Source organism: Antechinus flavipes, chromosome 6 (genome assembly GCF_016432865.1).
Source record: "Antechinus flavipes isolate AdamAnt ecotype Samford, QLD, Australia chromosome 6, AdamAnt_v2, whole genome shotgun sequence".
Taxonomy (NCBI): Eukaryota; Metazoa; Chordata; class Mammalia; order Dasyuromorphia; family Dasyuridae; genus Antechinus; species Antechinus flavipes.
Window position 1 is genome coordinate 87,088,908 of NC_067403.1, and position 141,036 is coordinate 87,229,943.

At 34.7% G+C, this 141,036-nt stretch overlaps 1 protein-coding gene across 2 annotated transcripts; it reads right to left on the bottom strand.

The window, feature by feature from the left end:
• Positions 1-63,371: 63,371 nt before the first annotated feature.
• On the bottom strand, positions 63,372-113,400 carry GASK1B (golgi associated kinase 1B). Of its 2 annotated transcripts, XM_051966999.1 has the most exons (5): positions 113,039-113,400; positions 110,628-111,756; positions 90,717-90,931; positions 72,603-72,829; positions 63,372-69,697 (listed from the first exon to the last, which is right to left on the bottom strand). In XM_051966999.1, the coding sequence occupies exons 2-5, from the start codon at positions 111,514-111,516 to the stop codon at positions 69,490-69,492; spliced, it is 1,539 nt and encodes a 512-aa protein (XP_051822959.1). In that variant the 5' UTR covers positions 111,517-111,756; positions 113,039-113,400; the 3' UTR covers positions 63,372-69,489. The 2 variants fall into 2 exon arrangements, with proteins under 2 accessions (XP_051822959.1, XP_051822960.1); XM_051967000.1 differs by lacking the exon at positions 113,039-113,400 and having other exon boundaries at positions 110,628-111,996.
• Positions 113,401-141,036: the final 27,636 nt, after the last annotated feature.

Consider the following 141,036-nt stretch of genomic DNA (forward strand, 5'->3'; position numbering starts at 1 on the left):
AATGATCACACACTTGACACCTAGAATTGAAAAAGTAAAAAAGAAAAATAGGTCAAAATGTCAAGATGGGAAAGAGTGAAGGTAATCCTCAGGCCTCCCTCCCTTACGACATTATGTCATTTGCTATGAGTAAAATTAGTCCTTAATCAATAGAGGTCAGTGCCAGAAAGAGAGAGCCAGATTGTCCCAGTGAAGTAGTTTTTAAGTCATATTTCTGGCTTCTTGGTCTGTTCCCAAGCATGCAGAAAATTCATTCAGGCACCAGTTCTATTATATCCCAGAAACAGATCCTTCTCCCATAATATGTTGATGAAACTATCACAGATAATCTAGGCCTGTGCCAAATCCTCATCACATACATGTGCATAACTATATTTCATTTAAGTAACTTTAATAACAGTTCAAGTTATAACCTCTTAGAATTCATTTTCCTCACCTATAAAATGAGTTGGATTCTGAAGCTCTTTCTTAACCATAGGACCTCTGATTCTATAATTTATACTGAAGGAATAAAGAAAACCAAGGGCTAAGAAAGCTTATAAAAATATTCAGAATTGGAAGGAAACTTAAAAGTTCATAGGTCCATCAGTTTTAGAACTAGGAGAAATTTTAAAGGACATCTAGTGAAAACATCTCATTTTACAGATGAAGCCCAAAAAGAATTTGTAATTTGCCAGAGGTCACAAAGAAAGCATGTGGCAAAGGTTGAACCAGAAACCGGAGTGTTGGACTTAAAAATCTGCATTCTTTACACTGTCCCTTCCCCCAATCCATCTCCATCCTTGTCAGAAAGCTCACTGTTCTCTGCTGCCACAAAAGGGTGTAGCACTTTTTAACCATAGAGAGAAAGTAGACTTAAAAAATGCTAAAATAACAGACACCCTTGGCTTTTGCCTCAAGGCATGAGTACCAAGCTCCAAAGAGGGCAAAGGACAATATTTATCAGCTCATATCTGGAATATGTACTTTATAGAGTTGGTTTATTCTTTAAAGAAGCTCAACAGAAAAGTTGAACAAAAAAATCATAATCCTATATTAGGAAAGTTTGGAGAGAAAATCAGCACTTTGGCCATTCTTTGATGTAAGGAGGTCTTAGTCTTGGAGTCAGAAACTTAAGTACTTAATTTCTCTGGGTCTCAGTTTAAAATGTAGTGTAAAAATGTAAAATGGAGATCAAATAGCAATTATTTTGGTTATATAAGAATTAAAGGAGATAATACCTTCAGAATACTTTCCAATTTTTAAAGTACTAAATTAACATGCACTAATGATGTAAATTGTGCCTTCCCCTTCCCTGATCTTTGGGGGGATTGACCTGGGTTAAATAAAGGGTGGTGATTAATTTTCCCCAGGCTAAGATCTTCAATTGAATTGTAGTTGGAGATCTCCATGGGAGTTTCCCCTAGGAGCAGGAGGGTGGGGCCCCTCCCAAAGTTCGGGAAGGGTTGAGATTTTAGGGTTTCTCTCACCCAGGTCCATCCCCCTCAAACATCAGAGGGACACAGTTTACATCACTATCATCATTAAGCCCTCAAATAAATTAAAGGAAGTCATATGCAGAGTGTGAACTTACTGAATTTTAAGAATGAGTTTAAAAGATGTCAGGTGATCTATTCTGATGGACATGGTTCTCTTCAACAATGAGATGATTCAGGCCAGTTTCAATGGTCTTTTGGTAAAGAGATCCATCTGTACCCAAAGAGAGACTGTGGGGACTGAGTGTGGATCACAATATAGTATTTTCACTCTTTTTGTTGTTGTTTGCTTGCATTTTGTTTTCTTTCTCATTTTTTTCCTTTTTGATATGATTTTTTTTCTTGTGAAATATGATATTTGTGGAAATATGTATAGAAGTATTGCACATGTTTAACATATATTGGATTATTTGCTATCTAGGGGAGTGGGTAAGGAGACGATAGGGGCAAAAATTGGAACACAGGCTTTTGCAAGAGTATATGCTGAAAATTATCCATACATATATTTTGGGTTTTTTTAATTATTATTTTTTTATTATAGCTTTTTATTTATAAATTATATGCATGGGTAATTTTACAGCATTGACAATTGCCAAACCTTCTGTTCCAATTTTTCCCCTCCTTCCTCCCATCCCCTCCCCCAGATGGCAGGTTGACCAATATACTATGCATATATTTTGAAAATAAAAATATTTGATTAAAAAAAAAAGATGTCAGGACAAAAGTAGGACACATTGCAAACATCATTTAAGAGAAAGATAAAACCTGGCCCTTATACAACATAGCAGTCTCTTATCTATATATCTATCTATCTATATGTATGTGTATATATATATCAGTGGTGATTATGTGGTTTAAAGAGAGAATAGAAGTCTCTTGTCTCTCTTCTCCTGCCCTTCTCCAAGGGAGAATTTTAATTCTGGCCATGAGGGGAAGCTGAAGTTTTGGGGCTAGAGGCGGCTACTCTGAGAGAGAAAAGGTGCCAGGTTAGAATTATAGCTATCTACTCCCTTAAATATTATTAATCTAGAGGATAAAGTTTTCAGATTCATGTAAATTCCTGATCACAAGTTTTAATGGGGAAGGAGAACCCCAAATTTTACATGCAAGACTTGTCTTTTTTCTCACAAAATATCAGTTCCACAATGAACACATATAACAAATAGGAATTAAAACCAATTAATCTAAGTTGATAGCAAAACAATAATAAGAGAACAAATGCATGTGAGTGTATATTTTACATATTAATTTAGTATACTATTATATTGGGTACATGTTTCTATTTCTGGTTCATATGTACTATTCAAAAGTGTAAGTTCCCTAAGTCTCTAGTGTAGCACTCTGTGAAGATGATGGAAGCTGCCAGCTCCTCTGATGTTGGTTTCTTCCAAGAGTCTTTTTTTCCCTTCAGTAACCTAAAGCGGATAGACATTGTCTCATTTTCTCTCATAAAACTGAAATCAGAAAAGCCAAAGAGACTGGAGATCCTGAACAGACTGAAATGATCTCTTCTCGCCCTTTCTCCCGTCAATTCTATCCCATTTATTATGCTGGCGGGGCATTTGATCTTCACTAATGAGAAAAAAAGCCCCATACAAATGGATTTGAGAACTAGGATTACATTTGTATTGATAGATTTCCCTAAGGATTGGCTTCCATTAGAACTAGTAATACCGAAGGACAGTGAGAAGAATTCTCATAATTTTTAGTTCTTCCCAAGAACTGTGACCATTCCATGAGTTGAAAAATTATTTAGTCAATAGCCATATTTTATAGCTGATGTAACAGGTCTAAAGAAGTTTACTCTAACAGTCAGTCTGATTAAATGACTTACCAAATTCAAAGTTGAGTAAATAATAAAGCTCAGGTTAGAATCCAGGTCTTCTGAACCCAAAGGTCCTGAAAGAGTTTACATGCTCAAGGACACCCAGCTAATTAGCAAGATGAAGTCAGGACTAGAAACAGTCTTTTTGTTGCTATTTGTAGTCTATGAATGGCTAGTGTGATGTAATAGATTTGTAGTCAGAGGGACTAGGTTTTTACAATTGGATAAATAAATTTTAACTTTTCTCCTTCATATGGGACCTGTAAGTAGCTACTTCAGATCTCTGGACTAATAAACTGAGACAGTTGGTCAATGAACACTTAAAGTCTGAGATTATATTTACATACTTTAAAAAATGTGCAGTTTCAGTGATATGGATATTGCTTCTATTGACAAAATTTAAAATCTTCCATGTCTTCCATCTCTCTCTGTCTCTGTCTCTATTTCTCTCTCTCTCTCTCTCTCTCTCTCTCTCTCTCTCTATATATATATATATATATATATATATATATATATATCTGTGTGTGTCTCTGTCTCTCTGTCTGTCAGTCTCTGTGTATGTGTATATATGTAAGCATATGTGTGTGTGATGGACTTCTTTTAGAAGTCTGGTGAAACATAAGGAATCATTTTCAGAATAATTGTTTTAAACACACATAGAATACATAGAATTACAAGGGGAGCTAATTATATTGAAATGCAGATTTTATATATATATATATATATGTAGATATATACTCCTATATTTGATATCAGAGATATAGTTGTAATTATTTAGTTATAGATACCTCTGTGTATGTGATAGCCCCTTTGGGAGTCTGATGAAGTATATAGAAGCACCAATCCCTCAATTTCCATTTAAAAATTATATTAGAAAATCTCTACTGATTAATGACTTCAAATGTCCTTATTTAATGACCTTAAGCAAATACAGCAATAAGCAGCAAATATTCATAATAGTAGACAAAAAGTGAAATCCAAGGATGATTAGAGATCTAAAAACCATTAAGCTACCCTTCACTTTCATGAGCAAGTAAAATCAAATAGTAAATGAAGAAGTGATTGTCCATGGCATTCATGATAATGGTATCAGAAGGAAGGTAGAAGGAAAAAATAGGATCATGGATCTTTAAGCTAATTCATTGGCTATCCAGTTCAAACCCCTTATTTTACAGAATTTGCGAAAAAGCATTCATGGAAAATAGAGAAGGCTGTTGGAGGGAGAATCACATAGAGTCCTAGAGATAGAACAATGATCCAGTCCAGCTCTTTCCCTTTACAGATTAGGAAAATGAGACTAAGAGAAGATACAACTCAGAGATAGAAAAACTAGAATTTTAACCTGTATTCTTTGACACCAAATGTAAAACTCTTCATTATGCCAGTTAACACCACGAAGAAAATATCTAATGGTATGGAATAGTGTAAAGAGTGATGAGACTCATTCCTTATAGTAATGGTGATAAAAATGATAATAATAAATAAAACCTATTACTTATATAATATCAACTATGTGCTAGACACTGTGTGGAGGCAGCTAGATGGCTCAATGAATAGAAAGCTGGACCTAAAGTTATGAAGACATCCAGTCAAATTCAGCTCAGATCCCTTCTATATCTGGACAAGGTCTTTAACCTCTGTTTATATTAATCCACTGTGAGAAGGAAATGGCAAATTGCTCCATAATATTCTCAAGAAAATCCAATGGATAGTAACGGGTCATGAAGAGTCAGACTATTGAATGATTAAAAACCACAAGGCATTGTCCTAAGTGCTTTACTATCATTATCTATCTCATCTGGTCCTTGGGGAAATAAGTGCTATTATTATCCCCATTTTACAGGTGAAGAAAACAGAAGTGAAATGACTTGTCCTGAGTCCCTTTGCTAATAGCCTGGCTGGGGCTACATTTGGACTCAAATCTTCCTGACTTGAGGCTGAGAGTTCTATCCACTAAGCCCCTGGCTACTTATGATGACCATCAAGCAAAGAAAATGATTCAAAGGGGAGCTATTTAGATTCCTAATTTCCTTTTGAGAAAAAAAAAGAGAAGACTAAACTGAAAAGGAGAAAAAGACAAAACAAAGATTAGGATGCTTTTCACTAGAATCAGCATTCTGATACAGTATGTCATTGTTCAGTGGCTGGGACTGCTTTGGTCACCTAGCAACCTGAAGTACTCAAAACATGTTTGGGAACTCCCTGCTAGATATGTCAGGGAGACATGCTCACAAAAACATTTGATTGTCTGCACAAGCTCCCAAAATTCTCAATCTTACAACCATAGAGAAAGTATGATGATTTCAGCTTCCTCTCCAGGCTGACGAACCTCTCTGTTTCTTTGATAAGGACTGATAGCTGAGATTCAGTGACCTCAGACTTTCCTATTTTCTCCAGTTTCTCCACAAAGAAATGAAGGAGCTAAAAGTAATCTTCAAAATGAGTAAAATGACATTAATAATCCACTGTAATTCTAATACTTTACAGAAACAAAATGATAAATTGCTACTTAGTTATCCTTTCTCATTTAGATGACACAAAAAAATTCCATCACTTCCAGTTCTGAAATCCAGTGATTCTATGAGAATCTGAGAAGTTATTCTTCTCTACAAATAAGCTTTCCATCCCAACATTCCCACTCAGTAATTACACTAACATTCATCCAGTCAAAAAGTTTCAAAACATTTTCATCATCTCTGTGAAGAATTCTTTTTTATTAAAGCTTTTTATTTTCATAATATATACATAATTTTCAACATTCACCTTTGCAAAACCTTGTATTCCAAATTTTTTCTCCCTCCCTTCTCCTCACTCCCTCCCCTAGATGGTAAGTAATGCAATATGTTAAATATGTGCAATTCTTCTATACATATTTCCACAATTATCATTCTGCACAAGAAAAATCAAATCAAAAAAGAAAAAAATGAAAAAGCTACATGTAAACAAATAACAATAAAAAAGTGAAAGTACTATGCTGTGATCCACACACATAATGGATCTCTGGGTGCAGATGGCTCTCACCATCATAAATCCACTGTTGAGAAGAACCATGTACATCAGAATTGATCATCACATAATTTTGATGCTATTGTGCATACAATTTTCTTCTGGTTCTATTCATTTCACTTAGCATCCGTTCATGTAAGTCTCTTTAGGCCTTTCTGAAATCATCTTGCTGATTATTTCCTATAGAACAATAATATTTCATAACACTCATGTTCCCAACCAATGGGCATTCACTCAGTTTCCAGTTTCTTGCCACAAAAAAAGAGCTACTACAAACATTTTTTTCACATATGGGTCCTTTTTTCTTTTTTATGATTTCTTTGGGATATCCAGTAGAGACACTGTAAGATCAAAGGGTATGCACAGTTTGATAGTCCTTTAGACATCGTTCCAGATTGCTCTCCAGAATGTTTGGATCAGTTCTCTGAGAATTCTTAAACCCATCATAATATCATAGAAAGATTTTCAAGGGGTCATTATAATAACCCTAACCCAACCTCCAACTTAATGGAAGAACAAAAAGGAGGCAGGGGAAGTATCTTTGATGCATTACTATTCTGCGTAAAAGGTTCAGGGTTTTGTTGAGTGTTCTGATATTGCCTGGCAAGGATCCTAGTTGGCCAGCCTGTAAAAAAGACCACTAAAACCTATGCTATGGACTCTGGATATTTATTCAAAATAACCATTTTTCGCAACTCCTTTTATAGCTAGAAAACTGATAATTATCCATAGTTTTTAGTTGTTTTGTTATTAGTTATTTTTGTTTTCCCCTGAGTTCTTAGACAAGCCCAGTGTGTCTTTACAATGTTCACAGTCTCTGAATTTGCAATGCTCACTGTCTCCAGCCTTTGGTTGAAAAATAGGGATGGGAGGGAGGGATCAGGTGGATGTTGGGGGATGAAGGGTCTTCTTTCCTATTTGCCAGCTATATTATTGAGTTCAGAGTCACAAGACTTGGCTCCCACACTGTTCTGATTGTTTGCTTCCAGGCAGGGCATAGAGGTCTGGCTGGTGAGTAAACAACCCTTACTTTGCAGTGTCTTTCACAGAGCTTATATTACTCAAAAAGAACTTAGTCTATCACCCCCAAGACCAAATCCCCTCACAAAAGAGCCTCTGTTTGCCCTTTATATATTTCACACTTCAAAAATGGTACATCTGAAAAATCAGGAACAAAATCTTCCTAGGGACCAACTTATATAAAATTGTTTCTATGCAGCCTGACTTTAATTGTAAAGAAATGCCCTGTGGCTACCAAAATCTTGAATGTTTTGAAAATATTGAGAACTCCAAAGAGTTTCAGTTCCAAATGTCTAACATCACAAACTCAGAAATGTGGCACTTAACCTTGTTTTTCATCTATACATGTATTACTTCTTCTATAGTTTGTCTGAAGTAAAAAAAAAATGAAATAAAATAAAAATAAAAATAAATTGCCTAGGGAAAAATCTTAAGTAACATTCATTTACTGGAGGAGGGAGGAGAGAGAAGGGCAAAAATAGAGGGCGATAGTTCATATTCTTGTCAAGTGCTTGGGAAGGAACTAGACATAATCTGACTATTTTCTATCTTATGACTGCTTTAGGCGTCTCCTCTCCCTTATTCTCCTGCACCTGTCCGTTTAAAAATAATCTGCTTCAATAAACTAATAAATAAATGAAACTACTTGTTCTGTCATATTGTCTGTTGTCATTGTTCTTTGTTCTTGAAAACAACTGTGAGATCAGTGAGGTGATGTCATGACATGCAAATAAATAGGATTTGAGGGATGGAGGCCTATGCAAAGTCACCTTTCTCACTTTCTCCTCTGGAGCTATCTGGGTCATAAATCTATTAGAGAGCTTCAAGATCATAACAGTTCAACTCCCTCATTTTATAAATGAAGAATCTGAAGACCAGAGAAGTAAATGGATTTGCAGAAAATCCCAGAGACTAAGATAGAATTCAAAACCAGGTCTTCTTGGCTGTAAGCACAACACTCTATCTACTATACCATAAATAGAGTAGCTTGAGATTTGACTGATGAGCTAAAGATCCTTTGCACTAATCCAAATTAATCAAAACATAAGAGATCATAGACAAAAATAGAATCCATGAGAATTGAGAGAAGGAGGTAGATTGAAAAATTCCAAGGAAGAAATGAGCAAAATTGGATAATAGATTGGATATAGGAAATAAGGAAGAGGAATATGTCACCAGCTTTCTCAACTATCCTACAATTATCCTTTCACAGGCAAACACCTAGAACAAATTGTCTATACTCATTGCTCCCACTTTGACTTCTCTTTCATTCTGGCTTCTATTACCCAACTGAAATTGTTTTCTTCCAGATTATCAAAGATTGTTTCATATTAAATCCAAGACCTTTTCCTCAGTCTTCATCATTGTTGACCTCTCCTTGGCCTGTTGACCCTTTACTTCTCTTGTTTATTCTATCTTTCTTTGGCTTGCATGACATTGTTCTCCTTTAGAATTCCTATTATTACTTATCTAAACACTCTACCTCAGTTTGCTTTGACAAATAAGCATCCATCCTCCAATCCTAATTGTGGATGGTCCTCAAAGTCTATATCCCGGACCACATTCTCTGTCTGTTCTAGCTTTTTTGATAATTTTATTTACTCCAATGAACTCAAGGGAAAAAAAAAAGAAATTTCAAAGAAAAACATTAATGTAGGAACATAATGATAAAGAAGATAAAAATCAACAGAGGATTCCTAAGTTTCTCATCTTAGCAATGAGAAAGGAATCACTATTAACAGTGATAGGGAAACTAGGAAGAAAAAAAGAGATTGTGAAACAGATCGGAGATGGGAATCAGGTTATAGGAGTTGATTTTATGCAATCAGTAGTAACTTAGAAATGAAGAGTAACAGTACATACAAGCTATATGCAAACCCCAAGAATAATCAAAATATTCTCCTTGATAACCAGTACTTGGTAATATACCATTAAGATATTTTTCTAATTGCACATGTTAACAGTGTGAGGCGAAAAAAATTTTAAGTGGCACACTCTTATTGTTTTATTTCTGAACTTCCAATAACTTGCCACCCTCAAGCCATCTGATTCCTGAAAATTCTTCCTTGTCTCAAATTGCTAGGTTTTCTTCAAAGTAATTGCTGACATAAAACTGGTTGTAATTTTAACTGCTGCCCAAATGATGTGAAATTTCCATAATGAGTTAAAGATCTTTGATTTTTTTTTAGGAACAAAAAATTCTTCCACCAAATGTAAAATATAACCAATATACAACGTATAAAATAACTTGATTTCCTGAAACTTTCAGATTCAGTGACATATCCATGGTTACACATTTGGTAAATGTGTCTGATAAGGGTGGATTTGAACTTGTCTTCCTGTCTCAAAGTCCAATTCTCTATCTAAAAAGCCATATTACCTCATATGTGAATTCATATAAACTTCTCAAGATGAAAAGCCAATTTTTTGCTCTAGAATTTTAGTGTCTTTTTCTATACAATACATATTTACTGGTTAATTGGAATACCTCTCATTCTATTCGAATGAAACTATATAATTTCAATATTCCCATCATAGAGTACTAATACCAAAGACCCTGATTCATAGATTTTTATAAGGTGCCTCTTATGTACCCAGCCACTGTACTAGACACCAGACACACACTAGGTATAACTCAACCTTTCCTTCTGGGGGGGGGCCACTTTAACTCCCCTCTCTCAATCTAAATTGAAGACTTTCCAGCCTTCATTGTAGAACCTAAACACATAGCATGAAGGTCATTCTAAATTAAAAATTAACTAAAATAAATTAGTTGCCTTAGGCAAGTTTTGATAGCATCTTCAGACTTTCCAAAGGCTGCCCATCTTAATTTTATTGCTATCAGTTTGTTGCTATTATTTATCACTTGAAGTTAAATACCTTTTTTTCCTGTAGTAGTTAAACCCTGCCCCCTTTACTCCCAACCACAGAAAAAAAAGATATGAAATATATACCATCTTCATGCATGTAGCATTAGAAAGAAATGGCCCAAATATTGTCTCAAAAAAGAGAGTCTCTCTTTCTGAAGTTGTACTAAAGGAAGTAAGAAGCAACTTGTGACGCAGTAACTTAAGCAAGCATTTGAATTACAACATCCAATCACAAACTTGTAAAGTGGGAAAACACAATGAAGAATAGAATACAAATTATACCTGAACAAGAAGCCCCACCATGACATAATCTATGATCTAATGCCAGTTTTCTCTCCTCTCAAGAAAGCAGGCTCAAATAAGTTGGATTTCTTTCTATGAGCTGACTCTGAAAAAAATTAGAACTCACTCTCTGTCTTATTATTCTCACCTGGAATTTATTTCAGGAAACTCTGCAAATATAGTTTAGGTATTGATTGTGTCCAGATTTATCCTGAATATGAGTAATGGAGTCCATAGATATTGTATATGCAATGAAACTATATCAGGTAACTTTAAACAACACCATACAGAAAATACAGATAACAAAAAAGAATTCGCAAGTTCATAACCACATACAAAATATGCAGAAAACACACAAAATCTAAACTTCTCTTTGAGGCAATCATATGGAGTGAGACTGGAGAACTAAATAAACTGCACTCTTTACCAGTAGACCTGCTCTGTCCAAATAACCCACCATAATAATAATAAGGGATGGAAAGATCCTTATCTCTTGCTACCCAATATCATGTTCATCATTACTCTTTTGGCAATAAGGGACCATATGGACTATCCTTTTTTCAAAGAGCAATGCTACTCAGGAAGTTGTTCTTTGTTTCTTAAAAGTTTGTCTCAACTCTTAAATTTGGAATCACTCATAAAGCAACCTCCTAGGCTAGTGGTGACAAGGAAATTTTCCTTCTCTGGCTAGAAGACTAGATTTTTGATTCACTTTATCTGGGTTATCAAAACCTCTCTCAGAGATACCCTGTGTATATTCAAAATTCCCCACACCAGATGTTAAAGTTCAGGAATATTGCCTTTTATGCCTTTTATCAGATTAAAAATGAAAAAAATGAGAAAAAAAAACAAAATGCAAGCAAACAACAAAAAGAGTGAAAATACTATATTGTGATCTACAGTTAGTTCCTATGAAGTGGTTCTCAAATCTTTGTTCTCGGTATCTTCATGTTGTTAAAAAGCTATCGAGGATCTGTTCAAAGAGTTTTTGTTCACATGGGTTATATTTATAGCTATTTACTATATTAGAAATAAAAAAATAATTTTGAATTTGTAGACCTTCTGAAAGGGTTTCAGAGACCTCAACAATTCTTTGGACTACATTTTGAGGGCCACTGTCCTACAGTCTTCTCTCTGGGTACAGATGGCCCTCTCCATCACAAGATCATTGAAACTGGTCTGAATCATCTCATTGTTGATAAGAAGCACGTCCATCAGAATTTATCATTGTATAATCTTCTTGTTGCCATGTATAATGATCTCCTGGTTCTACTCACTTCCCTTAGCATCAGTTCATGTAAGTCTCTCTAAAATCATCCTACTGTTCATTTCTTACAGAACAATAATATTCCATAGCATTCATATACTGTAAACTGTTCAGCCATTCTCCAATTGATGGGCATCCACTCAGTTGAAACTTCATTTCTTAAGCATATAGCAAGAAGTCAAAGGTCTGCCATCTTCATTGTCCTCCTCATGACATTATGTAACTTCACTGGCATGATCATAGCTATGGAAGAACAGTAAGGACCATCTAGTCAAACCCCTTTCATTTTATAGATGGAGAAAAAAAAACAGATGAGTATTCCTAATATGGAGACAAGTTTGAGATCATGCTGGTAGAAGATGGTGGAACCAAAATTTGATTTCAACTCTTCCAACTCCCAATTCAATGTTCTTTCTATTTCATCACGATATTCATGCTTATTAGCATCCTTTCTAAAATAACCAGATCTGAATCCAATGTATTCTGATCAGAACATACTGTAGTGAAAATAAAACCTCTTTACTCCTGGATCTTATGTCTTTCTCAACACAGTCTAAGATGGCAGAATTTTCTTAGATATCACATCATACTACTAACTCATATGAAACTTATAGTCTACTAAAATAACATGCACACGTGTTAATGATGTATATTTGACACATTAAGACTTTCTTTCTAAGTTCTGCTTTGTTGCCTTACAATCTCAAGATAAGCTTCTTCAAAATTCTCTACTTTTACACTTCCCAATTCCCAATTTTCCCCAGGCTCACTGAGTTTCCTTTGAGTAATTGTTCTGAATCTAAAAGAAATTGGCAAAATATTCCCCAAGCACATTCTTAATCAAAGATTGATTTATGTTCACAAAGTTAGGCAATAAAAATTCAGATTTACTCCTTCTGAGTTATATCTTTCCTCCTACAGTTCACTTATACCTTTTCCAATTTTGAATTTATCAGGAAATTCAGGCATGATGAAACTTAATGTCTCTATTCAGTTACAGAAATAAAATCTCATGTGCTTGGGATTTTTTTTTGCTTGTTTTTGCTTTTTTTTTTTTCAATGAAGTATACTCATCTTCTTCAGCTCCAGATCTTGGAATCTCTGCCTTTTAAAGACTTAGTTTAAATGTAACCAACTACATGAAGATTCTCTCTGTCTTTCTTTCTTTTTGTGTCTCTGTTTCTCTCTATCTCTCTCTCTGTGTCTCTGTGTCTGTCTCTCCTATCTCTTTCTGTCTGTCTCTTTCTCTTTCTCTCTCACACACACACTTTTTAATGATTTCCCTTTCTCAAAATAACATTTTCTAAAAAAACAACTTATTTTTAAACTTATGCAGTTTAAATTTATGAAGTTCTTAACTTCCCAATTTTCATATTGTTTTCCTGGACAGAATGTAGAGTCTTCGAATTTGAACTCTTGTTTGTTTCTATGTTACTAATACTTAGCACAGTTGAGGATTCAATATTGTTAGATATGAACAAATGTCAGTGGAACTGCAAATAGATTTTTGTGTTTTTGCATTATAAAAGATTTTGCTTTCCCTGGTAGAAATTCCATAACCAAACCAAAGAAAGGGAATTAAGAGTATCTAGAAATAGATTTTAGGATTAGAAGAATTTGGTTGTCTTGATTTGTTTAATTTAGTTTGAAATAGTTAAATGTTAATTATGAGTATTATTTATGCAAAATTAATTTGACCAGCCGATAACTTCATTTCATTTTTCAACAAGTATTTATTAAGTACTTACTGTCTGAAAGCACTTTACTAGGTTAGGGCACAAAAAATAAGGTTAAATGGGCCCTGGTGTCAGGAACTTAGATTTGACTATAGAGTCACTTTACTATATGGACTTCAATTTCCTCATAAAATGAACGGGAGGGAGTAGAAAACACCTACTCTGAACTGATCCAGCTATAAATCTGAGATTCTACACAAATATATGAATAAACTGACATTTGAAGAAGGATACCGCCAATAACTGGAGGATGAAGAATGTTTCACAGAGGAAAAGGGTCTAGAATCTTGAAGGAAGATGGGAGTGTCTGAGAGGTAGAGATGAAGAAGCATATTCCAGATCTGGGAGCCAGTTTGAGTCAAAGCCCAGAAGCCAGAAATAAAAAATTAAGTTCATAGGATAGGTCGCTTTGCTTATAATTCAAGTCCATGAAGGAAGTGATATGAAATCTATCCAGGAAGGTAGACTGGCCTTAAATGCCAGGTTGAGTTGTTGCCATTTTATCCTCGAGGCAATAGGGATTAGTGAGTTTGTAAAGAGGGACATGTTCAGAACTGTGTCTTAGGAATTTTGTTTTGGCAGCTGTGTGCAGGATGTATTAGAGAGGAGGAGACATTATAGAGGCCAATTAATAGGCTACTACAATGTCCAAACAAGAAACAATGAAGGCCTGAACTTGTGCAGTCAGTGAAAATGGATGGAAAGAAAGAAGGGAGTACATTAGGAAGAATACTTTGAATACCGAATAGTATTTATGAGCGAGTCTGAGATGTACTACCTTCCCTGGGACTTTTTGCCTGGTTAACCTCAATTTGTCTTAGCTTCCTAATTTATAAAATGAAATTCTTAGAAAAGATGATTTTTTTGTAACCCTAAGTCTGCAATGACATTATCCTTTGAGAGTTTATGGAGATAAGACACAGAACCTATATTTTCTTTTCACATTTTCAATATCCCTCCCAAGAACTCTAGGAAGATTCAGAAATTTAGTAAAGATTAGGTTCACACTTGAGAAAAATATCCTGAGAAAACAAATATACTTAGTCATGAATTAATTAGAAGTGATACATTTAAAGTTTTAAGTTCAGGACCTCTTCCTATCTAACAGGAATTTTTGTTTTGCTTGGATCACTTTTTAAAAAATACTACTACTAAAGAAGATTTTCCTGTTATTTCTTGATATGACAATAAAGAATAAAAAGCTCACTATTGTGAAATGTGGTTTCCCATATCTTTACTATCATATTTCTAAAGTATTTTTTTATTTGAAACTCAAATGACTCCTCCACACAAAGGTATTTGTCATTCAATAAATTTCTCTTCCAGTCTCTAATGCTAGTGTGGAGTTGACAATGGTCTCTGGACAGCTCTAGAAGCAGAGTATTCATTCTGACAGTTTCTGTCAAGCAACAAAGACTTTATGTAAGAGCCAGACCATGGAATGTACGTCTGCGTTTTGAAAACAGTCTAGCTAAACCAGAGGAGTTTATAACTAGTTTGACTGTAAGATGGTGATGTTTGGTACACAGAAAGTCTCAAAGATCACCTACTGAATCATAAAATTATTTCAATCTTCATAGGAATATTCACACTGGCAAAATTATGGATTCTTGAAGTTTTGAAATATTGAATTGGGAGTCCTGTAAGAGAGAACTTTATGTATTTATTTGTGTGTCTCTCTCTCTGTATATGTATATATATGTGTGTATGTGATAACTCATAAATAAAATTTTCTCAAAGGGAAAAGTTGGTCCTGGGCAAATCTCAGTGAGGATTCTAGCATACTCAATGAATTAATCAAATGTTTTTAAGTATTTACTATACACAATGCATTGTGCCAAAGTTTGGGGACACGAATAGAAAAGCAAGATCATCCCATCCTTTAAGGAGTTTATATTTTCTTCCGGTTAAGATGGCGGAGAGGAGGCTCACAGTTGCATAAGCTCCGCGCTTTCTCTCACTATCCACTTCATTACAAGCCTCTGAATCAATGCTTGACTGAAAAAAACCCACAAATAGTTACCAAGAGAAGCCATCCTTGAGATCCGCCAAGAAAGGTCTGTCTTTACTGGAGGGCTGGGGCGGTTTTAGATCGGGCGCAGGCTGAGGGCAGCGGCAGTGAGAGCACGGGAGCAGACTGGAGAGGGGGTGGGGAGTGATCGCAGCCATCTCTGCGGGGAGAGCTTCGCTACAGGTTTGGAACCTGCAGCAAGTCAGCAGCCCAGCAGAGAAGCTAAAAACACCGGGGCTGAAGAACACAACCCCAAACAGCTGGAGTCTCTCAGGACCTGGCCGCCCCCCCCTTCCCCCCCCTCAGTGACTCAGCACGCTCTGGGATCTCAGAGCGCAGGCGCAGCACAGTCCTGCTAGTGCCTCACTGCTGCCCCCTGCAGTCTGTAGAGGAAGCTCGATAACACACCCAGCCCCCCCCCCAAAGAAAGACTCCAGTTTTTTCTGTTTTTCTTTGGTAGTTTGTCTCTGATTAATAGACAGAATGAGCAAGAAGCTGAAGAGGACTTTAACCCTTGACAGCTTCTACACAGATAGAGAGCAGACTCTAAATCCTGAGGAGACTAAAAACAGGCAGTCCCCAGGTGATTCCCCAAAGGAGGAGATCGTCTGTTCCTCAGCACAGATGAACCTCATAGAAGTGATTAAAAAGGCTCTCACAAGGGAGCTAGAAGAAAAATGGGAAAAGAGCCTGGAGAAGTCAGTTAAAGAGAGAGTGGATAAAGAAGTAAAATCCTTGAAAAATAGGATTAGTGAACTGGAAACAGAAAACAGCTCTCTAAAAAACAAAATTGGCGAAATGGAAAAAAATTCCACAGAACAAAAGAACTCAATTGGACAATTAGAGAAAGATTTTAAAAAAGTGAGTGAAGAGAATACTTCACTGAAAATCAGAATTGAACAAGTGGAATTGAATGACTCGAGGAGACAAGAAGAATCAGTCAAGCAAATCCAAAAAAATCAAACAATGGAGAAAAATGTGAAATACCTTCTGGGGAAGACAACAGACCTGGAAAACAGATCCAGGAGAGACAATCTGAGAATCATTGGACTCCCAGAAAAACATGATGAAAAAAAGAGCCTGGACACTGTCTTCCAGGAAATTATCAAAGAGAACTGCCCAGAAGTCATAGGAACAGAGGAAAAAATAAACATTGAAAGGATTCATCGATCACCCACTGAAAGGGATCCTAAAATCAAAACACCAAGGAATATAGTGGCCAAATGCCAGAACCCTCAGATGAAAGAAAAAATATTGCAAGCGGCTAGAAAAACCCAATTCAAGTATCAAGGAGCCACAATAAGGATCACCCAGGATCTGGCAGCATCCACATTAAAAGATCGAAGGGCCTGGAATATGATATTCCGAAAGGCTAAGGAACTTGGTATGCAACCAAAAATAACTTACCCAGCGAGAATGAGCATCTTTTTCCAGGGAAGAAGATGGACATTCAACGAAGTAAGCGAATTTCATCTATTTCTGATGAAAAAACCAGAACTTAACAAAAAGTTTGATCTACAAATATAGAACTCAAGAGAAATCTAAAAAGGTAAAGATTAATCTTGGGAACTATATTTTGACTATATAGATGTATAAAGAATACATGTATACCTTGATCTAGAAATTGATGTGGAAAGGACATTGTACCAGAAAAAGGGTAAAGTGGGGGTAGTACATCTCATGAAGAGGCATAGGAAACCTATTATATCTGAGAGAAAGAATGGAGGGGGATGAATATAGTGGGTATCTTACTGCCTTCAGAATTGGCTTTAAGTGAAAAATCTTAAGACATATTCAATCTATGGTGAAACTTCTCCCATCTCATTGAAAAGTGAGAAGGGAAAAGTGGAAAGGGAAGGAATAAGCTAAGCGGAAGGGAATACGGGAACTGGGAGGGAAAGGGGTAAGATAGGGGGAGGAACTCTAAGGTGGGGGGAGGGACACTAAAAAGGGAGGGCTGTGAGAAGCAAGGGGTGCTCACAAGCTTAATACTTGGAAGGGGGGGAAAGGGGAAAGAAGGGAGGAAAGCATAAACCGGGGTTAACAAGATGGCAAGTAATACAGAATTGGTCATTCTAACCATAAATGTGAACGGGGTAAACTCCCCCATAAAGAGGAAGCGGTTAGCAGAATGGATTAAAAGCCAGAATCCTACAATATGTTGTTTACAGGAAACACACCTGAAGCGGGGAGATACATGCAGGTTAAAGGTAAAAGGTTGGAGCAAAATCTACTATGCTTCAGGTGAAGTCAAAAAAGCAGGGGTAGCCATCCTGATCTCAGATCAAGCTAAAGCAAAAATTGACCTAATTAAAAGAGATAAGGAAGGACACTATATCTTGCTAAAGGGTAGCATGGATAATGAAGCACTATCTATATTAAACATATATGCACCAAGTGGGGTAGCATCTAAATTCTTAAAAGAGAAACTAAGAGAGCTGCAAGAAGAAATAGACAGTAAAACTATAATAGTGGGAGATCTTAACCTTGCACTCTCAGAATTAGATAAATCAAACCAGAAAATAAATAAGAAAGAAGTCAAAGAGGTAAACAGAATACTAGAAAAGCTAGATATGATAGATCTCTGGAGAAAATGTAATGGAGACAGAAAGGAATACACTTTCTTTTCAGCAGTTCATGGAACCTATACAAAAATCGACCATATATTAGGACATAAAAACCTCAAACTCAAATGTAGTAAGGCAGAAATAGTAAATGCATCCTTTTCAGACCACGATGCAATGAAAATTACATTCAACAAAAAAGCAGGGGGAAGTAGACCAAAAAATAATTGGAAACTAAATAATCTCATACTAAAGAATGATTGGGTAAAACAGCAAATCATAGACATAATTAATAACTTCACCCAAGAAAACGATAATAATGAGACATCATACCAAAATGTATGGGATGCAGCCAAAGCGGTAATAAGGGGAAATTTCATATCTCTAGAGGCCTATTTGTATAAAATAGAGAAAGAGAAGGTCAATGAATTGGGTTTGCAATTAAAAATGCTAGAAAAGGAACAAATTAAAAACCCCCAGTCAAACACTAAACTTGAAATTCTAAAAGTAAAAGGTGAGATCAATAAAATTGAAAGTAAAAAAACTATTGAATTGATTAATAAAACTAAGAGTTGGTTCTATGAAAAAACCAACAAAATAGACAAACCCTTAGTAAATCTGATTAAAAAAAGGAAAGAGGAAAATCAAATTGTTAGTCTTAAAAATGAAAAGGGAGAACTCACCACTAACGAAGAGGAAATTAGAGCAATAATTAGGAGTTACTTTGCCCAACTTTATGCCAATAAATTCGACAACTTAAATGAAATAGAAAAATACCTCCAAAAATACAGCTTGCCCAAACTAACAGAGGAAGAAGTAAATATCCTAAACAGTCCCATCTCAGAAAAAGAAATAGAACAAACTATCAATCAACTCCCTAAGAAAAAATCCCCAGGACCAGATGGATTTACATGTGAATTCTACCAAACATTTAAAGAACAATTAACTCCAATGTTATATAAACTATTTGAAAAAATAGGGATTGAAGGAGTCCTACCAAACTCCTTTTATGACACAGATATGGTACTGATACCTAAACCAGGTAGGCTGAAAACAGAGAAAGAAAATTATAGACCAATCTCCCTAATGAATATTGATGCTAAAATCTTAAATAAAATATTAGCAAAAAGACTACAGAAAATTGTCACCAGGATAATACACTATGACCAAGTAGGATTTATACCAGGAATGCAGGGCTGGTTCAATATTAGGAAAACTATTAGCATAATTGACTATATCAATAACCAAACAAACAAAAACCACATGATCATCTCAATAGATGCAGAAAAAGCATTTGATAAAATCCAACATCCATTCCTAATAAAAACACTTGAGAGCATAGGAATAAATGGACTTTTCCTTAAAATAGTCAGGAGCATATATTTAAAACCATCAGTAAGCATCATATGCAATGGGGAAAAACTGGAACCTTTCCCAGTGAGATCTGGAGTGAAGCAAGGTTGCCCACTATCACCATTATTATTTAATATCGTATTAGAAACACTAGCCTCGGCAATAAGAGTCGAGAAAGATATAAAAGGAATTAGAGTAGGCAATGAGGAAACCAAACTATCACTCTTTGCAGATGATATGATGGTATACCTAGAGAACCCCAGAGATTCTACCAAAAAGCTATTGGAAATAATTCATAATTTTAGCAAAGTAGCTGGCTACAAAATAAATCCCCATAAATCCTCAGCATTTTTATACATCACCAACAAAACCCAACAGCAAGAGATACAAAGAGAAATTCCATTCAGAATAACTGTTGATACCATAAAATATTTGGGAATCTATCTACCAAAGGAAAGTCAGGAATTATATGAGCAAAATTATAAAAAAGTCTCCACACAAATAAAGTCAGACTTAAATAATTGGAAAAATATTAAGTGCTCTTGGATCGGCCGAGCGAACATAATAAAGATGACCATACTCCCTAAACTAATCTATTTATTTAGTGCTATACCAATCAGACTTCCAAGAAAATATTTTATTGATCTAGAAAAAATAACAACAAAATTCATATGGAACAATAAAAAGTCGAGAATCTCAAGGGAATTAATGAAAAAAAAATCAAATGAAGGTGGCCTAGCTGTACCTGATCTAAAATTATATTATAAAGCAGCAGTCACCAAAACCATTTGGTATTGGCTAAGAAATAGATTAGTGGATCAGTGGAAAAGGCTAGGCTCACAAGACAGAATAGTCGATTATAGCAATCTAGTGTTTGACAAACCCAAAGCCCCTAACTTCTGGGAAAAGAATTCATTATTTGATAAAAACTGCTGGGATAATTGGAAATTAGTATGGCAGAAATTAGGCATGGACCCACACTTAACACCATATACCAAGATAAGATCAAAATGGGTCTATGACCTAGGCATAAAGAACGAGACTATAAATAAATTAGAGGAACATAGAATAGTTTATCTCTCAGACTTGTGGAGGAGAAAGAAATTTGTGACCAAAGATGAACTAGAGACCATTACTGATCACAGAATAGAAAATTTCGATTACATCAAATTAAAAAGCTTTTGTACAAATAAAACTAATGCAAACAAGATTAGAAGGGAAGCAACAAACTGGGAAAACATTTTCACAGTTAAAGGTTCTGATAAAGGCCTCATTTCCAAAATATATAGAGAACTGACTCAAATTTATAAGAAATCAAGCCATTCTCCAATTGATAAATGGTCAAAGGATATGAACAGACAATTTTCAGAGGATGAGATTGAAACTATTACCACTCATATGAAAGAGTGTTCCAAATCATTATTGATCAGAGAAATGCAAATTAAGACAACTCTGAGATACCACTACACACCTGTCAGATTGGCTAAGATGACAGGAAAAAATAATGATGAATGTTGGAGGGGATGCGGGAAAACTGGGACACTAATGCATTGTTGGTGGAGTTGTGAACGAATCCAACCATTCTGGAGAGCAATCTGGAATTATGCCCAAAAAATTATCAAATTGTGCATACCCTTTGATCCAGCAGTGTTTCTATTGGGCTTATATCCCAAAGAAATACTAAAGAAGGGAAAGGGACCTGTATGTGCCAAAATGTTTGTAGCAGCCCTGTTTGTAGTGGCTAGAAACTGGAAAATGAATGGATGCCCATCAATTGGAGAATGGCTGGGTAAATTGTGGTATATGAATGTTATGGAATATTATTGTTCTGTAAGAAATGACCAGCAGGATGAATACAGAGAGGCTTGGAGAGACCTACATGAACTGATGCTAAGTGAAATGAGCAGAACCAGATCATTATACACTTCGACAACGATATTGTATGAGGACATATTTTGATGGAAGTGGATTTCTTTGACAAAGAGACCTGAGTTTCAATTGATAAATGACGGACAAAAGCAGCTACACCCAAAGAAAGAACACTGGGAAACGAATGTGAACTATGTGCATTTTTGTTTTTCTTCCCGGATTATTTATACCTTCTGAATCCAATTCTCCCTACGCAACAAGAGAACTGTTCGGTTCTGCAAACATATATTGTATCTAGGATATACTGCAACATATCCAACATATAAAGGACTGCTTGCCATCTAGGGGAGGGGGTGGAGGGAGGGAGGGGAAAAAAAAAATCAGAACAGAAATGAGTGTCAATATAATGTAATTATTAAATAAAAATTTAAAAAAAAAGGAGTTTATATTTTAGTAGGAATCACTAAAGGGAGATTATAAGTCTATGAAGTTTCAGCTGCAATTTAGCTAGAAAGGCTCAGGAGTCCTTAGAGTATAGGGGCAAAGAGAATGGCAACATATCTTCAATAAATTCATATCTATTTCTGAAGATGGATGATATGACAATACCAATGACTTTGCCTAGAACTCTATCTTCTTCGTTTTCAATATGTGGCAACTGAAGAAGCAGGGGCTGCAGCACCTGCAAAGGAAACTGCCAGGTTCCATTTCCACAAAGATTGCTTTCCTGAATAATGGCTGAGAGCTGCTAAGATAGAATCCAGATCAATCATCTGGAGATTGTCTGTCAATGAACTGTTTCTGTGATTAAAGAACCAACCTTCCCAAATTTGAAGTTCATTACCATATGGTTAACCACTTTTGTCTTTCTGTTCTCTTACTTAAGCCTATGCCGGGTATTTAGTGATTACTTAACAAATTCTTTTTGGGTGAATCTGGCCACCGCAACTCAAGGAGACTGTCTCCTAAGGTAGAATGATGTGATGATAAATATTATTGGTATATTTTCAAAGATCAAATTATGGAAACACTAAAATATTTAGATCAAACTTTAAGGTCCTAACAAGCAAGAAAATGCCTCCAACTGTTGGGTGTATCCTCCTGGAGAATTACAGGGAAAAACTCTGTAAGAATCTTAAGAGGATAAGAAAACCAGGAAGAGTCAGAATCTGAGTAGGTGAAAGAAATTGTGGAGACTTTCAAGATTCAAAATCAAGTGAGAAATCAGTCAAAGTAACTATGGATGATCGCTTGAAATGGAGAAACCTCCAATTACCAATGCAATGGTAAAAGGAAAAGGAAAGAAGAAAGGACAGAGCAAAAGAGGAAGGGAGATAGTTCTACTAATTCTACCTTGGTGATGGTCCTAGGATAGAAGAAGTGAAAAGATAGTCATTTGGTTGTTTGTGTACAAGAACCCCAGATCTTCATTTACCTCCATGACAGGAGTTATGGCAGGAACCATAATTTCCTTTCTGTCTCCTAGGAACTGCCACAAGGAAGGAACCAAAGCTACCTCTTCTATCTCCAGGTTAGATGTCAGGTTGATGAAAGTTAGAACCTCTAAAATTCCACCCATCAAGAAAGAAAAGGAAGGAAGGAAGGAAGGAAGGAAGGAAGGAAAAAGGAAGGAAGGAAGGAAGGAAGGAAGGAAGGAAGGAAGGAAGGAAGGAAGGAAGGAAGGAAGGAAGGAAGGAAGGAAGGAAGGAAGAAAAAGAGAGAAAGAAAGAGAGAAAGAAGAAAGAACAAATCCAACCAAGACTAGCTGCCTGTTCCAGTACTGAGATTTTACATGTTGTCTCCACTCATCTGAGTATGAGTCATCAGTGGTAGCTGGCCATTTTTTTTTTTTTTGCAGCCTCCCAAATCCCAAGCAGGAAAGAATACTTCTGAAATCAAATCAACAATCAAATATAGATTCCATCAAGAGTCCTAATTCCAGAAAACAGGAGTATGTTTCCCAGTGCTTTCTTAAGCTCTAAAATATTTTTGTTATTGCTTTTGGTCCATGAAATTCTCACTCTATCAAGAAAGAGATATTTCCAAGTGGGACCCTGAGAAAGCCAAATAAGTGTTTTGTTCTTGGCTCCTGACATTGGTATCAGCAGCTGCCCAAGCAGATGCTCACGTCCTCCCTTTGCCAAAATGGAGATGGGGTGGGAGGGAATCCTCTGAGGTCATGGTTCTCCTAAAACATTCAATACATGGCAGAAAGGAAAAACTATAACAAAATAAAAGATGAAAAGAGAAGTGTTAAGCAAAAAGCATTTGATGTGCCCTAAATCACTTTAAATGTACTTCTAGGCGTTCAGCAGCTCAATAAACAGTTAACCCCCAAGCTTTTAGAATCCAGAAGCAGGAACTCACAGGAATAATAATTAATATATCAAATGTCATCTTCATCTTCAGGTGAGGAGTATAAGATGTTCTTAAAAGCAGGTTAAAACCTCTGGTTTAATTTTATCTTTGTGCAGCATTAGCAAAACCTTTGCTTTCCTTCATTCCCTAAAATGTTCTGTACTTTCAAAGAATCACAAACTGAGTTGGAAAGGACGTTACAAGCCATTGATTTCAGAGATGAGAAAACTGCGGCCTTAGAGGTTTTGTGACTAGGAATGGCAGATACAGGTTTCAAACATATGTCTTTCTGACTCCAAATTAGGTCTTGTATCCATTACCTCATGGGGTAATTTAATTAAATTTATTTTTAATTTAAAATTAAATTTTATTTATTTATTTTTGCCGAGCCAATTGGGGTTAAGTGGCTTGCCCACGGTCACACAAGCTAGGTAGTGTGAAGTGTCTGAGGTCAGGTTTGAACTCAGGTCCTTCTGACCTCAGGGTCGGCATTCTATCCACTGTGCCATTTAGCTGCCCCCTAAATTTTTATTTCAATTTAAAATTTAACTAAATTTATTTTTAATTTAAATTAAATTTTACTATAATTTTAATTTTAACTAAATATAGAATTTAACTAGACCAGTGGTCTCCAGGATTATAAAGGAAAAACCCCTGGCTGTCCAGTAAGAACCTAATCCTGGCCCATATTATTGTTTTTTGTTTGTGGTTGTTTATCCTTCATCCTAAAAGATGACCATACATCAGGGAGGTGATGCCTTGATGTGCTAGTGAATTGGAATTAAGAGAGGGAGGACTGTACAATGCTGCCTGCCTCATTTTCCTCAGCAGAGTCTTCTGGGTCAGGTGGCCAAATAGAGATCAGAACAACTAGAAATTGCCACCAAATAGAATGGGAAACCTTGGTCTTTTTAAGTTAAGGTCTTCAACAAGTCTCAGTTTGACTGACTGTTTCAGGCAACACCCCATCAATGATTAAGGCCTGGACATATTTACAATCTGTATTTAATTAGGCAAATCATGTAACCCCAAATCAAGTCATCAAACTTAATAAGTTTCACACCATGGAAAAGGTATCTGCCTTTAAGATTTGTATTCTCTGGACTTCTAGTTTCTACTAGTTCTCTAAATTGGCTTCCAATTTAATTTTTCTGATTTCTATTTTATTTAAACTGACATCAATTAAAATTCTGCATCTGAGAGGAAAAAAATGTAGAAAGTAATTTCAGCCATACAAATAGGTTCATCTAGACCAGGACAAAAGAGCTCTTTTTAGGATTATATAGTCCTAAATGTATACCACAAATTGAGTGAGGATTGAAGGGCTGAAGGGAAGGAGGGAGGGAAAAAGAAAAATGAAAATGTTTTACAAGTTCAAGGGAAGCCAGGGTCAAAGGCCAAGTTGACCTGACTCTTCATTGTAAATTAACAGAAGTTCTGGGAAAGCAATTTGGAAGTTTAAGAGGTCTATAAAAATGTTAAGTAAATGCTACCTGAGTAATTGCTGCACTGGTTATTCATGGTGACTTCCACACTAGAAGTATGCTGATCTGATAATTGCTTGTGTCAGCTTGCTTATAAACAACCAGATTAATTTCCTGGCTTCACAAAGTCCTTGCTCCACTTCTAATCTGCACATGGGGTGGGTGGAGGGGAAACCACATCTGGACGTCTGACTGTGTCCAAGGACCAGCAAGGCTTTATATACTGCCCTGCCAATTTCTTGTAGGGGAACTGTTATCAAGGATCTGCTAATAAAGGAGGTTGGGCCAAGATTTCTGAGGGGGTCTAAGACCTCAAGGGAAAAGATAAGGACTTTGATTACTGTCAGGAATCACCCAGGCTGGGAGAGGAGCCAAAAATCCACAGCTGGCCACAGCTCTGCACCTCCTGGCTTCCCTCTGTCTGTCCATCACCGAGTTCTCCAGGGCCCAGTGCTGGGCTGGCACTGTCCCTGTGAACACCACACCCAGATCCCAGGACTGTAGATTCTTTTTAGGGCAGCAGAATCCAAGACTGGAATTGCTCAAAGGGAGATGTTTTTTTCTCCCTCTAAGAAACTAACAGAAAACAAAAGAATCCATTAAAAAAAATTGAAGCTTCACACAACAGAGATTTTTTTGAACCACATTTAAAAAGTTCTAACCATTGATTGGTCAAGTTAGTGCAGATCAAGGCTGCTTTTTCTTGCTAAAATTTTGTCTTGGGAAAGCATATTTTTTCAATCTATTGGGTGTCTTTCCCTCCCACTTTTTCCTTTGGCCCTTGGCCAATATCCCAAAGACAGAAGTTGGGATTTCCATGACTTTGATTACCCAGCTAAGAAATTGTCTTCATAGAGACTCAGGGATGTTGAGAATAGTAAAAACCCAATACAAGGAAGCTTGTATTTCATAAAACAATAAAACAAGTCAATCTTATTGTGGTAAAATATGTCCAAAATGCAGGGCAATAAGAAAGAATGGCAGAAACCGATTTACTAAACTATAGGTAAAATAGGGAGAAATTAGGCACCCTGATGTGGCCCAAGAAGTAATGAGTCACCATCAAACAAGATTGCCTTGGTTGTGGGGAAGGAAGCAGGGTTATAGACCTAAAGTCTAGCTTTAACAGGACAAAGTATTGGGGAAAGGTATCCAGGAATCTGAAGCTAAGGAACTGGTAGAGATTTCTACTAGTGGGGAGAAGGAATGATTTTGGGGAATTTGTAGATAGTTTATATTCAAATTACCTGAAAAACAGCTTTAGGTCTTTATTTCAATTCTTATTCTGGCAGGTGACTCAAGGTTTGTTGAACTTTCAGGGACTTTTTCTGAGGGGTAAGATATTGATTCCTTATACTAATACATCAGGCTGCAAACTATATTGCATTACTTATAATAATATATTAGACTGAATGATGGGAATATGGATGTGAAGATCGATTTCAGTGATGGTTCCCTTCCTCTTGTACAAACTTGTTTATATATACATAGAAATATATTTAAATCTATATTAATATATTTGTTTTTCTGAATTTGATAAACATCAATAAATGGGAATATTCCAATATATCATGGGAATTGTATGGAAAACTGAGAGTCTATCTCATAAAGAATTTTAAAGACTAAATTCAATTCATCCCATTAACAGCTTTCCTGTTTATTTCTGCCTGGCTCTGAACTCCCTTCTGTTCAATATATATTTTTGTTTTGACACAGCAATCCCCAAAACAAAACAAACACAATCCATTTCACACACCCCAATCGAAATGTGTTCCCTTCAGCAAAACTACCCACTGTTAACAGAAAAGAAAAATGTATCATAACTCAATGTATCATAACTTTCAGGTTACTCAAATGTGTATTTCGATTATTTCTCAAGGTTGACAATGCTTGTTGTTATGATCATCACATGTATTGTTCTTTAGATTTGGTGGGTGTATGTGCTGCATCGCACTATATAAGTTTTCCCATATTTCTTTGAAATTTCCACAATCATTCTTGCTTACGTAACACAGTAGTATTCCATTACATTCATATCCACTTTGTTTAGCTAAGCTTTAACCTTTGGGCATCAACTTTGCTTGCAGCTTTTTTGTTATCATAAATAAAGGCTGCTATGCGTATTTGTGAACATATGGGTCTTGTCTTGCTATCAGTAACCTTTTGGTGTATAAACCCTGTAATGGAGCCTCTGGATAAAAGATAATGAAAAAGACATTTCTTACACAATTCTAAATTGTTTTCCACATTTCAAATCACATCTCCACTAGCAATGAATTTGTACCCTTGTTTTTCCATAGCTCCTCCAGATTCTGTCTCTTCTCATCTTTAACCAGTTTGTGAAAAAAAAATAGCTGAAAGTTGTTTAAACTTACATTTCTCTGATTACTGGTAATTTTGAATGTCCCACTTCCCCAGGGAACTGTGAATAGCTGATTTTCTTCTTTTTAAGAACTGTTTGTTCTTATTGTTTATCTAAAAGATTGGCTTTTTAAGAAAATATTTTATCTTTTGTGATGTTTTTATTTGTAATCTTTTCTTTTTATATGGCCTTTATCTGCATAGAGAGTCAACCATAATAAGAGAGAATAAAAAAGAAAAGTCAGCAAAATCTATCAAAATAATACTCAGATCCCACAGGTTAGGAATTAACTTAGTTATGTATCCTCATACAGCTACCATAGTGATTTTCCTATGCATTGGTCTAACCACAATCCTCCCCTATTCAACAAATTCCAATGAATCTCTGCTGATTCTAGAATTAAATGCAATTTTATTTTATCTTATTCCTTTTCAATTTATAGTTTTGTATACATTTTATAATGTATATAATTATTAGTAAAATCATGCATGTATTTAATTTATAAATAACATATATATTGGGGTACATGCTCAAAAGTTTTTATTTTTTTAAAGAGTCCCTGACTCAGTTTTGGAGACCACTGTTCTAAAGTGCTAAGAAGGAAATTATTTTGCCTGGGAGGGTCACACAATCAGTATGTATCAGAGAAAGACCTTGAACCTTGGTCTTACTAACTCCAAGGCCAGCTCTGTATCCCATTAACAAAAGAGAAAGACCAATGATAACAATTAATAATCTCTAAATAAGAATTAGGAAAAAAACAAATTTTAAAAACTAAAGGATTATAAGACTTGAAATAAAAATACTACTGTACAACTTTTTTAAAAGGCTTTATCAAATTAAGAAAAAATATTAAATTTTAGTCAATTTTAAGAGACAAAAAAATCTACTTTATTAGAAAAATTAAAATGGATAATTAATAATAAATGAAGAAAAAACAAAGAGATTTCTTGAAGACTGTTAAACCTAATTATATATACATACATTGTCATTTCTGTCACAAATATATACATCATATATAAATATGTATGTATGCAATAAATATGAGCATACATATAATTATATGGCAGAAATGAAAATATTCATTTGTGCATTTTCATTTAACATATATTTTCATTTGTCATAAAAACATAAATATATGTCACTGTGTTACAGAAATGTGTATATATATATATATATAAAGTGTTTAATCTATAAATATATGTAAATACATTACATATTACATGTGTATATAAATATATGCAATACATAATTTGTCTTTATATGGAAGAAATAAAAATGTGAAAATCAAAAAAATTAACTCCCAAGGGGAAAGGAGGAAAACTATCAAACATTTAAAAAACAAATAAACCATAGACTATGTAAGTTATATTTTAAAATAGAAAATGACAATTTACCATACTCCATCAATGAGACAAATAGCCAAATGAGGAAAGGATAAAGTAGAAAAAGAAGACTATGTTCACCATGATCAGGGAAGTCCAATATAAAAGCATTAAAATATTAACAAAAGAACTTCAGCTAAACACCTTTTTAAAAGTCATTGTGACCAAGTAATATTTATACAAATATTTTAACAGGGGTCAAGTATGAAAAAAAATGACATAACAGTCATAGGGATATACACCTCTCAGATGAGGAAACTCCTTTTACCAATACGGGTTGGCCTCTTCTCTGTAACTTACAGTTTTATAGAATTGCCTAGAACATTTAGAGATGAATTGACTTGTCTCTCAGACAGTAAGTGTCAGAGAAGAGAATAAGCCCAGAATTTTTGGCTCAGAAGACAATTTTCTATGTACCAAATTATTAATTTTGAAAAACTAAATTAATTGTGTCAATACATTGATGATATGTGTTGTCATCAGTTTCTGAAGGCTCTCATAAGTATTTGAAAATCACCTTCCTCACAACAGCCTTGAGAGGGCATATTATTACTATTACTCCTATTTCATAGAAAAGGAAATGAATCTCAGAGAAATGACTTACCTCTGATAACACATGTAGTTTTTTTAGATACTATTTGAATCCAAGTCACCCCACTTCCATTACAACACTCCAACCACTATACTAGTAATACCATATTGATATTTTGATTTTATCAATAAAGACAGGAAAAAGTCTTAATTTTAAAAAAAGGATTAGAGATAACTTTCTTTAATATAATAATTCTTTAATTTAAAGAATTTCTCTATATTCAAGAAAATACCATTTCTTTTAATACTAGAAGCTTGCTCCCCCAAATCAGGGGGTAATCCAAGGATGTTCATGATCTTCACTATCATTTGTCAATAGTATCTGTAATGTTTGTTATCATAACCATGAAAGAAAAGTAAAATAAACATGATCAAAATTTCCCCTCTGGTCAACATGATAACTTACTTATTAAAGACTCAATCAAAATGAATTGAAGTGATACCTATAGGAAAATACTAAAGAAAATCATCAACATTTCTGTTACCAAGAAAAAAATAGGAGGAAAAATAGGAAAAAAAAAACTTTTATTTAAAGTAAGATAGGTCCTGTTACCTATGACCTTACTGGAATAAGGAACTCCTTGATGAGAAAAGTTCCTCTATCAAAACAAATCATCATATTTTCTGCAATTTATATTCTCAGAATTATCTAGAGTACCAAGAAAGATAAGTGATTTAAATCATAATTGCATAGCAAAGGTATGCTAGAGGCAGAAGATGAACATAGTTTTTCATGGTTCCAAGATCACTTCTCCATCCACAATGCCACATAGTCTGTTAAAAAAAAATAACAATAAATAAATAAATAATATCTAGGAACTAATCTAACAAGCCATGCAGAATTATATAAATAAAATTCAGTTTTTAAAAGAATATTTTAAAAAATTGTAGGCAAGCTCAATATTCCAATATAATAAAATTGATGATAGTACCCAAATTCATCTACAGATTCAGATCTGTACTGATCAAATTACTAAAGGTATATGCATTATACAATTAGACCAAATAATCACCAACTTAATGTAGAATAAAAGAGGTAAAAAAAAAATTAAAATGAAGCATTAAGAGATCTTAGTGTTATCAGACATCAAATTATATTAAAAAGAACTATTTCTCAAAACTGTTACTGGAGAAAATTTTCTTATTGGACCAGTAAAATATTTAACATAGCTGAGACATAAAACAACACATGAATAATCCTTTTTTAATAAACCCAAGTACCTAAACTACCTGGGAAGACAATTGTACAGGTGCCATTAAGAGGATGGCAATTTCTCTTGCAATAAATAGGCTTAAGGTAACATCTTAAACTACAGTGTAGAACAATAAGTTCAAATGGAGAAATTATCTACATGTAAAATACCATACCATAGTAAAAATTGAAGGAAATGGACAATAATATGTGTGACATCCATCATGACTTTGTACATTAAAAATTTACATTTTGAAATCAAATTTGGCAACTGGGCAGCACAGTGAACAGAGCATTAGACATTGGATCAAGGGATATTTGAGTTCAAACCTGGCCTTAGACCTTGCCTATATGACCCTAGACATTTCACTTAACTTTTGTTTGCCTCAGTTCTCGGCTTCACATGCAAACTGGGGATAATGATGGCATCTTCTTCCCTGAGTTATCTTAGGGATAAAATTGAAAACCTTAAAGCTCTATATCAATTAATCAGAAAGGACCATTATAAAAGACAATCCTGATGATTTTGTAAAAGCAAAATCAATGCAGCAAAAGCTTTTTGAAAAATGTTTGGGAAATATGTTTTCACCTTAAATATCTCTGATAAAAATTTGGCATCTAAAATCTAAATGGAATTAAGATAAATTTATAAGATAGGTTAAAAAATACAAGTGGTAGAATAGTAAAACTATTTTCAAGATAAGAAATAATGTTAGCAGGTACTGAATGCTTCACAAAATCATAAACAATCAAAGAAGAGGAGCTGTAAAGGAAGATGTTATACCCATTCAGAAAAAGAACTGACAAATAGAAGTATGTATACAATTATATTACATACAGATATACAAATTGGTGTCCAAAAGTAGGTATCTCTAGATTGCAGTGGAGAGGAAAGAAAAATAGAAAGAAAGTTACATGATAGCATAATATGTTTAAAAGGAATAGCAAGTTAAACATAAAATATTTTCAGTTTCATGAACAATATTTTTATTTTACTGTGAAAATGAATATTTAACAAATTAAAAATAAAGAATATTTTTTAAAAGATGAAAAATTCAGTGTTGGAGACAGCTATGAGAAGAAAAAGTAATTCACTACTAGCTGAATTGAGAATATAGCCAAAATTTATGAAAAAGGCTAAGTTCTTAAAAAAATAATAATAAATTATTCATACCCTATGACTTAGCTACTTTACTTCATTGCCCTAGATATTCATACTGCAAAGAAATGTCAATTAAGAAAAGATCCACATGCAAAAAAAAAAACACTAAAAAAACTAATATTTGGAATAAAGAATTTAAATAATATCTATGCCCAATAACTGGGAAATGGCTGAACAAATTGTATTGTATGATTATTATGAAAAATAATTTCATTGTAAGGAGTGTGAGCTTCTTGGGAGCAAGGATTATTTTTGGTCTTTGTTTCCCCAGAATTTAGCAAAGTTCTTGGCACATATCAGGTAGTTAATAAGTGTTAGCTGACTGGCTAAATATGAAGAATAAAAAAGAAAGTTTATGACATATGAAAGATATATGAAAGCTTAAAAATGAATGCAGCCTAACCAAGGAATCCCACCCCATCCTCACCCCCCACCAAAAAAAATTGTAAATAAAGTCAGCACACCTTAGATCAAATGCATTTTTCTTTTTGATAGAGGAGAAATCTCCCTCTTGAGACCCTAATGTCCTGACAGATGACTGCTGGCTTTGACCACTATTTCATCAAGGGCTCCAGGAATCTTCGGCTTCATTCCTGATTCTACTTACCCTCTGGACTTCTTTTCCTCACCTTAATTAGTTACTTTCTTACCTCTCAAATTCAAAATCTTCTAGCCACACTTTATGTATCATTTCTTCCCATTGGAATAGAATATCTTTGAGGACATGAATTGTCTTGCTGAACTGTATATGTAACTCTCATCTTAGCACAATGCCTGTCACATAAAGACATTTAACATATGTTTGTTTATTGATTGTTTAAGGATGAGTAGCTGACACAATCTGTCACTAGGACCATTCTTGAAGGCTTTCTCCATTCAAGAGCCTGCTATAGTTTCTATACTCATCTGTAAGGATGTATTGAAATAGAGCTTTTCTGAACATAAATCAAGTAATCAAATCGCTCCAAAATAAGAATTCATCAATGTTTATCCAGCATTTATAACTGGGAGAGAGGTTTGAGGAAAAAGGGAAAGAATATTTATATAGTGGCTAGTATGTGGTATTTACTATGTTAAGGTTTTTACAAATATTTTCTTTTGATTTTCACAACTCTGTGAAATAATAGGTATATTTGAGGAAACTGAGGCAGACAGAGGTTAAACATCTTGCATAGGTTCATGCAGCTACACTGTTGTCCTGTAAATTGGAGTAAGGTTGTTTCATCATGCTCTATCATAGCCTAGCTAAAGGTTTCTTAAACTTTTTCCACCCATGACCCCCTTTTTAGCTGAGAAATTTGTATATGATCTTATAACATGGAGTTATGTAGCAAAGCAAAGTGGAATGTATTCCAGTAATGAAACCATATATACATTTATATAGGTATATAAAATAGGAATACAATCAAACATTTATTTGATTTAGTTTTGTGAACCCACATTTAGTTACAAGATCCCAGATGGGACTAGGACCACAATTTAAGGCCTTAATGATACATCCCACATGCTCAGATGCAATTCTTACCAAATAAGTTTCTGACTATTAATTCTGTTGCCCCAAGGGCTGAATGCTGAGAAAGAACCATAATGGATAGCAAGCCCCAATATTCTGGCCTTTGGGAAAATAAAGCTCCCTCTCTTATTATAACCAATTTGGAGCTAGAATGGACCTAGTATGATCCTAGAATGGTCATCAAATCCAACATCCTCATTTCACAGTTGAGGAAATTGAAGCACAAAAGGAATTAAGACATTTGCCCAGCATCAGAGATTGTCTAAGATTGTTCTTCCTGCTTCCAAATACAGTGGTCTATCCATTGTCTCACACTAATTATCAGTGTTCTCTTGGAATCAATATATTATACTAGAAGGACTGAGATTTGGAACCAAAAGACCCGAGTTCAAATGTGAGATACATGACCTAAACAACTGTATGACTTTGGATAAAATGCTTAACTTCTTTAGATTTCAGTTTTCTTATCTATATGATGGGACAGTTGAACTTGATCTCTGAAATGTCCTCCAGGTCTAAATTAAGCCAATGAATATAACAATCAATATAATACTATAGTTCATAAAGTAGTCCCTAGGGACTTTGCTGAACATGATATTCATCACAGCCTTAACAAGATAAAGGAATAAAATTATATATATATATATATATATATATATATATATATACATATATACATATATATATATATATATATATATATATATATATATGTATATATATATACATATATATATATGTATATGTATATATATATACATATATATATAAAATATACACACACATACATACATACATATCTATATCTATATATCTATACATCTATATCTATATCTATATAAAATCCATATGGAAAAAAGGTAGTATCTTAAGACCTCAATAGCCCCACCAAAAAAAAAGCATAGGATTTAGAGTGCGAAGGAACTATAGTGATGATCTCATTCATCTTCCTCATTTTCTATAGAAGGATATAAGGTCAACTGTGGTCAGACAACTTGCAACTTGCTCATCATCCATTTATGTCATAATATGAAATAGTCAGAGTCTTCTGATAAGGCAGTGTTCTTTCCAATGAAGGAAGAAGCTAAAAAAAAAAAAATAGACCAAGAATTTAGAAGTAACTTTAACTTTTAGGAGAAGAACAGTATCCCTGAAAAGGAAACATGACTTCAGTGTTGAAGCTGTTTTTCCATCACATTAGGTTATCACTACAGGGTTCAGGAAGAAAGAATCTTCCAACCCTCCTGAATAGCATGATGAACTCTGGCTCTGGACCTAAAAATTAGCAGCTACATCTCCTTAGGTAGGTGGACAAAGGATGGTAAAGAACAAACTTTCAGTTTTCATAGAATAGGATTTCTAGTGAGTTTCTGAAGATCACTTCTCACCATAGAGGAACAAGGAAGGATAAAGACTCAGTACTTCTGTTGTGAAATTTCAGGAACATTATAATGCTTAAGCATGCTTACAAAGTTTCTCCTTTTCTGGACTTTACAGGAGACAAGCTCACTTTAGTCCCTTTTTCTCAGACTGATCACATGACAAAATTCCAGGCTGTGGAGGGAAGTCATATTAGTCCTATCTCTCTGATGAGCAATGCACAGTCAGAAATTATTGCCTCCTCAAGCAGACAGATGACACCTCCTTTCCCAGACGAATGGCTTAACCACATCCTTTGTAGTGAATATTAGGAACCTCAATAACAGAAAAATCTCCACAATGTTTCTAAATCATTTGCTAACAGGATAACCAATGAATGAATTAAAATGTATTATTATTATTATTATTATACTATGTGCCACACACAGCACTGTGTAGGTACTAGGAATACAGATAGAACACAAAATCAGCTCTTGTGCCCCAAGGTGCCCCCTTCTAATAAGGGAGACAAGACACACAAGACAATTCAAATGTCTTAAGGCAGTTTTAAGCGTCCTTTAAAATTTTTTAAGCTTATTTCAAATTGCACTGAGACATCAGGGATACTGTGTAGAAGATTTAAGCTGCAAATCAGGTGAAGAATCTTGCAGATCCTTGGAATTATTTAGCAAAGCCAAGGGGAATACATTTTCTAATGTCATTTCCAGGGGTAGAATCACATTCATTTTTGATGCTTATTTCTTTAAAGTGCCAATGTCTTTGATGAGAATTTTCTTTTCTGCATCTCAGTAGCTCTGGTTGCTCAAGAAACATGGGTTGAGATCCCCGAAGAGGTCATTGCTAGGTCCCTCTCCCTATAAGGGCTGCTCACCTGGAACCAAAAGTGCAAGCCAGACTGGAAACAGCTCCAGTGGTTAAGACAGGGAAACTCTTGGCCCCTTTAATGAAAGTTGGTCCATAGTAGTAACACACTGAGTTGAACACATTGTATGATTTTCCCCAAAAATAATCCAATTATCCTCTTTTTTACCATCTTTGCGATAAAAGAGGAAGTCATTGACATTTTATTTAAACTCCTTATTTAATTAATGAGGAAACAGGCAGAAAAAACAGCAGAGAGGAGAAAACTGAGAGCAGACCTTGGAGTCAGGAAGATTTCCAAGGTGCTTTGGACATATATTAGCTCTGTGACTCTGGATAAGTCACTAACTGCTTAATATCCCAGACAACTAAGACTGCAATTTGCCAACATTTGTAAATCTTGAGGAGGAGAGGCAGTGTCCTTCACCTAATGTCATCTCCACCAATGAAATCATAGATCTAGACTCCCCCAAAATCCATTATTTTCATTTTATTGTTCTTATCTTTTTCAGTAGAAATAGTCCAGGGATAAGTTGTTATTCTATCACCCTATTTAATATCCCATGGTCTATGGCTCAGATTCTAGGCTATTTCAGGTTGGGAGTGTGGGAAGATTGTCCCTATTGTGGGTCAATGATATTTATGGTTATTGGCAATGATTTTGTTAGTAATATTTCTCTGCTCCAACACAGTTCATTTATTGAATTCTCAAAGACATGGGGAAGGAAAGATATTTTATTTATCTTTATTACTACTATCCAATATGTATGTCATTCTTTAATACTTTAAAATACATATGTCAATTCATTTGAATCTCACAACAATCATTCCTATTTCACAGATGAAGAACTGAGGCTCAATAAAGTAAAATTACCTGCTTTTGGTTGCACAACGAGTAAGTATCAGATATGAAATGATTCAAATTTCCAGTTTAACCATGTACATGATTTAATATTCAAGGTCACATAGCAAATTAATGACTTAGCCAGTACTTCAGCTTCCTGACCCACAACTCGATGGATTTTTCACAATAAAACTAATGACTTTTATTTAGTTTCCATTTTAACTGAGGTCCCTTCCTCATTATCAACAGAGATAAAGTCTTGTATAAAAAGGACTACGGTTTTTATTAGCAATACCTCGACTGCTCTTGGAAAAGGCCAATGTAATCATTCCATGTAAGAAGAAACACTCCTTCCTCATTCTGAGACATTGCTGAAATTCTTTCCATGAACAGAAAGCTCAGCCGATTAGTATTCTACTGAGAATGTACCTCAGGATCCAAAGGGAAAGGAGTGAACCTTTAAATACAAGTGTAGCCCTAGCCAAATAGGGAGAGAGACAGACAGTTCTCCTATGAAATATTTTAGCCCAAAGCCCAGGGTTTATATATGTCAGTCCTGGGTCAAAAGACATTTATCAAAGGCCTTTGGGCACAAACTGATTCAAAAAGATATGGCTCCTGTCTTCTAAAAGCTTACAATCCCAAACTGGAAGCAGAAGCAATGAGTCATGATTCAATGATGATAATTCTGGACATAGGGTCAGAAGGCTGGGGTTTAAATCCTTTCTCTTTCCTCTCTGTGAAACCCTGGGTACATCAATTCACTTTCCTAGGCCTGAGATCCCTCATCCCTAAAATGAGAATTTGGACCACATGGCTTCCAAACTTTAAATGGACTACATGCTTTGCATTCCAGCTCTAAATCTGTAATCCAATGAATTCTGACAGTGATTTATGCAAATCTCTACAGGGACCATAGACAAAAGAATAAAAATGAGGGAATATATGATAAAAGTATCTATCTTAAGTATATAACAAGAAGGGATTCATAGGAGCATAATGCAGTGTTGGGCAATGTATTAAGTGATATGAGGTTTGAATTCTGCCTTACATTGAGCAAGTCACTAATTGCTCTCAGTCTTAGTTTTCACATTTATAAAATTAGAATAATAATACAGTTGTCAGGATCAAATGAGATTGTGTATATAAAGTGCTACCTAAATGATAATTACTATTATTTTGTGGAGGGGAAGGGAAGGAAGAAGATAAAGTAAGTAATCATAAGCAATCTGTACTAGGGAGCTGCGACAAAGAAAAGCTATCAGTTGTCTTCTGATGGAGCAAAAGATGGACCAATTTATTTGTTGTTTTGTGAAAGATATGGAATTGGGGTTAGAAGGGAGCAGAAACAAGCATTTATTATATGCCTTTTATGTGTCAGCAACTGTGCTAAATGCTTTATAGATATTAGCTCATTTTCTCACAACTCTAAGAATTAGACAATACTTATTATCTCCATTTTACAATTGAGAAAAATGTAGTAATCACATGTTATGTGACCTGTCCAGAGTCACACAGTTAGTAAGAGTCAGTGGCTAAATTTTAACTGTAGTTTCCTTTACTGCAGGCTCAGCACTCTGAGACAAGCCAATTGCCTAGAAGTACTGCTTGAAAAATGAGGGGGACTGCTTGGCAGGATACTGAAGGCTTGTTTAGGGGAAGGAGGATAATCAGATAAAGATTTCTTTAAATAACTCTGTCTCAATTTAGGGAATATGGAAGCAGGGATAAGCTGTTCAGAGAACATAAAAGCTTCAAGCAATATAGATTGAGAGGCAATCTTCTCATTTTATTCATGAGATGATTAAAATTTTAAGTTGTAACTCTTCCAGGGTTATATAGGTGACAATCATAGAGGCAGGATTTAAATTCACTTCTGCCAAATCCACCTTATCATGCTCCAGAACCATGGCCCTTGCCATTTTCAGTTCATGGGAAGTCTCTACTATCCTTCCACTCACTCACCTTCACCATCTTGGAATCAACTCAATTCTTTTCTCCTCTCCCTCTTATCCATATCCCATCAGTTTCCAAGTCTTCTCAAATCTACATTAACACTACCTTCCCTGGATCTATCATCACCACCTGTTAACCTGTCCTTTTGAATTTGTCTCCTAATGGAGACTACTCTTTCCATTTGTCAAAGTAGCCTCCCCATAGCTGCCAAAACATATTTTATTCTCTTGTTTAAAAACTTTTCTTATCTCTTTATTGCTTGTAGAAAAGAAAAATAAACAGATTCCTTAGCTTGACATTTAAAGGTCTACTTCAGAGCTATCCTAATTTTTAATCAATTAGTCAATCAATGAGTTTTTCTTGCGGGCATTTGATATGTGCAACACTGTGGTAGAATACATAAGCAGAAAGGACTGACAAAAATTCCTACACAAATTGGTAGATACAGAATAGATAAAAAACTAAATACAAAGCAGTTTATGGAGAGAGGGCATGACCAGTTGAGTTAGGAAAGGCTTCCTGTGGAAGGTGGTGTTCAAAGTGAATCTTGAAGGAAGAAAGGGATTTTAGGAAACAGAAATGTGGAAGGAGAGGATTTTACTCATGTCAGTGCAAAGACACTAAGACTAGCTTGTCATGTAAGTAACAGCAAAAAGTATAGTTCGCCCAATGTAAAGTTCATATTTGAGAGTAATATATGTTGCAGTTAGGAAGATATGTTGAAGCCAAATTATGGAAGGTTTTAAAAGGCATATAGGAGTTTTTTGTTTTATCCTAAAAGCAATAATCCCTGGAATTCATTGAGTGGGAAACTGACATGACCACACCAATGCTTAAATTGAAATTTATTTCACAATTCTCCCCATCACATACCTTACAATTCTAACCAAATTGGACACTTGCCATTCCTGAAATTCAATATGTCACCTCCCCCCTCCTTGCTTTTGCATGGAATATACCCCCTTCTTACCTCCTCCTCTCAGAATCCTTAGCTTTCTTCACTGTCACTTCCTACAAATCTAACTCCTTTAGGAAGACTCTCAGTTCCAGAGGAGTTAGTGATCACAACTTCCTCAAACCATTCTATATTCATTTATTTATTTATGAGTTGTACCTCACAGTAGAAATTAATTTCCTTGAGGGTAAAGGCTATTTTTGTTTGTTTTGTCTGTATCTTTAGGTCCTAGCAAAACTTAGCTTTTCTGAATCTCTTTCTTCAAAGCTTAATGCAAAATACTTAAGGAGATACTCACTATCTGAAGCAGATAGTGATGTATTAAGGGCGAGGAACTAGGCCTGGGAGAGCTTTAGTCAGGCTTGAATGATCAGAGAGGTAAGAAGATGGAGGCAGGAAGTAATTTCACAATCTAGGAAGACTTAAGACCATAAGCAAAGTCAAAATCCAGACAAATGAACTGGGCAGTAAGGGGTCAGAGCTCAGAAACACAGGAGAGATAGAATAGCAGCAGCGAGGCTCAACATGTTTCCCCTTTCCTGTAGAGGAGAAATCAATCCCTAAGAGCAAGGATAAATGGTAGCATCAGGCTGGAGTGGGAAGGAAGAAGTGATGCCAAGGGAGATGCTAAGAGGAAAATCATGACTCAGGTGGAGCTTCACAGATGGGATGTGTTTCCTTTAAATGAAGTTCAATCAATGAATAAGGGAGGAGAGAGATTCCAGGGATGAGGTTAGAGAGAAGCCCTGAAATCACAATATATCTACCTAGGAGCCCTGAAATCACAATATACCTACCCATTATCCTGATGGTCCCAATGTTGTAGGCTTCTTAAGGCACAGAGGCAGAAGGGACAGACTGCACTTTCCCCTAAAACATTTGAACTTTATGCAATCTGGAAGGAATACCTAAAAATACTTGATATAGGAACTCCTAGGGACAAAAGGCTGTGTTGATATCATTAACATCTTCCAGCTATAGCCCTGCATCTGTAACATACCCTACCTATACCCAAGTATATATGCCTTCCAACACCTTCTCTCTTGATCCACTCATTAAATTTATCTTTTCTTTCTCATCATAGCATATATTGTGTTTTCCTTCTATATCCTTTTCTACAAATATAGATTTTGTTTTCCCTTCCCTAAAATGTACTTCTGCACTTTTTAGAATTCTTACCTTTCTTTAAGTTCAGTTCAGAAATCAAATCCTCCATGTAGCCTTCCCTGATTCTTGGTCTCTTTGATAATGTTATCTCCCTAAAATACTTGAATCTTTCCCCTGAGCGTATTCCTACTAGATCAGGCATTTTAATCTTTTTTGCACCTTAGACTTTGAACAAGAATAACAACTTCTTAGTCTCATGAAACGTAAGGACCTTTGCTCAGAATAATATATTGTTGTCTACATTGTTAATTAAAGAAAATGCTAAATTTAAGTTAGAAGTCATGAAAAATGATGCTGTATTTTTTCTCACTGAAGTTCATTGAACCCCCAAAATGATCCATAGGCCCCAATTTAAGAACCTGGATCTTAATTTAGATCATTTAGAACTTAGTAAAACTTAAGCTCTTTAGTCAAAGGTACTTTCATGTCTATCTTTGAATTTCTAACATCTATCACAGTGCCATACACATATATATGTATTGTGTGTATATAATTACTACTTAATAAATACTTGTTGAATTTGAATTTAATTTCTCCTTCTTTCACCCCCCAAAGCAATCAGATACAAGAGACCCAAAACTTATTTGATGTGTCTCTCCATTAATTTAATATGCACTGGCTTGGCTTGGTTTTGCTTTTATCTACAAGCAGATCCTTCTTTAGACTTTTGAACATGGGTTTCTACTGACTCAAGCCCTCTGGAAACTAAGTTCAATGTCATGTCAAGACAGAAAGAAGTAATGGCATATATTTTTCAAAATTTATTCAGATATCAGGAAGAAGACTAACTAGCACAGCATAGAAAAGCATATGGCTGGGTTTTACAGGAGAAATGGTCAGGACGATCAGGGTATAGGATCTAGAATATTTGTCTCAATATATATTTTTGTTTGTTTGTGTGGTTAAACAGTTCAAGCCATAAGCATCATAGACCTAATTTAAGAAAATAATAGAGGAACAGAATAATTATAAAGATGTAGTTCATTTTAAAAGAGAGGCAATACTACTTATTATTTATGGTTTATTTTAGTTAATTTTTACCTACAATTATGTTTTTGCCAATATAGACAACTGCCAGTCTCTCTGCCAATGCAACTTCACAACTTATCTATAACTTATAATCTTAGGGAGTATCCTAGGGAAGTGAGAAATTAAGTAACTTAGATATATAGGGTCACGCTGTTAGTTTGTATCAGAGGTATGGCTTGAATGCAGATGTTTCTGTTTCCAAGTCTTTCATCCACTGTGCCACAGTATCTTCTATCACCATCCAGAATGAGAATAATTTTGTGTATTATTAAATATGAATTGGATGAAATTTGGTATAACTTGTGTTTTATTACAATTTACAGTCATTCATTTATTCTCTAATAGATTACAAAGTTTAGGGGTTGAAACTCTATATGGGGTCATGTAATTAAATAGGGGTCTTGCAAAATTATGAGCTATTATTAGCAAATATTTGATTTGTATACCTATTTAGTATACCTGTACACCCAAGGTCATAAAAATGTCTCAGATGAAGAGATGTTGTGATTGGAAAATGTGTTAGAAGCCCTGGAACTGAACTAATATTGTGTGAACATATTTTGGAAAATATTGTTGTAATTGCCTTGTGAAAAGGCAATGAGGGTATCGAGGTTTGAAGTAAAAAAAAAAAAGCCATAGTTGTGGGTAGCTGTATTTATACAACAGCCTGGTTAGGGCACAAACATATGCAACAGAAAAGATATCAGAAGTAAATAGCATGAAATACTATATCTACCTGCAAAGACCTGTGGAGACAGGGGAGTGAGAGTGGTTGGTAATGGCAGCAGCAATGGATTTCAAAAAAGCAAGTAGGAAAAAGGAATTCAAAAGTCAGGCTAAAGTTCAGAAGAAAAGTGTCCAACTGACTCAAGATGAATAAAGAATTTTTTTACAACTTTTTACAGTAAATATGCTGAGCATACTGTTATCATTTAGAAGACTGTCTTATGAAGGTGACATTGCTTTCCTTATTAGAAATAAGAACTCCATGGGGTGGCAAACCTTTGAGTACAAGAGAACTGAATATATTTTAGTTCTTGAGAACTGGTAGCATTTCCTTCATGAGAAACAGCTGTGTCTGAGCAGGAGCAGATGCCCAAGGACCCCAAAGATCTTCCATTTCAAATGTCTTTAACCTGTTTTGTCTCAAGGACCTTTTGGCAGTCTAGATAGAAACCTATGGACATCTTCTCGGAATAATGTTTTTAAATACTTACTTTAAAAAAAAAGGCATAGGATTACAAAGAAAACCAATCATATTGAATTAGTTTAAAAATTAAGTCTCCAGACCCAATTAAAAACTCCTGTAATCCAAACTCAACCTAAATGCATGAATACCCTCTAAAAGATCCCCATAATCATTCCACCTCCATGGGAATATCACCTATGATGGGGGAATACATTACCTCATCAATAATGTTCCTGTTCATGCTTTGAATTATTAGTGTTTTATTCATTGCTTTTAATTTAAAAAAAAACAAGCCTACTTCCTTATAACTATGATCCATAAGTACCAGATCTGTCTTTCAGGGCCAAGAAGAAATTTCATTCCTTCTCCATATGATAATTATTCCAATAATTAAATATTATAATCATGTATTTCTAAATCTCTTCGAGGCTAAAAATATCCAGTTTCTTTAACCAAGGCTCATATTCTATGATTTCAAATCCCCTCACCACCCTGCTGTCATCACTCAAACAGGCCATCTCTAGTCACATAGGATATCTCATGGGCAGATGTCACAGATGGGAAAACTACTATATTGCTAGAGAGAAAAAACACAGGGAAATTGCTCTTAAAAGTGTGGTAATGGGAAGAATAGAGTCATCTGGTAATTGCCTATTTTAATTAGTTCTTTTTATTGCCTAAATTCTAAGCTCTGTTATTTCTAAGCTGCTTAAGGCCTGCAAGAACTTTCAATGGCCAGTAAATTCAATGCCCTGGGAAAAGGATTGGCTAACCCAATCTAGTTATATTTCTGGTGTGATAGGAAAAAAAGAGTTAATTTGGCTCCCTTACACTGGTCCTTACTTTCCTCACCTGTAAACTGATGAAATTGAATTAAATCATTCCTCCAGTCCTTTACATCTCTAAATCTAACATACTATGAATGAAAAAAAAAAATACTGTTAACAGTAAAGGGTGTTCCAACTGCGTAATTGGTCATAGGAAAGCAAGAAAATGTTCCAGCCAAGACAACAGCATCACATTTTGAAAGCATTTACTTTTTGGCTATGTCATTCCAACATTTAGCAAGACTCAGAGGAAGTACAAATTCTCTTCCAGGATGACGAGTTTATATTTGCCTGTGCTTTGTCTGTCCAAGCTCTTGCTTCAGAACACACTAATCAGTGGACTAAAACCACATTGGCACATTATATCTACTTGCAAACTAGCAAATTCAAGTGTAGGCAGAACAACACAAAGCAAAATGAACTGGAAGGATGTGATTTTAAGGGGGCTTTGCCCTCTTTTGTTCAGTGAACTTTGGCAGCTCTCAGACAACATTAGTTGTTAGCAGTTCTTTGTCTGAAACCACAAAATGAAATGTAAAGACTGGCTTTACATTGTGCTTCTCTGATCTGAGGCATCCCAGTGTACCAAGTAAAGAGTCAGATGCTGAAGAGTGAAAGGGATTTTTATTGGAACAGTTTCAGCCACATTTCATACACAACCTCAGTGCTACACAATAGTCATTATACCAAGGGAGTAGTGTCAAATTAGTGTATAGACTTGGACTACTCTCTCTACTTATAGATCAAGTCAAGGATCATTTATTAAGTATCTATTATGTGTCAAGCATTGTGCAAAGTATTGAATATTTTTTAAAAGGCAAAAATCAAAGTCCTTGTTTTCAAGGTTTAAAATCTAATACAGGAGAAAGTATGCAAACAATTATGTTACCAAAAAGATATAGATATATCTAGATCTAGATCTAAATATATACATGTATGTATATTTATATACATATGTACACATTAATATATACATATGTACACATTAATTTATACATGTACATATATGTGTGTGTGTATATATATATATAATAAATTGGAGATGGTCAGTGGAAGAAAACATTAATATTAAGAGGGATCTGAAAAGATTTCTTGAAAAACTTGAGATTTTTAACTGGGACTTGAAGAAACCAACAAATACAGGAGGCAAAAATGGACAGGGAAGGTATTCTAGGCATGGGTATCAGCTAGTAAAAATGCCTAAATTTGGGAGATAGAGTATCTTGTGCTAGGAAAAGCAAAGAGGTCCTTGTTAATGTATATTCTCATAAAATATATAGAAGACAGTTTAAGAATAAAGGAAAAGTAAGAGAGTCAGCTTATAAAGAGCTTTACATGTCAAAAAGAGATTGTTTGTATTTAATATGGGAGGTAAAAGGGAGGCACTAGATTTTAGTAAGTAAAGGAAGTTATTTTATCAGATCTATCTACTGGACTGAAGTTGAAGACAGACTGTAGTGACAGACTTGAGGCAAAAGAACCAACCATAGCAGGCTATGTGTGATACTCCAGGCATGAGGTGGAAGAGTCTGCTCCAGTATAATAGTAGTGCCAGAGGAGAGAAGAGGGCATTCAGAAATTAAAATCAACAGGATTAAGCAACAGATTAGAAATGGAGATTAAAAGAGGGTAAGAAATCAAGATATGTGACCATAAGAAAAGGGCCACATAGGTGCATTCTTTAACTGCATGATGGCTCTTTAAAACTTGATTTGTAAGTGCTCTAAATCTATACTGATCAGAGAAATGCAAATTAAGACAACTTTGAGGTACCACTATACATTTCATAGATTGGCTAAAAGATAAGAAAGGATAATGATGATTGTTGGAGAGGATGTGGGAAAACTGGGTCACTAATGCATTGTTGGTAGAGCTGTGAAGTGATTCATCCATTCTAGAGAGCAATTTGGACATATGCCCAAAGGGCAAAACTGTGCATACCCTTTGATTCAGCAAATTGATTTTTACTGGGTTTGTTTCCCAAAGAGATCTTAAAGAAGGGAAAGGAACCCACATGTGCAAGAAAATGGAAATTGAATGGATGCCCATCAGTTGGAGAATGGCTGAATAAATTGTGGTATATGAATGTTATGGAATATGATTGTTCTATAAGAACTGACCAGCAGGATGATCTCAGAGAACCCCAGAGAGACTTACATGAATTGATGCTAAGTGAAGTGAGTAGAATCAGGAGATCATTGTACGAGTCAACAACACGATTATGCAATGATCAAGTCTGATGGACATGGCTCTTTTCAACAATGAGATGATTCAGGCCAATTTCAATAATATTGTGATGAAGAGAGCCAGTTACACCCAGAGAGAGAATTATGGGGACTGAGTGTACATCACAACATAGTATTTTCACTTTTTTGTTTTTGTTTGCTTGCATTGTCTTTTTTTCTCATTTTTTTTCTTTCTGATCTGATTTTTCTTGTGCAGCATGATAATTGTGGAAATGTGTATAAAAGAATAGAAAATGCTTAACATATATTGGATTATTTGCCATCTAGGGAAGAGGGTGGGAAGAAGGGGAAGGGAAAAATTTGAAACACAAGATTTTGCAAGGAGTGAATGTTGAAAATTATCTACATATATGTTTTGAAAATTAAAAGCTTTAATAAAATAAATAAAACTTCATTTGTGTTAGGAGGACAATACAGTAATGTTGAAGCCTATATCCTTGAATCTGTGAGCATAATTTCTCTACTTGGACACATCCAAGACCATATCTAATATCAGTAAAATTGTTATCATCATATATCTATGAAATGGAAAATATGCTTTTAAATTATACTTGTTTATGCCTTTCATTTAAATGCCACCCAATAAATATAAAAATAATTGTTAATAGTAAGAAGCAGATATTTCCCTACATGACTGACTCATATTATTTGCCTAATAAATATTCACAGAATGAATGAAGAATAGAGAGCACACCTTGTAATAGAGGCTAATTTGATGGTCCATTTGATTATTTAGAAAGAGAAAATAGAAGGATTAATAATTTTAGGTAGAGCTGAAGATTTGAAGGTAATTGAATATGAGAAACAGAAAATAATTATACTAGAGAGAACTAGAAGCTTAAGTAGGATTATATAGTAAATTCTTCTGACTAGCTTCAGTTTCATTCTCTCAAAAAACCTGTATTTAATTCTACACAAAAGAACATAGTTTCCAAAATGTATTTATCTGTTTCTACCAATACATTTCTTTGAGCTAGAAATATTGTGGTAGAGTGAACAAGGCACTGATTTCAGAGTTAAGGCGATACTGGTATGGTCTGACTGTGATACTTCATAATTGTATAAATATAAGCAAATCTACTTCAACTCTCTAAAATCAGCCTCTGTATCTATAAAATGGGGTTAATAATATTTGCTCAGCCTACTTCTTGGCATTATTTTTTTGCAAACCAAGAGCTTATCCTTGAAATTCAATAATATATGGATCAATAAGCTCAAAATCTGACAGACAAAATCTTAATGTTTTCTTTATCTTTACTGTGATTTGGTTTTTTGTTACCCTATCCCAATACCCCTTCTTCTTTCTGTTTGTTTTTTCATCAAACCCAAAATGCATAAGATAGTAATTTCTAGCTATACAGAAATAAAGAAGCAACACACATAATTTCGATAAAACTTATTTATTAAGTTTATTAATATTTATTAAATAAGTTTATTAAATAAAGTTTTATTAAATTATTAAATAAGTTTAAGAAACTATTGGAAACCCATTGAAAAGACATCTCAATCCATATATCTAATTTTCTTGCAAAAAGTGTTTTCTTTAATGAAAAAATTGTAATTGAGCAATTGAGGTAAAAAAAAAAGGAAAAGGGGTTAAAATACATGAATAAATGGAATTTTAACACTTTTTCATCTTTGAATCCCCAGTGCCTCTCATACAGTAAGTACTTAATAAATACTTGTTCAAATTAATTAATCTTTTTGCTATTGATTTCTCTTACTGTTGTGATCAACTTCTGGTCATTAACATTTTTAATAGCTTTTAATAATTCTTTCAATGCTCCATTAATATCTTCCTTTTAAATAAACTATTTTAATACTCAAATTAGTGAAAATATATAGTTACTCATATAAAATACTGCAAACTTACCACCACCCCAGTCCACATTCTTAATTAATTATCCCAGGGTCAAATTAGTGCAAGTGCCATGGTTTAAGGGACTGTTCACTAGATTTGGAATCAGAGTAGTTGACTTTTAACCCTCAGCTCTCCTACTTCTATATTAACTCGGTCAAGTCAATAAACCCTGTAAGTGTCAGTTTCTTCACTTGTACACCAACAGGTGATAAAATTATAATTCTATGATCAGTCTCCATAGCATTATTTCATTAGTTGCATAAGTCCAAAACTCTAAATTCTGTTCTACATCTTCCTTTTCTCTTCCTATACATAATAACGGGATAGTAGGAAATGTAGATTAGGGAGTCTGAGTGTGGTTTTCAGACTTTGGGCATAATTTCTATTCTCTGTTATCTCTTTCTTCATCTATAAAATGAGGAGATTGGATTATCACAGACTTCTCTTTGTCTTTTGTAAATTCTCCACTCAGGAGTCTCCACTCTACCCTAGCACAGGGTGCCAGAGCCACCTTGAATTGATCCCCAGTTGTTGATTTTTAAATTTTCAATGCAAGCATTTCCATTCCAGAAAATGACAAAGGGTACAAATCAGGGCTAAATTTATTGTTTTGTTGATTGTCAAGGTTTAACAAAATGATGGAGAAAACATTAATAATGACAAATTAAACTTTAAAATATGCCTCACATGTACATTTTTCCCTAGAAAGTCAGTTTTAAACATTTACCAGCACACTTTTGCCTCTTCCCACCAGACGTTGGGAAAATTAATCCATTCATATTTAAAACTCACCCCATGTACTCATTCTATCTTGATTGGTGACTGAATGAAAATTGCCTTTCTTAACATACTGTTAGGAAGGTGCAGAATACCAATAGTCCAGCACAAGTTGATGGGGTCACAATAAAACAGCAAAGCAAGCCAGTTTTACTGAAGAGAGACAAATAAAGCAGTCAGGGAGAATGAAGGAAACAGTATCAAGTAGTATCCATGTAGAACTGGACACTCTTATGGGGGCCCAGAGGGAATGGGGCTTCCTCTCTTGAAAATGATAAAGTTTGGTAGTTTTTAATAGGATTTATATTTGGGTCTAAAAGGACCGGGTCTTGAGGGAAAGGAATGAGGATCCTGGACCTAGAAACTGAAGCCGATTCATGCTAGGAGGGAAAGGGAAAGATTCCTGTGAAACTGAAGCCTACCTAATACCTATCCTCTGACCAAAGGGAATAAAAACTGAACTGGTTCTATTCTGATAAGGTGACTCAGTTTCCTTGTCAGAAGATTTTGACCCAGGTGTCTTCATGTATCGGAGAGAGGGTACCATATTTACTATATCTGGCTGATCCAAGGCCATGCTTAACCTTTCCATCCAGGACTCTATGACATTTGCCTGACATTAAACTTCTCCCTCTTACAATGGGTATAGCAATCAAATCATTTAGGATTCAATCAACTTCTGCATGGATCCACTCATTATTTCTGTGACTCCTTAGACCTTCCCTTTTCTAACCACCTGTCTTCATATGCCCCTATATAATTTTCCCTTATAGAACATAGGCTCTCTTAGGGTCTCATTTTTTAATATGCAGCATTTAACACAGTAAGTATTTTTTTCCAACTCTGAAGTACTATCTCACTCCTCTCAGATGACAGGAAAAGAGAATAATAAATGTTGAAGAGCATGTGAGAAAACTGGGACACTGATACATTGTTGGTGGATATTGAACTGACCCAGCAATTCTGGAGAGCAATTTGGAACAATGCCCAAAGGGATATCAAACTATGCATACTCTTTGATCCAGCAGTGTCACTCCTGTGTCTATATCACAAAGAGATCATTAAAAAAAGTCCACATGTACAAAAGTGTTTGAAGCAGCTTTTTGTGGTGGCAAGAATTGGAAATTGAGTGGATACCCATCAATTGAATGGCTGAATAACATGGTATTTGAAAATAATGAAATATTATTGTTTTAAAAAAAAATAAAAATGATGAGCAGGCTGATTTCAGAAATACCTGGAAAAACTCACATGAACTGACACTGAATGAAATGAGCAGAACTAAAAGGACATTATACATAATAACAGCAAGAGTATGTGATGATCATCTATGATAGACTTAGAACATCTCAATAATACAATGATCCAAGCTAATCTCAATAGACTTTGAATGGAAAATGGCATCTTCATGCAGAGAGAGAACTATGAAACTGAATACAGATTGAAGCACACTATTTTTTTACCAGAGTTTTGTTTTATTTTGTTTCCTTTTTATCCTCATGATTTTTTCTTTTGTCTGATTTTTCTTTTCTAACATGACACACATAGAAATATGTTTAAAATAATTGTACATGTAAAACTTATATCAGATTTCTTGCTTTCTTGGGGAGGAGGAAGGGAGAGATGAAGAAAAAATTTAGAACTCAAAAACTTGCAAAAATGAATTTCAAAAATTATTTTTATATGTAATTAGAAAAATAAAATACCATTTTAATTTTTTTAAAGTAAATGTTTTTTTCATTCAGTCATGTGAATATGTTCACCTTCCACCTCTCTCCTGCCTGGAATGCTCTTTCTCCTCTGTGACTACCTACATTCTACCTATCTTTCAGGATATAGGTCTAAAATATCACTTAGTAAAAACTGTCCTTCAATTTGAGACTTGGCAACAATTCCAAACAGACAAGGAGAAGCAAAAACTTTAGATTCAATTAAAAGACAGGGGGAGGCCTGGCAGGTACTCTAAGTTAAGGAGGCCAGAGGGCAAGTCCAAGCAATTTAATGCCGGCTGGGAGAAAGAGAAAGCTTTGTGAATCTATGTAAGGAAGAATTCCAGAGTCTGGAATGGCCAAGTAGACAGAATCAAGAATCTAGGCTAGTACAGAGAGTAGCAACATGGGAGAATAGAAAATGTGTGTCAGGGGATCTGAGTGCTGTTTGCAACTATGCAGAGTTTGAGAATCACTTCTATTCTTGAAATCTCAGTTTCTTCATCTACCATATAAGACATTCGGCTACATTTTCTCAAAAGTCTCTTTTACCTCTTAGTTAAGAATCTCTTAATACATAAAATAAGGTCTGGACTTCTGGCTTTGTTGGCATAGAAAATTTCTTTGTCTAAAGGAAGATGGGAAGATAATAAGAATTTAATAAGTATACTGGGTTAAGTGCTTTACAAATGTTATTTCATGCTAAGTGAAATGAGCAGAACTAGGAGCTCATCGTACACTGCAACATCAATATTATACAACAATCAATTCTGATGAATGTGATTCTTTCCAATAATAAGATGACTGATGTCAGTCCTAATGATCTTATGATGAAGAAAACCATTTATACCCAGAGAGAGGACTGTAGGAACTGAATATGGATCACAACATAACATTCTCACTCTTTTTGGTGTTGTTTGCTTGCATTTTGTTTTCTTACTCCTTTACTTTCTTTTTTTTTTTTTGACCTGGTGTTTTCTGTGCAGCAAAAGAATTGTATAAATATGTTTATACATAAAAATTACTCATTTGATCAATATTTGACATGTCTGATACTCATTGTAATTTATAATGTTAGTCACCTAGGATAGTGTTCACCAAATTTTGTTTAATATCTTTGGTTATCATTCATACTGATTATTTTTTACAACTACATATATATGTGCATACATTTCTTATATACATTATATACTAATAATTGTATACATTATACAATTTACATTAAAAATTTTAAAAGATGAAGATGAAGATGAAATAAACATTTGATCCTAGAATCATTGCCATCAATCCTACACTTTGGCAAAATTACTTTGGCAGTTTTGTAAATGATTGACTAAAGAAGTGGACTTTGGGCAGGAACTCCATGTAAAAGGCTATTTTGGTAGTCCGTTATAGAAGTAATCAATCCTAAACTAGGGAAGTAGCCATGGGAGTAAAGATGATTCAATGTAAGAGAAAAAAGGTAGCACCTACAATTTTTGGCAACTGATTGGCTTTGTGGAGGGTGAGTGAGGAGTCTAAGATACTAAGGATGGGAAAACATGGGAGGCTAGAAGAGCTGTCTGGAAAAGGAGTTCTTTATGGAAATGGAGAGTGATAAGGCAATGTGATTGCAAGTCACAACCTATCTATTACTGCCAACTTCTTTGTGACCGACTCACTGTTCCATCCAAAAAGCAAAGGTGAGAGAAAAGGTCTTGGTGACTGCCACTGTGGCAAAACCCAACATCCATGAGTTGATCTGAAGGGCAGAAAACTACTAGCTATGAGTGTCTGAAAACATTGAAGGAGTAACAACTAGCTTAAAAGGGGAAAAAGTAGAAACTTGCATAGAGGTAAAGGAGAAATGAAAAGAGATGGGAGAAGTTGGATGATTAAGAGAGGTATAATTATATTGTAGATAAAGCCAACACTTGTAATTGCAGTATATGGTGATGCTCATAACTGTTTAACAATCTTTTCTTTAGGAAAAAAAAATTAGTATGTACAGCATACTTTTAAGTTCCACATTGTCTTTAACACTTTCTTAAGTCCAGACAACTAGCAAACAATAAATCAAGCCAAATTTCATTTGCTGAACTTCCAAAGTATAAATTGTGACACTGAAAATTTAACAATGAACCCCAGAAAGCAGATATGAGCTTGCTCCAGCACACCTTTGCATCACAGAACTCCCATAAATTCACAAGAAGTCCTAAGCACCTTGGAGACCTACTGAGCTGTGAAATAACTTACATATTTTAGGGTAATATAGCCAAATGTATCTAAGAAACAGGATTTGAATCCAATTCTTCCTAACTCTGAAGCCATCCTCTTAATCAGTTTCACCACTTTCTTGTGATGTTACATACTGAATGCTTAATAAGTGCTTTTGGACTGATTACTTACCTGTCAGCCTCCTACTTATAGTGGACATTGCCTCTCTGTGAATAGTCCCTCCTCCCTTGGATTCCATAGTATCAAGTTCATTAGGTTTTCCTACCACTATTCTGACTCTGTTTCCTTCATTGATTCCTCCTATTTTATGTCCTTAATTCACTCTGTTCACCCTGTTCTTAACATGAATTTAAATATCACATCTCATTGAATCCCTTTAAAGTTTATTTCCCTCTTGAAGTCCAGATCCACATCTACAACTGCCTTCTGGAAAATTCCCTAGGTAAATGAATATTGGCAACACCTGTGATTAGGCACATCCCTTCATCAGCGCAATAGCTGTCTTTGTTAAGAACAGCAGAGGTCTGCAGTTTGGGGCAGGTGATAATAATTATAGCCCAAGGCAGATAATTACAGCACATAGAAAAAGCCACATCAGAAGTTCATCACCGTTAATTCGTAAGCAACTCCATTGATTCTGGAGATACAAGAGTTATTACGGTACATCTGGGATATATTTCATGCACAACTGGCAAAGATGGGGCTGATAGATTAGCCTAGTTTTTAAGCCCCGGTCGAAAGAGAATCTTTTTTTCATTGATGTCAGTTCTTCTTGTGCTTCCCTAAGGTTTCTTCTTTTGGAAATCAACCACAGGAATCAGGTTGCAATTATACATAATCTCTAAGAGTGAAGATATCTGAAAAGACTTCCATCATTGGCATGTCTCTGTAGTCATGGAACTAAGATAAGAACTTGTTTTAAGAAAAAATTCAAGTTCTCCTGGATAGTGCATTTTCTTTGCTGATCTTAAATTCTTTACATGAATTTGATCCACTTCTTCCTGGCAAGCTGGCAACCCACTCACACCCCATAAGTTACTCTGTGTCATCTTCTGAATGCCTAATTTTCATAATTTTGGAAACTGTTGGTGTTCCATGTCTCTAAAGCATATTAGTATTAAAATGATGGCTTTTGTTTCTGGGAGAAATTTGTGGTCATTAAAGGAATTTAATAGCTTACTGAAGTCAAACTATCTTTCTTTCTTTGGTTAAATTCTGGGCCTGATTTGTCCATTTGAAATGTCTGTCCAAGATATGCATGTACACTTTTATGTGTGTGTGTGTATTTATACCATATACATACACATATATATATATACTTATAAATGATAGATGGGCTCCATAAATTTTTCTTGTAACTGCATGTTGTAATCTAAATAAAAAAGAGGTGCTTAACTGGGGGACCATTGATCAGAAAAGGTTTTATAAATGGATTTCAAAGAGTTCTGGAACTTGAATGAGATAAAAATCACTTTATTTTTTATTTTATAGACTTATTCCAATTACTTTATTTTCACTAATTATTAATTTCCTTTGTAATCCTACTCATTTTGTTTTGTATTTAAAATATTATTCTGAGAATTATTCTATAAGAAGTAAAGATAAACTAAGGCATAGTTTTGAGCATTATCAATTTATTAACAATGCTAGTAATTGCCAATAATTTGGATCCAAAACTCCTAGGTAACCAAAGATATTCATGGCATGATACAGGACATTCTTATGATCTAAAAAAGAAAAGAACTAATCAAAGTACATATTCATGAGAACAATACATATTCATGGTACTGATGCATATTCATAGATTTACAGAATAGTGAAGTAGGTTGATTTTAACTTTAGCGATGTGAGTGTTCCCAATGCCATGTGACTAAATCAAACTTTAGCTTTCTCATTGATTTGAGTGATTAATGAAGCAACTCAATATCCTTTGAGAGCATCATGGAGTATTTTGTAAGTTTTCATAAGGCTAAATGAGGAATTAATATTTACAAAAAGGAAAACTAACACACTAAAGGGGAAGTCTTACAAAACAAGGAACATAGGCTCACAAATAATGGAGAAGTTAACTCTTAACAAGTTACTAATAAATGCTAGCTTAATTTAAATTTAATAATTCATAGCAGGCCTTAACTAAAAATCAAGTCTGATTAAACTGATTGAACACAATTCTCAATTTGCATTTCTCATCAAGGATTCATAGTTTTCATCAGATTGACCAAAAGGTTCATGATAGGAAAAAAAAAAATTAAGAATGCCTGGTCTAGATAATACATATTCTCCATCATTTTTTTCCTGACAGTTCCTTGAGATCAGAACCATGTTTTTGCCTTTCCTGCATTCTCCAGTGTTTAAGCACACAGTCTACTGGCATTTAGAAAGTTCTTAATAAATATTTGAATGGCTAGAAATAGGTGTTTTGAATAGTACAGATCTATTCCAGAAGGCTCTCCAATAGCCTGGGGCTTATGGCTTTGTTGCTGTCTCTCACATCTGGGTCTAGTGGCAAGATAAAGATCAGGATAGCCTCTGGATATGGTGTTGAATGCAGTGGCCTTTTTAAGCTATGGTCTTTTACAAGTCTTAATTTGACTGAGGCAATACCTACACAGTAATTAAGGTTAGATAAGAAAGAAATGAAGAATAGATTTTGTTGTTGTTGTTTGTTTATTTGCTTAATTAGTCATAAATAAATAGATAGATAGATAAAAGAGGAATCAATCTGAAAGAGAGACAAAACAACAATTGATATTTACATACACTTTGAGGTAATCTGGGCCAAAACAAAGATCAAATGGATTTGTTCTGGGATTTTTTTTTTTTTTTTGGCCACTCAATGGATGATTTAGGTTTAAAGTATTTTTTAAAGTTTTAAAGTTTTTAAGTTTTAAAGTTTTTAAAGTTTTAAAGTTTTTAAGGAAAAAAAAAAAAGCCCATAAACCCCAAGATAGGAAGGAATAAAAGCAGGAAAGGAGGGAGGGAAGAAGTTGTGTTAGTTGGCCCCTCAGGATCACAGAGGTTATTGTTTCCTTCTTTTCGAATATTACCATGACTTCAGGGAGGTGATTCCTTGATATGCAACTGAAATGGATTTGAGGGAGGGAGGGCTGTGCAATCACCAGTTTCACTTTTTCCTCCAAAACCATGTGGATCCAAGGGCAAGATATAGATCAAGACGATTGGAGATAATATATAGAATGAGTAAAAATGTCTTCTCTATCCAGGTACAGGGTAAGTTTTATAATAAGTAGAATAGGAATTTTGTATTCTGAAATACAGAGGGACAGACAGAGACAGAAGAGAGAGAGAGAAAGAGACACACAGAGACAGAGCATTCTTTTCCAGTTCTGTATTTTGGGGAGATAATTTTTTTCTGAATTTAAATTTATATATTCAAAATAACTGTATATAATATATTATGTGGAGAACAGCTAGATGGGACAAAGGTCTAGCCCTGAAATAAAAAGGACCTGAATTCAAAACCCAGCCTTTGCACTTAAAACTTCCTAGCTATGTGATTCTGGGCATGTCACTTCATCCCAATTGCCTCAGCAAAAATGGTAATAATAAAAATAATATGCTATATGGATAATCAAGGCTTTATTTCTTAAAGAGGAGAAAGTTCTGGATCAGTTGGGATCTGGATCACTCCAGTTGGAGTACTGGTTATATGGTATAAGACTAAATCTAAGATAATCACAAGCTATAATAAACAACATTTCTTCAGCTAATAAGTTGTGAAAAATTCATCTTCATCATTTATCAAAATAAAAAAGATATTATCTGTGACCTATAGTAAAGTTCTTTAAAAATAGTTCTTCCATCTCACATATTTTCTTCTCATAGTAGTTCCCATATTATAAAGGATTCTCTTGGATTCTGGCAATAAAGACCAGACTTTATTCCATCATGGGACAACATAATTTAATTCACCTATAGGTAAATAGCTCTAACAACTTTAGCATGATCCTGTTATAGACTTATACTAATCTTTGTATAGCTGTTAGACATGGCTTTTTATGTTGGTAAATTTTTTAAAGAATCTTGAATAATCTTTCAGTATGTATGTGAGACACTATGTAGCAATGTATCCAGTATTCCTCAATCCATCCATTCATCAATCTCATCTAAATGTCTATCATGTGCCAGACACTGTACCCGGATTTGAGATACATGTACAAAGATACAATCTCTACTCACCACAAGTCTACAGTCTAATGGAAGAGATATCAAGTACAAATAAAATTATATACAGAATACATTTAATAAACGTATAATAATAGTTAAAGGCAAAATAATTTTGGATTGAGGTTATTTCAAAAGTTGGGGAAATAAGGAAAGGCTTCTTCTAGAAGATGGTGTCTAAACTGCATCTTAACAGAAATGAAGGACTTGATGAGATAAGCACTTATGAGCCGGAACAGATGTGGAACATACTGAAGGTAGAAATAGCTACATTTGGCAACTAATTAGATATGTTGGCAAGATGTTCAAGATAAGACTATGGTTATCAATCCAAAACACTAGATCAAATCTGGTCCCTCTGACAGAAATAAACAAATTTGTAAGAAGAAAAAGATTTAGGGGAAAAAGAATGAATTTTCTTTAAAATATGTTAAGTTTAAGATGGCTCTGAAATATTCATTTTCAAACGGCAAAATGGCAAATGAAAATCCATATTCTCTTCTCCATTTCCACTTTCTATTTCTCAAGTTCCAATCTACATTGTCTCAGTCACTGCAAAGACTATTCATTCATCTTTTTGCTTTCCTTCTCTATAGTCTATTAGAGGATTATTGCTGGTTAGTTTTCCTAAAATACTCCCTTGCTCAAAAAAATTATATTAATCTGCTCTATGATATGAAAGTGTAGGTCCATATTTACTTTAGCAAGTGTTTTGTTGTTATTTGTTCCTTTGAGAATGGGTCTTTCTATCTCTCCCAGATTGGAAGTATAGAAATTATTTATTGGCTCAATCCCACTACTGGTTGTCATGGGAATCTGATCTGCTCTATTTATGACCTGGGATGGTTGGCCAGGTGCCCTGACCCTCTCCAAAGGGAACCATATTGGTGGCAGAATTAATAGACAACTGGCTTAGTAAAGTGAAGTTCAAAACTCCAAAGCTTAAGTGATCCAACAAGCCTCAACTTCATGAGTAGCAGGAGCAATAATCACATACCACTAAGACCAAGCTAAGCAGGTTTTTTAAAATGTGTCAAGAAAAGGTTTGACCCCAAAGAAAAAAACATTAAAGGAAGTGTCTCCCAGCATTTTGCAGATAATGAGTCCAAAATACTGAATAATTTTTTTAAAATAGTAATACATTTTGCCAAATTTTTATTTTCAAAAAAAAAAAATTAAATGGGTCTTGAGGAAATATTGTACCTAAGAATTTGCATAGATATCATTTCATTGCTATAGATGATATAACATTAGAAGGGAATGATGTGCATGAGTGAATTACAAAGTCTCCAGATGCTGAAATACAAAGAGAATATAGTTTCTTTTTTACAAAAAGAAATAAGGGATATAGAGCAAAGGAAAGAGGATCAGGAAAACAGTTTACATAATGCCCATAATGATGGCAAACAAAACCAACATCAAAGAAAATCAGCACCATTTCAATTCAGTGATCAATCATAATTTATCTTCAGAAAGCTGATAATGAAACAAATCTCTCTCCTGTCCATTGGAAAGAGGTGGGCTGTCGGTGAGAAATGAACTATCATAATCCGACATGGCCAAGGGGTAGTTTTGTTAGACTTAACTATACATTGTTAGTTCAAAAGTAGGGGAGGGGGACAATCATTGGGAAGTAATATAAATGTAAGTAAAGGGCACCCATAAAACATCTTTTTTAAGGACCATGGGGTGATGTCTTTGATTATGAATTTGTCTCCTCCACTGCCAAGCCAGATGCTTAACATAATCTCTCTCCAGCTGGTATTTATTCACTCGCCTGGGATGCAAAGAATAATGACATACCAGAGGCAAAAGGGCATTCCATATACTGCTTTCCAGTCCCTGTGCCCATGGGACAGCCCAGCATGTAATCAGTGGCCTGTGACCTGATCTGAGAGGAAGGGGGGCAGGCTTCATTCTAGCTATAAACATTTTCATTGTACTCTTAAACAAGAGATGAACTGCAGCAGAACACATGGGACCATTCATACTCAATTCCCACAGAATTAGAGTGCAGAACTGGACTGCTCTTTTCAGAAAAATGTACTTGGGGTGGTGAGGTTGGGGGAGGAGGGAGCAAATGTTGACTTCAATTTTAAATACTCCCCGAGGCCTGAAATAAGAGGACACAGAACAAGATCTCTTGTTCTCTAGCAATAGTTGAGCCAACTGAACTGTGTGCATGCAGCCTAACTACATAAGGTACCTTAGGAACCAAACAATGTCCGATGTCTCAGAGCTAAAGAAAATGTTGGCATAGCTTGCCAAGCCACAGCTGTCTCCATTTCATTCAGTGGTTATTCTCCCACTCTGGAGCCCACTTTGCCTTTTGAAATGCAGCAGAGATTTGCTTCGGCATGTGATTAGGCCAACTGTCTAGTCAGGGCTTCTTTTCCTTAGCTTTCTGTCTTAAAATCGTGAGAGCTTTTTGACAAGTGCTGATTTTTAAACACTATAAATTACTCGCCCAACCCCCACCCCAGAATGGTGAAAATGTGCTGTGTTTTTATCAGCTGTGTGTGCAATTTGGCTCATGGGGGTGAAAATGTACTCTGAGAATTTTTTAAAACTTTTTTAAACCCAGGTTGTTTCTCTCTCACCATTATTTCTATCATTTTTTTTCAAAAGAGAGAGAAGAAAGAGATTATACAATAGATATAGAGATACATATTTATTGTTGTTCCAATGCAGGTAGTCTTTAAGATTCACCCACTTTCTGACATCAGCTTTTAATCACAAGAAGATCTGGGGTTCTTCAAACCAAAGCATAATTTTCCCCCTTTTTTAAAAATAAAAGTCTCAGAATGGGACAATATATGCATAAGTTAAAGCAATACTCAGAACCATCTCCAAAAGCCCAGATTTACAAAGGGAAAGAAAACTTTCTGTTGCACATTTCGTAGACATCTTGCTACTTGGGGAAAAATAGTAATCTGTCTATATTGTTTTTCTCTTTATAAAGTAGCTACTCCAAGGTCAGATTCAAAAAAATAATAATAATAACTGCACCACAGCTGTGTGTAGGAGCTTAAATATAATATTATAACCCAGATTACTCTACCATCTATGATAAAAATTACCATGGAATCCAAGTCATTATAAAAAAAGTAACTATCAGAGCCTTCTGGGTATAATGGAAAAGTCTAAGATTTTGCAGATGGGAATTATTTCAAGAGATATATAAGTTCATTGCTCAAGGTACCCCCTTCACTGACCCAAATCATGACATGAAGATAGTATTTCTTGAATTGCTATAGCCATTATCATTATCAACATCACCACAAAAACAATAATAATAAATTTGAGTTGTTGTAGATGGTGATCACCCTTTAAGTGATAGTTATTTCAGAATTTGCTCTGATCAACTATAAACAGTCTAATATCAGGCCTGTGCTAATCTTTCCAGTCTAGTAAAACCTAACAGTGTGTTTTCTGTTGGCCTAGCCTTAAAGAATCCAGGACCACCTACATTCCAGAATGAGTCTTCAGAGAACTTTAATAGAAAAAATAAAATAAAATAAAGATTTTTTTTAATGGGGAAAAATAATAAGGTTCTGTCCTTCCCAGAACAAAATCACAACCTGATGTACAACTGAGGCATGAATTTCAATGGATAAAGTGACAGAGGTTTTTTGGTTTGTTTGTTTTGTTTTGTTTTCTCTGCTGTAGGAGATAAGACTAGAAGTGAGAAAGCAGGGAAGTACAAAAAAGGTACCTGACTTCAAATAGTGTTGTAAAAGTAGTGATGATCTGTTTGACTTCAGAGCACTGACTTTGGGGATATGATTGTGGGTAGAGCCTGAAAGATGATAAATTTAAAACTTATATAAGGAAAAATTTCCTAACAATTAGAACTGCCTAAAAATGTCATAAGCTACTTCAGAAGATAGTGGGCTGCATCTAAGTTATTACAATAAAATAGCACAACTTATCTAGAGAGACATGAAATTTATACATAAATTAACTTTTCAAATAGAACTTTCAGTGTCAAAGCTTTTAAAAAACATTAAACAATTTTTATGGTAAACTCCCTAAAGCTTCTTAAAGTGAGTATAATTAATATAATTTATTCTTTTTTATTTTTAATTCCAAATTTGTTCTCTCTCTTTGGTACCTCCCTCTCTCACTGAAAAAACAAGATATACAATGCCCATTATAACTATGAAAGCATACAAAATATATATTCCAATCTGTACTCAGTTCATCAGATCTGTGTCTAGAAGTAGAAAACATTTTTCAATATAAATCTTTTAGAAATGTCCTAGATCATTGTATTAATAATTTAATCTTTTTGGATGGTACAAAGTCCTTATTATTAATCATATTAATTGTGGCACAGTTTGGAATAGTGAAAAGATCCTCAGACATCGAATTAGATCTTATTGAGAGTTCTGGCTCTTTCTCTGGCCTGCCATGTGACACTGAACAATTCAATGAAGCTCTCTGAGCTTGATTTTTCTCTTCTATAAAGTCAGTGGAGGTGAATTAAATGGTCTCTAAGATCTTTCCCAACTCTTAAATCTATAATCCAACATCTGGTCTTTTTTTTATTTGTTTTCTTTTTGGCTGACACAAGTCTTTATAAAAAGCATCACTGAGCTTCAAGATGAAGATAATGATATTATTATTTATTATTATTAATACAAATAATATTAATATTTAAAATATTTATATGTAATTGTATAATTATATAAAATAATAAATATAATACATATTAATAATATTATTAATAATAGTTAACATTTATATGGCACTCCCTACATATTAGGCACTGCATTAAGCAGTTACCAATATTTCATTGAGCCTCACAATAACTCTAGGAGGCAGGTATTAGTATCATCCCATTTTGTGGATGGGAAAAAATTAAAACAAAATAGAGGTAATGTGACTTGTCTAGGATCGTACAACTGGTAAGTGTCTATGGATTTGAACTCAAATCTATCCTAATTTGGTGGTCTATCCATTGCACCATCTATTTAAGATCTGATTCGTCTAGTTAGTTGACATATGACATTAAGCAAGTGAATTAATTTTTCTCTGTATAAGTTCTATAAATATATTTATTTATATGAAATTATAATATATAATCTACAAAATTACTATGATTATATGCATAATCTATCTCACCGACTCATTGTGTTGAAAGGTTTTTTTTTTTTACTTATCACTGATTTTTGTACTAGAAATACATGATATGAGAATTACACAGCATCAAATTGATGTACTTTTTAAAATTTGGAGGTTTTTTCCCCCTATTTTCTACCTTGCACTACAGCTTTTAGCTATTACTTCTTGAATACCCTATGTCGGCATACCTGCCTTTAGAAATATTAAACCCAATCCTTTTTTTGTAAACTCTCTCACTTTCCAACACTGTGAACCTGGAAACCAAATACTCCATTGCTAGAATTGTTTTAAAAATAAGGGAAAGAAGATCCCCTTAAATAATGTCAAAAGAGATTTATCTATGAATAAGATACAGGAACTCTAATAGTCGACCATCTTACATCTATTTTTATTATTTTGGGTTCATTATTTTGGAATTTTGAGGCGGTAAGGAGAAATACTTTTCATTTGTTTTTACTTAATTGCTGGTTCTGAAAGTATGCTTCAGATAATTGATTTTGTTGGATCAATAGTGTCTCAAAGAGTGAAATGTTGCTATTTTTAAAAGTGACTTAAAAGCCCAATTTAAACTCAAAATTATAAAATCTCGATCTCAGAGGCCATCTAATTCAGTCTACACCAGAATAAGAGTCTCTTCTGCAACAAAGCCAACAAGTGGTCATCCAACCTCTGTTTGAAAAATTCTGGTGAATGAATATTTATTTCCAATAGTTGTACATCCCTCATTCTAAGAACTCTAAATTTTGAAAAAGTGTTTCCTCATATAGCAAGCCTAAATTTCTTTTGTGCAATTTTTGCATTTTATTCTTATCTGCTTTCTGTAGCCAAGGCTATTCATTCTTCCCCAAAAAAATCAAATACATGAAGACATTTATCATGTCCTCTCCTACATCTCTAGATGCATTACCTAACTCATAGAGACCATGTCTTTCAAGCTTTTCAGAGACATGTATGCTGCAGTCAACTGGGGCTGGCTCATGAGATCTGATTTTGAGTTTTCAATTTGAGTTTTTACACCTCAGAAATTAGCAAATGCCACAGCTGAGAACTTGATATACTCATCATTAAGGATTCAGATGAAACTTAAAAATGTTATTTCTTGTATTATTTTTTCACTGCCCTGTGTCCTACTGCTTGCCTACTTCTGGATACTTTCCAAATTATCATCATTCTCCTGAAAATGTGCTGATCAGGGTTGCATGCAATAGTCTAATTGTGTTCTGACTAGAGAAACATACAGCAATACTAATGGCTCCCTAGTCCTAAAAACTAGATGATCCTTAATACAGGTTAAAACCATGTTAGACTTGTTGGCTGCCATATTGTACTGCTGATTTCTTTAACATGCAGTACACAAAAACCTTTAAATCTTTTTTTTTCCAGAGTTGCTGTCTGCATATGCTGAGTATGCTATTGTGAAACTAAGGTTTTTATTTTAATCCAAGTGTAAAGACTATACATTTATCCCTACCAATATCATTTTGTTAATTTGGGTCCAGTATGTTAGCTTTCAGAACTTACTAGATTCTATATCTATCACCTAGTGTTTTAGCTTTCTCTCCAAGTCTAATGTCATCTACACATTTTCTGAGTTTGTCAAGTTTAACTTCATCCGCATCATCAATAAGAATATTAAATAGCCAACCAAATAGATAATTGAGGCACTCTATGGGATATTTTCTTCTTAATTTAAATGAACAAAATAAATGACAACTCTTTGAATTTGATTCCTTTACTCAGTTCCAAATATGCCAAATGAATTATTATCTAACCCATACCTATTTTTTTTTCTGAAAGAATAGTATGGAATAGATTAAACATCGCTAAATTCTAAAAAAAAGCTAGGTATACAATAATTCCCTCATCTAACTAATAATCCTGACACAAAAGGAAATCCAGGATCTATTTTTAAACCCAGAAAAAGAAGAAAAGTTGTTGAAAAAAGTCAATATTTTAATAACACTCTTACTTCTCTCCTTCAAAGACCAGGATTGTTTTACAACTTGAGAATGTCTTCTGAATATATGACTTTATGAGTGCTTTGGGCAAAACTATTCATTACCTAAGTGACCAAGTCTTGAGTGATGAGCCGTTATGAACTTAACTAATCTGGTTCATAGACAATAAACATAGAACCCATATCTGGGCTATAACCAAAACCTTTCTAGATTTGTTAAGATCTAAAGCTAAAGCATTCACACCACTTGGCATGGGCTTTAATAACTGGGGATCACATTCTCATCATGATGAGGAAAATAGAGGAACAAATCAATGGAAGATTGTATTTCATAATCAGCAACATTTCTAAAGTCAAATCATTCTCCATTAAACAAAGAAGTCCAAATATGTTTCCTTTAAAAATACAAAAAAAAATGCTAATAAATGTAAACTATAAGTATAAACTTATTACTCAAATAGTGGCATTTTCCTTTCTCCCTAAAAAAGTGTTCTCTGGAAAAATCTTTTTAGGTGGCCTTGAATGATATAATGATATCTTCACCTTAAGGGTGTGATATAAAACTCCAGTGTCAGTTGGCATAATTCTATGCGACTAATAATAAAAGTACCAAAGTGGATATGGTCAAAAATGAACCAAGGTTGTTGCCAAGATCCATTGCTAGGCACATTACAACTCTCCAGCTGACATCTTTTCTTATCTCTTTATCAGGAGATTTTACTTGGCTGTCTATATCAAATTCTACTACAATAATCTCCTCCCTCACTGCTGATCTCCCCCTTCACTTAGAATTGTCCTATATGACTAGGAAGGTGTGATGACAATGCTCCTATTCACATGAACAGGATGATAGAGTTAAATTATTTCTATATTAAAAGACATTGCTATTTTCATGATAACTCCATTTTATTAACAGTAGGTGAAATTCTCTTCCTGTAAGGTGTTGAGAAGCTTCCAAACATTTAGAATTCAGTAATACAATTGCCAGAGTTTCATAAAAGGGGAATTTGTTTCAAACATTATTATTCCCCCAAGATTCCAAAATTAAAGCATGCACTAGAATTTTTGCAATTAATCTTCTGATCTACAAGTATATATAGGTGGGTTTTATAGTCTCTGCAATCACTGTAATTTTTTTTCTTTGTAGATTATGAGTTCATCAACTAAATTCTGACTTTCTGACACTGAAATTCAAGAGGCAGAACACTGACATCTCTGCCTGATTCAATGAGCTGGAAGATTTGGGTGGATTTTAACGTCTTAGGTCTGTATCTCAGCACAATCATACATTATCTGCATAATCATGAAGCAGCTAGGAGACTTAATTGAATGAGACTGTAGTCCTGAAATCTGGAAGACTGGAGTTCAATTTGGCCTTGAGCATTTCCTAACTGTGAGATCATAGGCAAGTTATTACACTTCTGCCTCAGTTTGCTCAACTGTGAAATAATGATCCCAAAGATGCCATGAAGTTCAAATTAGAAAAATATTTGTAAAATTCCTATTTAGTGGGCTGAGCAGCATGTAGTAGGTATTTAATAAAATGTTTATTTACTTCCATGGGCAGGTTAAAACATTTTGGGTTCTCCTTTTCCTGCTCTATAAAATGAATGGATTAGATTAAATGAGTGCTAAAGTTCCTGTGACCTTTACAATCTCTAGCTTAGTCCCTGTTATTCCATGGATTTTCCTATTCCATAGCACATTTACTCCTTCAGTAATGAAACTTGGTCTGGCTCTGCCTTTATTTGCCCTTTACTCAAATGAGCATTGTTTGATTTCATTGGACAGTTTAGCAATATGTCTATATCTGTCTTTTTTTTTTAATTCAATACATCCCGCTTGTAGTGGCCCCAGACATTTAAAAGCACAGCAACATCAATCAGATAATTACACAGTTTAACAGATGGTAAACCCTTTGAGGTTAAAGACCATGTCTTCTTATGCTCTGGAAAGTTCCACCAGTACCTAATAAACTCAATAAATATTGATGCTAAAAGAGAGCTTGTAAACATAAGTGTTCATGTCACCCTGAAGGCATAAAATTATACACTCAGACTCTAAGCAGTTTACAATGTAATTTAATTTGCTGTATACCATTTTGTACACTAGAGCATATAGACTGACAAATCATAGAACTATACCACTAAATGAACCTTATTGGCCATCTGGTACAATCCAGACTATATTCAAAAGGATCCAGCATCACAGATCCAACAAGGGATCATAACAACTACTACGTATGAGGAAGAACCAGTTCATCTATGTAGCAAAAGTGGATAGAGTACTGGTCTTGAAGTTAAGGGGAACTGGGTTCAAATCTGGCTTCAGACATTTACTAGGAATTAAAGTCTTAACTACAATTGCCAAAAAAAAAAAAAAAAAAAAGGAACTGCCCCCTCCAGATGACTTCTTCCATTTCTGGCTAGCTCTAATTGCTAGGAAGTGTTTCCTGACATCAAGCCAAAAATGTCCTCCTTGGAACCACTCTTCATTGCTCCTGGTTTTGTCTTCTGGGGCCAAATGAGATAAATCTAGTCCCTTCTCCATATGGCAGCCTTTCAAATACTTTAGGATGGATTTAAAAGCCTAAAGCTTTCTATAGATGAAAATGTCAAATATCTACATACCTGGCACACATTCTGATCGACTGATAGCTGGCAGGTTCAATTCAGTGGTGAATAAAGATTGAACATTCATTTACATGAAATGTGTTAAACTAAGTCTCTCTCCGATGGAAAAGGAATACCACTATTTGAAAAACATCTCATCTATTTTATTCCAAGTCTTGAAAAGATAGATTAGTCACCTTAAAACATCATCCATTTAAACAAAATGAATCTTTCAAGAAGATTCCTTACTTGCCATATCTTTCTGCTGAGCTTAATCAAGTCTTTCAATTTTGTTACCAGCTTATAAGTAAGCCAGGGAATGTGCTGATATGAATCAAACCGCAGAGGAAGGAACTAAATTCATTAGAAATAAGCAGAGTTTTCTCATTATTAACACCATTTTTGCTTTCAGGAAGAAAAATGAAGGACATTAGCTCTGAGAATTAAAAGCTTGGCCTTTAGCAATTCATTATTCATAAATAATACATCATGAATTATTCACCAATTTCATTTTAATAAAATAGGTAATAAAAGAGTGAGGACATCTGAAATGAACAGATGCTCCTGCAACTTGTATTTATTTGCTTCAAATTATACATTAAGCATTTAGATTAATCTGGGCCCCCTTATGGATAGGAAGAGAGGGCCACCCTCAATACAATACTTACAAGGCACCAAAAAAATTGTTTGTCAAATATGTCTCACAATAGCCATCCATGTTGTTTGGAATTGCCACCATTACATTTACTCCTTTGGACTGAAATATTTGATTTCCAGAAATCCTCTATTGAAATTTCAAATATGTCACCTACAACAGATAATGTTTCAAACCAGGAGTTTATTTGGTTCTGTGTACTGAACACTCCATTGAGAAAAGTTCCTCCATCAAATTGAATCCTTGCCCACATTTTCCCCCTTTCACTCTGGAAATCTAAATTAAATCAATATCACCACTGATTCTCAAAGTGGTAAGTTAAACAATTGTCTTGTGTCTCAAGTCACCATCCTTGCATCTTATCACACCAAAATACATTTCCCTGACCAGCACTTCCCTAGATCACAGGATCACACATCCTAGACTTAAAGCTAAAAAAAAAAAAAAACAATCTTAGAAATCAAGTCTAAACTCATCATTTTATAGATGAAAAACAACTGGTGATCAAAGTGGTTAAGTGACTCATCCAGGATCACACAGCTATAAAATATTTGAGGAAACAGAACTAAGGGATATAAGAATAAATAGGAATGCTGAAGACAAACTTCAATCACTATTTTGCCAAGGGCAATTGTCATTAAGAAGCAGGCATCTATTGAAAGTAATGTATGAATCAATGTCTTAAAAACCTAATACTATAAGATCCAATAATATCTTTCCTCCCATCTTTTCTTGCATTTAATATATTTGTCTTTTAAATTGCTGCAGATAGACATTAAAATCAATCTACAGTTGAAAACTCATCTTTTACTTCATTAAAATGTGATTGCTGATGTTATTAATATTGCTAACTAATCATTTTTAAGAGGGAAAAAATGAGGAACACTTACAGAGCAGGGTACAGCATTCAGGCATGGAGTGGCATTTTTGTAAACAATTCTTAAATAAATTCTCGATATATCAAGTAATTTCTCAAGTAAACCAAAAGAAGCTTAAAAAGCGTAGCCCTTCCAAAATCATTTTTAAAATAAAGTTTAGGGGTGACTATAGAAATGCTTACTTTATTCTTCAAAATATTCAAAGGGAGTGAGACTCAATAATCACTTTTTTCTACTATCAAATGAGAAGAATAATATTACCTACCTCATATTGTTGTTGTGAGGATCAAATGGGATAATTTGTAAAATTGTAAAAAAGCATTTAGCATAGTACCTGGGTCATAGTAGGCATTACATAAATGATTATTTTCTTCCCTTTCTAGATGCTTAGATTCATCCATGTTAATATAAATGGAATGAGGTAAGACATTGAAAAAGGGATGGGAACTAGCCTTGAGATCAGAATTGTGATAAGAAAACATTACAAAAATCTCTGTAATTCATGATATTTTCTCTTTGATAGCAATGAAATAGGTTTAGATGTTTCTGGTGACATGGACTAGGTTCAAATATTTATTGTCATTCTAACAAAATCTGAAGAAATTTTTCATTTTAAATCTGGCTTCATTGTATATATCCTTCAAAAAATTGACAAATTAAATTATTTCTCTGTCCCTAAAAAGAAAAAGAAAATCCTTCTTATGGATGTGTCCTTATGTATGTGTGTGTATAATTTCTAAATAATCAATCTAAGAATCATTTGATTCCAAGTCACAAGATATAATTTAGATCTCTTTTTAGAAAGAAACAAGTTATAATTATAGTCAGATTTGAAATACAATTTATTTCCAAAAGGTCTGAGAATATTCTGCTTTTGCTATAGGTGTGGCAGGGTTTTTAGTAGAAATGTCAGGGAATGTACTGTTTTTACAAATGATACATTGGATCTATTCAGGACATTACTGAAATCTTTTAATTTTTTGTGAATTCTGGATATGCATTTTCCAGTGCTGAGATAGTGAGCATATTCTTTAAGCATTTCTGTTTTGAATGGAAGGTTCATTAACCCAAGGTTCCTCAAACCCTAGAAAGACAAAAGGCTCCAAAAACAAAGGTAATTTTTGGTCACTGTAATAAAGAGCTTTCTTTATGGTGTCATTTTAGAAATGGCCAATATATTATATCTGGATTTCCTCTACTGAACAAAGAAACCAACATGAGCACCTTCAAGATAAGGACTTTGTTGTTTCTAGTTTTATATTCTCAGTGCGTACTATAGTGCTTCGCATATAACAAGTACAAAAAAGATTTGTTGAGTTTAATTGAACTGAACTTAGTCAATGTTAAAAATGATTTGACTAAAATTAGATCACCTAACCTTTGAAACAATTCTGCAATCAAGTATTTAGGCCAATCCAATACCTCCAATACCAAAAAAGATTAAAAAGTACAAGGCAACAAATCTAGGATATCAGAAATACAAAACAAAAACAAAAACAAAAACAAAACAAAACAAAACAAAACAAAAAAAAAAAAACAGCTCCTGCTCTCAAAGAGCTTACATTCTACTGGGTCCAGTTCAATATATATGTAGAAAGAGAAAAGTGGATATTTTCTGTGAAGACAGAATATTTTCAGACACATTTCTACAGACTCTTGTAGAAGTACACAAATATTTCCATGTTCTAATACTTTTGTCCCAATTCTAACATTAATAAAAAGCCTTTCAAAGTCACTGATTCATAGGCAAAACTTTGGCTCCATGTGCATTGATGTAGGTGAGAAGAATCTTGGCCCTCTGTTCTATTACATCAATAAGTTTTTCTATTCCTTGTCGACCTCCTTGGCTTTCCCAATAAACTTTGTCAAGAAACAAGGATTGAAGGAGCTTCTCCCTTAAGTGCTGACTCTTCAGAATTGAAACTGCAGACTCAGGAAACCTGAAAACACAAAATGACATTTCAATCTAGCAAGTATTTAGAAGGATTATAACCTAGCCAATATCTCTGTCTATCTTTGATCCATCATAAATCATAGTACCTAATTGTATGTACTTACAAGCTACTTTGAGCTCTTTGAAGAAATTTACTCTATAATTGAGTTTATACTGTTAAATGAAAGTTTGTTTCAATGAAATATTAAGAATCCATGATTTGTGAATTCTATAGATTTTCAACTAATTAAACTGAAGCAAGAGAGTAGACATATGAGAAGAAATTCTTGCAATCAAAGGATGGGGAGAGGAAGCTAACTTTAAAAAGAAACCCAGTCTTCCTAAAGGGAGAAAAAAATGTTTTCTAAATACAAAGTAGTATTTATTTCTTATTCTTCAAAACAAACTGATTAATGAATCTATTCTGCACATAAATCTTGAATTAATTGCCTTTTAATTTTGCTTTTCAGTGCACACGTGTGATTTTTAAAAAGAATTTTCATTTTAAATGCATTCCTCACATGTGAATGAAGAAAAGGAGACAGCTAAACTCAAGATGGATCATTTCTGATGATGATTCTGATGACTATTATTTCTAGGGAGCCATAATTTAAGGCATTGATGGAAACTTATGTATTATGGAACATCCTTCCTAATGGGCATATGCACTAAATGGCAATCTAGATACCTAAGTCTTCCTTCCTACAAAAGGATAACTAAGGTGCAAGAAGGAAGAAAAACTAGTAAATGAAAAATCTTCATTCTTACCACAAAAAATATGAAAGATGCAGATATCAATAAAGCAGGCAGGAGAATTAAGATGGGATTCTGAATAATATTATAACTATAGAATTACCTCAAATTCCAAAACCTATATTCTCCTGGAGATTATATTTCAGAAGTGTCATTTAAACACACTAGCAGAAGACGGAACAAAAGCGACATTCAAGAGTGATTCTTCCTTACTCCACATGTCACAGTGAAAAGAATACTGGTCTAGGAGTAGTTATTTCTCATTTAATCTAAGTTTTGATTTTCTCCTATCTAAAACATGGATAATCATAATCTAGTGCTTCTTGAAATGATTGTAAAGATCAAATATGATATAATAATTGTGAAATAATTCTAAAATATGCATACTTTTCATAATGCTTTATCATATATATGTAGCATTTATATTGTATGTATATTACATATGTGTTTGATATTGCATATATTTACATATTGTATATAATTGTATATATACATTTATATACACACATATATGTGACACACATATGTGTGTGTTTGTGAACAAGATCAATGGTCACTTCAGATGGTAGCAGCAGTGTCCTGGAGCTAGGCAGACTTGCTCTCAAGAACTGATTGTTAAATTTATTATTTTATTGATTATCTAGATTTAAGAAAATGATAGACAAATTATTAGTAATGAAGATTAAATTTTAAAATACATCATGCATATCCTTTCCCCCAAAGACCTGATCATTAAACATTGACCAGCACTTTCCTGGATAATGATATTAGTAGCTTCTTCAAAAGTTCAAAATCTATAACTATGTCACTAGGAGTATTCCTTCTATGAGCATAGATTACAACAATTCTATAATTTAGAAGATAGTCTTCAAGAGGTATTTGAACTAAACAATTCATTACCCCATATCCAAACTGGGGATGAGATTGTCCAAACATAAATGGGATTATCAGCATACAATAACAAGGTCTTCTTTCAAGGGCTTCCATAATCTAAACAATAAAGACTATATATGACTAGAAAAGGTGATGGGTCCATCATATTTTTGGAGATTGAAACATGACAACATTTCTCATATTTGACACTTTTATCTACTTACATAGCAACTACCTCAATTCAGGCTCCTGTTACCTGGACCACTGTAATGGCTCCTAATGGCACCCCAAGTTTTTTTCCTATTACAAATCTGTCTTCCATATAGCTGACAAAGTGATGTTCTCTAAACACAGATCTGACTACACCACACACTTACTCAACAAACTACAGTGGTCCCCTGTTGCCTCTAGGATAAAATATAAGTTCCCTCATTTGGTTTTTAAAGCCCTTTACAATTTGCCCTGCCCTGATCATACCTTTCCTTATTATTCATTACTCTTTCTCCTTCACTCTATGGACCAGCCAAACTGGTTTCTCTCTATATCTCACATGACACTCTATTACCTATCCAATACCTTTGTACTTGAACTTCCCAGTCATCTCCACTTCAAATAAGTCCTCTTTTCTTTTTTCCTTTAAGACAGGGATGAAATACTTTTTTCTGCAGAAAACCATGTGAGTAAATTCTGTGCCTTTCCTTCTCAATTACCTTGAATTTGACTACCTTGTATTTTATGAAAGGTATAAACAATACAAGATATATATTTTTATTCATTTTGTATATTCATACTTCATATGCATATATACATATAATATATACATATACATATGCATATATATATATATACACACACACACACATATATATCACTTCTTCCCATAGGATTCTCAAAAGTAAGAATCATTCCATTTTTTTTGAGTCTCAGTGCTTAAAGCACATAGTAGTTACTTAATAAATGTTGATCTGATCTGACATACTCAATAAAAAGGGGTAAAAGGGCTGTCATTTGCATTGGTGAAAGCAATACTCATGCCAATGAAATCACTGACCTTTGAAAGTGACAATGTTATTAGTAGCCATGAGGTGCTACTGGAGATAATTCCTGTATATCTAGGTTTTGCTCTACTTAGTATTACTTCCCAAGATTCAGTGTTCTTTCCTAAGAGACACAAATTATATTTCTGTTAAAAGCAGAGCCTAAAGCTTAATTTCTTTCAGCTTTGCTACTTTTCAGCAGAAAAAGAGTATGAGCTCATTATTATTATAATGCAAAAAAAATCTTACTCTTTGATTCCTTCTAATAATTTGAAATTTAAATTATCTTCACTTCTGTCAAAGAAACCTTTATTGTCTATAAAGACCAAATGCCTTGGGTCATGCTTTCTTTGAACAATGTGTGTTAGCTCCACAGTATCTTGATTATCACATTTCAGTCTCACTCCCTTCTGACCACAGGCATCCTCCTTCCGGGGTCTGAATCCACAGCAGTTTACATCTAAGCGGTTGTAGATCTGAAAATACAAAGATTAAAAAAAAAATAAGCCAAGCTACTAAATGTCACCAATATTTATTAATGCCAGGAGAGTTTTAAAAGTGATCAGGGTATGCTTTATTAGGAAATAACTTGCCAAGATCAAACAGAAGAAAATAATTTAATTAAAGGCAATTGTTAGGGTAAATATACAATTTGGAACACCATGGCCTTGGTAAAAACCATATAGTATAGGGGATAAAGAGCTGGATTTGAAGTCAGGTGAAATCAGGATTTAAATACCAACTTGAACACTCTAGGCAAATCATTTAACCTCTATGAAACCAGCTTTTCTCATTTACAAAATAGAGACAATAATATTAATAATAATAATAATAATAGGGGCAGTTGGATGGCTCAGTGGATAAAGCACCAGCCCTGACATCAAGAGGACCTGAGTTCAAATCTGACCTCAGATGCTTAGCACTTCCTAGGTGTCTGACACTGGGCAAATCACTTAATCTCAATTGCCTCACCAAAAAAAAAAAAAAAAAACCCACAATAATAATAATAATTGGGATAGCAATGATAATAGAGTTGTTTTGAGGACAATGAAATAACATGTAAAGTATTTTGTGAACTTTAAGAGCACTCTATCAGTATTAACTGGCTCCAAATTATAATAATATAAAGTCCAGATCAACTTGGTATTTCTAATCTTTACATACAAAGTCCCCATTGATATAACCTATAGATATATGACAGAAAAATATTTTGCTTTATTCCTACTAACAAAGGAACTGCATAAAGCATAAAATTTTTCAGTATAATTAAAACATAACAATAGATAGCATTATCACAATGAACAACTATCAAGCTTGGGACCTAAAAGGCCTGGATTCAGATCCAATCTCTAATATTTACTAGCCTTTGGACCATGGGCAATTAAGTCATTTAACTGCTCTGAATTAGGCTCCTCATGTATAAAATGGATAGGTGGGGAAAGAAAAAATCATCAATAATAATAACTGCAATACTCAGATCACAGAATTGTTTTGACATTTAAAATGAGATAACATCCAAAAAAGCATTTTGAAAACTTTAAAGTTTTCTATACATGTAATTAATTTACATTTATAAATGCTCAAAGTGAGATCTCCTCCAAAGAGCAAGTGGCCATTTGTTTAATGGACTGCATAATTTGTACAATATATCTTGACTTGGGGAGGAAATGTGTGAAGACAAACAGTAGCTCTCAAAGAGCAGATCTCCACATAGGCCCCACCTGTGACCCAAAGTATTTTATATAGTATAGGATAACAGGATTGTAGAAACAAAGCAGATTTTCCATACCTAAGGTCACATTATCAGTTATGTTTAATGCACTACACTAAGAAGTAGGGATACAAACAAAGGCAAAAATACTCCCTGCTATTGGGGAGTTTATAAGCCAATTATGGAGACAGATGCGTGGAGACACACATGATGGAGACACACAGGTAGAAGTATGAATTTGAATGGACATCTTTTGATTCCAAATACAACTTTCCACTGCACCACCTTGTCTTCCCAGTAGTCCCAGCTTAAATTTGAAGACATTCATAACTTTGTCTGGAAAGGAAGCAGAATGGGATACTAGATCCATACTCTAGACATAGTCAGAGGAATAGGTCTGAGTTCCAGATTACATGTGTCTTTATATGTTGAATCAAGACCAAGAATATTAGAATCACTTAAAATTCATAGTCATTCATAATTCCACACATGAAAAGCCAAATGGATAAAGAATGTTTATTATTTTGACTGTGCTAGGCAGTTGAATAAATAGCCTATAGAGATTGTCCATCTTAAGAGGATACCGCAAACAGACACTTATCACTGTGCCCAAAATTGAGCAAAAAGAGGAAAATGAACTGGATTATTTTCGGGAAGTTAAAAGTTTTTTTTTTTAAATGACATCATGATATTCACAAACAAAAGTGTACTTTTTTCCTTTCCAACATTATTCCAGAGTTGTAAAGGGAAAACATCCAAGACTACTTTGTTTGGCAATTTTATCTAAGGTTGATCACCATCTTCACTCTTTGTTGCCTCTCTTTCTTTTGTCCCCACCCCAGCATCTTGCCACTGTCTATTCTACCTAGAATGAGCAGTGAAAGGATAAGCCAGTCATAGTGAGATGGCTCTGTAATGATGCTTAATTAAGAATGATTCGTGCACTAAAAAGAGAAATGATACTTGGAAGGAATTTGATGCTCTACGTGGCTTTTTACATACACACACTTTAGAGCAAACTGGTGGTGAGAGAAGCAGATGTTTCAAGTGAGACATCTCACTTGATACAAGTGAGATACAAGATCTCAGCAGATCTTGTACAGCTACAAGAAGAGTTGGAAATTTCATATAAGAGGGGTATTAGTATAGTATAGTCAAAGGAACAGAGGTATGCCTAAGGGGATAAACAGAAAACTAGGAACTTGCTCTGAATGTGGGCAAGAGTTCAAGAATCTGTCCTCAAGTTGACAGAAAAGCAAGTCAGCTGCCACAAGGGGTCATGATGAGGAAACAATAATTTGTCCAAAGGGTCACACATGCTAACCAATTGACACAAAGATCATATCATATAGGATTACCATTATTACTTTAAAGAGAATAATTAATTAGTCTAATCAGGATAACTGAGAAAATATTTAGATAATTTCTTTGAACTAGAGGTTTTATTTGCAGATGTAATTTCTTGGCTATATCTGAGTAAAAAGAAAAGGAAACAAACTGTTTTGTTTCTATAGTTTTGTTAAGTACAGGGGTGGGGGAAGAGGAATGAATCCAGAAATCTGGGCCTCTCTCAGCCCAATTCCTTCTTCCGACATAGGCATTAGCCAAGAAAAAATATGGAATCTCTGTGCAATTCACCCATCCTTTCTGCATATTTCTAGATATAAATTCACTGATGAAGTATGGATGGTCCAACCTATCTACACGCCAACAATTGTAGATTGTATTTCTCTCAGTAGATTTTTAAGCATTCTGAGGACAACATCCTACTGTGACACCTCCTACCATATCCTGAACATTGGGCTTCTGTAACTGTGCTGTGGACTAATGATTATCACAGGCTCATGAAAACACATTTGCATTTGGATTATTTTTCTCTGCACTACAATTGCTAACAAAGATGTGACTATAAAAGAGCTTCACTCGCATTAAATAACAATCACACTATAGAATATATCCCATTTCTCAGTGAATGGATATTTATTCTACCAATCTATTTTCAAACTGCATGAAATCAACTAAAATTGGAGATGGAAAAGATCTATTTGGGTTCTCTTTTCTATTCCCTTGACAGCAGTAGGTTGTTTCCTGTGGTGTATTTTTAAAGTGCTTTGTCCAATCTAGTTCTGAATGACTCAAAAGATGATGCTTTCTTCCACCATTTCCTTTGGCAAACTGCTGTAGTCTGAGTCTGTCAGACCTCACCATTAAGAAATGTTTTTTGTGTTGAGCCCAACTTTCCTTTTGCAAAATGTTATCCAATTAAATTTAATTGTACCCATTCATATAACCAGTAGACAGAAAGAACAAAGATTATTCCAAAATAACTTTAAGTATATACATATGTATGCATATAAACTTACATGTGTATATATATATATCTACTGTTATGTATTGCTTTTAGAAGTGGTTGTATATGCCCATGTATATATACACATATATATGCAAGAAGTTACCTGTATGTATATATGACTAGTTTTAAAAGCACTATATAACAGTAGACATATATATATATATATATATATATATATATATACACAAAGAGATTACTCCATATAAATATATTTATAGATATATAAATGTAGATAAAAGAGGGTTTAAGTCCTTGTTTCAATTCTTGCCACTGACACTTATTAGCTTTGTGACTATGATTAAAACATTATGTTTCAGTGCCCTGAGAGAATTTTCTAAGACTAAATATTACAGATGGGTGACCCATTTGTAATGATGGAGAGAAATTCTAGACTGGCTATATTCTATAGCAATAAAATCACAAGTCAAATCCCCATTCTCCCTCTCCCTCCTAGAAAGAGATAGGTGTTTATACATATTTGGGGTTCTTTTATAACAAACCCTACTTTACTTTGTTATACTATTCCAGAAATTATAAATAAAACCTTTGTGTCATTGCTATTGTCTAGACAACTAATAATCAGTGCATCCAGTCCCTTTACACTTCCTTTTCTTTGGTTTCCTAAGGTTTTTTTTTTCTCCCAGCTCTTCTCGGAAATCCATCTAGATCCTTCCATTTCCATTCATAGTCAGACTAAAAATAATCCACCCTCAACCCTCTAATCCACTCCTTAAAGTTTAGTGCCTCTCTGACTGCCAGTTAGAGGAGGAACATTATGTAGAAATTTCTGCTTATTTTTTTTAAGGGTGAGTACAGTTTTGTAAAGTCTAATAGGGCAACTCTCACTGATACAGAAGTAGACTGCTCATGCTGAAACACTCCCATTTTTGACTGGTGCATTCCTAAGCACTGTAGTTCATGTCTGCATTTCTGTTGTGGTGGTAGTTAGGTAGTCATCCCCAAAAGAGGTGGTGTTTAGGGAAGGTTCTTAATTTTTAAAAAAATAAAACAGCTTAAAACTGACTGCCAAACTTCAGAAGTGATCATAATATAGAATGATGAAATTCCAATGTCTTCTCATTAAATAAAAAGATATGGGTTTTGCCCATTGTAACTTGCTGTATTCATCCATTTCTCATCATTTAGGAAAATGTGTGTTTTAAGCATTTTGCTAACTAAAATTAACTCAAAAGAATCCAGGTGTTTCTGCCAATTTTTCTGTTCATGGGGATATTTTTAGACAGATTTACTTCTCCTACCAAGGTATTTTTTTTCCCTCTTTCCTTTTTGGTACCAGTAACCTTCCAGCTCAGCAAGAAAAATTTCCCAGTCAGTTACTTAAGTTAGGCCTACAGAATAAAAATAGAATGTCCCACTCTTCATACTGTCCTTCTAGAAGCTCTATTTGAGATATACTGCCTTATTTTCTAGCACTGAATGCTACTGCCTTACATACACCCTGTTTTTCCCCATGCCTGTTACCCCTTAAATCATGATTGTATTTACCCAAGATAGCCCTAGTCAAATAATTGTTAGTTATAATTGAAATATTATCGCAAAATATTCTCAAACAGCAAAATGTTATTTTTTTTTCTTTATAGTCAAATTCATTCTGACTAGGTCCCATAGCTGAACAATATCATAGTACATTCTTAGAGTAGCTGATTGCACAGTGCATAGAGTGCTGGGGTTGAAAGCAGGAAGAGTCTCTCTTGGCAAATTCAAATTTGGTCTCAGACACTTGCTAGCTATGTGATCCTGGGCAAGTCACTTAAACCTGTTTGCCTCAGTTTCCTTGTCTGTAAAATAAACTCAAGAAGGAAATGGAAAACACTCAGTATCTTTAACAAGAAAAATCCTCAATGGGCCAGATTTCTTGATACCAGTGAACTCTTTGTCTTCACTGATTCAGTTATAATTCAGTACTACATTTTTTTTTCCTATAAGTGGGTCCAGACCCTCTGAGTCTTGTTAACTGTCCTCAGTTACCATCACTCTTCTATACTATCTTTATAGAGCCTAAAAACCTAGTAGTATGTAAAAAGTTCCTTTCTTTTCTGTCATTTGGGAAATTTGGGGAAATTTGGGGAATTTGGGGAAATTTGGGGGAATTTGGGGAAAGGGAGGTCAGTTTGTTTGTTTTTTACAGAAGCACTCATTCTTAGACATGTGAAATTCTCTCCTTTCTATCTCTTACTCAAAAATAATTCCACTGTCTATAGGATGAAGCTCAAAATTTCTTAGCCTGGAATTTCACAAATTAACTCCAATTAACATTTCCTATCCTTTTCACTCTTATACTGTGCTGAGTGAACACTCCCATAACACTAGATAAACATGGTCTTTTGAGTAAACTTTGCCCTTTCCTATCTCCCTATCTGCATCAAACATTCTTCTACAATCTACCTCCATCAGAGAATGATATCATTTTCAGAACTTGTCTAAAATTCTTTCTGACCATCCAAGGCAAGAATCACCCCCCCCCCCACACACACACACACACACACATCCTTTTATATTTAAGAGCACTTAGTTTCTCCATTCTACTAATTTAGGATTCGGTACACACAACCCACACTTTTAGACACAATATATCAATTTCTATGTCTTAAATCTATAGTGACTGGGCTGTTCATTCATTCTCCATTTTTGGAGGCACTTAACTAATATCTATTTGCTTAGCTCCAAACCAAGCCCAGGTTCCACCACAGTCACAATGTAATAAGGATTGATAAATTTGTAACAAGTGATTCAGCCTCAACTCAGACTTGAAGCTCATCTTACTCTGGGTTTGTATCTCGGTTTTGATAACTCGGCCCTTCGTTGTTCATTTGTGTCCAAACTTCTCCCTCTTATTTTCAGTATATAAAGAGAGCCTGACTTGAAGATAGGAGAAACTGTATTCAAACCCATTTCTGAGTCTCAGTTTCTTCCCATATAAAATGGGGAGAGAGTAAACTATATCACCTCAACATCTTTTTTCAATTGATATCTATGATCATGGATAAGAATCATACCTAGTTCTTAGAATTGTTGAGAAGATTGAATATAAAGCATTTCTAAAAATCTTAACTGAGATATATATCTGAACTATTTATTTGTATGGCGGAAGGCTGGTAGAATGGGTAGAGGGCTAATCTCAGAGATGAGAATATTTGGATTCAAATCCTGCCTCTGCTCTATACTGAACCTGGAGAAGTTACTTAAATTTCTAGGGCTAAATAGTTTTTGACCTGCACTGATAAATGGTATTTGCTGACTGGCAGTTCCTTACCTCAGTGACAACACAGATCTAAACCAAAATATTTTTGGTACTATTCTTACCAGCCCAACCACAAACATAGGTTGTATATGTTTATGGTCAACAGCTTGGAAACTCTGGTCTGCATCCTATATCGAATGGGGCTAAACCCTTGCTTTGTTCTTGATGGCCCTTCCATTACCCAAAATCCCATCTCTGAACTAAAAGCTCTAAGACTATATTCATCCTTGCTATGTCCAGGCAGGTATCCCTGCCACCAAGTGTCTGCCTGGATTTATATTGCTGTCTACTGCCGTGCTCTTGATAAGTTTAAGAGCTTATCCTGCCTACCCACCATGGGACCTCCCTCCTATTCTCTACCCCAGTCCAGAGGGTCAAAAATGCATGCTTAGATATGACTTTACTTACCTCTAAGCCAAGAACTCTCACATGTTTGTACTTGACTACAAATTCTACAATGTTGTAAATATCTCATTCCCAGGTCCCCATTTTTAACTGAAATAATCAGAAATTAATATAGCTATGTAACACATACATATACACCTAATTCTCTGACTCTGGTGTTGAGGCTGTTCCTACCACCCCCCAAACCTCTCTTTTTCCCAAGCAGAGACAATTAGGAATGCATACCAACTTTCAATCATGTTTCACATCCAGTAGGGCTCCAATCATCCTATAAAATGCATCCCTCTGGTCCTAAAATGATACTATCACCCATCCCTAAAGATTGTTCCTGGAACTCTGCACATGTTCAACCTCAGAGTTCAAATCATCTGTGGAACAAGCCAACCTCCACTAGCCCTAGGACCTGTTTTCTCCACACTGCCAGATGTTTCTGGATTCCCCAGCTGAGTCTGAGGGGCACCTCCAGCGTCCCAGGATCTTGCCCTGAATAAACACTGTTCTTTAAAACATTCATAATCTACCCTCCACAGATACAGGCAGTAACTCACACCCCATGGGCAACACTGTGACTCACAGTCCCACTTTTTTCTCCATCAATCAATGAGCATTTCATAAGAACTTGCTTTTAGTCAGGTACTTTCTTGTACAAGGACAAAGAATGAACCAAACCTCATTTTCAAGAAGCTTATACTTGGGGGAAGGAAAAAGTTTCACATATAAATATATACAACACAAATATATGCAGAGTAGTGGAGAACAAATACAAATTTGGGCAAGGTCTTATGAGAATAGTTACTAGATGTAGAAATAGTAACAATGATAATAATAACTAATATTCATGTAGCTTTTAAAATTTGCCAAGCACTTTAAGAAAAAAAAAATCACCTCATCTGACTTTTATAACTCCTCTCTAAGTGCTAAGTGCTATATCCACTTTTCAGATGAGGGAACTGAGGCTCATACACACTCAGGTAACTAATGTCTCTCTCTGCTCCTATACTTTCCATCTTCTGTTTAATCAGGTCACAAACATGTAGGGTCTTGCTTCAGACCGTGCTTATTTCACTAATAGCTTACCTTTATATCAGCCACTACCTTGGACTTTAACTTCCTTTCTCTCAAGTTTAACATCCCTAAATCTAAAGCATATTATAAGGTGGTTTAAAACAAACCTCTCCCAAAACATTTTATCCTGATCATTTCACTTAACAAAGTAATCAAATTGAGTTTCTTCCTCTTCCCTGTTGTCTTACTGTTTGCTTCTTTCTCCAGCTTTGCTCACATCATTGTTTTCATCTATGGAAATCCCTCTATTCCTTCAAGACCCATTTCGGGAGCCACTTCCTTCCCAAAGCTTGCCCTGATCAAGTTGCATCTCTCTGAGGGAAAAACATGCACAAAAATATAAGATATATACAAAGTAAATCCCCAAGTAATTTGGAATGCTAATGGCACAAAAGTAAAGCTCTCCCACTACCTCCATAGCCATCTCTTGGGATCTTTCCCCTAGGAACATAGGGCATTCTGTGATATGCTAAGATCACAAGGTCATTGATTTGGAGCTAGAAGTGATCTTAGTAACTTCAAACCCAATCCTTTCATTTGATGAGAAGACGTAAACTGAACTAAATCTTCCTGGGTCAAAACCCAGAATCATTCCTTTTTACCACCTTGCTGCCTTCTAGATTGCCATGGCAAACAATGCTACCTGAAAAATTACATGTTCACATATGCATATGAGTATGTCCATTCATGAATGTATACCTAGACATACATATGTATATACACATATCCATGTATGACTGGTATGGCAATATATTAAAAGATGAAACAAGCATCCAAGTCATTTGTTCCCCATTCACTTGTCACAGGACATTCAACTTCCACCCACTGTCCCCGTCTGCTTGGACTTCACTAAATTGCAATCATTCTGCTAAACATGATCTCTTTTTTAAAATGTCATACTTTGAAATAAGTGCTGTTTCTGTACCTTAATTCAAAACAAACCCCCTCATCCATGAAGCCAAAACAAGACATTTCTTTAATTTCTAAAAAGCAGTAATTTGTAAATTTCCCTAGAATCATAGACCTAATATACAAGGTCAGGGTGACCCAAGGATCTCAAAAATTGTTCCAAAAGCCTATTCTACAGGCTCTATTTGATAGGTACTAAACAAACTGAAAAGTATAGGTCCAGTTATAAACTGAATGTCTGTCATCTAAGGACCAACTCTGTTAAGTTCAAATAATCAGCTAACAGATAATGAATCTGATTTTTGAAGTTCATGAGAACTAATTATTAGGGTATGGAAAGGTTGTTGTGCTTTACCTAAAAGGAGGAAGCACTTACCCCAATGAAATCAGGGGCCTTTTAAAGACTTACAGAAGTATTTAGATCCTATGACACACTTGATGCTATTTCAATGGGGCTCATTCTATGTTTAGGATCAATATAATCCACATCTGACTTTTTATCAGATGCCAAACATTGCCATGGAGGGAGTTTGCCAGACAAGTGACAATCTATTTTTAGTCCCACCCACCCAAAAAAAAATTCTAGTTCTATAATTTACCCAACTAGAGTCACATAAAAATAACTTCTTCTGAATAGCTACACCCACTCATTTAAAAAGAATTTGAGAAGGGCAGACCCCCTTGGCCTAAGGAAAAACCATAATCCTTTCATTTTAGGAAATGGGGATTTATATGGGAAGTGTAGGATTATATCTATGCTCAAGTTTAAAACAATAACTTTATAAGATTTAAGTCCAGGAAGATGAAAAGGATTTCAGCTGCAGTGTTCACACCGTCATGTTTTTTATTGGTTGTTTTTTTTTTCTATTTGTTTTGTTTTTTTGTAGGACCTCCCACAAGCTTAATAAACAGACTCAAATTTTTCACAGGCACCCCTGTGAGCTAGTTAGGTAATGTTGCCATAGGAACCTGAAATCTTCCTTGTCCTCATTTTTGTATGTATGAATTTCCAGCCTTCACATAATATTTTCATCAATTTCCTTTATATAATACTCTTAAAAAAACACTGAAGAAAATGAGCAAAGAAAAATAAATCAGTCATGCTAAAAAGTAATTTTAGTAGAATTGACATTAATCCTATGGAGCCAAGTCATGTAACTGGCTCATACAAAATGATTTAAGGGAGGAAGAGAATGACTTAAGTTTAAAAAAAAAAAGAGTTTTGTTTTTGTTTCAAATCAGTTCAACTAGGACAACTATTTTAAAAATTGGTGATATGGAGGAGAAAGGACAGGAAAAAGAAAAAGCTGGATTCAGGCAAACAGGTTTGGGATGTAATCTGGAAAATCCAAAGCTGATATGAATCCAGATCTGGAACAAGGCCAATTAAGGACTTACAAAGAAGTTGCTCCCAATGGTAGTAATTCAGAGGTATTCAGACCATCTCTAGGCTTGCCTCTAGAGGCAAGAACTTCTGTCAATCCAAGTGATCTAAATCACTGTAGAAATGAGGATTCTAAAACTAATCATCTACAATTCCCTGGAATGACAGTCTCTTTTCTTTTGCAAATAGACTCTGACCAATAGTTGTGGGAGAACCAAAAATGCCAGAAATCAAGTGTTACTATGTAAATAGTGATTTCCTATCCCTATGTCTTTTTTCATACCAATGTTTTCTTTTCACCACATAAACAATAAAAACACAAAGGCAGTTTTTGGCCAATCCTGCAGCAAGCTTTACAATAAACTTCTATCATATAATGCACAGAAACATGTATGTGATGGATCCAGCTCATCCTGTATCAGAAAAAAAAAAAAAAAAACAAACTACAAAACAAGATTTTACTTATTGTCTTACTGATGCAAGTAAATAAGAAAATGATAATGTAGTTTTTCATTTATTTTTTGGGCTTTGGGTATTTTGGAGAGCAGGTTGTATATTTGTGGCATTTATTTAGATATCCTTCTCTGCTACATTTTCTTTGGTGCACTCAAATTTTAAAATAAAAATATGCAGTACCTGATACACAGTAGGTGCTTAATAAATTCTCATTGACTTTACTTGACTATCCCTTCCCTTTATTTTTCCACTGATGACTAGTCTTTGAAATTGGGATTTTTTTTTAAATCTTTGTATTGGTATTACCAATTTGCTTTACTTTATTTTGCACCCAGTAGGCAATTAATAAATATTTAGCCACCACAGAATCTGTTTTGACAACTTGATCCAAGTATATGAAGATATTATTACAGACAAAGTAATAAGTAGTAATCATTGCTGCATTATCAATAGTAAGAAGATATGCTGTCCAGCAAGAGAGACAAAGAGAAATTGCATTTAAAATTAGTGTATATAATATAAAATATTTGGGAGTCTATGTGCCAAGAAAAAGTCAGGATTTATATGAACATATTTATAAAGCATTTTCCACACAAATAAATTCAGATCTAATCAATTTAAAGAATATCAAGTACTCATAGATAGGCTGAGCTAGTATAATAAAAATAACAATTCAACCGAAATTAATATATTCATTCAGTTTCATACCAATCAAATGAACAAAGAAATTGTTTTTCAGAACTAGAAAAAAATAATAATGAAGTTTACCTGGAAAAAACAAAAAGTCAAAATTTTTAAGAAAATTAATGAAAAAAATGCAAAGGAAGGTGACCTAGTTGTACCAGACCTAAAACTATATTATAAAGCAGCAATAATCATAACCATTTGGTACTGGATAAGAAATAGAGTAGTCACTTAGTGGAATAGTTTCGATCCACAAAACACGATAGTCATTGACATTAAGTAACTAGTATATGAGAGACTGTTCTAGTTGCTAAAGATACAAAGGCATTAATGAAAACATTGGGTAAAAGTTTCTCAATACATGGAAATAAATAGTGGTACAGGATTGGTGTCAAATAGAACTGAACCTTAAATACTACTTGACATAATTAACATGCGACTCATCTTTATGTCTGAGATCAGCATCAAGGACTCAGATATACACATGTTGCCACTCAGTGCATTCCAGACTAAGTGGTGTCATTCAGCTAACATCTCAAAATGGAAGCAAAGGTGAGCCCTTATCACGTTAACCTAAGCTCTATCCCCTGTTCCCATGTATCCTTGTGTCCCTAGTCATGAGAATAGTCTTTGAATGTTCAAGAATGTCCTAAATATAATGTGGGGCATATTCTGCTACTGAAAAATTTCTCCTAAAAGCTTTGTTCAATCACAAATCTTTTAAATCCCCAAACCAAACAACTCCCATCTTCTTTGAGAAACATTCAACTCTGTCCATTTTTGAACTTTTGATATCATGCAATCAACAAATAACCCAACCAGTAAAAAGAGCACTGAATTGGGGTATCCAGAGAAAGGTATGTTTTAGGCACCATTTTCCTAACCAGCTGTGGCTTTGGCAAGTCATGGCACCTCTCTGGGCTTTCATCATCTGAAAAATAAGAATTAGACCAAATGATCTGTTTACTTCCAGAGTTCTAAAAATATTCCTGAGAATCTACTCTTAGAAGGTATTAAAAATGTTTAAGTTAAGGTATCCTCAACCAACCTACTGGCTGTCTAAAAAAATAGTTAATGATGGCAGTCAGTTAAGTTTTTGATTGAATAGTTTCAAATAAATCCTATGGTTTATACCCAAAATGGGAGAGAGCTTGTTCAGTTTGAAATAAACAGGAAAAGCAGGTGAGCTAATTGAGGTAATCTTCATATGTATTCATTCTTTCACTCACTTATTCATTCATTACGTCAATAAACATTAATTAAAGATCTACCAGAGAGATGATTTGTCACTCTGGTTGTTAGACAAGTGTTGAAGAATGGTTAGCATTTCCATAGGTGAAAGAGGTAGAGAAATGTGACACAGGAGAAACAATATGAGTAAAGGGATAGTCAAGAAATAATGAGTGTCAAGGCTTTAGAACTCATAAAGGAGACTGATGGGAAAAGAGATAAGACTGAAGAAATAGATTATATGAGACAGTATTCTTGTATGTCATTGAAAGATAGCATTATCCTGCTTGCTCAAAATCTTGAGTGATTCTCCAAAGGACAAAAGTCCAAAACTGATGCTTTAGGAAAGGACTCCTTAATCTAGGGTCTATGAACTATATATATAACTATAATTATGTAGCCCATGGATTTTACGTTTCATTGTATATTTAAATCCTTATTCTAAAACTGGGAAAACATTTTTACAGTCAAAGGTTCTGATAAAAGCCTCATTTCTAAAATATATGGAGAATTGACTCTAATTTATAAGAAATCAAGTCATTCTCCAATTGATAAATGCTCAAAGGATATGAACAGACAATTCTCAGAAGAAGAAATTGAAACTATTTCTAGCCATATTAAAAGATGCTCCAAGTCATAATTAATCAGAGAAATGCAAATTAAGATAACTCTGAGATATCACTACACACCTGTCAGATTGGTTAGAATGACAGAGAAAGATAATGCGGAATCTTGGAGGGGATATGAAAAAAATGGGACACTGATACATTGTTGTGAATACATCCAGCCATTCTGGAGAGCAATTTGGAACTATGCTCAAAAAGTTATCAAACTGTGCATACCCTTTGATTCAGCAATGTTACTAGTGGGCTTATATCCCAAAGAGATTTTAAAGAAGGGAAAGGGACCTATATGAGCAAAAATGTTTATTGCAGCCCTTTTTGTAGTGGCCAGAAACTGGAAACTGAATGGATGCCCATCAATTGGAGAATGGCTGAATAAATTGTGATATATGATTTTTAATGGAATATTATTGTTCGGTAAGAAATGACCAACAGGATGATTTCAGAAAGGCCTGGAGAGACTTACATGAACTGATGCTGAGTGAAATGAGCAGGACCAGGAGATCATTATATACTTCAACAATAATACTATATGATGATCAATTCTGATGAACGTGGCCATCTTCAACAATGAATGAACCAAATCAGTTCCAACAGAGCAGTAATGAGCTACACCCAGCAAAAGAACTCTGGGAGATGACTATGAACCACTATATAGAATTCCCAATCTCTCTATTTTTATCTGCCTGCATTTTTTCTTTCCTTCACAGGCTAACTGTAGCCTATTTCAAAGTCTGATTCTTTTTGTGCAGCAAAGTAACTGTATGGACATGTAGACATATATTGTATTTAACATATACTTTAGCATATTTAACATGTATTGGTCTACCTGCCATCTAGGGGAGAGTGTGGGGGGAAGGAGGGGAAAAGTTGGGACAAAAGGTTTTGCAATTGTCAATGCTGAAAAATTCCCCATGCATATATCTTGTAAATAATTAAATTTTAAAATTTTAAATTAAATTTTTAAATTTTAATTTTAAATTAAAATTTTAAAAACCCTTATTCTAAGGAGGAGTTCACTTGATCAGATTACCAAAGCAATTCATAATATACATACACACACATTGAGTCCTGCTTTGTAAATATTAACCTAACATCCAAAATGCTGGTTAGATTAAGGGCTGTGATGTGGAAGGCGATGCTGATTAGAGGCAGGGAGATTAGTTAGGAAGCCAGACCAATAACCTAGATATAAAAGTGCTTATATCTGAATGAGTATATTGGCAAAGGGAAGAAAAAAGAGTTAGTGGGCAGAAGCATTCCAAAGAAAGAATCAATAGGGCTTGGTGAGTGATTGACTTTAAGAAGCTAAAGAGGGGAATGAATCAAAGATGGCTAGAAGGTTTCAAGCTTGGTTTACTGAGAGAATGGTAGTGTCTTCAAGAGAAGGAAAATTGAGAAGAAATCTGGCTTGGGAAAAAGATAACCAGTTTTCTTTTTGACAAATTCAGCTTGAGGTAACGAAAAAGACTGCTTTGCCACTTACAGTGAATCAGCATCTAATGAACAAGGGACTTTTCTTCATCCTAATAGAATGCTTGTAAGATAACATGACACAATGGATAGAGATAACAAACTTGCAATTAGGAAGACCTGGATTCAAATTCTGCTTCTGACATAAACTGGCTGTGGTACCATATAAATTCTCAATGCTCTAGGAAACTGTCTCTGAGATTATGAGCCAAAGAAATAGTAGTAATCCAAAGAAAAAAGGAGTGAGAAGAGGCTACCAAAATTGGCAGATTTCAAAAGGTCAAGGGGTGAAAGCTTCAAATTCATCCAGCCAGGTAAAATGTAGAAAATTCAATACAGTTTTAGTTGAGCTTAATTAACATATTGATACTCATTAGATCATGAAACAATGATAACCAAGGCCTAAGGAATTGGAAAACTATCACATCCAGTCTCCCTTTCTTCAAAGAAGGAATTTCATATTGCATGTATATAATCTACACCAAAGTGCTTACCATTTTAGAAGAGGGGAGAGAGTGGAAGAAAGACAAAAAAAAATGAAACTCATTTTTAAATGTTAAAAATTATCTTTATATGTAATTGGAAAAATAAAGTACTATTAAAAACAAACATTTATCATAGACTGTCAGATTCTTTGAACTAAAAAGAGTTGAATGATGACCATATATAAACAAATGGATTTATTCAACATAGGATCAATTGTACAATAGCTATATCAGCCTTAGTGGTAGGAAAAAGATATCAGAATCAAAGGATTATAGATTTAGACATAGAAGAGACCCTATAGATCAACCTCCCTCATTTAAAAATGATAGAATTAAGGTTAAGAGAGCTATAGTTTGTTTCCCAAGGTCAAAAAGCTAGCAAATAGCAAAGAGAATATAACCAAGTCCTTGACTATAATCCATTGTTCTTTTCACTACTTTATATAAAACTCAGATGCCAGTGCTTCTTCTGATACATCTGAGTTTTCTGATTATAGATAAGAAACTGAACCTCTCAATGTCCCCAAGAAATTCTCTAAGGCATTAAGTTATAGAGAATTTGCTCCTCTACTTTAGAGTAGTGAGTTTCCATTCCTTAAATCCCCTATACTCATGAAAAATCTTCGCCCCCTCCCCTAAAAATAAACTTGGACATTGAAAGAAAAAGGCATTGAATCCAAATGTGAGGTTTTTATGCATTTAAGGAGCTTTAATAAAAAGTGATACACGCAACTTAAATCAAAGCTATATCCCCTCCTTGCTTTCTAAAATAGCCCTGAATGCCTCGAGGTACTTTTCAGTGGATTCAGCATTCTGAGGTATCCAAATTACCTGCTCCTTCAGTGCATCCAGGGACTAATAAGACAAGGGTATGACTCAGCACCTTTGTGACACAGAAAGTGCCCAAATGTACCAATGGAAATGGCATTAACAGACTGATGATCACACCAGTTTAGGAGATTGTAGGGACAAGTGGGCAGGAGGGGCAATATACTGCAGAGATGTCTAAATATATGAATCTTAGAGTAATTTATTAGTTGCTGTACTTCTGAGTTTCATGAATATACTTGGACAATTTTGCCATAATTGTGTCCTTTTCAATAAAAGTTTTTGTCCCTAGAAATCAAAGAGACCCTAAAAAAAAATCTTGGAATTCATTAGTTTCTTATGTTCTTTTCATCCAGAGATGTTTAGAGAATATGAGCCAAAAAAAAAGAAAACTCAAGAAAAATATTGTTCTATATATAATCATCACTTCAGTTAAATCATTTAAACTTGTTGAAGTAATCCAATTTACTAAGCCTGCTAAGGGTTAATGATTGTTGAGGTTTATATCTACAGGAAAAAAACATTCAAATGACAATGGAAAGTAATCCACGAAAAAATGAAGGAGAAGGTACTACCATAACATCAGAAATCTAGAGCTGGAAAAGGACATTAGAAGTGATCAAGTCCCAATGATTCATTTTACAGATGTATAAATTGAGGTCAGAAAGATTAAATTATTTACTCAATGTCACACAATAAAATATCTGTGGTAGGATTTGAACTGATTACATATCCAGGGCCATATTCATATACCTAAAACCTCTCATGGTACAGTATTAGATTTTAGAAGGGACCTAAAATGTCATCTAATCCAACTCTACCATTTTATAAATGAGGTCAAATGCAGTTAAATGACCTACCTAAGATAAGAGACACATTCTAGATTTGAACTAAGATTTTCTGACTCTAGATTTATGTTTCTTCTCTATATGATGTTTCTTCTCTAATGCCCTTGTTAATTCTACCTCACCATTATTTCAAGTACTATCCAGTTAGAGTTATAAAGATACTTGAATGTTATTAATCTTTGGGCATTTGGGTAGTCCAGGGGATAGGGTGCAAGAACCAGATTCACAAAGACACATCTTCCTGAATTCAAATATGAGTTCAGACCCTTACTAACTGGCTCAAACACTTGAGCAAATCACTTAACACTGTTTGACTCAGTTTCCTCATCTTTAAAATGAGCTACAGAAGGAAATAACAATATCTTTACCAAGAAAATTCCAATGAGGTCACAAAGACTGAGACTAAAGCAACTGAAGAGCAACCAGAAATATTCATCTTTCAATAAATAAAAAAGAACTTCCTAGAACTTTTGATCGGGTATCTAAAATTTCTAGCTCTTCTATTAGACTAAAGTTTAAATGCAATTTAAACTCACAAATAATTCCTCAAAATGCTAACACTCATTCATTCAACTCTATCATGGTTAGAATAGTAACAATTCAAATATTTGTTGGCCCCAACTACTGACTTGTCATTAGCTTCTTACCTGAAGCAGAAAATCAAAAAGTGCCATCTTAGACCATTCATGATGATGTACTTCAGTACATCCCCATTCAGCTTTGGGTGCTCTACCATTTTGCCAACACTTCTGCTTGAGTAATTGTTGATAAGTACCCCAAGTGAGTGAAACGGAAGAATGACTTCCATTATATGTTGGAGACAGTGATGAATCCCAGAGAATCACAGGGCAGGGATGGCCATCTAAAAAAATAAACAAACAAAAAAATAAACAATATTAACATATCTTAGATTAATTACTTCTGAACTCTCTACTCCAATTTCCTCAACTGTAAAATGAAGAAGTTATTGAAAAAAAAAGTGTGTGTCCATCAATTGAGAAGTGGCAGATTATGATTATAAAAATGTAACTGGATATTGTTGTGCTACAAGAACTTATGAAAGCAACAGTTTCAAAGAAACTTGAACATGAGTGAACTGATGCCTAGAGAAGTGAGCTTGAACCAAGAGAATAAATAAAATTGTAAAAATCAACAACTTTGAAAGACTTAAAGAACTCTGATCAATGACCAATCAAGATTTCAAAGGACACATGATAGAATCATTCCACCCTCCACCTGATAGGGAAATATGATGGACTCAAGGTGGAGAATGAAACTTTTTTTTTTTATTATGGCCAATGTGGTGATTTATTTTGCTTGACATGACTCTGTATACTTGCTACAGGGGTTTCAGTTTTCTTTAATTTCAGTGAAGTAGAAGAAAGTAGAAGGAAGATTAAATTTATTTTTGTTCATTGAAAAAAATAATTAAAAATAAAAGCTTTATTTTCTAATATCTGGGATGGGGAAGGGAAAAGAGAATAATAGAAAATCACCTTGGTTTGTAAAAATTAAAAATAAAATGTTTGGGAAAAATAAAATCAGTTGAATGAATCAGACTAAGGGATTTTCAACATCCTTTTCAGCTTCAGTATTCTCTGAATCCAGAATTCTGTCAGACAATCTTCCCTGATAGAATCTTCAACACTGTTGGATTATTTGGGAATCATTTTTTACAAAGATATTTTATAGATGTGGTAGGAACTGGCTCCTAACCACCAATAACAACGTCCTCTGGTTAATGTGGTCTTATTCCACTTCTAAAAACAGTTACCACAGAAAAGGAAAAAACCCAGACATTTATAATTGTCTATTCAATGTCTGAGTAGAACTACTCTCCATTTGTAATAATAATAGCTGTCTGCTTTTTGGAGGCCACATTATGATGTCAGGAAAATAAAGATTTTTAGAAGTTACAAATAAAATTGTTTGGCTTTTCTAACTCTTCAATACAATCTGGAAAAAAATACAAGCAAACTCAGCAAAAATCCATTAAATTTCTATTACGTGTAAGATGCTGAACTAGATATTGGCTATAGAAAGCTGAAAAAACAACATAATCCCTGGCCTCAAAGAGCTTAGAATGGGCTGAATAAGACAAGGATACAAGTAGCTCAATACAAAATAGAATGTAATAGAGGCAAAGCTGAAATCTCAAATGCTTTAAGAAACTTGAGTGGGAAAGATCATTTTCAGTTAAGGGGATAAGGGAATCCTTCACAGATGAGGTAACAGTTGAGCTTGACTTTGAAGGATAAAAATAATTATCAGCATTTCAAGATGACACTAGTGTCCATTCCAGGAAAAGCTATAACTAGGAATTACAGCACCTGAGGAAAAAGGTAGTCAAATAGGACATGGGGACCTGGGGAGGTCACTCTTAGGGAAGGGAGGAAGGCAAGACTGGGCTGCACTAGGTCCTCCTTTTCCTTAAGCAGGACCCCTTCTTTACTAAAAGGAAGGCCAATGAAAACACTATGATGGTAATATCTTACTCTTACTCAGCGAAACTGTTCCCATTGCACTAATTATGTTGAGTTCTTTTGGACCAAACCTTCTGTGCATAGAGTTGACTGTTGTGATTGCATTCTTTCTTTAACTCTTTCCAAATGGAAGGAAAGTGAGAACCTCCAGTTCAACAGACTTATGTTTTTGTGCATTGTTATTTTCAAGTATATTTTAATAAAATTCTGTTTCAGATGGTAAATAAATACATAAAATAAAAATATATTATTCCATGAGTTGGAATTAACAGGATTTTAAAACAGAGGGGGGATAGTAGGGAAAAAGGAATCAAATATGAAGCTGAGGTTTTGAAACTGGATGCCTGAGGGCATTTTAGTGCTTTCCTCAGAAATAGAGGAATTGGGCAGAAGGAGGGAGCTCAAAGACTCCATTTTTTATGTGGTTAATTTGAAATGCCAACAGAACATCTATGTAAAGATGTTCAGAAGATAGCTAGAAATGCAGAAATAAAGGAACATTAATGGGATAAGAAATATTAAAATTTCTAAGTAGAAGTGTCACTTAAAGCCAAGGGAATGAAGGAGGTCATCAAAAGCAGAAAGCAGAAAGATAAGAGAAGATTCAGGTTAAAGTTTTGATGGCCCCAAGGGAAGAGCAAGGACATTTGATTTGTCTGAGATAAAATGCCCAAAGCAAAAAATATCGTCTCAGGAATGGATCACATTTCACACCTTGCATGAGAAATAAAATTTCCCCAAATGTCATTTCTTCTTAAGCATATGTCTAGACAGTGAAAATCTCTCACCCAAATTGCTATTTTTTCCCTTGCTAATGACTTTTGAGTGCTGAAACTTCTTTCCAATTCTAAACTAAATGAAGAAAATGGTCAACTAGACCACTCCACAAGCCAAAACTTAGAATACATATAAACTCTCTGGGCCTCAGTTTTCTTATCAGGAACATGAAGGAATTGAACCATATAAACTCTTAAGAGTTTTTGCAAGTTTTTGCAAGGTGCTAAGAAGACAGAAGCAGCATTGTAAAGATATAATAATGCATAAGGCTACCCACTCCTAACTTCTCCCATTCTGAACAAAATCACAGAGAGTGAGTGAGTCTAGGGTTGCACTTTTTATTCTGGAATATTAGGAAGAACCTTAAGAAGAATCTTTAGGAAGAACCAAAGGATACCCAAACACAGATTTAAAAAAAAAGGCTGTAAACATAATCTAGTCAGCTCAATCTTGACAGACTCAGAAAATAGGCAGATAACTGAAGCCTCAGAAATGATGATCGGAATGTCTTGACGTGTCATGGGAATTTTTAAAGTCCTTTTAAAATAACCTCAAGTGTTCCTGGTTCTTGCTCTTTAAAATTTCCCTCACTTGTCAGTGGCTTGGATTTCACCATCTCAATCATTCGCCTTAATGTGAAAGTTCTTATCTCAAGCCTTTAATACAGGAAACATTCTTCTTCTCTAACCACCCTCTAATTTGGTATTAGAGTGACCTCAATAATTTTAACAGCACAGACTCAATCATTCTAATCACCTCCTTTCCATTTGGGGCTCTTTTCTTCCTGCAGTTAGTCTAGAAATTAGGGGGAGTACAGATCACAGCCCTTGATAAAGGGGCTATGGAAATTCCTCCGTATTAAGGTAAAAGTGAGAAGAAATTGTGCCACCCAGTTTATTCATTCATATTCACTTAATCACAAAAGTCAGGAAGAGAAAAAGAACATGAGGCAAAATAGTCATTTTAAAAGCCCTATCTCTTTTTAACATAATGCACTCTTTTCCTTCACATTTCCATCTAATGTTTGACTTACTGAAGACCATGAAGGCATAATTCTTTCCTTCAGTGGGGGAAGGATAAAGGAAGATGGTTAAAACCTGTTATTTTATTCAAATAGGAAGTTCCTGGTATGGCAAACCCTTGGCATGGAGCAAGAATTGCCTGGGAAATTGAGAAAGAGAGATAGCCCGGCTGTGACCACACAGCTAGTTAGAAAAAAAGGACTTAAAAACAGGTTTTCTTGACTGAGATTTAGGGGAACCTACTATTCACCACACCATGCTACCTCTTCTAATTAGCATCTTACATATAGGAGAAAGGATAGAAAAATTGCATAGAGCTCTGGACTTGGAATCAGGAAAACTTAGATTCAAATCCACCTTCAGATACTTCCTCGCTCTGTAATTCTCAGTTTCCTCCAAAGTAAAATTAGGGTAACTATAGCACCTACAGCCCAGGATTGCTGTGAGGGTCAAATAAGGTAATGTATATAAAAGTTTTGCAAACCCAAAAGCACTATATTACTATGAGCTCATGAAATCATAGCTTTTGAGCTATTTTGTGGGGCCATATTGTCCTAGCTCTTTTGTTTAAGATAAAAAAACTGAAGCCCTGATAATATGATCTGGTTAAGGTAAGACAGTGGTTGAACTGAAATTCAAATTCATATCCTGTTCTAAGTTCAGTCATCTTTTCATTTTATTACTTCCAAAATGTTGCTCAAATACTTCCCTTATACATCCTCCTCGCAAAACAAATATTCAAGCAAAAGAGTCCCAAATAGTGGGAAAAAACATCTAAATACATGATCACACAGGTGACTATCATTTGAACAAAAATATTAGATGGAAGCAAAAAGAAGTAGATAAATTCTAAGTTGTCTTTTTTTTTTTGAAGAATAGCAAACTTGATGGTGACTAGGTGGAAGGGTAGGCTGGCCTTTCAATATTCTAAATCACTTCAATTTTAATTTTAGAGAAACTTTGGAGATGAGATGAGTTTTGTATCTGGCTCATTTGCCACCATGATTTAGACATATCTTTAGACAATGTTTTGTAGTCAAATTAATGATTTGAATCGCACCAAGCAATCCCACAATTATTTCAAAATTCCAATGTACTAATAAACAATGGGAAGAGGCATCTCAGTGGCCTTTCATCAAAAAAAAAAAAAAAAAAACTTTTTTTTTAATTCCAAAGATTCCAAAGTAATCAAAGAAAGTCAGAATATCACACAGAAAATAACACATTGACCTAGATGAAAAAGTTGCCTTTGTAATTTTTAGGAAATCATGATAAACAATAAGGAAACTATTATAATTACATATTAAATTCTAGAAAAAATATTCCCAATTTTTAACATAAGCACCTCCCTAAGCCACACACACACATACACACACACACAAACACACACACACTCTTGCAGAAGCTTCAGGTAAAGGTCTAAAATTTTTATTGTTGTTGATTTCTTTTTTCTCAATAATGTTTTTCCCCTGAGGGATTATCGGGGTTAAGATACTTGCCTAGGGTCACATAGCTAGGAAGAATCAAGTGTCTGAGGTCACATTTGAACTCAGATCCTCCTGACTTCAGAGCTGGTGCTTTATCATTGCACCACTTAGCTGCCCCTCAATAACGTTTTTTCCCTCAAATATTTGTAAAGATAGTTTTCAACATTCATTTTTGTAAGACTTTGTATCCCAATTTTTTCCCTCTCTCTTTTACTTCCTCCATCCCCAAGACAGCAAGCAATCTGATCTAGGTTAAACATGTGTAATCCTTTTAAACATATTTCCATAGTTGTCATATTGTGCAAGAAAAAATCAGACCAAAAGAGAGGGAAAAAAAAAACTATGAGAAAGAAAAGGCAAACAAACAAAAAAGGTGAAAATAATCTGCTTCCATATTCAGTCTTCATAGTTCTTTCTCCTGGATATGGATGGCATTTTCCATCTAAGGGCTCAAAATTAATATTCAGTTCCTCTCCATATCCATGCACATTTTTCAAGGAGCATTCAAATTCTTCTGATCATCTACTAAAAACATTCTCTGGCTAACCTTCTGGCAATAAATGTCTCGGAGGGAGGACATAGTACCCAAGGCAAATAAGTAATGAGTACCAGATGAAAATTGAGTTCCACATGGATCAATCCCATGTATATACTGCAACCCCTTAAGAGTTCCATTTAAATATGATGGCATAGTCTTTGTGGAACAATTTCTTTGTATCTCCACTTATATTACTTATTAGGTTAATGATGTTTTGTTTTGTTTTTTGGCAGATTTGGCTCCAAAGTCAAGTACTATAAGTACTGCTGATGAGAAAAAGTATAATTGTAGAAAGTTATTTTTGAAAGGAATGAACAGGACTTGGTTGGATTTGAGGGAGTATAGATACTATTTCTTAGTATCTTAGTAAAAAAAATAGTATCTATAAACAGAACACTGGTTCAGTCAACATAGACTGAACAATTCCAATAGGTTTTTCTCTTCTCACTCTGGCTTGTCAAAATGATGTACTGTTTTGCTCTCCAGAGATATGTTCATGGTGGGGAGATAGAATTCTAGTTGTCACAGTGCAGAAAAAGCAAACTTTATGGAATGAGAGAAGGTTCAAATAAACTAAAGCCTAGGATTATAACTCAAAGATTGAGACTTGCCAATATATCTTGCCTTTGTTTTCAGTCATATTCAATTCTTCATGATCCCATTTAGGACTTCTTAGCAGAGATACAGGAGCAGTTTGCTACTCCTCCTCCAGCTCATTTTACAAATGAAAAACAGGCAAACAAGATTAAGTGACTTGCCCAGGATCACACAGCTAGTAAGCATCTGAGGGCAGATTTGAACTTACAAAGAATCTGCCTCACTTTGGCTTACACTCTATCCATTGAACCCCCTAAATCCCTGTATATGTTGCCTAAGAAAGCCAAATACTTCTCCTGAATTTTTTCCTCTTCACAAGGATTTTAAGACAATTCTATGTAATAAAAAGCAAAAGAAGCAAATCCCCTTGAAGCAAATGAATATATGAATTATTAGTAGTGATAATTACAAAGTGCTTTACAACCATCATCTCAATTTTTCCTCACAACAATCTTAGATTATTATACTCATTTTCCAGATGAGGAAACTGAGGCAGAAAAAAGTTTAAGTGATTTACTGAGGGTCACATAACTAGGAAGTATTTGAATCTCAATTTCAGTTTGAGTCTTCGTGACTCCAGTCCAGTCCAGTGCTCTATCCAATGTACCATCTGCTACTTACAACAAGAAGCCTAGTTTTTCTATTGGGGGGAATATGCCATCAGAAATTTATACAAATATTATCATATGAATATCATTTGTAATTTTAAAAATTTGAAATAAACTTAATGTCTAATCATGGGACAAAGAGATAAGAAGAACATATAGAATGATATGATGAAAGCAAGATGAATAAATATGAAGAACATAAGGAAATGTGGAGAAATGTTTTCAGTGATGCAAAGCAGGGGGTACCAAATCCGTGTGTATGTGTGTGTGTGTGCATATAAAAAATGGAATAATGTATATATTTATATATATGGGGTATATATATATATATATAAAATTCTAAAGACAAACTCTTAAACTGCAATTCACAACCCAATTTGGGGTCTCATAATGGAATGTGGGGGTAATGAAATTATGATTTATAATCTGTAAATATTTGATTTGTATATCAATTTTATATAACTATATACACAGGGTAACATAAAATTTTCCTGGACTATATATATATATACACAGTAGAGGAGAAATCAATGAGAATAGACAAAGATCCTTACCAGAGACCTGGAGGAAATAAAAGTTATTTCAACAATTTATGGATTGAATTTCATTTACTTAAATTTAAATAAACAATTGCAAAGCAGACTTAGGCATGTTGATTCCCTATCCAGTAAAAGCTGGTAGTTTTATATTGCCTCTAATATTAAATGTAAACTCCCCCATTTAAGCTACAGTTTGAAATCTTGCACGGTCTTGTCCCAATCTATCTAGCTTAGGAGGCATTATTCTTCACCCTCCATTCTTCGATCCAGCCAAGGTGGCCTTCTCTCTGCTCCTGCAACATGATATTCCATCTCCTTTCTGTGTTTTTGCTTGTCCCTCATGCCTGCCTCCCACTCACATAGATTGGACAGAATCCCTCTGTTTCTATAAAACAGCTCAGGCACTATATTCCACATGAAATCATTTCTCATCCCTACAGTGCCCAACTATATTATATTTATTTCTATTTATTCTGTAAATTAGATATAAATGCCTTTATTGTCTATACCAGGACTTCATAAACTTTTTTCACTCATGACCCCTTTTTGTCCAAGACAGTTTTATGTCACCCTGTGTATATAATTATATAAAATAGATATACAAATCAAATATTTACAGATAATAAATCATAATTTCATTACCCCCACATTCCATTATGAGACCCCAAATTGGGTTGTGAATTGCAGTTTAAGAGCTATGCCTTTAGAACTTAAGCTCATCACTAGTAGAGACTGTTTTAATTTATTTTATTTTTAAATCTCAAATATCTGTCAGCAAATGCATAGCTAGATTGCTCAGTGGACAGAACACTGCATCTGGATTCAGGAAATCCTGAATTCAAATCCAGTTTCTGTCACTTACTAGATGTATGACCCTAGGCAAGTCATTTAATCGCTGCTTGCCTCAATTTCCTCATCTGTAAAATAAGGGATTATAATAGAGCTCCTCTCTCAAGTCTCTTGTAAGGATCAAACTAGATAATAATTGTAAGATACATGATATAGAATAGGTACTACGTAAATGTTAGCTCTTATTAGTATAAGAGCATAATAAATGTTTGATGATTGATGGACAGACTTTTGTGTTGTTCTTCTTGCTTTGAACTGTAGCAGGTAAGCAGCATAGTAGGCAGAATCCTAGACTTGAAGTTAAGAGAACCTGAATTCCAATTCTGTCTCTCAGTCATTTGCCAAGTCATCAAGTCTCTCTCAACTTCTTTCCTTACCTATAAAATGATTCTAATTCTAAATGTAGTTCTCAATGCAGAATCATTTGAATTTATCTTATTAAACAGCATCATACTAATATTTATTATTGTTTATAATAAATCATTTTAATTCACAAAGAATTGATGAGCTCAGTAGCATCTTTTGCCTGACTTGAACATCCATACCTCTTGTTTTAAACATTGGTTCCCAGATTATAGCCAATTTTAGGTGAATGCTCAGAATGTTGGATGTAACCAAGTATATCCAGTCTGCATTTCTCAGAGTAGACTCACTAAGAAGATATCCTAAGAACTTTTACAAGAAGCACTTTTACCACATGTGCCAAATTCCCAACCTCTGTTTGAACAAAACAAATTGGAAAGTGACAACATTGCTCATAGCCCTTCATTAAAAACAACTTTACAAAGCTCAGTAAAGGGAAATAGAAAAGGACAAATGAAAACTATGGCAAATTTTCATTAAAGAAAATGAGTTCTATGTGACTCTGAGGCAATTGTCAATAATCCATTACAGGGCACTGACGATAATGTAGCTATTCCCTAATTGTGGATGGCAATTGTCAATCCATTATGTGACGCCAATGATAATGGAGCAGTTCCCTAATTGTTAATGAGATCCGCTGTACCATCCATCTCTCTTTTTCTACGGTGCTTATCACAGTCAGATTGTAACATTTAAACAAAAAATATTAGACAAGAACATAAAGAGGCAGATAAACTGAAGAAGCACCAAACTTAAGGGTGTTCAAGAAGGGAAATGGACTAGGCTTTCAAGATTCAAAACAATTTCAACTTAAATTCATGAGAACTTAGGAGACAGAATACATTTTGCATCTGCTCATTCTTGGGCCGTGGGGATTTGGGCAAATCTTTAGACAGGGTATTGAAGACAATAGGAATGAGAAACACAAATCTTTTTCATGATTGAAGAATTAATTAAATCCCAAGGACAGACCAATGTAATGTATGTTACAAGAATCTAGAACAGAAAATCAGAATAAAGATGTTTTTCTGCTGTATGAAATATGTAGGCCTTAGCCCACTATGTCAGCAGCCAGTGTATTTTAACATTCAAACAAGAAATGCTTCTTTCTCTCTGGCAAAAATATTATCCTAAGGGAGAAGAAATCATGTTCTAGCCACATACAAATGGAAAGAAAAAGTTTTAAAGCCCCCTGAAGTTCTCAGGGAATCAAGTGTAAATGATATATTGAGTAGTCCCTCAAAAATAGCCACCCTCAAAAACAGCCACCCAGTGGTATAATACCAGAACAAGAGTAAGATAAAGGCAATGAAAGAGCCAGAGTGTGTGATGTAGGATAAGATCTGGTAAAAACAATAGTTGATTTCCATTAGAAAAATTTGATTCTAGTCCTAGCTTCACTACTGTCTTGATAAGTGACCTTGGAATCTTTCTGTACCTTTGTGTAATCACTGAGAATATATGAGAATGATGACTCTTATCCTACCTCATGGACTGCTTGAAATAAATGAAATGATAATTAGGGTTATCTTTGTAAAACATAAGGATCTGGGGGTGGAGGATTATAAGGTCTTTATTATTTTTTTGAAAAGATGGATGAAATGCTGGAGCAGCCCAGTAACCTAAGTCAAAGTCCCCAACTTAAGCAACTGAACCTTTTAGTCCATAAGAGATATTGAAAAATTGAGTATTCCTTGGTCACAGATTGCTTTGATGTGTTATGACACATTTTCTCAATTATATATGTTACTTAGAAATGCATGATGAATTCATGACTTATGCAATTTAGGAGATTTGTGGAGTTTACTAGCAAATTAGGTGAGGAAGAAAATGGCTTTTTAAAATGGGGGAATGCCCTATTTTTAAAAAAAAGAAAAGAAAATCCTGAACCAAACTAAATTATCTGCTTTGCTTTTAAAATGAAATTATGTTCCCTATTCAGAACCTGATCCAACAAGTAAAAACTTCTACTTTCTACATCAACCTTTGACTTTCTCTCTGCCTCTGGAAATTCCCGGGCTTTCTATGTTTCAATTTTTCCCTATCTGCAAAAATAGAAGAAAATATTTGATTTTTCAAGGGAACAACATAATGCAATCCTTATGTCAGACCCACATATACCCTTGTCCCCAAATCATAATATCCCTGAGAATTTGATCAGAGAGGTTCAAATATACTTTTATCCAAGCCTTTTCTTTACATGAGGCCTTTTCTGATTTCTTCAATTATTAATTCTCCCTCTTGAATTTCCTTTGTATTATTTATTAAAATTTTCATTTCTGTTTACTTTTTATAATGACCAGTTTACCAAGTAAAATGTAAGTTCCTTGAGAGCAGGGACTGATTTGCTTCTGCTTTTATAGCCTTATCATCTAATTTATACATCATGCACATATTATGCACTTAATGGATTATTGAATGGACTTTGTCTCATTGAGAGCTTGGACTCATCAGGCCTGATATGGAATTCAAATTCTGACTTGAGTTCTCTACTAATAAAGAACAGCAAGTAGATCCAGAACAAAGGTATGGTCATTATCAATGGCAAAAATCAGAAAGTAAAACTTTCCATTACTTAGACCCAATGAGGTCAAAGTAGTTTGCAAGTTTTGGGAAGCCAGCATATTTCTGAAAAGTTTTTCTGAAAGTATTGCAGTGTCAGGATTATTTTCAAAATCTCCTCCATGCTCTACTGGACTCACCTGTCAACCTGGAAACAACCTGAGCCAAAAATCAAATTCTTAGATTCTCTTCTCCCCTTTACCCTTTCTCTACCATCACCTAGCAACGGATTGTACTTTTATCAGAACCTATAAAGGTAAGGGGGATAAAGCAAGGGGAGAAAACCCAAAATGATTTTTCTCTTCTAACATAATAAGAAAGTTTATGGCAGATTGGGAAACAATGAGACTCTCAATGGGAGCTTGTGAAGTGCCTGTGGTTTGTCAACTAAGCAGTCATGACATACAGAATTCCTGGAACTGGCCACCTTCATTTAACATGACAGCTCTACAGCCAAAAAGTCTCATCCTAAAAATAACATGACCATCATGTCTCTTCCATGCTGGGCATGAATAATATTAGAGTGCTTAAAGGCTGCCATGCAGTATCCCTTGAGATTCAGTCACATTGTTAAACAGACTATGAGGGGAAGCTTTGGAAGTCTTGCTAAATAGTTCACAGAGGGGGTTTTATTTTATCTTATTTTACCCCATTCTTGGCGTCTACAAAGTCGATGTCAGCTTTATCTTTTCCTAAATAAAATTCAAGCTACTTGAAAACACGATTTTTCAAAGAAAAAATCATCTAATTGATATAAAAAAAAAACACAGAAGAAAGCATCTGATGATCTTTACCATGATCTTTAAAGAAGCAACATGGTCCTTGATTTAAAACTCTCCAAAAAACAGTTTGATATACACTCACATATACATGCTATAACAGGGCCAATTTTGCTGATAAAACTTTTATTTCTTTGTAATATGAGCCAATTCTCATTTTAAAAAATGCATTATTCCAACCATTTTGGGAAGCAATTTGAAACAGTGCCTAAAAAGCTATAAAACTGTACGTAGCCTTTGATCCAGCATTATCACGTCTATATCCCAAAGAGATCATAAAAGGGAGAGAAAGGGACCCATATGTACAAAAATATTTCTAGTAATTTTTTTAGTGGCTAAGAATTGGAAATCAAAAGGATATCTATCAAATGGAGAATGGTTGAACAGGTTGTAGTTTATCATTATAATGGAATATTATTGTGATATGAGAAATGACAAGCAGGATGATTTCAGAAAAACCTGGAAAGATGAACATGAATGGATGTATAATGAAGTGAATAGAACTAGAACATTTTACACAATAATAGGGAAATTGTTCAATGAAGAATTGTGAATTCCTCAGCAATTCAATGATCCAAGACAATCCTAAAGGAATAATGATAAAGCATATTATCCACCTCCAGAGAAAAACTGATATTGTTTGAATACAGACTGAAGCATACTATTTTTTAATTTTTTTATATTTTTTCTTCTTTTATTTAAGTCTCCCTATTAAAATGGCTAATATGGAATGGCATAATTACATATGTATAACCTATATCTGATTGTTTATTGACTTAGGGAGAGGGAAGAAAAGGAAAGGAAGGATAGAATTTGGAACTTAAAACTTTAATAAAATATGTTCTATTTCATTATATTCATAGCTTTTCTAATATGGCATTATTCTTTTAATAAAAATACACATTTCTAGTGCTCACAGTTATATATTTGTTTGCCTTTCTTCCTAGCATGAACATTGAGTATCAAAATAGAAAAAGAAGGTAAGCTAAGTAGAGAGAAGACTAAACTTGGAGTCCCCATAGTTCAAATTCCAATTTTGCTGCTTCCTATCTGTGTAATCTTGGACAAGATATGTAACTTTTCTGGTCCTCAGTTGCTTTATCTATAAAATGGGAAGGTCAAATCAGATTTTGGTAGAGATCCCTATTAGAGAGTCTATTATTTGATCACTTTTATGATCCTAAAATAGAAATCATTACTTAGAGATGTCTGAATCCAGATTATGGTGGGACCAATAGGGCTTTGCCTCAGGGCATAGAAATTTAAAGGATTATAATAGCATTTGCAGTCTGAAACATCTGGATTTGGCATCTAATCAATAAAAATTGGTTAAAATGAGGAGTTTCAAGAGCTTTCTTCCCCTGATGTTTATATCTCAAATTAATTCTTTTCTAGCCTAGCCCTACCCACCCATTCACAGGCTTACTAGTATCCCAAGGATAATATTATCAAAGATCAAAAGCTGGAAGAGACCTTTAAAGTCATCTAGTCTAACTTCTCATTTTACTAAGGCCCAGAAAGGTTAATTAGCTCATCCAAGGTACAAGGACACATAAGTAGTAAACATCAAAGGTGGTATTTGAACCTTCGGTATCTGATTTTAGAATGCTTTCCAACACATATGCAAGCACACACATCAGCACACAGGCACACAGAATGTGTTTCAAATTGCTTATCATAGGCCCAAGAACTACAAGTTACAATTCTGTGATTTGGGTTGAAATTTCTAATGCTGGTTTCCATCTGTAATTCTCTTGCCATAGTTTTATGGTTGAAGAAGCAGATTCCTCATTTCAAAGATCAAATTTAAAAAGTCTCCTTAAGGGTGAGTTTCAGTTCCTTTTGTGAACTAGTGAATAAACAAATGTTGGAGGAGGAGTTCTGAGGGATGAGAGGAGATCTGATGTAGTGGATAGAAAGCAAGTCATGAAATCAAGAGGTCTGGCAGGGTGACTGGGCAAATTACTTGTTCTTTCTTGCTCCAAAAATTCTTTGAGATTATAAATTGCAACATTATAGTGGCTTTTCTCACCTGACATCACAGGTTTATCACCTCAATACATAGTTATATACATAGAGAAAGACAAGGACTTGAGAGAGAGAGACAGAGTGAAGGGGGGAAGAAAAAGGAGAGGAAGAGGAAGAGGGTGAAGGAGAAGGAGGGAAAGGGGGAGAGGGAAGAAGACAGAGAGAGACAGACAGAAACAGACAGAGAGACAGAGAAAGACAGAGACAGAGACAGAAGAGATGAGAAGAGAAAGAAGAAAAGAGAAGAGGAGAGGAGAAAGAAGGAAAGAGAGAAAGAGAGAAGAAGGAGGAGGAGGAGGAGGAGAAGGAGGAAAAAGAAGATAAGAAGGAAGAAGAAGAAGAAGAAGGAAGAAGGAGGAGGAGGAAGAAAAAGAAGAAGGAAGAAGAAAAGAAGGAAGAAAAAGAAGAAAAAGAAGAAGGAAGAAGAAAAAGAAGATAAGAAGGAAGAAGAAGAAGAAGAAGGAAGAAAAAGAAGAAAAGAAGGAAGAAAAAAGAAAGAAAGAAAGAAGAAGAAGAGGAAGAAGAAGAGAGGAAAGGAGAGAGAGAGGGAGAGAGACAGAGAGAAAGAAGAAAAAAGAAGAGGAGAGGAGAAAGAAGGAGAGAGAGAAAGAGAGAGAGAGTGAGAGAGGGAGAAAGCGAGAAAGAAAGACAGAAAGACAGAGACAGAGATCAGCCTAACAGTGGCTGGTGAGTTATAGTAACCACAGTTCCCTCACAAACTATCTTCTAAGTATTATATGAATCTTTAGCTATTATTAATCTAAATGTAAATTATTTTATAAACCATAAAATATCATAGCTACAAATACATGAATATTAATTAAAATTATTATTATCTGTGTAAAATGCTTTGTCAACTTTTAAATACTATGTTATTACTATACTATACTATACTATGAATTATAGATATTCAGTATTGTATTGTAAGGTGTTTTGTAAACTTTTCAGAATTATGTGAATATAAGCTATAGTTATTATATATGTAAAGTGGGTTTGTAAACTTTTAAGTACTGTGTGAATAATAACTATTATTATTATTATTATTATTGTATTGTCAGGGGCTTTGTAAGCTTTTAAGAACTATGTGAATGTTAGCTATAGTTATTATCATATATAGCTTAGCAAACCATAAAGCATACATATGTATCTAGCTATATTATATCTTCACACATATGTATATTATAAAGTGCTTTGCAAATCTTTAAGTATATATAAATGTTAGGTGTTATTATTATTATATTCTAAAATGTTTTGCAAACTCTAAAGAACCATATCCAAACTAGGTATCATTAAATGTGTAAAGAACTCTGCAAAACTTGGCTACAAAATTTAGATATTATTACATGTATGTGTATGTACATATAGATGTATGTACATACTACTGTGAAATAACCCAGACTTCTCCCAGGCTTCAATTACACATTCAGTGACAGAAGGCATGGCCCAATCTGGACTGATGTAATTCCTGTGTGCTTGGTCTACATTTCCATATCTAGCTTGTAACTTCAAGTATACTGACAGTCAACATATCCTCATTGTATGTACACCTCTGTGTCATATATATTTGTATGCTATGCTTTGGGTGGTCATATTATTATAAAAGCATCCATTAAGCACCTACTATATGCCAGGCACTGTGTGGGATGTTATTTATAACTATTATCTCATTTGATCTTCCCAACAGCCCTGATACTATTATTTTTCCTATTTCACAATTTAGGAAACTGACAGATTGGAGAAGTGATTTTTGCCCAATAGCACCCATCTACCAAATGTTTAGGCTACATTTGACCCAAGAAGCTCCTGTCATCTTTGTCATTTAAATGTTTAGCAAATCTGCAGTCTTGATGGCTTGAGGAAACACTCCATCAAACCAAATAAAAGTTCTTCCACATTCTATTTCATGATTGTAGCCCCCAAAGTGTCTCTCCTGGTGGTGCACTTCTCCACAATTAGCTACATTTTCCCTTTAAGGAAAGACCACCTCTCTCTTTTCCAGGATGTATATAAAGCCTTGCCAGGTTTGTAAGGCTGACCAAAACTTGTGCTCTGCTGGCATGGTCTTTGAGGATCCCAAGTTACATCACATAAAAATAAGGCATGTAAGGACTTTTGTGGAGGTAAAGAAAAAGAATCAGCCACAAGATAAAAATAAAATGATAATAAGAAGAGTTCATACATACAATACTCTAAAGTTTACAAAATATTTTCTTCCTTAATGGAAAAGCAGCAAGGTGTGATGGGGAAAACAATGGTTCTGAAATCATAAGGCATGGGTTGGAATTTTACCTCTAAAGTCTATCACTGTGTAACCATGGGCAAGTCATGAAAGCTCCCTGGGACTAGGGCTCTTCTCCTTTCCATCTTTATATTGCACAAGTCCTTGTCATCATCTCCCATTCTTGCCTCCATTCTCTAGTTTTCTCTTCCCTGACCTTAACCCTTCCCAACAAGCACTTCTGTTCACATTCCCTCTCAGAAACTTCTCCCATAATCATCTCCCTTTCTCTTTATCTTCATTTTTCCCTTCCTATTCTTTCTCTGATGCCTACAGATATGCTCAAATTTCCATATCCTTAAAAAATTCTCTAAATCCTACCATCTCCCATTCTTCCAAATTTCAACCAAAAAAAAAAACTTGTCTTTATTCCCTCACTTCTCATCTCTTCTTAATCTTTTGCAGTCTGACTTCTGACATCATTGCTCAACTGAAAGAGCTTTCTCTAAAGTTAAAATTGATCTTACCATTATCAAATCAAACATCCTTTTACTGATTTCCATCTTGCCTTTCTCTGCAACTTTCGATATTGTTGAACATCTTTCCTCCTGGACAATCTCTCCTCTGGATTTTCATGACAGCACTTCCCCATGATTCTCCTTAACCTGGCTGATCATTCCTTCCTAGTTTCCTTTTGACTGTCATCCATAACAAATCCTCTGTGAGTATTTCCCAAAGGTCTGCTCTGAGACTGCTTTTCTTCTCTCTGAACATATTCTTGTTGAAGTCATCAATTCATATAGGACCTGATTTTCATCTCTATGCCAAGGACTCCAAGAATTATATTTTCAGCTTCAGCCTCTTGAAACCTAGTTGCCTATAACAAATTATTAGTGAGATATTCCAAATGGGATGCCTCAAAGGCACCTCAAACGATATGTCTGAAAAACAACTCATCTTGCCTCTCAAAACTCCCTTGCAACTCAAAAAACCTCCAGTGGTTCCTAATTACCTATAGGCCTGAAGCTAAACTTCTCTATTTGCTATTTAAAGCTCTTTAAAAGATGGCCTCTTTCTAATTTGAATATATTACTCCCTTCTATTCTAGTAATATTTGTCAAATTGCTGTTCCTCACACACATGCTGTATTTCCCACTTCCAGGACTTGATACTGGCTATCCCTTCATATCTAGAATGCTCTGCCTTTTCACCTCAAACTCAAAATCTATGATTTCCTGTAAGATAACTTAATTCTACCATCACCTGAAGGTCTTTCCCAGTCCACTCAGCTGCTCAAATCTTCACCTCAAAAGCTTCTTGGGATTTATCGTGTATGTACCAATGTAAGTACATGTCATCTTCCCCTTAGAATAAAAACTCCTTGAGACCAGATATTGTTTGATTTTAAAATTCTTTGGTTTTGTTTTGTTGTGATGGTGGTTGTCATTGTTTTGGACAAGGGGAGAATTAAAGGCTATCAGAATTAAGGGTCCAGAGTCACATAGCTAGTAAGTTTTTGAATTCAGATTTGAATGCAGGTCTTCCTGACTCCAGGGCCAATACTCTTATCATCTGTACCACCTAGCTTCCCCAGTAAATGCTTATTGATTCATTGAACTCTTGGATTTTTGACCACAGGAGAAACTGCCAAGACCCCTTCAGTTAATAGATGGTCTTTTTCAACATGTAATGATTAAGCACTTCTCACTGATCAATCTATTTCAAAGAACTTGCCCTTGTCCTTACTTAATATTATAATTTTCCTCCTTTACATAATGAACGGCATTGAGAACTGTAAGAGCATCCTCATTCAGCTTTAATAGAAGAAAGTGATGTTGGGTTCCAAGATGAGTGAACCCATATATCCTAATGCTTTTTATTGCTTTGTTTGCTGAACTAAACCCATTTGTCAGGAGACCAGGATATGTTACCATAATTCTAAAATATTCTGACCTGAATTAAGATGGTCAAAAAAATCCGAACTTCTCTGAGTAACCCACAGTCCCCTCAGAGAGTATCTATTTTGAACCTAAACTCCCTAGTATAAAGGCCTTCCATGTTAGCACCTAAATTCTAGAATCTATCCTCATAAATTTAAAAATCTACTTCATTCCTAATCTCTAGGAATCTCCCCCAAATATATAAGAACCTCGAGAGAAAGGGAGATGGTTAAAGGAAGGAAGGGAGGTATCTGACTTGTTCCTACCTAGTCTAGGGACCTTTCAATATTCTAACAGTCCATGCTCAGTGAACACTCCCTGGCATATTCTTATTGTCCAAAAATAAAATCAAAAAAAGTTTACCAGAAACATCCTAATTTGAATCAGCATTTTGGAGCCATGTCACAGGTTAAATTTGTGGTCTGATGATATTCCATGGCCTGATATACCAGTGACACAGCCCTGTTACTTACAGCTTTCTCCATATGCAGTGATTGGGCTCTTCCTGGATTATACCAGAGGGTATACAACCCAGCCAAAAGAATCTCCCTTACCTCCAAAAAATTACAATTCTAAAATAAGGAAAATAAGGAAAACATCCATTCTCTTGCTTTTTAAATTTAAATTTAATTTTAATTCCAAGAAGGAAAGCTACCCTGTTATTAAAGGCTTCTACCTTACATGACAATGAAGATCAATTGAAATAAGGTGGATATTAAGACTTGGAAAGCATCAATGGCCCAGTCTTGATTAAATCTAGGGATGGGATTCCAGCTGCGCCAATAGCCAGTTCAGCTACTCCAATGCTTCATTGTGTTATGGAGATAACACAATACTTTACAAGATCTGCTTCCATTGTAGTTTAGTGGAAAGAGCTTTGACTTTGAAATCCCACTTCTAACACTACTTGGATGACTTTGGGCAAATCATTTTACCTTCTCAGGCCTCCATTTCTTCAACTGTCAAATGAGATTATATGCCTCTAAGGTCCCTTCCAACTTCAAAACTGAGATCCTATTAAAAGATTCTGGCAGAAACAGTTATTTGGAAGGGTCTCATGTACAAACCTATTCCCCATAAGTCTGATGAAATTCATGACTAGGTTGTCTTCAAGGAGATGAATTTCTCAGCCACAGCAACTCTCCAATATAGACTACTAAACTGTGGATGGATTTTTTGGGTGCCTGTGAAGGTACTGACACACCAGAAAAATTACATCTTTGAAAGACCAAAAGTAGGATTTTCTCATGTTCTTTTATTTTAGTTAGTTAATCACTATGCTTGTCAACAAATTCGTTTTTATATTTTGCTCAAATTCAAGGCATTGTAGGTTGAATTTAATTCTCTTCCATTCTATCTTTAATAAAGGTATTCAATAATCCTTAAAATACTTAAAAACAGTAAACTCTGCCCTTAGATTGTTCATGAGGGCAAGTACCGACTCTTCCCTTCCAGCTCCCCTGCTCCCTCCCAAATAACCATCGGATATAATAAGCATCCATAAGCCACTGGGAAGTACACTGAGATCTCTAGGGGCACCCAATTAACCAATGAGTTCATTTTTTTTCTTCTATAAAATTTCCATAGTCTACTAAGATATTAATGAAGGTTAACTCTATGGAAAGAAATCCGGCTACTATTGCTTCTGGCCAACAGAGAAATGTGAGTGAGGAAGATCATTTAGAAAAATAAAGAAAAAGGCAAAAAAGAACAGTCTATCCAAGAGCCTTCAGAAGCTGCAAAGGGATTAGTATATGAAGAAAGTTACCTTGAATGAACTCAGACTTCCTGCTCACAGATGGCAGGGTTCTGTTGAGTCCCAGGATCCGATCCAAGTGGAAAGCAAACACCTCACTCATGTCCAAGGGTCTCTTGAGCAAGCCACAGGGATTGGAGTCGCAAGAAGGCCATTTGTTCTTCGAGCTCCCCTCCAGCACCAGCAAGCGGGCCCCAGTCTGGGACGGCAATTCTTGGATGTCTCCAATAGCACTGTCAGCCAGCAAACGCATCCCCTGGATGTCTTCTTTGCTCAGCCACGAGGGAGCGCTCTCACTGTATATCCTAATGTTGCTCTCCACGGTCCTGGGCAGTTGGAGGTCTGGTCCCTGGGCCAGTCTCCAAGGGCGGCCCCAGCCCCTGTCCACTTCTTCCTTGTGGGGAATCCCAGGGACATCAGCCTCGGCTGCCACTAGCGGCCCATGGGGCTGGATGGACGGCTTAGTCCACATTTCCTGTCTCTGATTTAAGGAGGCCAGGGCATATTTTTTCCTGCGCTTGGGCTTCACTGTACCTCGAATGTTAGCGGGTTTGCTCCTCTTGGAGCGTAGGGTGATATATACCACATTGGGTTGCAGGGTGGTCCCGTTTCCTTGGCTCGCAGGGGGTGCCAGTGTTCCATCCAAGGGCAGCTCCAGAAAGGGGGTCCCAGGAGCATCCACGTTCGGGTAGGGCCCCTTTTCTGGAGCCCTTCGATGCTGGGGTGACACATGCCCAACCTGGCTCACCAGGAAGCCCAGGTAGAGAGCACAGGCGGTCCCTAGCAACAGATTCCTCCTGGTCCTCGGGCGTCTGCTACTCCAAAGCCTCAGCACCCTTGGGATGCACAAGGAGCAGACAAACCAGTTTATGAGTTGGCCTGGCTTGTCCGGGCAGGTCATTTCTCTGGTACATCCACATGGTGAAGAGACTTTAAAGCCTGCAGACTGCTCCAGCTGGGATGATACATGCTTTCCAACATTCAGCAGACCCCCTTCTTGGATTCCAAAGCAGTCTCCAATGAGTAGTGGCGGAAGGAAAGGGTTGGTGAAAGGACTGGGAATGTTTTAAAGACTACCACACTTGGCCACACCAAGCTTCTGGATTCTTATCAGCCTTCCCAAGGGAAATGTGATTTGTTGCTGAGAATGAATGGAAACAGAATTAACTGAGTCACCAACTCAAACCAATCCAGTTCTTCCCCTATCAGATGAAGGAGATGAAAATGACACTCTTTTCCTTTCATCAACAGACCCACTAATTGTTGAAAAAACAAAAAAAGGAAGAAAGCAAATAAAAAAAAATTCAAATGCAGATATGACATAAAGCAGTTCCCAAATGCAAGTTAAAATAGAATACCCACATCAAAGAACAGATTGCTATTGCCAAACCAGAATCATTTATTTTTGTCCTGAATGTGACTGTCAAGCATTTTTCTTTTTAGTTCTAGAAAGTATATGACAAAAGTAGTAGTTTCTTTAATATTTTGCTGTGACAGATCTTTGCATTAATTATAACTGAAGCAGCCCCAAATATAAACATTTTAATTTTCAGAAACATGCAGTCTTCATCTTTTTGGGAAAGAAGTTTTTTGACATTTTCTTCATTACCTTATACTAAAAGAGTTTAGTACAGTCTGTAGTCACATAATGATGCCTTCCATAATCAGTTACATTTTTCTCCTATTCAGTCACACAAAAACTCAGCTGGTTTTTAAAAATATATATTATGATCACTACTACTACTATTATTCCTTTCCTATCCTTCAAAAGTAATGGGAAAAATACAAAGAAACATGGGTCTAATTCTCTTTCCATTATTAGAAAAAAAAAAGGGGTGGGGGGGGAGATAAGTAGCTCACCTATGCAGCTGGTCCCATGCTTTGCTCCAGGAAGTGAAACTTTTCTAGACACTAGAGTGACAGTAATGCAAAGAACTTTCTAAAGGCTGAAGTATGTAAGAAGAACATATTTCATGGCCAAGAATACTCTATATTTGAAAGATTTCAATATAACACAAATATTCCTTGGAAAACTTGCTAATTGTAAATATATATATATATATATATATATATATATATATATATATATATATATATAAATTAGATTTCAGTACACTCTTATCAACCTCATTTATCTTTTTCCCACTTAATACATATATTTTAAAAGACAAAACGTCTTTTTTTTTTAGAATTGTGAAACAAAAAGTCTCACGGGATGGATTTAGATTTCACTTGAAATCACATTTTACCATTTCTAACTCCTGGGCTCCCTCTAGTGACCTGCTAACAAATAGCCGGAGAAATCTCAGCCGGCAAAATTAAAAAGGATCAAAATCGTTTTCTAAGCTTTACTGAAGCATTTGTAGGGGAATAAGTGAATTGTTAGGTAACCAATGTCACCCATTTCCCTCAGCCATACCCACCTGGTGATGAAGTCCCGGGATTACGAAGCGCCAAGATTGCCAGGAGCGCAGTGCTCCCCTCACCATCCTGCCTCCTTCAAGAGTTACTCTTCTTCCCACACGTTAGTCCTGGGGAAGAGGGGGAGAAAAGGTCCAACTCTAAGTGGAGACACCCAGGCTTGAAGAGGGCAAAGAAAATAAGAAAAGCATGGAACAGTGAGCTGCAGCGCTGTATAGGATCAGGGAAGAAGCATTGAGAGTGGGCACTTATGCACTGGGAGAGTTCTCATGGAGAAGTTGTGGGATGTTTCTGATTGGAGGCTTCCAAGGGGTAGGTCAGTGATTGGTTTGGAGAGTTTGCAGGTCTCAGCACAGAGGCAACAGCTTGTTAACCTGGAGTTTCTTCCAGTCTCATTTCTTGAAATTCGGTGGCAAATAAGGAACTAGATCGGAAGGATTTTAGATTTCTTTTTAAATAGTTCCTGGTAACTTGGAGATGGAAAAGTAAATAAAAATCCCGAAATTAACATGGAGAACATGTTTCTGACAATTCCTGCTTTTTAGTGCAACTGTAAAAGAGATGAAAAGAATACTACATGGGAAAATGAAATAATCAGCTTGTAAATGGTAAATTCTAACAAATTTGGCACAAAGTATTACTTCAGCCTATATAAACTCTCTCTAGCCTATTTGCCAAATAGAAGGAAGAAGAGAATGGACTACAATTTTTATAGCAGAGTAGCATGTTCCTGTAGGTTTTGGCAGTGAGATTAAGTAATCACACATTGTTAGTAGCTGATTTTTTACATCTCTTTATTTTAGTATCCTCTTTCCCCCCTTTTCTTTTCTTCTGAATCTCTTAAAATGCACTCACAAAAGTACTGCATTACATTCTGGACTGAGGAACTCACACAGTTAAACCATTGGGGGAAAAAATGGACAATGATTTTCAAGTGTGTTTTTAAGTTTTTGAAAATTAAAAAGTACATGACCCTTTTAAGAATTAAAAGTAAGCCTGTCGGAGGCTAGGCCAGAAAGTTCAATAAACTGTTCTAGGTGATAGAAAGGGAAGGACAGGGAACAAAGCAAAAGCAAATAAACAGAAATCATTCGGTAGAAGTAGGGGAGAGATCTGAGTGAGTAAATTTGCTTGTCAGACAAAATGTTATCCTGACTGAAAAAATACCATCAAAAGGGTAGATATGACTCTGCAGATGCAGCTCTGACATTTCCATGTTTCTTCTTCCAGTCATAATTGTTCATGATTTAAAACAGAAAGAGCCCTCAGAGGATTTTTAAATAGAAGTCCTTCATTTTGCAGAGAGGGAAATTAAGGCCGAGGGGACCTTCAGTTTGAGTGAGGAAATATGTCACATTGGAATTCAAGTCTCTGACTTCATAGGCAAGGTCTTTTTCTCTGGTTATGTTGCACCACTTTGAGGGTTATCTTGAACAAAGAAATAGCAGGAACTAGATGAATCTTCTCTGTGTGTAGGGTGGAGGGGAGATAAGCAAACAAACCAAAAATAAATAAATAAACACTCATAAAAGACAGAATGAGAAAGGGGTTTTCAAAATCCATGAGGTAAATTCTCACAAGATAAATAAACACCATTCCCATATGTAGTAAATAAGTATTTAAAGGCTGAAATGAGGTTCCTAGGAAGGGCTACTGAAGACAGAGTTAAGCAGAAACTTCTGAATGTCTCTGACCCTAAGAAAAGATTCAGAATGGGTGAAAGCTGAGAATGTCAGAGTTAGATAAAATTAAAATGTCAGAGAAACCTCTTTTGGGGTGTGTGTGTGTGTGTGTGTGTGTGTGTGTGTTTGAGAGAGACAGAGACAAAGACAGACAGAAAAAGACAGACACACAGACCGTGAGAGACAGACAGACCTTCACCTGTCCCCTCACTTTCCTAGTTTGTCTACCTTATTCATTCAACAAGCACTTATTAAGCACTTACTATGTGTTAGGCAAAAACATGTCATGTATTTGCAACTTTGAAGAGGCAGCTAACTGTCACAATGGAGAGAGTTCTGAACCAAGGTCAGGATTAACTGAGTTCAAATTCATCTTCACATATTTCCTATCTCTGTAACCCTGAAAAAACTCTGTTCACTCAATTTCTTCATCTATAAAATGGAACTAATAATAGCACTTCCCAGTGTTGTTGGGAGGGGAAAAGGGATATAATATTTATAAACTGCTTTGCAAATCTTAAAAATCTCTATAAATGATAGTGTGGTGTTTATTATTACTACTAAAATTTTCACTATTTACAATGTCTCATTTAATCTTCTCAAAGGCCCTAAGGTAGGTAATATTAGGAATCCCCAATTTGAAGATGAGAAAATTGTCGCAAACTGACATGAAGTGACTTTCTCAGGATAAGACAGATAGTTAATGTCAGAGGCAAGATTTGGACCTGTAGCCTCCTGCCTCCAGCTCCATTGCACCAAAGGGTTAAGTGTTCTATTTAAGTGAACTTGTGGTCTCAGCCTAATCAAAATTATGACACCAGTTCTAATACTGCATAGATTGCTTAGTACAAAAAGGCTTTGGTGCTAGTGAATCTGCTTTATGGAATGAGAACCACAAATCCTATTTTGTTGGGAGGGGGAAACTGACACCTGGTCCTGGAGCAGCTAATTATTGTTTCCCTCATCTTTCTTCTTTCCATTATGAAGCTGTGCTTTCAAAGTAGTCCCAGAGTAATTAGAATAAGGCAGCCGTGCTGCATATGAAAAGGATATAAAACATAAAGACAAGGGAGAAGAGAGAGGAGGTATCTCATCAAATACCAATGCACAATAAGAGGTTCTAACATAAGTGGGAAGCACATCATCCAAGAACGGGGAGGACAGAAGATAGATTCACTATAAACAATTTTGGAATTACAAGCCTGTCTAGTAAAACAAGGTCCTTTCTTTTTTTCCCCAAATTTAATATATTTTATTTTTCCTCAACTACATGTTAAAACAATTTTTAATGCTTTTTAAAGTTTTGAGTTCCAGATTCTAATCCTCCCTATCTTCTTTCCCAAGAAATTAAACAGATAGATATATATATATGAAATCATATAAAGCATTTCCATATCAGTCATTTTGTTTAAAAAAAAGACAAATAAAAAAAGAAAGTGGAAAATAATCTATATTCAAACAATATGAGTTCTTTCTCTGGAGGCAGATAATATGCTTCAGCATTAGTCCTCTGGGATTGTCTTAGATCATTGAATTGTGGAGAACAGTTAAGTCATTTACAATTCTTCATTGTACAATATTTCTGATACTGTGTAAAATGTTCTCCTGGTTCTATTCACTTCACTGTGCATCAGTTCTTGTAATTCTTTCCAGGTTTTTCTGAAATCATCCTGTTTGTCATTTCTTATAGCATGATAATATTCCATCACAATCATATCACAACTTGTTCAGCTATTCCCCAATTGATGGGCATGACTTCAATTTGAAATTCTTAGCCACCACAAAAAGAGCCACTATAAACATTTTTGTACAACTAGAGAGTGATAATACTGGATTAAAGGATATGCACAATTTTATAGTCCTTTGGGCACAGTTTCAAATTGCTTTCCAATAGAGCTGGATCAGTTCACAGCAATAGTGCATTAGTGTCCCAGTTTTCTCACATCCCTTCCAACATCCAACATTTTTCTTTTTTTGTCGTATTAAAGGCCCTATCTTCTAGAGGGAGACATTAAGACATAAATAGGTAAAATGACTGATAAATCCAAGGGTATAATAATGAGCACCAAAGGAATTTTTACCAACTTCTATGCACATTATTTAACTTATTCATCACTGGTTAATTCAAATATACTTAGAGTTAACCCCTTGAATTTGAGTTTGTTGGGGTGTTTTATCTGTGTCATTTATTTTACTCCTGAATATAAAACAATGTAAGCACTGAAGGTCAGGAACCTGTCATGTAGCCTTGGCAGAGCTCATAAGCTTCTGGGTCAACATAAGTGTGTCATGTCCTGGATCAGGGCAAAAGGAAGCCAGATAAGTAGATCTTAAACTAGCATAACATGTTTATTTTAATATCAATAAATTATAACTAGGGGAGTTCTCTGTGCTTAATGATGAAAGCATATTATAAATACCTTGGCATATCTTTTCTATTTTTCAACCATTTTATACCTTGCTTACAATTTCATACTTAAATACTCAAGAGGGCAGTTAACTTAAGTGATTTTTCAACAGAAAGTTATGTCAATGCACTTGTATTTTAATATTAAAGTCTCAGATATACTTATAGTACTAATGAAAATATCACTGAAGACAAAGAAAAGGGAAATGCAGTTGAACTAAACCAAATCTCCAAACATGCCAGAGAATACAAAATTTCAAAAATATTGAGAAAATAAGTCCTCAAGATATATGAAAGAGGGAAAGATACCCCAGGAATAGGAAAAAAATAACAAACTTATTGGGGAAAATGACTGAAAACATTAATAATTACCAATTTCACAAGAGAACAATTAATACAATAATAACATTGTAAGGACAAGCAACTTTGAAAGACTTAAAAACTCCAACTAATGCAATGAATAATCACAGTTCCAGAGAACTAGCGATGAAGCATAAACTTTCACTTCTTAACAAAAAGGTCTCAAGATATACATACATTTTTTGACATGGCTATTGTGGGAGTTTGTTATGCTTAATTACACATATTTTACAAAAAATTCAGTTTTTCTTTTTTCTAAAGTGGTGGAGAGAGAAAAATAAATGCTTTTTAATTGAAAAAATATGGGAATAATTTGAACACACATAATGAGTATATAAACACATAAATGAATGTATTAGAAGGGAATGGGTAGGCTTTTGCAAGTGATATTCTATATTAATCCAAATCTTTTCCATTATTTGACTGATTTAAATATGTGGTAAGGCAAAAATCCATTGCTTAGTATATATTGACCACAAAAAGAAAACATCTCAGTAGTATAAAATGCTCCCTTAAATGTTTTCCCATATCTATGTCAAAATTATTTATAGTTCCTTGAAAAGAAAGGTAGTACTAAGTAGACAAATATTTGATTTAGGAGCCAAAAGATCCAGGTTCAGACTAACTTCTACTACATACCAGTTTTGTAGAAAGCTGCTTAATTTGTTATGGTTCTAGGCAATTATCTAAAATTATAAGTTGCAAAGAAGGTACCCACATGCATTGGTAAAAGTTCTTCAGAAGTGGAAGTTTCTATACCAGTGAAATCATATATTCCAGTTCCAATTTCCATATAATAAAAACATAATGATGATTCTCTGACCAGAAAAACAAGTTAGTGAATAGTGAATATTATTGAGATTATGACATAATAGCTGACTTTTCAAATGACAATATATATTTGCCTAAAAAACTATTTTATGGTAAACTTGTTTTTACAAACACTCACATGGAGATCAGAAGAGGCATTACAAAAACACTTTCAAGGTCTCCCCAAAGAACATTTCAATAGATTAAGAGATATGGAAGACATTGGTACAGCACTGACTAGCATGGGGTGCCTACATCAAAAAAAGTATTGTTCTCTATGAGCAAAGCAGAATTGCAGTAGTGCAAAAGAAATATGAGATATGCAAATTTAGAGACATCTCCACATCAAAATAATCATTGGTGTCCATTTGAGGTTGTCTTCTGAGTTCATATTGGTCTGATCAGCCACAGTCAGATTATACCTTGAGCCCAATGTAGTGATATTATTTTGGATCTCTTTGAGCATGAAGAACAACAACTAATCAACCAGCAAGCATTTATATATAGTACTTTAAGGTTTGCCATGCACTTTAACTATGCGATCTTATTTAATACTTTTTTTTTCTGAGGTTATTGTAAGTGTGAGAAATGCTACCCTACAATCACCAAAACAAAATGAGTATTATCTCAATGATGATAGAAGGGCTGGATAATCTTTATGTTCCACTGGTTTTCAGAGAAGTCAAGTAAAAGTAAAGAATACCCAGCAAATTCAGTGAACTCTCTGTGGTGAATTTATTTAGGAGGACCTAGAAAGGGTAGATAGAAAAATTGCTACCTTTTCCTCAGCAATATTCATGGAAGACTTAATAGAGAAATTTGTAGAGAGATGTCCATAGGAAAGGGGTGAATACTGTGACTTTATATAAGTTAGTGGTTATTAACCTTTTTGTGTCAGGGACCCCTCTGGAAAGTCTATGACCCCTTTCTCAGAATAATGTGTTTAAATGTATTCAATATATTATATAGGATTACAAAGGAAACTAAATATATTGAAAAAGTTATGAAAAAATATTAAGTTCACAAACCTCAGATTAATAAATAACCTCTGCTCTAGTCAGTAAGATGTGAATCCTCCCTGAATTCATTAACTTGTAAATAAAACCATTTTATGTTTTTGAACTTGCCAGTCTGAACCTAAGAAGACACATAAAATGATGTAAAGTAAAATAAGTACAACCAGGAGATCATTGTGACAATAATAGTAATATTGTAACAATCATCAGCTGTGAAACACTTGGCTATTCTGTTCAAGACAATGACCTAAACAATTCCAAAGAACCCATGGGTGAAAAATGCAATCCACCTCCAGAGAGAAGTGATGAACTTTGAGTTCAGATTAAAGCGTAATTTTTTTCACTTTATTTTTTTTTTGCTTTTCTTTTTGCAATATAGTTAATATGGAAATATGTTTTACATGATTTCACATGTATAATTGATATATTGTTTCTGATCTTAGTGGGTAATGGAAGGGTAGTAAAGAATGTGAGAATTGAAACTCAAAAGAAAAAAATTAAAATAAATTCTAAAATAAAAAAAAACATTTTAGAATATAAATATAAGTTTAAATAATATAAATATTATTTAAAATAAATATTTTTTAAAATAAACATTTTATTTATTTAAGAAAAGAAGGAAAGAAAGAAAGAAAGGAAGGAAGAAAGAAAGAAAGAAAGAAAGGAAGAAAGAAAGAAAGAAAGAAAGAAAGTTTGTACTTGTAAAGGAAGCCAGTAGCTCCCTCTAGAGGACAGTAGCAGATACTGGTATTCTCAAATTATATTTACTGGGTCAAGTCAAAATAATGAGAAGTTCCCAAAGTGTCCCTTAGCACCCTGAGTCAAAAACTAATTCTGATACAAGAGGTACCCTCAAATTCCTTGGTAAGATCCTGAAATTTCCTAAGTCAGGCTCTTTAGCACAGGCTCCACCACGTTGATATCCAATCCTCCTACTGTATCTTTGACAATTGGTTTCCCAGTATTCTAGACTGAGTTCTTTTATTTATTTCAGCTTACCAGGCTTTCTGAATTTAACTGCCTCTCCTAAATCTCTTTATCTTCTTTTTCTTAACCCATCTTCATGGGCATGAATCCTCCTAGAAATCTCTAATCCTAGTAATATCCAGGATATCTTGTTTTGTTGACTTTCAAGATCTAAAGTGATTTCAAGAGAAGACACTTGATTTATAACTAAAACAGGAACTAAACATTCTTTAATCTTGCTGTATATTGAATATCTACTTAATGAGAGCAACTGACATTTAATTAACAACTAAGCTTATTTTGTTAAGGTGTAATTTGATGGGGAAAGGGAAATTGATTATGATGTGTGCTGTAATTAGAAATTCAGTTGTTCATGCTTAAAGAAGATCCCAATCATTGTACCATGAGATAGTCCCTCTCAACTTCCTGTTCTACTAATTATCTTCTATGTTCCATATATATGAAGATTCTTTTCAATGCTAAGACTTGCCCCATAAGTATAGTTTCACCTCTCATCTATGCAAACTTAGAATCTTTTTACATTAACATATAGACACCACTTTAGCAGATTTAAGCCTTATTTGTTTTTAAAAAAAAAAATTTGCAATATGATGACTCAGTCCAATTAGTGCATTCATCCATACATACTTGTGGATTAAATAAAATGTATTTCCTGATGTGTGCCAGGCTTTGTGCTAAGCAGTAGAGATATACGTATATTTTATCCAAAATCTGGACACTCACTCTATCTAGCAATATAAGCAAAGTTAACTTGGAGGAGGAAAAGTAGTTTTTATATTCCCCATAGGTTGCTACTATTTTATTTTTTTCCTCTTCTCTTAGAGCAAGCCTTACCTAGATGAGTTAAAGCCAAAAATAGCTATATTTTCATTTTTTTCCATTCAGGCCTCTCTTTTCACTCTTCTTAACACCTCTAATCTTTCATCTTTAAAAAGAAAATCTTATTAGTACTGTATTTACCATGCTGCATCAAAGAAGTTTTAATGCTGTGTATTGGCAACAAAGAAAATTTATATTACTCTTAAAAGGAGAAAAATAACTATATCCTCTTAGGCAAAGAAGGAACAAGCTAATTTCTTTAGTCTCAGAAGTGGAGCTTTCCATAAATCTCTGAGGTGCCCTTCATGAGAATGAAGGGATTAGTTTTTGAATCTGAGTCCACAGAAGTTTCTCATTTTTCCTGTAGAACTCTGGATAGTCATTTAACCTCTTTCTGCCTAATTTCTTCAACTGTAAAATGCAGATAATAGTACCATTTACCTCCAGAAAGAGGACCAAATAAGATAATAATTATAGAGCACTTGGTACAGTGCCTGGTACATAATGAGCACTATACAAATGTTATATATTTATTTGTTTATGTATTTATTATATTTTGTAAAAGAAAAGGCACATAGGCAGAGTTAAAATACAGAAAGTAGATAGGATATTGCCTAAACTCTTCCCACTGCCTTCACAATCAATGATAAATCAAGCCTCTGAAGGGATTTTGGAATGACAGATTGCACAAACATTTGGACTTTAATAATTTTCCAGCTGAAGATACCTTGGAAGGACTTTGGAAAATGTCTGTCTCATTTGGACAAGGGGGAATGCAGCTCAGCCTGGCATAGGAAGAACAGATGTGGGGGATATAATAGGAGAATCTTAGCCAAAATACAAAATACAAAAAAACATTGGCTACTCTGACCTGATTCAGAAGGTCAGTAGATCAATAGGCCAGCTGTGAAACCTCCAATATAACTACAAAAAGCAAATTGTGATCCCCCAAACTTTAGCATAATAGGCAGGATTTGGCCAAGCCCACCCACCACAGTGGGGAAGCCTTCAGCACAACTGGTCCCAATGAGGTCAGTGAAAAATCCCTGTCACCCTTCAGAAGAAGTACAGGACAATCTCTGTTGTGCCCTAGGAGCACATTTAAAAATTTGAAATTGAGCTCATTTAAAAATGAGCAAGAAAGCAAAAAGTGTTCTGACCATGGAGAGCTACTATGGCGATAAGGAAGATCAGAACACAAATCCAAGAGAGGACATTAAAAAAAAAATTTCTTCAGGTGAAGCCTTAAATGGAGATATGAATTGATCTCCAATTCAAAAGGCTCTCTTAGAAGAATTCAAAAAGGATCTTAAAAGAAAGATAAAAGAAAAATGGGAGAAAAATGACATCTAGGCAGGAGAGTTATGAAAGTTTGAGGAAAAAATCCAACACTTTAGAAAATGAAGCACAGAAATTGGTTGAAGAAAATAACTTTCATTGGAGAAAAAATACTGATCCAGGAAAAAAAATGTAAGAATTGCTGGACTACCTGAAATCCACTATGAAAAAAAAAAAAGAGCCTGACAACATCTTTCAAGAAATCACCCAGAACAACTACCCTGATATTCTAGAATTAGAGGATAAAATAGTCATTGAAAGAACCCATCTATCCCTTCTGGAATGTGACCTCAAAATGAAAACTCTAAGGAATATTATAGCTAAATAACAAAATAATTAATTCAAGGAGAGAATACTGCAAGCAGACAGAAAGAAACAATTCAAATATAGAGGAACTATAATCAGGATTACCTGAGATTTACCAGTTTACACCTTAAAGGATCATAGGGCCTGGAACATGATTTTCCAAAAGGCAAAGGAGCTTGGACTACATCCAAAAATCAATTACCCACCAAAATTAAACACTATTTTGTAGCAGGACAAGATAAAAATTTAGTGAAATAGAGGATTTTCAATCATTTCTGATGAAATGACCAGAGTTGATCAGAAAATTTGTTCTCTAAATACAAGACTCAACAGAAGCACAAAAAGGCAAATGGAAGAAAAAAACAATTGTTTATAAAGGTTAAAATGTTCATATCTCTACATAGGAAGATGATATGTCTAATTATTAAGAATTATATCTTTGTCAAGTGTATACTTAGAAGGTGTAAGTATAAGTTGATTTCAATGTGATGGCAAAAAAAAAGAGGATTCGAAAAGGAGTTGTATTGTCAGAAGAGGAAAGGGGAGGCAAAGAGGTAAATTATATCACATAAATAGGAACAAAAGGCATATTACAGTTGAGAGAATAAGGGAGGAAGATGAGCATTTGAAATTTAGTCTCATTGTAACATAACAAAATTCATCTGGAAGAATAAAAGGTCAAGAATTTCAGTGCAATTAATAAAAACAAAAGCAAAGGAAAGTGGCCTAACTGTACCAGATCTAAAAACTATATTATAAAGTGGTGATCATTAAAACCATTTGATATTGCCTAAAAAAACAGAGTAGTGGATTGATCAGGGGCTAGGTTAGATTTATAAGATACAATAGTCAATGATTATAGTAGTCTAGTGTTTGATAAACCCTAAAACTCTAGCTTTTGGGATTAGAACTCATTATTTGAGAAAATTGCTGGGGAAAATGGAAAATAGTATGACAGAAACTAGGCATTGAGCAACATCTAACACCTTATTCCAAGATAAAGTTGAAAAGAGTTCATGATTTTGACATAAGGTAATACTATAATCATATTAGGAAAACAAGGAATAGATTATCTCTCAGACCTGTGAAAAATGAAGGAATTTATAGCAAAAGAAGAACAAAACAATAAGAAATGGAAAATGGATAATTTTGATTTCAATTAATTAAAAAGTTTTTGCACAAACAAAACAAATGCAGCCAAGATTAGAAAGAGAAGCAGAAAGCTAGGAAACTCATATCCAGTGTTTCTGATAAAAGCCTCATTTCTAAAATATAAAGAAAATGGAGTCAAATTTATAAGAATACAAGCCATTTCCCAGTTGACAAATAGCCAAAGGATAGGAACAGACAGAAGAAGATTTCTTCAGAAGAAGAAATTAAGGCCATTTCTAATCATATGAAAAAAAAAATGTCCTCAATCACTATTGATTAGAGAAATGTAAATTTAGATAATTCTGAGGTACCCCCTCATACCTCTCAGATTGGCAAAAGTAACAGGAAAAGGGAACTATAAATGTTGGAGGGGGTGTGGAAAAACTGAGACACTAAATGCATTGTTGGTAGAATTGTGAAATTATCCAACCTTTCTGCGGAGTAATTTGGAGTTTGGGCCAAAAGGCTATAAAACTAGGTGTGTCCTTTGATCTAACATTGCTGCTACTGGGCCTGTTTCCCAAAGATATTGTAAAAGAGGGGAAAAGATCCACATGTGCAAAAGTGTTTGTAGTAGCAATGAACTGGAAACTGAGTATATGCCTATCATCACAGGAATGGCTGAGTAAGTTATGATATATGAATGTTGTGGAATCTTACTATTCTGTAAGAAATGATGAGCAGGCTGAGTTCAGAAAGGCCTGGTGAGACTTATATGAAATGAGTGACTACAACCAAGAGAAGACTGTACACTGTAACAAGATTGTGTGATGATAAACTGTGATGGACTTGGTTATTATGAACAATGAGGTGATTCAAGGTAATTCCAATAGACTTGTGATGGATAGTGCCATCCACATCCAGAGAGAAAACTAAGATTGAATGTAAATTAAAGTGCAATATTTTCAACTTTCCTTGTTGTTGCTATTTGCTTGTTTGTTTTCCTTTTCAGTGTTTTTTTTCTTTTTAATTTGATTTTTTTAACTTGATAAATTTGGAAATATGTTTAGGAGAATTTCACACATTTAATCTATATCATATTGTTTGGAAGGGATAGGGAGGACAGGGAGAAAAATCTGCAACACAAGGTTTTGCAAAGGTGAATGTTTAAAACTCTCTTTGCATGTATTTGGAAAAATTAAATGTTATCAAAAAATACAAAAAAAAGCACACAAGATTTGAAACTAGGTGTCTCAAGTTTAAACATCAGTTCTACCAGTTATTAGGTGTTAGTTTCCTCATTAGTAAAGTAAAGATGTTGGGCTAGATAAGAACTTAAACTTTTTCTATTCATTATCCCTCTTCTGAGAAATTTTTATATTATCCTGGGAATAAGTGTATATAAAATAAGTGTAGAAATCAAACATTTACTGATAATAAACCCTAAAGATATTATTTTAAAACAATTATTTGATATATTTATAATTTCCCATTTACATTAGATGAAAGCAAATTCACACACTAATGACATGGATGTGCTTTTTATTTTTACATAAAGAATTAAATTTTAGAGAAAGACTTGATAACTTTTACTATTGTCAAATTTTTCACAACTCCTACATACAGTTGCATTATCCTATATGGGGTTGAGATTTACAGTTTAAGAAGTTAGGGGCTAGGGACCTCTTTGATGACTTCAGTTCTAACATCTATGAGTCTATTTCCTGTCCTACTGCTGATGTGATCTTTCTGGGGATAAAATGAGTAAAAGATGCATACTGCTTTGCTGGAACATCTAAATACTAATTTTCATGTACCAATTAAGTTCAATTCCACCAAATAATCAAATTGCACAAGCATCTGTTAAATTCTTTCCATGTTCCTGGTTTCTACCAGGAACACTGCCAGTTTCTAGAGATACAAAGATAGAAAGGAATATAGTCCCTGACCTGAAAAAGCTTATATTTTACTAGAAAAGTTTAGATTCTCCATGCTACATGTAAATACAGGCACAGCAATACATCATACTGCACATATATTTATGGATATTACACTCATCAAAAGGTTAGAGAAATGTATTTTGAACCCATATAACTCTAATGAAGAAGAGAATTTCAGTCTTCAATTTTCCTTCAGCCATTCATGGTTTAGCCTCAAATCAGCCAAAAAATAGATGTTTCACATGTCATGCAATTGCATTCAAACTTCAACTCCACTGCTTGTGGAGAAACAGAAGAAGGCCAGTTTGTCTATACCAAAGAATATATAAAGAGAAGCATGACTAGAGAAATTGGTGGGTGATGAGTTAGAAAATGTTGGATTTGGAGTAAAGAAGATCTTAGTTCAAATCCCACCTCAGAAACTTAATAGTTAGTTGTATGGTCCTACACGAATCATTCAACCTCATCAAGCCTTAGTTATTTCATCTGTAAAATAAAATTTAAAAATTAGAATAATAACAGTACCTATGTTATAGGGTTATTGTAAGAATCAAATGAGATGGACTTCCGGTTAAGATGGCGGAGAGGAGGCTCACAGATGCATAAGCTCCGCGCTTTCTCTCACTATCCACTTCATTACAAGCCTCTGAATCAATGCTTGACTGAAAAAAACCCACAAATAGTTACCAAGAGAAGCCATCCTTGAGATCCGCCAAGAAAGGTCTGTCTTTACTGGAGGGCTGGGGTGGTTTTAGATCGGGCGCAGGCGGCGGGCAGCGGCAGCGAGAGCACGGGAGCAGAGCTGAGAGGGGGTGGGGAGTGATCGTAGCCGTCTCTGCGGGGAGAGCTTCGCTACAGGTTTGGAACCTGCAGCAAGTCAACAGCCCAGCAGAGAAGCTAAAAACACCCGTGCTGAAGAACACAACTGCAAACAGCTGGAGTCTCTCGGGACCTGCCCCCCCCCCCCCCTCAGTGACTCAGCACGCTCTGGGATCTCAGAGCGCAGGCGCAGCACAGTCCTGATAGTGCCTCACTGCTGCCCCCTGCAGTCTGTAGAGGAAGCTCGATAACACACCCAGCCCCCCCCCAAAGAAAGACTCCAGTTTTTTCTGTTTTTCTTTGGTAGTTTGTCTCTGATTAATAGACAGAATGAGCAAGAAGCTGAAGAGGACTTTAACCCTTGACAGCTTCTACACAGATAGAGAGCAGACTCTAAATCCTGAGGAGACTAAAAACAGGCAGTCCCCAGGTGATTCCCCAAAGGAGGAGATCGTCTGTTCCTCAGCACAGATGAACCTCATAGAAGTGATTAGCTCTCACAAGGGAGCTAGAAGAAAAATGGGGAAAGCAGAGTGAGGCTTGGCAAAAGGAGAAGGAAGCTTGGGAAAAGGAGAGGGAGGCTTGGCAAAAGAGCCTGGAGAAGTCAGTTAAAGAGAGAGTGGATAAAGAAGTAAAATCCTTGAAAAATAGGATTAGTGAACTGGAAACAGAAAACAGCTCTCTAAAAAACAAAATTGGCGAAATGGAAAAAAATTCCACAGAACAAAAGAACTCAATTGGACAATTAGAGAAAGATTTTAAAAAAGTGAGTGAAGAGAATACTTCACTGAAAATCAGAATTGAACAAGTGGAATTGAATGACTCGAGGAGACAAGAAGAATCAGTCAAGCAAATCCAAAAAAATCAAACAATGGAGAAAAATGTGAAATACCTTCTGGGGAAGACAACAGACCTGGAAAACAGATCCAGGAGAGACAATCTGAGAATCATTGGACTCCCAGAAAAACATGATGAAAAAAAGAGCCTGGACACTGTCTTCCAGGAAATTATCAAAGAGAACTGCCCAGAAGTCACAGGAACAGAGGAAAAAATAAACATTGAAAGGATTCATCGATCACCCACTGAAAGGGATCCTAAAATCAAAACACCAAGGAATATAGTGGCCAAATGCCAGAACCCTCAGATGAAAGAAAAAATATTGCAAGCGGCTAGAAAAACCCAATTCAAGTATCAAGGAGCCACAATAAGGATCACCCAGGATCTGGCAGCATCCACATTAAAAGATCGAAGGGCCTGGAATATGATATTCCGAAAGGCTAAGGAACTTGGTATGCAACCAAAAATAACTTACCCAGCGAGAATGAGCATCTTTTTCCAGGGAAGAAGATGGACATTCAACGAAGTAAGCGAATTTCATCTATTTCTGATGAAAAAACCAGAACTTAACAAAAAGTTTGATCTACAAATATAGAACTCAAGAGAAATCTAAAAAGGTAAAGATTAATCTTGGGAACTATATTTTGACTAGATAGATGTATAAAGAATACATGTTTACCTTGTTCTAGAAATTGATGTGGAAAGGACATTGTACCAGAAAAAGGGTAAAGTGGGGGTAGTACATCTCATGAAGAGGCATAGGAAACCTATTATATCTGAGAGAAAGAATGGAGGGGGATGAATATAGTGGGTATCTTACTGCCTTCAGAATTGGATTTAAGTGAAAAATCTTAAGACATATTCAATCTATGGTGAAACTTCTCCCATCTCATTGAAAAGTGAGAAGGGAAAAGTGGAAAGGGAAGGAATAAGCTAAGCGGAAGGGAATACGGGAACTGGGAGGGAAAGGGGTAAGATAGGGGGAGGAACTCTAAGGCGGGGGGAGGGACACTAAAAAGGGAGGGCTGTGAGAAGCAAGGGGTGCTCACAAGCTTAATACTTGGAAGGGGGGGAAAGGGGAAAGAAGGGAGGAAAGCATAAACCGGGGTTAACAAGATGGCAAGTAATACAGAATTGGTCATTCTAACCATAAACGTGAACGGGGTAAACTCCCCCATAAAGAGGAAGCGGTTAGCAGAATGGATTAAAAGCCAGAATCCTACAATATGTTGTTTACAGGAAACACACCTGAAGCGGGGAGATACATGCAGGTTAAAGGTAAAAGGTTGGAGCAAAATCTACTATGCTTCAGGTGAAGTCAAAAAAGCAGGGGTAGCCATCCTGATCTCAGATCAAGCTAAAGCAAAAATTGACCTAATTAAAAGAGATAAGGAAGGACACTATATCTTGCTAAAGGGTAGCATGGATAATGAAGCACTATCTATATTAAACATATATGCACCAAGTGGGGTAGCATCTAAATTCTTAAAAGAGAAACTAAGAGAGCTGCAAGAAGAAATAGACAGTAAAACTATAATAGTGGGAGATCTTAACCTTGCACTCTCAGAATTAGATAAATCAAACCAGAAAATAAATAAGAAAGAAGTCAAAGAGGTAAACAGAATACTAGAAAAGCTAGATATGATAGATCTCTGGAGAAAATGTAATGGAGACAGAAAGGAATACACTTTCTTTTCAGCAGTTCATGGAACCTATACAAAAATTGACCATATATTAGGACATAAAAACCTCAAACTCAAATGTAGTAAGGCAGAAATAGTAAATGCATCCTTTTCAGACCACGATGCAATGAAAATTACATTCAACAAAAAAGCAGGGGGAAGTAGACCAAAAAATAATTGGAAACTAAATAATCTCATACTAAAGAATGATTGGGTAAAACAGCAAATCATAGACATAATTAATAACTTCACCCAAGAAAACGATAATAATGAGACATCATACCAAAATGTATGGGATGCAGCCAAAGCGGTAATAAGGGGAAATTTCATATCTCTAGAGGCCTATTTGTATAAAATAGAGAAAGAGAAGGTCAATGAATTGGGTTTGCAATTAAAAGTGCTAGAAAAGGAACAAATTAAAAACCCCCAGTCAAACACTAAACTTGAAATTCTAAAAGTAAAAGGTGAGATCAATAAAATTGAAAGTAAAAAAACTATTGAATTGATTAATAAAACTAAGAGTTGGTTCTATGAAAAAACCAACAAAATAGACAAACCCTTAGTAAATCTGATTAAAAAAAGGAAAGAGGAAAATCAAATTGTTAGTCTTAAAAATGAAAAGGGAGAACTCACCACTAACGAAGAGGAAATTAGAGCAATAATTAGGAGTTACTTTGCCCAACTTTATGCCAATAAATTCGACAACTTAAATGAAATAGAAAAATACCTCCAAAAATACAGCTTGCCCAAACTAACAGAGGAAGAAGTAAATATCCTAAACAGTCCCATCTCAGAAAAAGAAATAGAACAAACTATCAATCAACTCCCTAAGAAAAAATCCCCAGGACCAGATGGATTTACATGTGAATTCTACCAAACATTTAAAGAACAATTAACTCCAATGTTATATAAACTATTTGAAAAAATAGGGATTGAAGGAGTCCTACCAAACTCCTTTTATGACACAGATATGGTACTGATACCTAAACCAGGTAGGCTGAAAACAGAGAAAGAAAATTATAGACCAATCTCCCTAATGAATATTGATGCTAAAATCTTAAATAAAATATTAGCAAAAAGATTACAGAAAATTGTCACCAGGATAATACACTATGACCAAGTAGGATTTATACCAGGAATGCAGGGCTGGTTCAATATTAGGAAAACTATTAGCATAATTGACTATATCAATAACCAAACAAACAAAAACCACATGATCATCTCAATAGATGCAGAAAAAGCATTTGATAAAATCCAACATCCATTCCTAATAAAAACACTTGAGAGCATAGGAATAAATGGACTTTTCCTTAAAATAGTCAGGAGCATATATTTAAAACCATCAGTAAGCATCATATGCAATGGGGAAAAACTGGAACCTTTCCCAGTGAGATCTGGAGTGAAGCAAGGTTGCCCACTATCACCATTATTATTTAATATCGTATTAGAAACACTAGCCTCGGCAATAAGAGTCGAGAAAGATATAAAAGGAATTAGAGTAGGCAATGAGGAAACCAAACTATCACTCTTTGCAGATGATATGATGGTATACCTAGAGAACCCCAGAGATTCTACCAAAAAGCTATTGGAAATAATTCATAATTTTAGCAAAGTAGCTGGCTACAAAATAAATCCCCATAAATCCTCAGCATTTTTATACATCACCAACAAAACCCAACAGCAAGAGATACAAAGAGAAATTCCATTCAGAATAACTGTTGATACCATAAAATATTTGGGAATCTATCTACCAAAGGAAAGTCAGGAATTATATGAGCAAAATTATAAAAAAGTCTCCACACAAATAAAGTCAGACTTAAATAATTGGAAAAATATTAAGTGCTCTTGGATCGGCCGAGCGAACATAATAAAGATGACAATACTCCCTAAACTAATCTATTTATTTAGTGCTATACCAATCAGACTTCCAAGAAAATATTTTATTGATCTAGAAAAAATAACAACAAAATTCATATGGAACAATAAAAAGTTGAGAATCTCAAGGGAATTAATGAAAAAAAAATCAAATGAAGGTGGCCTAGCTGTACCTGATCTAAAATTATATTATAAAGCAGCAGTCACCAAAACCATTTGGTATTGACTAAGAAATAGATTAGTGGATCAGTGGAAAAGGCTAGGCTCACAAGACAGAATAGTCAATTATAGCAATCTAGTGTTTGACAAACCCAAAGCCCCTAACTTCTGGGAAAAGAATTCATTATTTGATAAAAACTGCTGGGATAATTGGAAATTAGTATGGCGGAAATTAGGCATGGACCCACACTTAACACCATATACCAAGATAAGATCAAAATGGGTCTATGACCTAGGCATAAAGAACGAGATTATAAATAAATTAGAGGAACATAGAATAGTTTATCTCTCAGACTTGTGGAGGAGAAAGAAATTTGTGACCAAAGATGAACTAGAGACCATTACTGATCACAGAATAGAAAATTTCGATTACATCAAATTAAAAAGCCTTTGTACAAATAAAACTAATGCAAACAAGATTAGAAGGGAAGCAACAAACTGGGAAAACATTTTCACAGTTAAAGGTTCTGATAAAGGCCTCATTTCCAAAATATATAGAGAACTGACCCAAATTTATAAGAAATCAAGCCATTCTCCAATTGATAAATGGTCAAAGGATATGAACAGACAATTTTCAGAGGATGAGATTGAAACTATTACCACTCATATGAAAGAGTGTTCCAAATCATTATTGATCAGAGAAATGCAAATTAAGACAACTCTGAGATACCACTACACACCTGTCAGATTGGCTAAGATGACAGGAAAAAATAATGATGAATGTTGGAGGGGATGCGGGAAAACTGGGACACTAATGCATTGTTGGTGGAGTTGTGAACGAATCCAACCATTCTGGAGAGCAATCTGGAATTATGCCCAAAAAATTATCAAAATGTGCATATCCTTTGATCCAGCAGTGTTTCTATTGGGCTTATATCCCAAAGAAATACTAAAGAAGGGAAAGGGACCTGTATGTGCCAAAATGTTTGTAGCAGCCCTGTTTGTAGTGGCTAGAAACTGGAAAATGAATGGATGCCCATCAATTGGAGAATGGCTGGGTAAATTGTGGTATATGAATGTTATGGAATATTATTGTTCTGTAAGAAATGACCAGCAGGATGAATACAGAGAGGCTTGGAGAGACCTACATGAACTGATGCTAAGTGAAATGAGCAGAACCAGGAGATCATTATACACTTCGACAACGATATTGTATGAGGACATATTTTGATGGAAGTGGATTTCTTTGACAAAGAGACCTGAGTTTCAATTGATAAATGACGGACAAAAGCAGCTACACCCAAAGAAAGAACATTGGGAAACGAATGTGAACTATCTGCATTTTTGTTTTTCTTCCCGGATTATTTATACCTTCTGAATCCAATTCTCCCTATGCAACAAGAGAACTGTTCGGTTCTGCAAACATATATTGTATCTAGGATATACTGCAACATATCCAACATATAAAGGACTGCTTGCCATCTAGGGGAGGGGGTGGAGGGAGGGAGGGGAAAAAAATCGGAACAGAAATGAGTGTCAATATAATGTAATTATTAAATAAAAAATTAAAAAAAAAATAAAATTTAAAAAAAAAAGAATCAAATGAGATAACCTGTACACAGTGCTTTGCAAACTTTGAAGTGATATATAAATGCTAGTCATCATAGTCAGTTGTTTCAATTCCAAACAAGGAAGTTTACATCTTAATCACTAGAATTTATTGATTAAAAGAGTAATATGGTCAGAAAATCACTTTGGCTGCTGTATGGAGGATAAACTAAAAAGGAAAGAGACTAGAATCAAGGAGACCAGTTAGGTTATTGCAATAATCAAAAGAAAAGGGAGCAAAAGTTTGAACTGGGGTAATGAGTATTAATGAAGAGGACAGGTATGACAGATATCATTAAAGTAAAAACAAGATGTGACCATTGATCTACTAGCCATGATGAGAGAGAAAAGTTGAGGGTAACACCAAAGTTGCTAGTCAGACTAACTGAAAGGACACACAAATATACATGCATATATATATATATATATACATATACACATATATATACACACACACACACATACACACACACATATACTTACGTGTGTGTGTGTGTGTGTGTGTGTGTGTGTGTGTGTGTGTGTGAATCCAGGCAAATAGGAAAAGCATCTTTTCACCAAATTTCTTTGATAAAAATTTATTTTTCAAATACTTTTAAAGAATAAGAACTTTTTGTAGTGGCAAGAAACTTGATGCTAATCAGTTGGAGAATGGCTGAATAAATCATGGTATATGAATGTCATGGAATATTATTGTTCTATAAGAAATGATCATCTATACCCAGAGACAGGATTATGGGAACTAAGTGTGGATTACAACAGCATTTTTACTCTTTTATATTGCTTGCTTGCATTTTGTTTTTTCTCATTTTTGTTCTTTTTGATCTGATTTTTCTTGTGCAACATGATATTTGAATAAATATTTACATATATTGGATTTAACATATATTTGGATTTAACATGTCTAACATATATTGGATTACTTGCCATCTAGGGGAGGAGAGAAAAGAGGGGGGAAATTGGAACAAAAGGTTTTGTGAGGGTCATTGTTGAAAAATTATCCACGTATATGTTTTGAAGAAAAAAACTTTAATTAAAATTTAACAAAAGAATAAGAACCTTTTCTTCAATTGATAAAAGGTAAAAGGATAAAAATAAGCACTTCATAAAGGAGCAAACCCAGGCTATTTATAGCTATTGGAAAAAATACATGAAATCACTACTACTTAGAGAAATATCAATTAAGATATTCTGAAATTTCACCTCATTCCTATCACAGTTACAAAGATGACCAAAACAATGGCAAATGTTGGAGGGGCTGCAGGAAAATAGATACATCGATGCACTATTGGTATTTCTCAAAGAAAATCAAGAAAGGAGGACAAGATCTATGGGAAAAAAATCTTTTATAACAGTTCTTTCTGTGGCAATAAAGAACTGAAACAAAGGTAATTCCCCTCACTTAGAAAATAGCTCAATAAAATATGGCTTAGAAGTATAATCAAGTACTATTGCACTCTGTGAAATAATGAAAGGGATAGCTTCAGAGAAATCTGGGAATACTTGCATGAACAGAAACAAAATAAAATGAATAGAACCTAAAGAACAATTTAAAGGATGACAATCTTGTAATAGTAATTTGGAATATCTAACAATTCTGATCAAGATAGTGCTCAACAAAGATTGCAGATGATGAATGATGAAACATATTACATACTTTCTAATAGAAAGGCGATAAACACAGGGTTCTGAAGGAAACATAGTTTTGGACCTGTCCTGTGCAGGAATTTATTTTGCTTGATTATTCATAATTGTTACAAAAGTTTTGTTTTGGCTTTGTTTTTTGTTTTTTTTTTTCTACGTGGGAGTGAATAAGAGGAATAAAAAATAGATTATTTTAAAATAAAAAATTAAATGAGTGCGAGCTAATTTTAGGAAGCAGTCAGAACTAGGGCAAAAGGCAAAAAAAAAAAAAAAAAAAGACATGGCAATCTGAAAAGGCAAACCTGAGTATTGTTCAGCATGACATAAGATGTTGGATGGTGACAGTCAAAATTTATATTCAAAAAACAAATCAGTGAGAGGATTGTTATTAGCTCCTACGATCAAGAATATGGTCCCAGCTAAATTCAAATCTAACAGAATTTTCATTTATTGATACATGGAGAAGATTTTTTCCCCTTTGGGAAAAAAAGTAAAAAGAAAATTACTTGGCTTTCAAGACTCACTTGTATAACAATATTTGAGTTAGGTAATGAATAAATCAGAAACAGATGAGTGGTTCTACCCTTAAAATATACAGAATTTTTAAAATAAATAGAAAAAGAATTTTTTGATAAAATGGCAAAAAAATAGTAAATGGTCAAAAATGGATATGGGATATTAATGAGCAAACACAAAACAATTGATGATTCTAGAATCTCCCAGATATATTTGATTAACTTCATGAATTTTCTAAAAAGGATTGATGTTAAAGTTAATGAATAAATAAAAAAATAACAGATACTTTTTCTCTTCCCATTAATCTTAAAATTACTAATTGCTAAGCCAATAGTTTTCTTTGTATTACCTTTGCTTCTCAGTAAACTGGGAAACCATTTTTATAAAGGGTTCTGATAAAGGTCTCATTTCTAAAAAAAAAAATAGACAATTGATTTAAATTTATAAGAATACAAGCCATTCTCCAATTGATAAATGGTCAAAGGATATAAACAGACAATTTACAAATGAAGAAATTAATACTATTTCTAGTCATATGAAAAAAATGTTCTCAATCGCTATTGATCAGAAAAATGCAAATTAAGACAATTCTGAGGTATCACTATACACCTCTCAGATTGGCTAGGATATCAGGAAAAGATAATGCGGAATGTTGGAGGAGATGTGGCAAAACTGGAACACTAATATATTGTTGATGGAGTTGTAAGCTGATCCAACCATTCTGGAGAGTGATTTGGAACTATGCTCAAAAAGTTATCAAACTTGTTTATCCTTTGACCCAGCAGTGGTTCTACTGGACTTATATCCCAAAGAGATTTTAAAGAAGGGAAAGGGGCCCATATGTGCAAGAATATGTGTGGCAGCCCTCTTTGAAGTGGCCAGAAACTGGAAAGTGAGTAGATGCCCATCAATTGGAGAGTGACTGAATAAGTTATGGTATATGAATGTTTTGGAATATTATTATTCTGTAAGAAATGACCACCAGGATGAATACAGAGAAGCTTGGGGAGAACTTACATGAACTGATGCTAAATGAAATGAGCAGAACCAGGAAATCGTTGTACATGATGACAACAAAATTATGTGATGAACAATTCTGGTGGACGTGGCTCTCTTCAACAATGAGATGATTCAGGCCAGTTCCAATGAATTTCTGATGGAGAGAGCCATCTGCACCCAGAGAGAGGACTGTGGGGACCAACTGTGGATATATAGATAGAAAGAAAGAAAGATAGATAGATAGATAGATAGATAGATAGATAGATAGATAGATATAGATATAGATATACATACAGATGGATGGATGAATGGACAGACAGATAGACAGACAGATAGATAGATAGATAGATAGATAGATAGATAGATAGATAGATAGATGGATATATAGTTATACTGGGTTAGTTATTTGTACCATTCTAATACCTGAACTTATGATAGCTTTCTGAGCTGCCTAGCAGAATTGCTTTACATCTTCTATGCCCTTGGACTTCTGACACCAAATGGAATGAATCTAATCTTCCATCCCCATAATGGGCATCCATTCAAATATTTTACATTGCTACTGCTAGGACTTCTTTAGGATAAATATCCCCACATTCTTTCAATAGGCATGAGCTCAAGGTCCTTCATTATCCATATTGTTTGTGGACATTCTCAGGCTTAGCGATCTCTTTCCTCAAGGCAGTGCCCATAACTGAGCAAAATATTTCAGATATAGTATAATGAGGACATAAAACAGCAGGACTATTATCTTCCTAGTCTTAGGTGCCATATGTCTTTTAATGCATCACCATGTGTCCCGAAAATCTCACTTTCATTCACCTTCTTTTTACCTGGCTCATTTAGATATTGCTACACCCTCTGACCAGTCAGCTGAGATCCTCTATGACAGGGACTTGGCTTGGGGAAAGTTTGCTGTCAGAGGTAAGACTTGAACTAAAATCTTCTTGAGTCTAAGAAAGGTCTCCTGCCCATTATATTCTACTGCTTCTCCTAAATCAACTAAATAATAATCATATAATTAAAAGTTTACAGAGCTTTATGACATTTTAATAATATATTAGTAAATATAATTCTCTGAGTCACATTTATCCAGCTTGCAAACAAAAATCATGGAAGATCATTCTGAAGGCTTATGATAAAGTACTGAATGGGTAAAAGTTAGTGTTCCCTTTATCTACTGCAAGACCATTGTTGTCTTCATTTGTTCATCCATCCTCCTTCTTTGGTCATCCTTTATCTAGACTCGACAATCTTCAGAGTTATCCAGGGTGCTTTTGGCTCAGGAACAAAGAAGAGTGAGTTAAAAAGTAAAAACTGCAGAAGGAAAAGAGAAAAGCTAGATGATAACTAGCTATCACAAAGTGCTAATTTCTGAAGTCAGAGGATCTGAATGCAAATCTTATCTCTGATTTTTACCAACTATGAGACTTTGGGGCAAGTAACTTAATTTCTTTGGGTCTCAGTTTCCTCAGCTGGAAAATAAGAGAAGAGAATTGGGCTGGTAGCCTTCTGAGGTCTCTTCTAAACTTAGGTTTCTGATTCTCTGATACTAGAATCTCTTTCCACAAAAATAAATATAAAGCTAAGACCAGAAGTAGGCTTAAGAACAGATTTTTGCCATTCATTGAGAATGCAAAAGACCCTATATATTATCATAAATGATGATTTGTGGATTTTTTTTCATGTTATGTACCCTGCTATAAGTCAATTTAATGACTTCCTTATGGAATTATTCAACTGGTGAAGAGGAAAGAATCATATTTTAACTCTGAGTACTTGGGATTAGATCCTGGTTCTACCATTTACTTCCTGTGTGATCATCAGCAAGTTAATGAGTCTACCCTGGACTCAGTTTTGTTTTGTTTTCTTTTCTTTTCTAAGATGAGTGAGTTTGACTAGATGATCTCTTTCAACTCTAAATCTGTCTTTCTGCGTAAAAAATGTTGGACAAATACTGTTGAAACAGAACATCATTGGAATCTAACATAGAATCTCCATTACTGACTGCTAATTAATGTTGGGGAACACATTTGTTTTTTTTTGTTGTTGTTGTTGTTTTTTTAATTTTTTATTTAATAATTACATTATATTGACACTCGTTTCTGTTCCGATTTTTTTCCCCCTCCCTCCCTCCACCCCCTCCCCTAGATGGCAAGCAGTCCTTTATATGTTGGATATGTTGCAGTATATCCTAGATACAATATATGTTTGCAGAACCGAACAGTTCTCTTGTTGCATAGGGAGAATTGGATTCAGAAGGTATAAATAATCCGGGAAGAAAAACAAAAATGCAGATAGTTTACATTCGTTTCCCAGTGTTCTTTCTTTGGGTGTAGCTGCTTTTGTCCGTCATTTATCAATTGAAACTCAGGTCTCTTTGTCAAAGAAATCCACTTCCATCAAAATATGTCCTCATACAATATCGTTGTCGAAGTGTATAATGATCTCCTGGTTCTGCTCATTTCACTTAGCATCAGTTCATGTAAGTCTCGCCAGTCCTCTCTGTATTCATCCTGCTGGTCATTTCTTACAGAACAATAATATTCCATAACATTCATATACCACAATTTACCCAGCCATTCTCCAATTGATGGGCATCCATTCATTTTCCAGTTTTTAGCCACTACAAACAGGGCTGCTACAAACATTTTGGCACATACAGGTCCCTTTCCCTTCTTTAGTATTTCTTTGGGATATAAGCCCAATAGAAACACTGCTGGATCAAAGGGTATGCACAATTTGATAATTTTTTGGGCATAATTCCAGATTGCTCTCCAGAATGGTTGGATTCGTTCACAACTCCACCAACAATGCATTAGTGTCCCAGTTTTCCCGCATCCCCTCCAACATTCATCATTATTTTTTCCTGTCATCTTAGCCAATCTGACAGGTGTGTAGTGGTATCTCAGAGTTGTCTTAATTTGCATTTCTCTGATCAATAATGATTTGGAACACTCTTTCATATAAGTGGTAATAGTTTCAATCTCATCCTCTGAAAATTGTCTGTTCATATCCTTTGACCATTTATCAATTGGAGAATGGCTTGATTTCTTATAAATTTGAGTCAGTTCTCTATATATTTTGGAAATGAGGCCTTTATCAGAACCTTTAACTGTGAAAATGTTTTCCCAGTTTGTTGCTTCCCTTCTAATCTTGTTTGCATTAGTTTTATTTGTACAAAGGCTTTTTAATTTGATGTAATCGAAATTTTCAATTCTGTGATCAGTAATGGTCTCTAGTTCATCTTTGGTCACAAATTTCTTTCTCCTCCACAAGTCTGAGAGATAAACTATTCTATGTTCCTCTAATTTATTTATAGTCTCGTTCTTTATGCCTAGGTCATAGACCCATTTTGATCTTATCTTGGTATATGGTGTTAAGTGTGGGTCCATGCCTAATTTCTGCCATACTAATTTCCAATTATCCCAGCAGTTTTTATCAAATAATGAATTCTTTTCCCAGAAGTTAGGGGCTTTGGGTTTGTCAAACACTAGATTGCTATAATTGACTATTCTGTCTTGTGAGCCTAGCCTTTTCCACTGATCCACTAATCTATTTCTTAGCCAATACCAAATGGTTTTGGTGACTGCTGCTTTATAATATAATTTTAGATCAGGTACAGCTAGGCCGCCTTCATTTGATTTTTTTTTCATTAATTCCCTTGAGATTCTCGACTTTTTATTGTACCATATGAATTTTGTTGTTATTTTTTCTAGATCAATAAAATATTTTCTTGGAAGTCTGATTGGTATAGCACTAAATAAATAGATTAGTTTAGGGAGTATTGTCATCTTTATTATGTTCGCTCGGCCGATCCAAGAGCACTTAATATTTTTCCAATTATTTAAGTCTGACTTTATTTGTGTGGAGACTTTTTTATAATTTTGCTCATATAATTCCTGACTTTCCTTTGGTAGATAGATTCCCAAATATTTTATGGTATCAACAGTTATTCTGAATGGAATTTCTCTTTGTATCTCTTGCTGTTGGGTTTTGTTGGTGATGTATAAAAATGCTGAGGATTTATGGGGATTTATTTTGTAGCCAGCTACTTTGCTAAAATTATGAATTATTTCCAATAGCTTTTTGGTAGAATCTCTGGGGTTCTCTAGGTATACCATCATATCATCTGCAAAGAGTGATAGTTTGGTTTCCTCATTGCCTACTCTAATTCCTTTTATATCTTTCTCGACTCTTATTGCCGAGGCTAGTGTTTCTAATACGATATTAAATAATAATGGTGATAGTGGGCAACCTTGCTTCACTCCAGATCTTACTGGGAAAGGTTCCAGTTTTTCCCCATTGCATATGATGCTTACTGATGGTTTTAAATATATGCTCCTGACTATTTTAAGGAAAAGTCCATTTATTCCTATGCTCTCAAGTGTTTTTATTAGGAATGGATGTTGGATTTTATCAAATGCTTTTTCTGCATCTATTGAGATGATCATGTGGTTTTTGTTTGTTTGGTTATTGATATAGTCAATTATGCTAATAGTTTTCCTAATATTGAACCAGCCCTGCATTCCTGGTATAAATCCTACTTGGTCATAGTGTATTATCCTGGTGACAATTTTCTGTAATCTTTTTGCTAATATTTTATTTAAGATTTTAGCATCAATATTCATTAGGGAGATTGGTCTATAATTTTCTTTCTCTGTTTTCAGCCTACCTGGTTTAGGTATCAGTACCATATCTGTGTCATAAAAGGAGTTTGGTAGGACTCCTTCAATCCCTATTTTTTCAAATAGTTTATATAACATTGGAGTTAATTGTTCTTTAAATGTTTGGTAGAATTCGCATGTAAATCCATCTGGTCCTGGGGATTTTTTCTTAGGGAGTTGATTGATAGTTTGTTCTATTTCTTTTTCTGAGATGGGACTGTTTAGGATATTTACTTCTTCCTCTGTTAGTTTGGGCAAGCTGTATTTTTGGAGGTATTTTTCTATTTCATTTAAGTTGTCGAATTTATTGGCATAAAGTTGGGCAAAGTAACTCCTAATTATTGCTCTAATTTCCTCTTCGTTAGTGGTGAGTTCTCCCTTTTCATTTTTAAGACTATCAATTTGATTTTCCTCTTTCCTTTTTTTAATCAGATTTA

Excerpts from the sequence above, each read along its gene's own strand:
- GASK1B (XM_051966999.1), bottom strand. The coding sequence starts at position 111,516 with ATGACCTGCCCGGACAAGCCAGGCCAACTCATAAACTGGTTTGTCTGC. Across the intron at positions 72,830-90,716 it reads TTTTTGATTTTCTGCTTCAG|ATCTACAACCGCTTAGATGT; the intron begins GTAAGAAGCTAA and ends TTGTATTTTCAG. Across the intron at positions 69,698-72,602 it reads TTATTAGAAGGAATCAAAGA|GTTTCCTGAGTCTGCAGTTT; the intron begins GTAAGATTTTTT and ends TTGTGTTTTCAG.